The sequence below is a fragment of the Trachemys scripta genome, chromosome 4 (genome assembly GCF_013100865.1).
Source record: "Trachemys scripta elegans isolate TJP31775 chromosome 4, CAS_Tse_1.0, whole genome shotgun sequence".
NCBI lineage: Eukaryota > Metazoa > Chordata > Testudines > Emydidae > Trachemys > Trachemys scripta.
The window spans coordinates 90,946,371-91,080,171 of record NC_048301.1 but is presented as its reverse complement, the minus strand read 5'-3'; the positions used below and the strand labels follow the sequence as shown (position 1 = coordinate 91,080,171).

Sequence of the window (133,801 nt, the reverse complement as noted above, 5' to 3'; positions counted from 1 at the left end):
TAAAAAGCAACAGAGGGTCCTGTGGCACCTTTGAGACTAACAGAAGTACTGGGAGCATAAGCTTTCGTGGGTCAGAACCTCACTTCTTCAGATGCAAGTGAGGTTCTGACCCACGAAAGCTTATGCTCCCAGTACTTCTGTTAGTCTCAAAGGTGCCACAGGACCCTCTGTTGCTTTTTATTTACTGTAGGTTCCCTTGCTGGAATCCAAATGTACTGGTATTTAAACATATGAGATACAATTCCAGCCATTTGAGGACTACTTTACTCATTAAGCTATATTACCTGAAGCCTCCAGGCCTGAGGTACAACATACATTAGCTCTTACATGATTCTTCAGTAACTCTAGCTACTGCATTAAGGACTGACCAGTTCTTAAGGGATGGATTGGAGTCACTAGAGAGTACTAAGATGGGGGAAAAAATCATTTCTGGCCTTATGAGGCAGGAACAGGTTAGAAGCCTTGTGCTTAGTTATTTCTAACTGGGCTCAACCCCTCCTCCTTCCGGTAATGTCCTGCCTCTTGTTGTCTGCAATCACACTTTGAACTGCCTCTCCCCATTCTGTTGGTGAGAGAGACAAGCTTTCGAGCCGCTCAGAGTTCTGTGTGGCTGACATGGCTACAACTACACTGCATACATCTCCCCATTCTCTCAGGCCAGGAGATGGTGTGTATTAGAAGGCCGGATTGGGAGCAGAGCTCTCAAACACTCAGATATGCAGCTTCTAGTCAGTATTATAATGATGAGGCAAGTGGGAGTTTAACCCATCTCATTCTCTTAAATTGGGACTGGGGCTCTTCTAGCACTACTGACCTGGGCCAGGAGAAGATTGAAGAGAAAAAAAGATCTCAGTCCAGAACATAAGAGGGAAAGGGAAAGAGCTGAAGTCATGAGCAAGTTGGGATCACTGGAGGGAAAGGAGAAGATGAGGAGAGAGACAGGATCCAAAACTACTCATCCTTAGAGTTCTAACGGTTACACATAAGGTTAAACACTGGCTATCATCCTAAGGGGTTATCTCTCACTATGTGTTTGTACAGTGCTGAATCAAATGAGACTTTAATTTTGGCTGGGTGCTGCCACATACTACTACTACTACTAATAACAAACCACTTGGACAGCTGTGCCCAACTGACCATTCCAAATGACAGTTTTGCAGAAAAGGTCTCCATTTCAAACTTTCAAGCTTTCAAACAGGGACAGGTGTGCTACATGTGATCCAGTCTGGAGTGTTCTAATTCTATTGTTTCACAGATTGAAGTTTGTTAGGTGTTTTGTGCTGACTTTGGATATGGAGAACAAAATGGCAGTTACTTCCTCTTTACCTCGTTATGTATTTTTAATAATTTTTGGAGAGTTGTTTTACAAAGATGTTAGCTCATCACTGCTGATTTATTATAGAAAGCATGCAAAAAGTACAGAGTATTGGATTAAAATGCAAAGGAATTCCTTTTGGTAACTAAGCTGGTGCAGTGCTTGCTGGGATATATAGCTTCCATCTGTCTGGTCATGGTTTTGTTTACTTTTCACAGTTCTTGTGAGTTTTCAGGTCAAGCCACAGGCTAGGACTACTTTTCTGGAGTTTAGATGTTGAAAAGATCTTAATAAATTATGAGAGAATAACTCCAAATATTTTAAGTTTTCTGGCATTGTTAAGAGCTCTGGAAAGAGTCTATCATTAAAGAGAATGGTTTTGAGTTTTGGATTTGTTCTTTACAAGCAAAGTATATACTTCATGCTGCAAGCAGATGCCTATTTAACCCGAAGAAGAGCTCTGTGTAGCTCAACAGCTCCTCTGTCTCACCAACTAAAGTTGGTCCAATAAAATACCATGTCTCTCTAATATCCTAAAGGTGGCAACCCTACTCCCAGCAGGAAGCAACACTGTAGTAGGTTTGAGTTCCCTTCCCTGGGCTACTTCCTACCAATAGATGGTCTGACACAACTACAACAACACTATACTTATAAGACCTCTGGAAGTTAGAAGTGGTAAAATGTCCAGAGGGGGAGAAATTCACTTCTGTGCAGAGAACCAGTGCAAGATATGTGCACCACTGAAGTCCCCTATTTTCAGGGCTTAACTGAAACATAAGTGGTACACATGCTTTGTGAAAGCAGTTATAAATACACAAGACCTTATACAACAAAAGTTTTCACTAAAATATGTTATGCTTAGCCCCATTATCTTGTACTTTTGTACATTGCATCTCTTTAGGAAATTAAAGATCATGTTGTAATTGCAAATGACTGCACTATGCCTAGTTTGCTCTCATTTTCAGGTCACTAGGATATGTTTAAATTTATTATTTTATATTTACTGTATTATAGAAGTGCTGCTCACAGTTCCATAGTCAAGGTTGTACTGCATTCTGCAGTTAAAGCAGAGATTCAGCCACTCTTACATGTGAAGAATACAGTTTATCTTTCCCAAAATAATCACACTTACTGCTGGAGTAAAGTTCTCTGATAGTTAAAACTTACTAAAATCTTGTGCATATGCTACATTTGAAGAAAAGTTTTAGGATTAATGGTCATTTTTTGCCACCATTCTTCATAACAGAAAGTTTCTCCGTGAGCCGACAAATAATATTCTACTTCAAAGAATTCCACATAGAACTGTTCCCTTCCAAAATGGCTGTCATCTCCCATTGTTCTTAATGGGACTGAGGTCAGAACTTGCCCATGGCTAGGTAGCCACTTTGAGAAGGCCATCTATCTCCCATTGTTCTCAATTAGAGTGAAGCCATAAGCTGTTCTTATGGATGTTGATTTCACTTTCACTGCAAACAATGGAAGATGGTGACCATTTTGAAAGAAGGCACCTTAATTGAGCACCTCTGTGACTTCAGATCCAATGAGAATAATGGGAAAAGGCAGCTACTTTGAAAGAGGCAATTCTTCATGAGTTTCTCTAAAGAAGAAGATTTTTATACGCTAGCCTCTGCTGTCACACAAACTTCCAGTTATGAAAAATTTCAAAATGTTACCATTACTTGTAAACATTTATTTTCAAAAGCAATTCATTGCTTCAGATCTACTCAACAGAGAGGATAAGAAGAGGAAACTGAGAATAGGGATGGGAATGGACAAGAGAGAAGGGAAAATGATATGTATGTGTGCTGGGGAATGTGGGGTATAGGATGGAAGGAGAAACTTTAGCAGGTGTATGCAGAGGCATGTGGAGGACAGAAGGAAGTGGAGGTTGCAGGGGTTGTTCATGGTAATATAGGGATGTGCAAGAGGCAGAATTTGGAGGACAGGGTGGGGGGAAACTAAGGTATACATTCTAGCTGATTTGCGCTTTTCAGTGTTGGAAAGCCAGTTATCTGTTAATGACATAATGAGGAGGGGAATTAAAAGAGGAAAAATAATGTATCCTAAAAAAATCAATTTAATCTATTGTGGGACCACAAACACTAAAATACCTTAATTAAAATCATATGGGGCAGAGTTAAGGTTGTTTGAGTGCTCTAACTGTATTTCCATAACCTGAATGTGTTTAGATTTCTTTTAAGTTTAACCTTATTTCTGAATTTCTTGGGTTGAGAACATTTGGTTTGGGGATAATTGCAACACCTCTGCAATGTCTTTTACACTAAATTACTGATACTGTGAACCTTAACTCCATTTTAAGACTTTGGAATATTTAGATATTCTGTGAGAAACCTATATTCTAGGCTTGATCTTGACTTAATACTGAGACTGGGCATATATATAAAATTTACTTTGTAACTTCATTATCTATTGGCAGTGATCTGTATAATTTTCAGAGATTACAAATGGATGTGCTTTCATTTTTTTTTAACATAACTTGTACAAAACCTTGCTATTTTCTTTGGCTCCCAATGAGTACTTTGCAGAGCTGAGCTCTAATAAATAAACTGTTTTCAACTATTGAATTCTCCATCTTCCAGATGTGAATATTTTTGTTGTCCTTATTGGTGCTAGGCAGGAGTCACAAGTTTATATTCATTGTCAGAGCATCCTTTTCCCATATAAGATACATTGCTTTCCTCTGGCATTATCCTGACAAATACAGATACATCTCTTTATTTATCCCTTTGTTTCACTAGGAGGTTGATTATTATACTGCATTAATAGTTTGCCTTCCATAGAAAGTATTGCAGGATATCCATAAATATGTATGCTCTCTTTCCTATCTTTGAAATATCAATACATCTTTCCAAATCTTCAGCCAGTGTCAAGAGTGTAGCCAAAAGGTAGGGAGAGAGATTGATCTAAGCATCTGTAAGAAATATTAAAATGTTCACATGCTGCCATAAATTTTCTACTAAATGGCAGGAAAGAGTGCATCCAAAGGCATAGGAAATAAGGTGTAAATTTTTGACACTGAAGCTAATTAACCATTGGATTGGTGGATTCTCCATTACTGACAATTTTTAAATCAAGGTTGGATGTTTTTCTAAAATATATGCTCTAGGAATTATTTTGGAAAAGTTCTATGCCCTGTGTATAACAGGAGGTCAGAGTAGATGATCACAGTGGACCCTTCTGGCCTTGGAATCTATGAATTTATGACAAAGATTCAGATTTGAGCTACTGGAAGCTGGTTCTATTTGTAAAAACGAATGCTGGTCCTTTGACTGGTTTGGTAGTATGGCTCAGGTTCTGCAATCTGGATGACAAGCCTGCATAATCGCCAAGATATGGAGACTGGGCTTCTTAAGATTAGCCTGTGTGGCTAATGTGTGACACCCATGAAATAGTTAATAGGGAAGATCTGATTGGGAACTATATCATCCTTTTAGTGTATGTTCAGATGATATGTGTTTCTGACTTGGTATTTCATTGGTATGTCATTTACTCCATATCAGGCAGGTCAGTTAAGTTTCCAGTAAATTCAGGGGATTTTCTTCTAATTTGCATCTTGATTCTGAGACATATTTTACCTTCCGATGGAAAAAATAATCAGAGGGGCACAGAGAGCCTAGGAAACTGCATAGGGTATATCTTGCAGTTTCCTTCTAGTGCTTTCCTCAGTAAGAGTGGTTTGGAGAGTCGTAGATTGGGCAAGAGGCCTTCCAAACCTAGGGAGCATAGGAAGCCACAAAGTAAATTCTGCTTTGGAACCTGGAGTCTCTTCAGAGAGGGGCTGGCCCTCTGTGGTATCAAGATGGATTCCCCTCTCCCCAGAAACATGGCTCTGTCAAGACTTACAGCTTGCAGCTACACAGAAGAAGCCAGAGAGGGGTCTGGTACTTAGTGTCTGGCTTCACCTCCTGAAAACAAATGGAGCCAACATAGGAGGAGGGGCTTCTATTAGTTTCCTGCACATCTCCACCCACTGTGGATGTTCCTCTGCTTGTGATACTCTGGAAACTGCTTATTTCCTACTTGTTCTCAGCACTGGATCCAAAATGGGTGTGCAAAAGTGGCTCACCATCTCATTGAACCTCCCCCACCCAAAAAAACAATCCTTGCATACTATAGTTATTTATACAACTGCAAAGTGAGTGGAAAAGACCACCAGGCTGATCTGGTAACATTTTGTGCCTACTTTGTTATTTTGTAAATGGCTATATGAGGTGCAAAGAAGCAGAGAATCAGACCCCATCCACTTTGCGAAATGGCCAAAGTTATTCAGACTTGTTTTAACCAACGGCAGGAAAAGCTCAATCTGCTTGGTTGTTTGGGCTTAGATTTTGAATTGATATTCTGCTCTGAGTCTATGCTAGGGACATAAATGGGAGACATGCATGTAGATTTAAGGCAGAAGATGTCCTTTAGACTGCAAAAAGCAGCACTATGAGCATTAATTCCCTCAGTCAGTCTCCATTTCATATAAAATATGTGGACTTCACTTTGTGACTGAATATGACTTTGTGATTTGAACTTCAAAGTTTCAGATTCTTTCTAAATCAAATCCAAGCTACAGGTGCGAATTTCTCACAGTTAGGAATGAGCAAACAGAAATGTCCCAGTGAAAACATAATCATGATGTTACACTGTGTATCTCACTATTTTGCATAGTAGCTTGGTAAATATCTAAGAATTTTGACTACAGTTTATAAATAACAGCTGTAAAATAACAGCTGGCAGCGGAGCAGCTCAGATTATGATAGTGCTTTTGAGAGCCTGGACTAATCCTAGCATGCCTGTAATCATGTTTAAAATTTGTTACCTGGGAGTTGAGAAATGAGTTTGAAAGAGACAAAAAATTGCTTCATGGGGTAAATGAAATTTAAATAACCAGTAAAAGGTTATAGTCAACTGGAGTTTTGCCTGACTGTAGTATTGAGCCTTAAATTGGCAGTGATGCTGGCTAAATTCAGCAGCAACAGGGTCTGCAGTTCATCAGTTCTGACATCCAGTAGGTGTCATTGCAGTCAACTGAGATTATCAGTCAAGGAACAGAGGGTTGATTTGTCAGGGTGTAGGGTGGAAAGGGGGAAACGCAAGTTGAAATACATTATTTTAAAGCTGTAAATCTGTGAGCACTTTAGGAAAAGGATGCCTCTACTTATATTCAGATTCTCCAAATATCAAAACTGCAATTTCTCATCAGCACTCTCATCTTTTAGAAGGCATCTGTGTTTACTTTACAGTAGACAGGAAGAATAGTAGAATGAGTGAATTTTAAAGCCCTCTCTACAAAATTGATTAAAGCAAACCGGAGCATTCGCTGTATATAAAGGAAAGATGGTCAGCTGAAATAAGCCAGAGTTTTGATAAATTATTGCCAAAAGATTATTTTAATTTGTAATAGTTGGCCTTTGATTTGCTGTACTGGCTGGTTTACAAGTTGCTACTACTGTCTGTTAGTGAAAATACTTTATAATGGGCCAACGAGTTAGGATGATGGGGGTAAGGGAACAGCCAACTGAATGTAGTAGTTTATCAGCTAAGGACCTTCTCCTACAACCCTTTCTCATGTGAGTAGTTATCTTGAAGACAATGGGATTACACACAAGAGTAAGGATAACTTAAATGAGAAGGAGATGCAAGTTTGGACCTTAACTTTGTAAATTATGCTCAAGACAATGACATTTCACATAAGTCCATGTACATTTAAAGGAAAATATTTGAATTCCCTGGATCATGAAGTCACTCAATACAAAATAAGATTTCTCTGTATATATTTTTTTTCCTTGGGGAGCCACAACTCCGTTCTTAATTAAATGATTGTGATTTTGTCAGATGAGTCAGGGTAACAGTCATGACATTGTGGGCAAAGTTTTCAGGTTCAGGCCCTTTATTAGAATATCATATGCTGTGATAAAATTATCATTCATTCTGAGTAGGTAACACCTCATTAAAAACTAGCACTTCATTGATACAGAAGAACTCAGTGGGTCTCGTACTGCAACCTATACTCATGCGAGTAATCCTTATCCTTGCGAGAAGCTTCACTATTTGTGTTGACTTCAAAGGCACTGTTCAAATAAGAGTCATTCACATGAATAAGGATTGCATGATTGGGCCCTAAGTTAGGTATTTGGGAATACAGTATAGAAAAATTCATATTCCACATGTCCCCAGTATACCCATTTAGGAATAAGAGCTTAATTTCTCTATAGACACCATGTGAGCTCTTTATTCCTTAGCTCTCACACAGTTCCAAATCGTAAATGGCTTAGATAGCCTCTCATGCAATGTATCAAAAAGCTATTTGCAAATAACCGTGAATAAAATAAAAGGGAACAATAAATTATCTGTGAAACAGAGTTACTCATCTTAACATTCATTAAATAATACAAGCTAAGACAAAAAGATATGTGAGCTATGTACAGTATTGCCAGCAGAGAAGCACAAACAGAGTGCATAGCAGATAACAGCTCCTTTCAACCACCCCAACAAATCCTGGGATATTTATTATAAGCATATTTCCTTCTGCAGATATTACAGTATGACCGGGAATGAAGGAAGTTCCTTAAAAGAAAATTCCCGGTGAAAGAAAAAGGACAACAAAAAGTTTAAAAAGTATCTAAAATGTTGGACCAGTACCATTGTCTTATAAGTAAAAAGAGCACTTTAAAAAAAAAGTTACACTGTCTAGTCAATGGAGAGATTTTGAAATAGGTGTAAATAAGCAAATGCAGTCAAATCATTCTATTTTTATATGAAATCCCATCTATGCAATGCTCTGGTGATAAAACCAACCAACAAAGAACTACTGTATTCATATGAGCTGTGAACTGAGTTAAACAGGTTGGGTTGAAAAATTCAGTATTTAACTTTTTATCTTATTACATTTTCTCTTAATTTGCACCTTCTCCAATTGTTTGTTTCCACTATTGTTGTTCCTATTATGAGCAAACAGATATTTTCAGTCATGACCTTTATTTTAGATTATTCAGAATGACCTTTATTTTAGATTAGAACAACAAAGCAAGAACAAAGCAAGTAAGGTTTCCATGAACAAGCACAGTGTGTGTATCTCGCTTCTGTGGCAGTCTGCACTGAACTGTGTGAATACATACGGGCTACCTGGAAACAGCAGAGTTCTTAGCAATTTAAAGGTGCAGTACACAGGAAACAAAGAAATAACAGTTTCATAGCCAAATAATTCAAATTATTCATTGTATGAAGGTACCGGATTTGCTCAATTCACTCCAGTACTAATGGTAGTGTTACCCAGTACAGAACAGCTGCAAAAAGATGCTATTGGAGTTACATAAAAGGTATCCTCACTTGGAGGATTCAGTAGCAGACCTGGTCAATTATACCTTTTAGACTTTCAGGTCAGACCTGCTAACGTTAGTCCATTTTTGCCCTCAAATTGCAAAAGAGCAGAACTACTAATCGAGGAAAAATCAATAAGATCAGTAAGATTGTTACTCTGTTTTCTATTGCTTTTATGAATCTGTAATTCTTCTTTGTGAAATCATCCAACACCTTTGTTTCTCTACACCAGGTACAGTGATAAGAGAATGGAACTGTGAAAGGTGATCTTTGTTATAGAGACTGGATAGGTGAGCGGTGGTTAGTTAAAAACACAATGTGTGTTGTTTTAGTGAAGAATGTAGTTTGCTTCCAAATAATTCTTGGACCTGATTCACCACTGTGTTACTGCAGTTTTACGCCAATGAAAGTCCAGTGATGCAGTGGTGAATCAGGCCCCTTTTCTTGATTTTGAAAATCAAAAAATCTATTAAAAGTTTGACCATTTAAGGAAAACTGCCACTGGATTGGGAACCAAATGAAGATCTGCATGTTTTATTATATAATTTCTAATTACACATAAAAGTTAATAACATGCTAGGAAAAAGCTAAAGGTAACTTGAACATTTAGTAACTTGAATCGACAAAACCCCTCCAAAATTCCCAGACAGATAACTATAAAACAAACAAAACAACAACAAGACCCTATGTAACTTCAAAATGAACACTGATTTCTATACAAAACAGAATTATACATATTTCATTAATGAATCTGTGGGATTTATCCCTATAAAATTATTTCAGATTGCTTTAATGTGCAAACATTATTAGCTCTTTACTACTGTAGTATTGATTTTCTATGTTATTTTTTTAAATTTCCCTTTCCAAAATTAAAATAATTTAGTTCAAATAACATGTTTTCTAATATCGTAATATGCAAACCACAATGAATGTGGTCATTCATAGGACAAGTAGAGTAAATGGTATATATTCCAATTAAACCATTGACATTTTGGTAGGTTACATATAACTTTTATATTATTCTTTTCTAACCGATAATGTGAATTTGAATTCAAGAAAACCTCTTAACTAAACTAACAGACACTTTAATTTATTATGGGTTGGGCTGGAAATCTTCTTTTATGTGCTGCTTACCCAGGTCAGCTTTCTGCCTGTAATGATCAATAGTCCATCTCCTAAAACTAAAAATACTGGTCTGATAACTGTAATCCTGCCTTTTAACTAAAATAACTGTTCTAAGCTGAAGAGATAAGGATGTTCGACAATCTCCTTGTACATTGCAAAGATTATTTGTAAGATTAAGTTGACCCTGTAACCTCTTCTTACACCCTTGGCTTAAAACATTTAGTTTTCTCCTATAGAAGTTGAGAGGAGCTGGAAGCAGAGCTGCCCTAACAAATGTTTGTTGAATGATAGATTGTAGAAGATATAGCTAAAGTCAATAAGAAACAGTTATAGCACCCAGGAAGTGTTTTTGTAACCAGTTTAATTCAATTTTTAAAAAGCTATTTCAAATTTTTAGCCAATGATGATACTTTTTCTGAAAAATAGGTACATGCTATCCCCTTTAACATCAACTGGCCATATATTAAACATATTTATCATGTTGGAACTGGTTTAGAGAAACTGAGATTACAGAATGAAGTAGTACCAGATGTTGAAATACTGGTTTTCCTATGATGCCTTATGATTTCTCTTTGGAGTGTTCTCTTATCGGTGTATGTTCATGTATTAAGTCATTATGGGCCAGAGCATCAGCTGGTGTAAATCAGCGTACTTCCATTGAAGTCACTATATTTTAGACATCATGAGATCTTAAATGATCACAGGTTAACTGCTTTATATCTCATCCAAAAGATGGCACAGTTAGCACCACAGTGCGCTCTGGTGTCAGGCTAGAACACTAGTTCAGCAACAATTCAATCGGAAGAGTGTAACTTACTAAATAAGAACATAAGAACGGCCATACTAGGTCAGACCAAGATCCATCTAGCCCAGTATCCTGACTTCTGACAGTGGCCAATGCCAGGTGCCCCAGAGGGAATGAACAGAACAGGTAATCATCAAGTGATCCATCCCCTGTCGCCCATTCCCAGCTTCTGGCAATGGGCGACAGCCATTGATAGACCTATCCTCCATTAATTTATCTAGTTCTTTTTTTAACCCTGTTATAGTCTTGGCCTTCACAACATCCTCTGGCAAGAAGTTCCACAGCTTGACTGTGCATTGTGTGAAAAAATACTTCCTTTTTTTGGTTTTAAACCTGCTGCCTATTCATTTCGTTTGGTGTTCCCTAGTTCTTGTGTTATGAGAAGAGGTAAATAACACTTCCTTATTTACTTTCTCCACACCAGTCATGATTTTATAGACCTCTATCATATCCCCCCCTTAGTCGTCTCTGTTCCAAGCTGAAAAACCCAATCTTATTAATCTCTCCTCATACGGCAGCCGTTCCATACCCCTAATAATTTTTGTTGCCCTTTTCTGAACCTTTTCCAATTCCAATATATCTTTTTTGAGATGGAGCACGCAGTATTCAAGATTTGGGCATACCATGGATTTATATAGAGGCACTATGATATTTTCTGTCTTATTATATATCCTTTTCTTTCTGTTCACTTTTATCATTGCCGCTGCACATTGAGTGGATGTTTTCAGAGAACTATCAACAATGACTCCAAGATCTCTTTCTTGAGTGGTAACAGCTAATTTAGACCCCATCATTTTATATGTATAGTTGGGATTATGTTTTGCAATGTGCATTACTTTGCATTTATCAACACTGAATTTCATCTGCCAATTTGTTGCCCAGTCACCCAGTTTTGAGAGATCCTTTTGTAGCTCTTTGCAGTCTGCCTGGAACTTAACTATCTTGAGTAGTTTTGTATCATCTGCAAATTTTGCCACCTCACGATTTACCTCTTTTCCAGATCATTTATGAATATGTTAAATAGGACCGGTCCCAGTACAGATCTCTGGGGGACACCACTATTTACGTCTCTCCATTCTGAAAACTGACCATTTATTCCTATCCTTTGTTTCCTATCTTTTAACTGGTTACTAATCCATGAGAGAACCTTCCCTCTTATCCCATGACTGCTTACTTTGCTTAAGAGCCTTTGGTGAGGGACCTTGTCAAAGGCTTTCTGAAAATCTAAGTACACTATATCCACTGGATCCCCCTTGTCCACATGCTTGTTGACCCCCTCAAAGATTTCTGGTAGATGGGTGAGGCATGATTTCCCTTTACAAAAACCATGTTGACTACTCCCCAACAAATTATGTTCATCTACGTGTCTGACAATTTTGTTCTTTACTATAGTTTCAACCAGTTTGCCTGGTACTGAAGTCAGGCTTACCAGCCAGTAATTGCCAGGGTCACCTCTGGAGCCCTTTTTAAAAACTGGCATCATATTAGCTATCCTCCAATCACCAATACAGTTTCTTGCAGCACTTTATATTTTCCTAACAGGCTTCCAGTCCAAGTGCTGACCCAGCCCAATCCATTTTAGTTTGTAAAAATCTGATTTGCTGTAGCACCATGCCTCTGGTTTAACCAAAAGGTGCTGTTCTAATACTATTATTTCTACTAATAATAATTAAGGCTGCCTTTTAGTCATGGGTATTTTTAGTAAAAGTCATGGACAGGTCACCAGCAGTAAACAAAAGTTCACGGAGCCCCCTGGCCCCTCCACTACCTAGGAGCTGCAGGGCTATGCCAGTGGGAGCCGGGGGGGCTCCCCACCCCGAGGTAAGTGCCCCACACACCCTCCAACCCCCTGCCCCTAGCCCTGAGCCCCCTCCCACACACCCAAACTGCTGCTGCTAGCCCAAGGGATGCCCAGCTTGGGCAGCCCCGAGCCAGCACCAGCTGCTGCAGAAGTCACAGAATGTCACGAAATCTGTGACCTCCATGACAGACTTGCAGCCTTACTAATAATAAAAGTAGAAAAAAAGGAAAATTCCCATTGTCATCATAGTCTCTGGGTATATATGTGTGTGTCTGCATATTATATATGAAATAGATTCTTTCCATTGGTTTGTTCACATAACAGTCCCTGTACGCTGGCATGTTATTCCATTAGCCAGAATTTTGTATATTAAGTATACTTAGTAGTTGTGTAGTATTTTTAGTAGCACCTCACACAAAACTGCATCCTCTTTCAACTCTTTTTTAATTAAAAAAAAAGCACAACCAAAAAATTCAAACTTCACAGCGTTAGCAATTTTAAAAATAAGAGTTGAATAACAGAAGCAGCACCCCATAGCTGTGGATAAAGTGTTATTAAATACTGGCAATCGCTCTGATACTGGAGCAGGATGGGGAGAGTCAAGAGAAAGATGGGTCCTTCAAGGAATCATATTTTTTGTTGCTTTCCTTGTAACAACTGAAGATTTTCCCTTCCTTCTTCCTCTCTCTCCTCTTTCTTTCTTCTTCATTTCTTTTCCACACAGCTCACTTGGCCTCACAATCTGAATAAGAGGAAGTCATGAAAGCCTAAAAGATTAACAACAAACAACCAAAGCAAAATTAATAAACCCTTTAGAGACTTTTAAATCCACAGTTCTTTTCTTTCTGCATCCTTGATACTTGTGTGGAATAGTATTTGATCTGCTGACATAATTCAAAAAGGAAATGTTACAGAGATCATTCAAAGAATTGTACCCACTGTTGTGTCCATTTGTTGGAGTAAACCTATATATGTCACCTTGTACATGAGAATGTAAGAGAGTGAGAGGGCTCTCCTGCCACATTGTTAACAAGTTTTTAACTCTTCAGAAGGCCAGTGAAGTTCTGCAGACTGGCTGTGGCTCATTAACTTCATACTATACTTAAAAAGGTGAGTGTGGGCCTCTAAGATGAGAGAACTGGAGAGCTAGGAGGTGAACATCAGGAACTGCCAATCTGAAGGAGGAAGTTTAGATTGAGATTTGTATTGTGTCATTGTTTCTAAGTTACCAATAAAGAAGGGCGATTTTGAGCACTACCTCGGGGTTTGTGTGCTCTGTGGCGTGGAGGTAGGGACTCCGCACTCAGATACCCTTGTGCTGGGTGCTAATACAAAACCGTAAAATAAATAGATTAGACCTCACTACGAAGAGTGACTTGTTTCATTACAAAGCAATCAAAACATTTATCCTGTTTGTTTCAAAATAGGTCTCCCCTTTTGGAAGTCAAGAAGGGAAGAGATGAACCTCTGGAGGTTTTAGGCATGGGCTTGGTTAGCCTAGGCACCTAAAAGTTCATATATGGAAAAGTTTGAACGCTTAACTGCACTAGAGCCTCACATCTCTCAAACCATATGACCCTTCCTTCCTCACACAGACCCAACGATTCTCACCCATCCCTATAAGACACCCCAACAGTCTTGGGCTTGAATTGTCAGAGGGTGGAGGGTGGAGGGGAATGGTGGTATTCTTTTCCACCCCATTCTTTCCCTCTCTCTATTTATGGGAGGCCTGCAGCACATTCTCCCTCCAAATTCTTTCTCTCGTCATCTTCAGTGGGGCAAGCAAGTCTGCCCACTCTTTTCTTCTTCTCTGTGACCCTATGCATTCCTCTGGATCCAGTTGAGCTGCATCTGGCCCTTCAACACACTCTAGGGCAGAGAGGCCCAAGAGTCCACTGTAGTACGCAGGAGTGTGGGGATACCAATACGCCACTCCTTCACATGTGTAGCTTAATTAATTAGTAATTACAGGGTGCTTTGAAATCTTACAGTGAAAGGCACAATGATAGGACATTGTTTTTATTGCTATTTATTATGGTAACTATTGTTAATTTGTCTTTATAGTTCCCACCTGAGTAAGACACAGATCAGACCTGGTTTGATGTTATTGTTTCAATCTTTCTGACTGTAGACTCAACAAGACAACAGTGTATCCATTTATACATTTTCAACAGGGCTGGCGCTTCCACTAGGCGACCCTAGGCAGTCGCCTAGGGCAGCAGGATTTGGGGGGCGGCATTTTGCCGCCCTTGGCGGAAATTCGGCGGCGGGGGTCCTTCTGCTCCAGGTCTTTGGCGGAAATTCGGTGGTGGGTCCTTCACTCACTCCAGGACCTGCCGCCGAAGTGCCCCGAAGACGCGGAGTGGAAGGACCCCTGCCACTGAATGCTCAGAGGAGGAGCGCTGCCGCCGAGGGCAGCAAAAACCCTGCTGCCGCTCCTGATTTTCAAGGTTATCTTCATAACCAACAGGCTTGAAACATCAGATTTTTAAATGAAAACTCTGACAGTGTGGCTTCTCAGTTCTTTGAAAATTAGGCCACTAGCAGGTACAAAAAAAATCAGCATCCTCATTCTGCTGCTCCATCCCTGGACCAGGTTCATCAAGCATGGTCAAAATAATAATAAACATCACAGGAATCAATCTCCTAGGGCAATAACCCTGGCCTTTAACCAGCAGCAGCAGCAACAACAACAACAATGTAGAAAGTTGGGAAGATGGAGATGTTGATGGGGTTAAATTAAGTTTTCATGTGTCTAAAAACTGAAGAGCAGTGGAAATTTCCTTTGATTAATTTGACAACATTTTTTGTTGCTGTGTTCACCCGCCAATACTATTAAAATGCCTTTTATGGGCGATAAATGAGTAATAGAGATTCCAAAACAATGCCATAAGATCAGCTTTCTGAATAGAGAAGTGTGCTAATTTGCTTTTAAAATCCTTTTCTAAATAATTGTAAAAATATGAAGAATTCAAACTCTAGGAATATTTGTATTGGTCTTACACAATGCTGTGTCTATGCCTCTCAAGTTCTGATCTCTAGACCAAACACTTCTGTTCTGAGTACTAGCACAATAAGTTTTCAGCAGGTGCTGGTCAAAAAACAGAAAAAAAAATTCAGCATGAAAAGCTATATATTTTCCCAGCACGTTGTTTGTCTGACCTTGATTTTGCCAACTATTAGTTCCAGAAGCAAAATACTTCATTCTCAGACTCTCATCCGTCACCTTGGAGATTATAGTCATTAGGGCTAATGAGTTCCTGTTTCATATAAGCAAAGAATTGTAGGACTGGAAGAGACCTCGATTGATCATCTAGTCCAGTCCCCTGCACTCATGGCAGGACTAAGTATTATCTAGACCATCCCTGAAAGGTGTTAGTCTAACCAGCTCTTAAAAATCTCCAGTGATGGAGATTTCACAACCTCCCTAGGCAATTTATTCCAATGCTTAACCACCCTGACAGGAAGTTTTTCCTAACATCCAACCTAAACTGCCCTTGCTGCAATTTAAGCCCATTGCTTTTTGTCCTATCATCAGAGGTTAGGGAGAACAATTTTTCTCCTTCCTCCTTGTAACAACCATTTATGTTCTTGATAACTGTTATCATGTCCCCGCTCAGACTTCTCTTCTTCAGAGTAAATGAACCCAATTTTTTCAGTCTTCCCTCACAGGTCATTTTTTCTAGACCTTTAATCATTTTTGTTGCTCTTCTCTGGACTTTCTCCAATTTGTCCACATCTTTCCTGGAATGTGGCACCCAGATTTTTACATAATACACCTCTACCCCAATATAACGCTGTCCCTTGGAGCCAAAAAATCTTACCATGTAATAGGTGAAACCGTGTTATATCGAACTTGTTTGATCCACCGAAGTGCGCAGCCCCTCCCCCCCCCTCCCCCCTCCCCCCCGGAGCACTGCTTTACCGCATTATATCCAAATTCATGTTATATCGGGTCGCGTTATATCGGGGTAGAGGTGTACTCAAATTGTTAACTCTTTTGAACAAAGTTTAATTTTTGAGTACTTCCCTTGGCCCAAGGTTCCCATCATACATATTGGGATCAGAATGATAGCTCCTTGTCTAACTGAACAACTGATCTGTCATCTATGAACTACATCTTTGTGCAGCTCAATCTATAAAGCAAGACTTTGAGACCTTGATATTAATTTAAGGGTCCAGTACAGGTGCTATGTATCACATCTTCACTAACTGCTAAAGGAATATTTAATCAGTACACTTTCCCCAACTAGGTTGCTTTGGAAATGCTACCTGAACTGTAAATTATTTGGATTTTTAAATTACTTTGTGTGGCAAAATCTGTTGCATGACAGCCTGAGTTAAAAGAGTTAAACTTAAATGCATAAAGACTTTAAAAAAAACGTCTGTCTGAAGCAAATAAATTCATTTATCCTCTCAGTGAGGGCATCAGGGAAATCATACACACACATACATATTGAACAAAAGAGAAAAGAAAAAGTAAATTAATTTTCTAAAATGGAAATGTTCTGGGGCAATCAAAACATGCTCTGGGGCAGAGAATGTGGTACACATATTCAGGGTTTTGTAATGGTCATGCAACTGTGTGTGTGAAAATTTTGCATTCACCTATAAGTCATCTCTGCTTCCCATCAGGATTCTACACTATGCTCAGAGCACTGCTGTGTACCTACCACTCTCACTATGGCAACAGCTTGCTTGAGTCCCTGCATTAGGATCACGTGCCAGAATGCACTTAATCATGTGCTTATCTTTAAGCATGTAAGTCATTCCATTGAAGCCAGTGAGACTGCCCACACACTTAACTTTAAGCATCTGCTTAGTGCTCTGCTCGATAGGGGCCTAGCTCTTGATTTACTTCCATATCATATTCAAACACTTCATCCACAGCTTCAAGGCTCTATTCAGATCCACCCCTGCCTTTATCTTGCGTCTCTTCTAATACTTTTCTCCCAACCTATGGTATCAGCACATCTTTCCTTGACACTATGCTCATTTCTTCTCCTGTAAGCAGCTGTTTGCCCTGTCCCATGACTCTCCCTGTGCTTGAAATATCTCCCTTGATCATGTGCACCACAGCACCACACTGTTGTCCTTCACATCCCTCGTCCAGACTCCTTTTTGTCAGCAGCATTTTACATTGTTGACCCTCTCCCACACACACCTCAGCTTTCATGCCGAACAGCTTCCATAAACCCTAATATGTTAAACTTTTGGATTTTCTTCTTTTTTATCTAAGAGGACCTAACAAGATGTGTACATAATATTAACCACATCTCATGAGTGGTCATTGTTGTAATGCTCTTCCTCCTATACTACCTTACCAAACCCCTTTGTTATTGTCACTTCCTTTGCTGTGCAAATTCTAATTGAGATTGTAAGATCCTTTAGGGACCTGTCATTATATTTACTTGTCAAGCACCATGCACACCACAGAAGTGTATACATAATAAAAATAATAATCTAATAACCCAGTTCCTGCTGTTTGTCCACTGATGGCCAGATTCTGATTTTAGTTGCACTGCTCTAAACAGTATGACAGAAAGGAAATAAAATATAAAACATGCATGCCCCAGCACTCATATAGCCAAACTGTATATAAACACACGCTCAGCACCAGTTTCTTCATAGCTATAAAACTTGCAATGGGAGAAGCTCCAAAGGTTCAGATTTTGAATGCTTATCTGAATTAACTGGACCTACAGAGGACTCCATCAAGCTGTGCAGCTTTCTGTCCCAAACAAATTTACTTCATTTAGTAGTCCTTGTGGCAGGCTCTGCCCTACAGCCCCTATACCTGGTGTTGTCTTCTTGGGAAGAAATTGTGGGTACCCTTCTAGGGTAATTTTGGACTATGGACTGTTCTCCCTTTCACTGTCTTCAGGGGATAGTTATTCAAGGATGCTCTTCCCCACCTCAAATCCTGGATGGTCTTCTGGGGTGATGATTAACAAAGAACTGCACCAGCTGCGCAGGTACTTTGTTTTATTTTTCTGACTGGCCCAAAGATGGCACACAAAATACACTGATTCCTTCTGAGAAAATGAATTAAAACAGTGTCTGCTAATTATCAACAGCACATGAAGTAGGATCCATCAATCAGGGCACTAGAGCAGAACAAATACCATGTGAGTTACACAACCAATCTCAGTCACCTTCTCAAAAAAAGTTCAAAACTAAAGAAAAAAAAATTGAAAATGTGCTGCAAATTTTTCAAGTCATCCTCTTATCGGTCACATTTTTACATGAAATTTCCATGCAGAGTTTAGAGCTTTTGTAAAATAGTTTCAATTTTGTGAATCTTATACATGCTCAAAACCAGGCAAATATCAACAACAGACTTTGTTGCCTAGCCCTAGGATTGGGCCACATTCTGCAGTCCTTTCTACAGTTATTTACTGAAGTCAGTGGGAGATTTGCCAAAGTTAAGGCTATTGGATTTGGCGCAGTGCAGCTATCAGTGAAGATAAGGGAGAATGAATCAAGGGCAGCTTTTTTCCCTTTTAAAATTCATAAATAGGCATGATATAATTTGTAGTTATTTTATTATGGGATTTTTATAAGTGCTCAACATTGGCTTAACTTTGATCCCATTGAAGTCACTGGAGTAGGGAGCTCTGTCCCCCAAGCCCCAACTGAGCCCCAGTGTGCTGCTCTAGCTGTGTTAAGTGACAAGAAATCCCTGTACCTGGTAGGGGGACAGCAGGAACTGTGTAAAGCTACCCTGGATGATTCTATGGATGACCATGTGCAAGCTGCAGCATAGGGGGCATACTGAGAATGGAAGGACAGCTGTAGGGCTGTCTAGATTACTCCAGAGACCCCACTGGACCCAAAGCAGACCAGACTCCAGTAGTATAAAGGTGGGTTAAAACCACCCTAGTTTCCCTTCCATGAGTCAAAGCACAGAATATCACCCTGGGAGTTTTACTATTGACTTCAACAGGAGCAGAGTTAGGTCAACACTGAGCACTTTGGAAAATCTTACCTTTAGGGTTTGTCTGCACATGGAGTTATTCTGGAGCAAGAGTGTCCACACACACTGCTATTCAAGAATAGCTATTGTGTTTAAATTCACACCCTACCTGTATCCAAATTAACTTCCAAGTGTAAATAAACTCTTAGGCTAGGTCTGAATCGGCGGGTAGAAATCGACCTCTCGGGGATCGATTTATCGCGTCCCGTTGGGACGCGACAATCGATCCCCGAATCGACGCTCTTACTCCACCAGCGGAGGTGGGAGTAAGCGCCATAGACAGAAAGCCGCAGAAGTCGATTTTGCCGCCGTCCTCACAGCGGGGTAAGTCGGCTGCGATACGTCGAATTCAGCTACGCTATTCACGTAGCTGAATTTGCGTATCTTAAATCGACTCCCCCCTGTAGTGTAGATGTACCCTTAGTGTTGTGATGCCAGAGCCTGCAAACCCTTACAGGAGGAGGCATTAGTTATGTGAGTAGCCCCATTGAAGTACATAGGACTATTTAAATGAGTGTCACTGCTCTTTAGATCAGTTTGTCATCTAAAGGCCAGCATTCTCTGGGATGTGTGTGAGAGAATTTGCAGGATCAAGATATATTTTTAGATTAAACAATGTTATTCTTATTTTTAGTAGACCTTCTCCTAACTCTCATGCTCAATATAATAAAGGGGACACAAAGAAAGCAATGGTGACAAAGAGTAGTTAGAGCCAATTCCTTGCGGGTTTGGGCTTTCAAAACATTTGTATCATTTTTGGCAAAAAATGTGGGAGTGGTGGCAACAGTGAGTGAGAGCTTCACAGGCTGGACTAAAGTTTCATTTTTGCCAACAGTAAAGAAATTATAAAAACAAATTCTTGGCTGAAAACTTAAAAGGATAGGTTTGGAATGTTATCTTAAAGCACATTACAATCTCAGAGCTTCTAGTCATACCCCAGATAAAGCACTTTGTTTATATATTATCCTTTTTCACATAAAATGGCTTCTATTGAAGAGCTTTAGCTATTAATGCTGGTTTTGTGGCTCACACATGTTAGACATTTGATTTTTCATCATATAATATAATATTTTATTAAATTAACTATTTCTCATATGTATGCATACACACAATATTTTTGCAACTAGCAGTGCTAACAAACAATACTAGTTTCATATAGTAAATATAGGCCTAATTTTCTTCTTAGTGTAAATTCAGAGTAACCCCACTGAACTCACTAGAATTACTCAGGATTTACACCAGTATAACTTAGAGCAGCTTCTGGCACACAGTATTTAGTAAAACCTTTGACAGTTATACTTTAAAGTTTGGTTTCAGATCTTATCTTTGCATTTTGTTTTAAAGAAAATCAGACACATAGATCTGTCAGGATTAAACAAATGTGGCACAATTTGTTATCTAAAAGTGCAGCATTCTCTGAAATATGCTTATATTTATAACCAAAAATAGATTAGAACTTGACAAGTATTCACTAGTATTTAGCATTGCCCGTGGCAGCAAAGGAAACTTGGTGTCTTGTAGCAGGTACTAAGCCCCTCACAGGACCAGGTTCCGATACTGTATGTGAAACCAACCATATAAAATACACATCTGAATTCTGTTTATTATTGAAAACAAATCACCGAGGGCCAAATCCTGGTCCCATTGACTTCACTGGGAATGGCAGTTAAAGTTAGATACTAAAGATGAAATCTTGCCCCATTGGCATCAGTGACTAAATTCCCTTTGACTTTAATAGGTACAGGATTTTACTCTGTATCTGCAAAGATTGGGAGAATTTAGGAAAACCTATCTGTGTTATTGAATCTGGATAATCATTTGCAAAGGAGATAATTAGTTTTTATTGCCTGAATAAATGGTATTTGTGCCCCTCTTAGTTCTGCTTTGTAGTTTGCTGTTGCTTGTGACCAATGGTACTTATTAGGCCTAAAGTATTTGCGTTGTCAAATGAGAGGCAACAGACCTTGTAGAAGGCGTGGTCTAGTTTATACGAACATACACTATTTCTTGTGGAACTCCATCTGACTCTTCACACTTTAACTCTGGCAGTAAAAATGACTTGTGCTGACAGCTAGAGTAATTGCTGCACAAGGATAAAACTGAATTTAACTTTGTTTTCTCACTTCAGTTCTAAAATATAAGTGGATTCTTGCAGATCTAAGCTGAAATGCACAGATAAATTCCTGTTCTATGCAATAAAAATGGTTTATATGTTTTCCTGATGCTAAAACATGCAGAAGACACAAGTAACTACTACTGAGAGGTTAAAAAAAAAGAATAGGGCAGTTTGGGAGGCAATAAATTTTATTTTTATATCCTATTCTCTTTCACATTCTTGTTATTTTTGAAACTCTCCAAAGGCCTGGTCCAACTCCCCTTGAAATGAACAGGAACCCTTCCATTGACTTCATTGGGAGTTGGATCTAACCCCTAGAACTTTGCAGGCTTTAAGAATGATGAAAGACAGTCTTTTCTCCTAAAAGTTCAGTCAGTTTTAGGGCTCTGCTTTAAACTAAACACTTCTGTTTAAAGGGAGCGAGGAGCCACCATCTATTTTTGCAGCAAAGAGGCAATTGGTCCAAATGTTTGTAAATGGAGCTTATAGCAAGTGATGCCACATATGTCATTGGACCCATCTGCTTATACATCTAAATGGTGTTAGAAAATTTGGCTACTTCCTGAAGCTGATCATACATGCAGGGAGGATGGGCGTACCAGTGGACAACCTAATGGGTTTGGGATTTTCATAATAACCATTTTCTTAAAAGAAATATGTCAAAATTGAATGGGAGATCACATAATTAAGGCTAAGATTTTGTCATGGTTATTTTTAGTAAAAGTCACGGACAGGTCACGGGCAATAAACAAAAATTCATGGAAGCCATGACCTGTTTGTGACTTTTGCTGCTGCGGCTCCATGGTTTCCCCCATCACCGTGGTGGCTGGGAGCTGTGGGGTTCCCCCTCCACCCACGGCGGCTGAGACCTGCAGGTTGACCATATTTCCCAAAGAGAAAACAGGACACCCCAGCCACTTGCCGGAGGCATCCCTCTCCCCTTGGGCAAGGCTGTCACCTGTCGCTGGAACCCTGAAGAGGGCCTCCTCAGGAGTCTGTCACCTGAGGAGGTGGAACTGGAACTTTGCAGGGGGCCCCCTGTCACTTGTCGCTGCTGTCACCTGTTGCTGGAACCCAGCCAAGGCCCCACTGGCTGTCAGCTCCAGAGTCCTGCAGCCCCTGGGGCTGAAGCAGAGAATGTCACAGAGGTCTCTGGATATCATGGATTCTGTGACTTTCCATGACCTCCATGACATAAATGTAGCCTTACACATAGTGCATCTTATGGACAGCAATTGCTGACATGTGGCTCCCTCGTCCCAGTGAGCTTTGTCATATATCTGTTGTTGTAAGCTGTTTATTAGTAGGGCTCTTTTTCTTTTTTTTTTTTTTTTTTTTTTACTGTAAGTCCAACAATTATTGGAAGGATCTATCTTGGCTGCAGTAGGTTTGGGAAACGTCAAGATATGGTTTAGCAACATGCTCTCTGGCAATAAGCAGAAAAACAAAGAATCTTCTGCACCAGGGGACCTGCTAATGATAATTAGGTCCACATTAGTCAAAATTGGAAAGAAACTTAGGGTGGATTTTTCAAAGCATTGTACTGGTTTAACTCTGCTCCCACTGACTTCAGTGGAAGCAGAGTTCAGCCATAAATATTTTTGGAAATCCCAACCATAACACCTCTTTTAATTCTAGAAAAGATATAAAATAATATAATGCTTCAAGAAGCTGAGATCTGCATACTAATGCCAATGACAATATAGAAGCAGTGGAAGAAAAGTTAGCTGGTCTAGTGAATCAGTATAATGAAAAGCAAGACTTGAATACCATATATACTCGTTCATTAGCCTGTTCATTTATAAGCCAACTCCCCAAGATGGATAGCTGAAAATGGCAAAAACTGTATGACCCTTTCATAAGCCGACCCTATATTTCAGGGGTTGGCAAACTTTGGCTCTTGGCCCATCAGGGTAAGCTGCTGGCGGGCCGGGACATTTACCTAACAAAACGTCCTGGCCCACCAGTGGTTTACCCTGATGGGCCGTGAGCCAAAGTTTGCCAACCCCTGTTGTAGATCGCTGATGATTGGAACGGCAATTCTGGATTCACTTCTTTAAAAATTTGCTAAAATTTTATTTTTACTTAAATTGCATATTTGTTATGTTATAATTGAGATAAAAGAAGTATTAGTATAAATAAAACGTACAGATATCGATTATATAATTTTTCTCAGTTCATGTCCATGTAAACAAAGCACTTAAAAACTCTTGCTTCCCTAAAATTCAGTTTTTCTCAATAAGAAGCAAGTACGAGAATGGCAAAGAAATAAAACACTAGAAGACATGCCAAGAAGCAAGAAAAAATGTTCAACGATGTGCACTTCATTTCCTGAGCTGGAGAAAGTTCTCAATGATTGGGTTTTCCCAATCATTGAGAATTGGAGCTGTGGGAAGCGGCATGGGCTGAGAGACATGCTGGCCACCACTTCCCACAGCTCCCATTGGCTGGGAACAGCAAACTGTGGCCAGCACATCCCTCCACCCACACCGTTTCCTGCAGCCGCCATTGGTCTGGAGCGGCGAACCGCGGCCAGTGGGAGCTGCGATTGGCCAAACATGTGGATGCGGCAGGAAAACAAACCTTTCTACACTTAATTACTGAAGTCAATGGGAGATTTGCCAAAGTAAGGGCAGGTAAACAAACTGGCCCGGCCTGCCAGGGGGCTTACCCTGGCGGGCCACGTGCCAAAGGTTGCCAATCTCTGTCCTAGTATGAGAGAGTTGTTATTTGGGGCAAGCAGTATGGGCATGCTCTCCCCTTTTGGTTTACTTATTTTGCCTAATGCTCATTCTACACCAAAGAGTATTTGTATAGATATGTATACCTCGGTTATATTGGGTCCTGATCCAGCAAAGCACTTGATCATGTGCTTAACTTTAAACATTTGATGAGTCTCATTGAAGTCAATAGAAATACTCACATTCTTAAAGTTAAACACATGCTTAAGTGCTTTGCTGGATTGGGGTCTGGGTGGGATGTCCTTTTCCTATTTTTGGCCCCCTTTGTTTTGTTTTTGTTTACGTAGCTCAAAAGAACAGGACAACAGACAAACTGCATTGCCTTAGAATTTAGTCTATCTTTTGTTTTCTTCTGTAGCACTCATCACTGCAGTATGTAAATACAGTAGTTGCTGGATAATTTAGTGGTTGCAAATATTATTAATCCTATTAAAAGAACTTTTTAGATAACATATATTCAATAAACCCAATTCACAGCTGTTGAGCGTGAAAACCTTGGCAGAGGAAAGGTTGGGCAGAAATGTATCTGGGCTATTGATAGGAATGGATCTTCTGTAAGTACCCAGAATGTAAGATAGAGATCTTCACTGGGAGTTGTGTAAGTATATGAAGAGCACATTCTGATCTAACTTTTATTGTCTTTAATCAAGAAAAATACACATTGAATTCAATGGAATTTGTATACAGAGTTTGGCCCTGTATCTACTATTGGTTATTGTTATTTTTTCACATTGATTCATAAAGCTAGGAGTAGAGTACATTCTCTTCAGCTCTGGGTAAATACACATTTTCCCTTTCGAGGAGATAACACTGTTAATTATGTCTAAGTTAAGAGGAGAACTGCAAATGGAGAAAGATATGTAATATAGTGTATATAGTGCGTCGCACTGCCAGCCACGGAACTTCAGTGTTAAATTATACTGTGTAAGTTGCACTGGAACATACATTTATCTAAAGCAGGGTGATTTTATAGATCCATAAAACCTACATTTTCTCTCATGTTCTTTTTTTCTTCCTTTCTTTGAGTTAGACACTCAAAGAAAACCTAAACCCGTAAAATAAACCTTCAAATGCTGCAGAAGGTCGGGCACAGCTTTCATTACATATCTCTGCAATTAGAACTAATTTACTGCCTTGTGAGATGGGGGAAAATGTGCAAGGTTCTTCTTGGATAAATATACCTCTGTAAGAAAAGCACAGCTGCTCTGTAAAAGTTATCTCCTTGTATTCAGCAAGTATCAGGGTCATTCTTCCTGCTACATACCGCAGAACATTAATTAATGGGCCTGCAGCTGGTGGTACCACTTTGGCTGCTTCAGCCCAGCCTCTTATTCCATATTTCTTAGGTTTGTATGACTAATCTTGGACCATATCCCATCATTTCCTCCCCTCCCCCCAGTACAAAAAGTACTTAAGTCTGCTGGAAGAATGCCAGTCTGTCATAGAAAGAACAGAAGTGTTGTTTCTTTGCTATTTTTATCATTTCTTCAAAAAAGAGACACCATATTGTATTGGCAGTTGTATATTTCTAATCATATTATGCACTTTGGCCAAATCCTGTTTTTTCTATACTAGCCACAGGGAGTCCAAGGAACAGCTGAGCCAGTATGGGTCCACTGCACAGGGTTTCTCATGCACTAGCATGCAGAAGAGTTGAAACAGGGCTGAAAGGGTGTGGAGCTTGTGAATCCATGGCTAGGTAGATCCACAGGTCATTACCCTCAGTTGCAGGGCCTTCAGCTGCCTCAGAATGAAATCCTGACCCCATTGAGGCCAATGGCAAATTCCCATTAACTTCAATGGAAGTAAGATTTCACCCTCAGGCTTTACCTTCAACTCCTAACTGCCTAGGGGAAGTTTGTGAACAATTGTTAATCTGTTTAGAATGAATCTATTTTATTTAGATAACGAATTATAGGAGTAGTTCTGCTATTCTGTGATCTGGAGGGAAGACTTCTCTCACCCATGCCTGTTCCAGGCTACTTCACCTTAGGGATCTGGTTAAGGATTTGTCCCTCAGCACGCCTTATAAGCCAAACAAAAATAAGTGAAAACTGGCATCATTACTTTAATTGACTTAAGCCATTGCATGTTCTTACACTTAACATTGAGACCTTTAGAAGAAAAGCAGCATTAAAAGAAAAGCCAGGAAATTCAAAGGTGAAAACTCTACCTTTAATTCACAACTGTTGGAAAAAAGAAAGACTTGCACCAAAATGTAACTACTTTGCTGACACTCCATGTACCAGGACAACTGTCCAAAAGCCAGATCCACCACTAGCATCAGAGATGTTGAACAAAAGTCTGCCCTTTGTACCAGATATGTCTCTTTCAAGTGCCAATATTCACAGGAATGGTTTTCCCCATTGTGCCACAACTACAGTGACTGCAGGGAGGACCAGAAGCAAAGGGGCTTAATGTCAGTTGTAACTCCTTGGTACTGACAACATCTGGAATTCAAGTCCTTAGCAAGAGTACAGTAAGACCCCACAAAGCTCTAGAAAATATGCTGGAGGGAATGCTTCTGCACTGGAAATTTCCAATTGTTGTCAATGAGACAGAGGCCAGGGGCTGCCCCCAGGAAAGATGGTGGGTCCCTCTTTCAAAATGGCCACTGCCTCCTGTTGTTTCCAATGATATTAAAGGCAAATTGCCCTCTGGAAAATAGTGGCTCCTTGTGCTGTTGAGGACCACTATCTTCCTTGTAATTATATCATGAGTAAAAAATGAAAAAATATTTTTTGTCTTTAAAAATCAATTTAATCTTATCTGGAATTATAAGGGCTATTATGCACTAACCATAGTCAAATGATTGGCATCACTCCAAGGCAGAATTAAGGTTTTTAAGGATGCATTAATTGTGCATTTCCACACCTTAACATTTGGATTGTTTTTAAATTTAACCTTAATTCTGAATTTCCTAGGTTTGTAGTGTTTGTTTTTAGGAGAATTGCAACATTCCTGTAATGTGTTTTATGCTAATTTACTGATATGTATCCTCAACCTTAACTCCCTCTTAATATATTTTTATCTGGGAATAATAGGAGTCCAGGTTAGCTTTTTCAGAAGAAAATGAGTTAAAAGTGTTTGCTTGATCACAAACTGCTGCTGAAAGGGCAACCAACTTTTTGCACAATAAGAAGAGAGGCCTGTTTAAAATTGCAGATTTTTTCCCATTCTGCCCACTTTACCTGTTTCCTTTCTCATGTTTCTCCTCCTCTTTCTTCTTTTAAGCTTTATGTTTTAAAAAACCAAATTGGGAGGCTTACGCCAACTCCCAGTTCATATATCTAACCTAAATTTTAGCTATACATTTTCCCAATCACCTGTTGAAGGATGTGACTGTGCTAGGAGAGAAAGCAGTGGTTTCTAGAGAATGACAGACTCTCCCCCCCCGGAAAATTTCAAGTATTCGGCACAGATAATTGAAAATAAAAATATTTTGACCAAAGCCTGCAATATTTCAATTCTGAAATGACACTACAGCTCCTCATGGTCCCAAACCCCTCTATAAGTTGGGCTGTGAGGAAGGACTACATCCCCCAAGATGCACCACAGCCTTCCTTTTTGGTGTGGGGAGGTGATGCATCATGGGAGATGAAGCCTGGCTGGGAAGCTTAGCCCCATTCAGTTTTTTGATGAAAAATCAAACATTTTTCATGGGAAAGAGATACTTTTTGTAAAACCCAATTTTCTGTAGAAAAACAGTTCTGACAGAATTTTCAACCAGCCATAGTGGTTTCCTAGTGGTTGGAGTGCCACTGCAGGAGGAGAGCTGGCATCCAAATATAACCACATCACTGTGGGGGTATGGAATTGCTCTGGTAACTACAAGATGTGTTAGCTGATAGTTTTTCCTTTTAACTAGATATTTTCAAAATTGTTTTATTTTCCTCCATTTATTTTTAAACCCAGGAGTAGGGCTTTCAGTTAGCACTTCAGTATAAATCTCAGTATCAGCCACATATTAACATGTTAGAGTTGGGTTTTACTGGCATTTTGGGGGTGGGGATTGTTTGTCCTCCAAATTAAACATATTCCATACAAATGAAAGTTTGTGGCTTAGTATGTCTTGTTTTGGGCTGCCCAGTTTTCAATACCTGAAAAGTACCTGATTTTCACAGAGTGGATGGTCAGCACTCCCTGAAAATCAGGCACTTTTAAAGTGCGCCAGGCTGGGCACCCATAATCACTAGTCACTTCTGAAAATGTTGGTCTAAAGATTTGACTGGAAGCATTTTACTTGGAAGCAGATCCTCCAATTCTTATCCATCTGAATGTACAGAGCACACACATGTTATCAGGAATGTTATTAATCAGCTTTGTATCCGTTTAACTGTCTAACACATAGATTGGTATTCTCACATGAGATACTTTTTGTCTTCCCTGCAGATTGGATGGTCCTGAGTCTACAATAGTCTGCTTCCTCACTTCACTTTCTCATTCATGATCATTGAAACACTTTAGGGAACTTGCAGGGCTGAATCTTTAAATGAGCAATAATTTATGGCTTTTGACCGAAGCCATTACTTGGCAGATACTGATGACCATTTTGAGGAATTAAGGACTTAGGCCAAGTCAAGGGCTCTTAACTAATTATTAACTTGCTAATGACCACCAGCAAAATCCATTATTCATTTTCCTATCTATTTAAAAGTATTGTAGGTTTGTTTTCCTCTTGGAGACCTGCTGCTACCATCAGAGACTCTTTAGTTTGACTCTAGGGATAATCAGTCCCATCTTCTTTGATAAGCCTATTTTGGTTCCACTTGTTGGTTGATGTTCTGCTGAAAAGCTGCACATTTACTTTCGTTCTGCTAGTATATAACCACATCAAGGAGAGCAGGGAGGCCAGGTCTTTATAGCAGGGGAAGAAGGTATTTCCTAGTGTCAGAGGCAGCACAAACATTGCTTTGCTTTTATTTTGCTTAGAACTATTGTGACCAATTTGCACCAGACTGATATCATCAGTTCATCTACACCAGCACTTTACAGGTAAGTAGGGTTTTTGGAAGTGGGTTTAATAAGCTTTCAAATTTTGTTGAACCTGAAAGGGAGGGAAACTCTTAAATAAAATGTATTTACTAATCTGAACCTGCTTTTTTGAAAGGTAAGGTATTCCCAGCAGCCTTTAGGTCAGTGAGTGACAAGAGTGTTTACTGTGCTGGTTTGTTAAGTAAGGAACTCCCTCCCCTGGACGGTCAGCTCAGACCATCTCTGTCCAGTTGCTAAACTTACAGAAAATACTTCTCTGGGGTGTTTTCTGTTTTAAAGGTGTCCATTAAAGGTGCCCCCATTCCCTCCTCTTAATAATGCTGCTTTATTTTGTTTCTTAAGATTTCGTTTGGCTTATACAATGTTTTATAATGTTTACACTATTGTTTATTATAATGGTAACTGTACAGCAACCTGGACTCCTCAGTGGTGGTGCTGGTGGGTGGATTTGTGGAACTCTATAAATAACATGACTTATGGTAAGGAGTGATTCACAGTTCATAAAAAGGGAATAAAATAATTATATGGAGTGAAACTAATGTGTAGAGTCAGTGATAATACTCAGGGGCTCATGTACTCCATGATGATGCCACAACATGGAGTTTGCTGCAAAATTCCATCCTCCCCGCCTGCTTTTTGCTGCAGAATTATGCTTCAGAATCTAAGTTTTCATTGTTTAAAAAGTATGTCTCTATGGCAGATAATTGTGAAGAAAATTTTTGAAGCCTGAAGCAAAGGTAAACTAGTATAAGTAGCCTGAAACAACAATAATAGATAGCTCTTATACAGTGTTTTACATTCATAGATTTTCAAGAACTTTACAAAGGAAGGTGTAAAGTGGCCATATGTCCCAGTTTTATTGGGATAGTCTTGTTTTTTTCATATGTTTTTTTACTGTCCCCAGCAATGTCTTTCAAGACACATGATATATCCTGTAATTTAATTCCTTCTATCAAAACATTTTTATTGACTACAAAAAATATTCAAGATCTATTGCTATAGTGAGCAAGATATGCTCGCTTTATTTATTTATTTATTATTTGTATTGCAATAGCTCTTGGGAACCCAAGTCACAGCCCAATACCGCATTGTGCTAGGCACTATACCAGGGGTTTGCAACCTGCGCACGCATGCCAAAGGCGGCACGCGGGCTGATTTTTTGGTGGCATGCTGCTGCCAGCCGGGGTCCTGGCCGCCGGCCCTGCTCAGCCCGCTGACAGCCTGGATGGACAGAACCCGGGCCGGCAGTGGGCTGAGCAGGGCCAGTGGCTGGGACCCCAGACCGACAGCGGGATGAGCCGCTCAGCCTGCTGCCAGTCTGGGTCCCGGCCGCCGGCCCCTTGCCAGCCGGGGTCCCAGCCACCGGCCCCGCTCAGCCCGTTGCTGGCCTGGATGGACGGAACCCGGCCGGCAGCAGGCTGAGCAGGGCCGGCAGCCGGGACCCCGGCTGGCAGGGGCCGGCGGACGGAACCCCAGCTCAGCCCTCTGCCAGTCTGGGGTTCCATCTGCTGCCCGTGCTGCTGTTCTGGCACGCCAAACCTTTTACGAGCACGCCAAACCTTAAATTAATGAAGACTTGGCCCACCACTTCTCAAAGGTTGCCGACCCCTGCACTATACAAACACTGAACAAAAAGACAACACCTACCCCCAAAAGCTTAGGAACAATCTTGTGGAAGGAGCATTCAGTGTTTGGAGCGTAGAGAAAAACTGATACATAAAAGCTGTTCTTTTGCTCAAAGTGAAAGTTAAAGACACTTGTTCAATGTTTTGTGATAAATACATTTAGACACAAAGTTACTGGGGGAAAAAACACCCCGTTCTGAGAAACATGTATGCGCCACTGTGGAGTCAGAAGCTGGCAGTAGCAACACTTTTCAACATGGTTTTTTTTTAGTCTGACTGTTTCACAGCTGTAAAAATGTCTTAAAAGTATCCCAAATTTTGACTTTTAAAATCTGATCACCTTAAGCAGGTCTTCTCATCCTCATTTTACAGATGGGGGCGGGGTAAAATTGAGGCCCAAAGAGGAGAAGTGACTTGCCCAAGGTCACATAACTAATCAGTGGTATAGCTGAGACTAGGATTCCTGAACCCCATCCAGTCATTTCTGCCCTGTCCACAAAGAGGAGTGGAAGATGAAATGCATTCCTGTCTCATTGCCAAAAGTTTCATCCCATGAGTGCTCCAAACCCCAATTGTCTCCCACACCTTCTCAGGAGTCCAAAGCCTCAACTGTCCTCTGTCCAGCTGATAAAACCCAAGGCCTCCCACCACTGGCAACTTCTCCAGTGCACTTTTGTGTGTTCAATGCATTCTGTAGCACAATGAAAATTGGGGGACAGAATAAAATTAAGTTTTTAATACTAAAAAACCCATGAGAGCTTCTCTTCATCTTCAAATTCAATAAAAAGCATAAATCCTAAAAAAAAAAAATTACCACAGAATTTCAAGTGAGCCTGGGTGTAGAAATTAGGTCTGGCTTGCTGTGGACTACATTGGGTCCTCATAACATTGAGTGCTTATACAGCAATTTACATCTTCAAAGCACTTAAATCTCACAAGTCTCCATTTTACAGATGGGGAAACTGAGGCAGACAGGGTAAGTGACTTGTCTGAGCCTACACAAGGACTTGAGCCCAGCTCCTTAAACTGAAATCAAGGGGAATTAGGCACCTAAATACCTCTGAGGATCTGGGCCCCGGTGTAAGAGCCAGAATTAGATACCGTGAGTTTCTGGCTACAAATGCTGTGCTTAGATTACATCACTCTAGGGAAGAAAGGAAACTTTCTGGTTGTAGAATCTTCAGAATTAAAATACAGCACAAGTTCTGTATGTCCTAAATGATCTCACAGTTAAAGAAAATACAGGCCTTTTTAATGGTATAGCTAATAAGGTAAGCTTCCAAATTCACCTGGACTAACTCTATAACTGCATTCCTTCCTTTCTTTTTAATTGGATGCAATACTAGATCCTGATGAATTAGAAGATAATGGTTAGTGAAGTGGACATCTGTATAGTTATAACCTTTGTTTCCCAGACAGAATATGGTTTGGATTACACAGATGTTTTTGTATTCTGTGACAGTTGGATCCATTTCTGTTCTGAAAGCGTGGGATATCAAAGGCATTTTTCCAAGACCATGTTATGAGCACTAATTATTCACTGGCCATGGAACGTGATTAACAATTTTAGAGCCCTTGGCTATAGAGTAGAAAGTCAAAGGAAGTGAAAAGATGCTATATGGGCCTGGGCCAGTGGTGGTCTTCTCAGCTGTGCAAACCCTAGAAGAACACTGGTGCTAGCTCTGAAGGGCTAATCTATCCAGGGGAAGAACCAGCATGCTGAGGAAGAGCAAAACTCTCTCATTCAGGGAGCCTCAACCCAGTAAGCACCCATAGATCCTCAAATTTAGTTTATTTCTACACACCCCCAGTCCTGTATTTTTAACCCTTTTTGCTTGCTGCAGCACTAATGGAGTATCTCAGAGATACTCCCACTCTTTCTTGTCACAGAGCCAGTTCTCTTTAGGTCCCCACTTTCACTCTCTTTCCTCCCCCGTCTCTTCACTTGTCACTGTTACTGCTAGCCATTGTATCACTCCTCTACTGTACGTAGCTGGCACACAGCTGCAGCTTCTCCCAAGGCCACCACATGTAGATGTCTCTGCTAAAAGTATACCAGTGAGCTAGCTACTCCTGACAGCTGCTCACCCAGCTCCTCTAGCTGCTGCTCTCCCACCCTTGTACTTTGCTGCCTCTCCCAAATACTGCAACCAATGTCACTGCGCCATGCACTTAATCGGCCTCTCAACTAATATGGCTGCATGTTCAAACCCTGCAGCTTCTTCTCTCCCACAAAGGCACCGTAGTGATATGAAGTTCTTTCAGTTAGGGAAAACTGGACCCAGAGTCCATCAATTCCATTCCTTTAGTTGGCCAGTCTCTGAAGTGAAATTGTAAGTGCTCCTTCCCTAAAATGATGAGCTTGCTGTCTCCTCAGTAATCTCAACCTCTCAATCTAGCGAGTAAATGATATTGTTTAGAGGAATTGAACTGCTTAATTTAAACAAAAATATATGGAATAGAAAAAGGCTTTAGAAAGCTCGTTACCATTTCCTAAAGGAGTTATTAGGATTAGGTACTAGCAATTCTAAGTAAAACAGCAAACGTTGATACCATAAACACTGAAACCAAATAATGTTGTCCTTATCTACTGCTTTTGTCCTCCATGGAAAGTGTTGCTATATTGGTTCCCTACTCTTCTGGGAACATAACTGAGGTTGTTTAATGATACCAGTACTTTTTTAATGACACTCAACATGTATAGCTCTCAGAAATAAAGCTTGCAGTGGTACACAGCTGCAGTGAAATGGAGTGAACTTCACAAGTATTGCCACATGGAAAGAATTCCATGTGAGTGATGGTACTGAATTTTTTAATCTCCTAGTACTATGAAGTATGACAGGCCATTGGTAATCTAGAGTACACTGTGTACAAGAACCAATAACTATTTCCTTATTATCTAATTAATTTTAGGCAGGGCAGGGAAACGATACATAGCTCACAAATATGTCAGTCTGGAGTGGTTTCTGTCAGCTGGGCCTTTATTCTGCCCTTTTCATGTGTGTGTCACAGGACAGCTTTTTATTAGGGCTCTTTATAGGAAATGAGAGAGAATCATTTTACATCCTGCCCAGAAAAAATGGCATCAAACAACTTCTTCAAAGTTCACACAAGATTTTCTAAGAACAAGTAAATGCCTACACGGTTAAATCAATCCCAGCTAATTCAGCATTTAGTAAACTCTGTCCTTAGTCACACATTCTACTATTCCCAGGCAGAATAAAGAATTGGTTTATAGGGGACAATGGTGCAGATGAAAAGAAACAGAAAATAAAACCCTTTGGAAGGATGCAAGTGCACCTCTGGAGATGTAAGAATTTACTGCAGAGTAATATTTATTGCGTTCGCTTCCTGGATTAGTGTGGGGAACACATACTTTTTTCTTGCAATTTCAGAGATTCAGTTTAGATAGTTTCTGAGGATGGGTCAAAGCTTAAATTTTATCCAAATCTTTTCCTTATACAAGCTTCAGGAGTTTGGAAGTGAGATCTGAGACACCAACAAACAAGGATTTGCAAAACCAACTCTAAATCCAGATTTCTTAGATCATCTCTAGTAAGGACTGAAAAGTTTAAGTGTATCCAAACTCTGAGCATCCCTGATGACTCTGCCCACCTTCCTAGACACACATGCTGATGGCAGTGGAAACAGCCTGATCTTCCATGTGCCTCCCCACCCCCACCATCTCACTTAAGAATTTACACATATTATAGTAGGTCAAAATGGGGGAAACTCATGCTAATATGGGAGTTTTGTACATGACTGATGATTTTTAAGGCCAAAAGGTACCATGCTGATCATCTAACATGCTCTCCTACATAACACAGGTCATAAAATTTCACCAAGTGACTCCTGCATGATCAAGCCCATAACTTCTGTAATTTTAGTGAATCCATATAGTGGGTTTCCTCAGACCGTTTGAGGAGAACTCATGTAGTTGGTATAATATGGAGTGTGATTTGCCGGGACAACATATTCTTGGCTGTGGGGAGGATGTAAGCAGGGTCTGAATAAGCTCTCCCCTGACAGCTAGCTGGGGAGTGGGAGAGCTCATTCAGACCCTGCTGACATTAGAAAGACATCCAATCTTGATGTTAAAGACTGCAAGTGACGGAGAATTCATCACATCTCTAAGTAAGTCGTTCCAATTGCTAACTACCCTCACTGTTAAAAATGTATATTTTATTCCTGGACTGAATTTGTCCACTTTCAGCTTCTAATCATTTGAATCTTGTAATGAATGCTTTGTCTACTAAATTAAAAAACCCTCTACAATCAGAAATCTTCACATATAGATTGTGATCTAGTCATCTCTGAACCTTTTCTTGGATAAACTAAATAGATTGAGTTTCTTTAATCTTTTGCTGTTATGCAGGTTTTCCAGACTTTGAATAATTCTTGTAGCATTCTTTTTAACTTTTTTCATTTTGCCAATATTCTTTCTGAAGTGTGGAGTCCAGAACTGGACATAGTATTCCAGTAATGCCCTCACTAACTCTGTATAGAAAAGTAATACCACCTCCCTACGTCTACTCCGTATTCCCCTGCTTATACACCCAAAGATCTTAGTGCTTTTGCAACAGTTTGAAGGACCTGTGCATACTTTAAAAAAAAATAGGATTTATTTCTTGTGCAGATTTAACAAGCAAAGCATATTGTAGCCAATCCCACCAAACCCCCTTTGCGCTGGTCCTATGGGGCTTCCTCCCCTGTGAGCTGAGTTACTTTCCATATTCCAGACATCCCATATTTAGTTTCTTTCTGCAGGAGAACTGCAGGGGTCCTGCTAAGGCAGTTTAATGTAGGTGGAGACAAAAAAAACCAAAAAACAAACAAAACAAAAAAACCCCAGAAGATCAAAATATCACAGCAGTGAAGGATTCTAGTGTTAATCCTGCATACTCCTTTCTCTGAGGAAGCTTTTCATCAATAAACTATTAAAGACTTGAAAAGAAGTGTGGGTTTTTTTTTTTTTTTTTTTTTTTAAGGAAAGTAGTAGAACGAGATTGTCCTGATTTGTGACTTCTTTCGTAAGAAAGTCTCTAGCTATTATATCTGAGGTCAGAAACACTCCACTCTTCATGCTTCTCTCCTGATGTATAGACATTTACTATAACCTAATTAGGTGTGGCCATATGTCTTACCATAAATGAACATCTTTCACTTGGTCAGCCAATCATGTTAACAACAGCCTCCCATGGAGCTGCTTTACATCTTTCCAAGGTAGGGCTTCCCAAAATTTGTTATCTTGCGTCAAAACATTGTTGGCACTTCATTTCACTATGGCAATTTCATGACAGTTGTCCCAGGCAAATTCAATGCTGTATCTTGTTGCCTTGATAAAAGGTATTTTTAGAAGGTCTTGGTAGTAGTAAAGACATATGTCTTCTTACCTTAGCATAGTGCTAGATATTCAAATTTTAAGCAGCTTTAAGTAATTACAAAATCAAAACTTATAAAGAAATTGCCAAAATATTGCCCTTATGTTGCTGATATCAAGAAATATCATTTCTTTTTGTTTGCTTGCTTATAGATTCATAGATTCATAGATTATAGGACTGGAAGGGACCTCGAGAGGTCATCGAGTCCAGTCCCCTGCCCGCATGGCAGGACCAAATACTGTCTAGACCATCCCTGATAGACATTTATCTAACCTACTCTTAAATATCTCCAGAGACGGAGATTCCACAACCTCCCTAGGCAATTTGTTCCAGTGTTTAACCACCCTGACAGTTAGGAACTTTTTCCTAATGTCCAACCTAGACCTCCATTGCTGCAGTTTAAACCCATTGTTTCTGGTTCTATCCTTAGAGGCTAAGGTGAACAAGTTCTCTCCCTCCTCCTTATGACACCCTTTTAGATACCTGAAAACTGCTATCATGTCCCCTCTCAGTCTTCTCTTTTCCAAACTAAACAAACCCAGTTCTTTCAGCCTTCCTTCATAGGTCATGTTCTCAAGACCTTTAATCATTCTTGTTGCTCTTCCAATTTCTCCACATCTTTTTTAAAATGCGGCGCCCAGAACTGGACACAATACTCCAGCTGAGGCCTAACCAGAGCAGAGTAGAGCGGAAGAATGACTTCTCGTGTCTTGCTCACAACACACCTGTTAATGCATCCCAGAATCATGTTTGCTTTTTTTGCAACAGCATCACACTGTTGACTCATATTTAGCTTGTGGTCCACTATAACCCCTAGATCCCTTTCTGCCGTACTCCTTCCTAGACAGTCTTTTCCCATTCTGTATGTGTGAAATTGATTTTTCCTTCCTAAGTGGAGCACTTCGCATTTGTCTTTGTTAAATTTCATCCTGTTTAACTCAGACCATTTCAAGCAAGAGTTGCTTGCTTGCTTGTTTTTTGTTAACGGGAGATAATGTCTAAAATAGAACCAGTGAAAGCACAAAGGAACAACATTTAATATATAAAATGTATTGTTCCGATTTGGTCAATGAACTTGTTTGTAGAATGTCTAATACAATGGGACTCTGATCCTGACTGGGGCTTCTGGGTGATTTTACAATACAAATATTTAATAAGAAGTCTCTAATTGCCCTCTCTGTGTGCATACATAACACCCACTGGAATTAATAGGCATTGCATACATAATAAGAGAAGGCTAGATCCTTAAATCTGTACATGTTTAATTGATAATGTCCAATTTTTGCTTCACAGTGAAGTTCTTATTCCTTTTCTGACCCATTGTACCGTTACAACAAAACGATTTAAATGTACTGCAGCTTCTAAAGCTGATTTTATGATGTTGGTATTTGCAGACACAACACAAGGCCTTTTGTGACCAGTGGGCTCATTACTATTATACTACTGAAAACACTGGAGTAAAAAATAACTACTGCGGTTGATGAACACCAGCCTTACCTGCCAAGGTTTATAGCAAGAAGAGTGATGCAGTTTGCGAAATCAGTGCAGCTAGCATGAAGTGAACAGTAACTCCTTAAAAAGGTTTTGTATAGAACTCCATAGTTCCATGGTCTCTGGTGCCAGATTTTAAATGTTTTTTAGAAACAACAAGACTAAAATTTTCTACAAGCAAAATTCACATTTTTTTTCTTTTTTTTAAAAAAAACCTGACAACAAATCAACATTACTAAGAATAATAATCAATAATAATGTTTACAGAATGTTATCTATATTATTGCCTGCTTTTTATATGGGGGAGAGGGATAGCTCAGTGGTTTGAGCATTGGCCTGCTAAACCCAGAGTTGTGAGTTCAATCCTTGAGGGGGCCATTATAGGGATCTGGGGCAAAAATCTGTCTGGGGATTGGTTCTGCTTTGAGCAGGTGGACTAGATGACCTCATGAGGTCCCTTCCAACCCTGATATTCTATGATTTATATAGAACAAAATGAGTTTATACAGTAAACTATATGCTTTGCAAGATCAGGACTTATCGTTATATTTTCTAGTTTTAAAAAGTCCAGAAATAGATGTTCATTAATTCTGAGGGAATTTTGAATGTCTTGAAATATGGCAGAGTCAGGGAAGGGATTACATTGGTGGGATGGGGATATAGTGTCTTTCACTATTACTATATTGCTGATTCAAATCTAACCCTGGTAGTAGTATCATCTGATTACTATTATGCAGTCATTGTAAACTGAGTTGGTAGTGTAATCCCAGGTCACATAAATCCCTAAACTTGACATTAATGATCAGCCTTGTTGGCATGGTTATAGAGAATGAAACCCTCTTTGGCCCCTAGAGCCAATGCCTCCAAGCCAGGGGTTGGGCACAGTGGCAAGGCAGCTTATATTGCTGCTACCCACACTGCAACAGTTAGTTCTGAGGGCAAATGGAAAGGTTTGGCCTGCAAAGATGGTAACTCAATGCCATTCAAAGGCCCTGCTTTTGTTTATACATGGCAAAGTGATATTTTGGCTTCAAAACTGAAGGGGCCTGTTAGTAAAGTTACAAATTTGTCACTGTATTTTCACTGTTACAAATACTGACATCATTTTAGTTTAAGTCTCAGAAATGTTACAAAGGAGAGACTGGGCTAAGTGACCATGGAAAATGGCTTGGATAAATAATTTCCAAGCAGCTCATATGTCTGAGAGCTTTGTGGGCACATACAGAATACCTCTACACTGGGAAAAAATTTAAGCATTTTTCTTCACTGACTCAGCTCAACCCAGGCTGCCTGTGGTGGCAGTCATAATAACGAGAACATAATTTTACTACTGTATCATCTAACCCTGTTCAGAGGTAGTTTAAAAACACCCGTGTTCTGTCTACACTGCAGCCTCCACCATTGCTACCAGTGATGTGGAACTATAGTTTCCATTATTCCTACTGTAGTTAAGGCTACATTGGCTGGCACCCACAGCCTTTGTTAGAGAATCATGCTTGACTGGCAGCAGAGGATGTGTCCACAGACAGTTATTAGGAAACTTTGCCCACAGATCACAAACACATTTGTTCTTTTTAACACCAATGACTCCAGCAGCCAATGGAAGTGCACATTTTGTCTGTGACATCTCATAAAATGAAAACACATCAGATCTATTTTGTAATCAGTTTTTGAAGTTAGTATCTGATTATAAAGATAATTTCAATGATAAATTACTTTAAACAAAAGTAGTCTACTGGGCATAACTATTTGCCCTCCTCCGCCCCCCCCCCTCCGCCCCGCTCCAGTGTTTGCTTCTCCTGCTATGGCATTTACATGAGTGGATGTTACTGAACATCTCAACACCTGTGTATCTGGAGTTTTGGCTTCATGTTTTGGCACTATTGGCAGTTTGTGTTTGGTTGGTTTTGGTTTTATTTGTCTATTTTTTTTTTTTAATCTCTTCCATAATGATCTCTAGCTAGTTTCTGAGGAAATCATATGGGAAATGAAGCCAAAAACAACCTTCGTGATCCGAACTGTCCTCTGTGAACATTGGAGAAGTTTAAATTAGGAACCAAATCCAACCTTTGGAATTGGACCCATATCTAATAAATATGTTAATACCAGAAACAAAGATCTAGTGGGAGAGAGAAAATAAAAATGTAACTCTACCTGATTTCCCTTCCGACAAGAGAACGATATAGATTTTTCCTATGCATTTTTGTTTTCAGAGACGGGACTCTGAAAATTGAGGAAAAATAACCCTGTACATTTCATTGAAGGTTATTTCCAAGTTCCAAACTGTCAGTCTTTTTAGTTTGACATACTTTTTAAACTGAGATACATGTTCATTGTTACTGCTGTTTAATAATCCGAGGGTCATTTGAAGGGCTTTTGTTTGAGAGACTTTTCAAGCAAAGCCAAGACAGCAGTTTTCTTGGTTGTAGACAAAAATACATTAAAACAACCAAGGGAGCTATTACTTTTCCACATAATTATTTTTAATGTCTCACTGGACATGTATGAAATGCCTTTTGGTTCCTGTGGGAGAATTACTTTTTTTTGTTTTGTTTTCACATTTTTTAGTGTGGCCTTTGTTAAATTTCTGTTATGTTTTTCTACTGTGCAACCCTCACCTCAAAAGACTTTATAAACACAAGCAGCGTCTTTAGGAACATGCTTCCAGTGTGGCCAACATGGTACATGTAGTTTTGTTACTGGTCATAAGGCCCTAAGACACTTGCATTCTTTAGGTCTACTTGAAAATAAGCGTATTAAAATGCAGCAGCCTCATGTACCTGGTATGAAAATGCGTGTTGGAGATCCTTCCAGTTTCCTCTAGGGGAGGATGGGCCAAAAAGAATCAGTGATTTAAAGTGGCAAAGCATATTTTTCTCTTCTATAAAGAAAGCAAACAGAAAAAATGGCACATAAATCAAAGCATAGAGGGAGGGAGAGAGAGAGAATCTTTTTAAAAAAGACAAACAATTCTGTAAGATTCAAGTTTAATATAATTCTTAAGTGGATGGTCAGGGCTGATTCAGAACATATACCATGTGTGTGCTGCTGCTGCTGTATGGGGACCTATATTACGGGGTTTGAAGTGGAGGAGGTAGAGGGTATGCCCTCTCCTAAAACTGAAAGCCAACTATGATTCCCATTCCACTTTGAAAGGTGAACTTGGGGACCCCGCCCACTCTGGCTCACACAGTGACAAGTGCACCAAGTCCCTTACCAGATGTTCAAATTCTTCTGACAAAACATCTTTCCAAAGGGTGGTAAGTGTTTGACCAACCCCAAATGTACTATGTTTTTGTAGCTGTCAGGCTCAGACCTACAACACAGGGGGCACAACTGCCAGGGCTAGCCCTATATCTAGAGATCATGGAGGTGTATGTGAGGTTGGTTGGTTTGTTTTAAACATGAAATTGCTGCTGCTTTTATCTGTGCCTACTGCACCTTTGAACACCATGTATTCTACATTGAAATATCTTTCATGAACGTTTGTTGTGTTTTCTTTTGCTGGGATGGTTGTTTTATTTTGGGATTCCAGTGACATTTCCTAGCCCTTCTCTTACAAATGAAAGATCCAGACTCTGAGTTGTCTTGCTCAGTGACATGGTATATTTATGATGACCTAGATCTGTTTCAGTTCTGTCATCTTCCAAAAATGCTATCTTCAGAGTCTGTCTGCAGTGACATATTTCACAAGAGGGATGCATGTCTTTAAGAAAAATGGTTGAGCTTACTAAAAAATATGGTGTGTTTTCTATGCAAGCATATTTCCCAGTTGGATTTGGACCCAACTTCAGATGCATGGTACTGCTAAGTTCTGAAGGACCAAATAAGATTTTCAGTATCTGCAGTTTAACTAATCTAGTTATGTATATTTGAAGTCTGTCAGTCTCTGAACTTATAAAATAGTAAATTTTGTAGGTGAGATTTAATTGTGTAATCAGGTCTAGTTTGTGGAACGATCTTATTTCACTCATGGAAATGCACCGCACAATTCCAACATTAAAAACAGTTTCCACTGGCTTTCCCTAGGGTTAGTTACTATGATGATAGGAGCAAAATAAAGTGTCACTGTGTCACAAAGCGACAAATGTGTCATAGTGTTTAAGCATGAGACTGGTTTACAGGAATTCATGAACTCTAGTCCCAGCTCAAACGTTTCTCCTTTTGTGGGTGTTGGCCAAGTAACTTGTATTTGCCTTGTGTTTCCCTGTATAGAAAATTGAAATAATATGTCTTAATGCCGGGGTTAGATAATGTTTGTAAAATACTCTGAACATAACAATCACTATAAATGTTATGTATTTAATTACATTAATTTGTGACAGGTACAATGGAACTAATATAGTTAGGGCATTGTCTGGAGAAAATATTGTCTAAGGGTCTACTAAAAAAAATGATCTAGCGATGCCATCCAAAGCTTCCTATGCTGATATGACAATCTTGTGTTCATTTGGACTACCACTCAGTTGCTTAAGATGATTCTGAGATCCAGATTGCAAAAATCTTGCATTTTGGGATATCCCAAAATGCCATTATACCCAGAATATTTAGTTTGGTTCTGAGCTCTTCCATACCGGAAAATGTTGGTGGGTGGAGCTCATAGGAGAAAGAGAGGGTTTATGAGGAAAGATTAAAAGAACTAAATACATATAGCTTGGGAAAGGAATGATTGTGGTGGAGGGACAAACCATCCTATAAATATGTGAAGCATGTAAACATGAAAAATGGAGAAGAACTATCTAGGATCTTACAAGTGGGTATAATGAGTAATAGATTAAATGACCAACAAAGAAAAAGAGGAAACGCTTCCTGACAATGAGATCTGTTAAATTATGAAATAGTCTTCCAAGAGAAGCCCTGTGATTTGAGAAATGTAATTCTTGACTCTTAGAACCTCTGAATGGATGATACTTCTCCATTAATATTGTGTTGCCACTGACAGATATAAACTTGCTCTTTTAGGCTTACATTTTCAAATGTGTATGTGCAGACTATATGGGCCTGATCCTGTACTATTGAAATCAATGGGAGCTTTGCCATTGACTTTAATGGACTCCGAATCAGACCATGCATATAAATCAGGTAGTTGCATGTGCACCTGGTCAGTTGGACTCAAATGCACATGCATACACAATTACTTGATTTGCATGCACATTTGAATGTGTAAAGTAGGTGTACAATTCCACATGCATTTATATGTGCAGCTTTGAAACTTTGGGCTCTAGTCTTTACCACATCTGTATGCAAACTGCTTATAGGGGATGTTGCAGTAAGTGTCAAGAATATCGAAGAAGTGTGTGTAGGTGGCTTGAACAGAAACTGATAAAATATGGTAAATTACCACAATGATTCAAGAACTTTCATTCCCTAAGAAAGCAAATGTAAGTACCAGAGAATTGGTGATCTTGTTGGTTTCCCCATTGTTCATCAAAACAATGTTTGAACATTTTGCTACTCATAAATAGCATTGTTTCACTGCTAATTCCATGTTTGGTTGAAACTGATTCTAACAGCTAATCTGAAAGAATAGTACTGGATTAAAAATTCTGCACAAGTTTTAGCTGACATTAAACCTACTTACCATTCGCTGCATTTACTTGGACTGCTCTCTAGGATTTTCTGTAAATAATTGATAAGACTGAGAAACCATTTTGATTTGAATGATCCCAAACAAGACATTAGAATCACTGAAGGCAATAACTGTGTAAAGGTCAAAAAGAGGATGTCTTTGCAAAATACTGTGTTTGGTCCGGGGAACAAAATTCCTGGAGATAGAAAATGGACTGACAGCCAGGTATTTCAATATGTCTTTTCTGAGTGTACTTTTTTATAAACTATTCAAAGTATACTGCTTGTGTGTAATGTAGGCACACACAACAAATATACATCTGTGCAAGCAGATCATCAAAACAAGTAGAATTAATGGCCCCAAGTATGGATAGAGAGGGCAAAGAATTATGCTGCTTAGAGTGAGGCAATGAGATAAATACCTGCTAAGAAACCTCTTTGAAACTGTACAGAATCCATCTGCTCTGTTCCCAAGAGCTAACAGTTTGGAAATGTGGATCCTCTGAATTTGGAAACAAGTTACATAGAAATGTGAGTTTCTTCATGTGAGTTAATCTATGAATAAATCAAAATATCCATTTCTTATAGATACTTTCCTTGCATTATCTTCTTATTTGAATTTAATATTTATTATCTCATGAGGGCATGATTGAATCTATGTCAATAGATCTATAACTTGGACTTTGAGATATATCTAACTTCTACGAAAGGGGAAAAATAAATCACTTAGATCTGGAACAGTGATCACAATGGACGTTTCTTTTACAAAGAATTTATGGAGACTTTAAGTCCGTGATACATTTTGAATAAATGCACTATTGACCAGTATCAAATTTCCATTGGCTTTATCTTGTTTTTTCTAAGCAACTGCTCCTAAACATTTTTTATATCTTGATTAACATGGTGGTGCTACTTGCAAATCTATTCATAGAACGATTAATCATTTGTGTTGTAATCTAAAGAAAGGAGTTGCACTTATTTGGTTGTTCCTTTCATTGTTTCTCTTAGAAACCATAAATTACAAACTGACAGGGTCTCTTTGTCCCTTGCTTTTTCTGTTTCTTTTCCACCAATGTGTTTAATATTTTGAACAGAGATTAGGTAAAGTATCACCAAGGTAGTCTTAGTCTGATCTGCATGTCATTTAACTCTACAATGAACCAACGAGAAGAGAAGACAAATAAATAACAGTTCTGATTGGTCTAGATACAGCAGACTTCCAATGTCTCTTTAATTCTTGTTCTAACATTTTGCAACTGAATGGTAGAATGTAAACATTGGTTATTTTTAAGTTTGTTTTAGGGCCAAATTCATTCTTCATGTAACTCCATTAGGCTTACACCAGAGATAAATTTGGTCCTAAGACTCTGCTTTAACGAGTGATTTTTTTTTTCCCCCTCTCCCCCTTAACTTCAGTTCCAATTCTCCCCAGCCTCAAAGTTTATCTAAACTACCAAAAAAAAGGGGGAGGGGGCGGTGGTGGTGCTGCTGAGCCCAGTTTATCTGCAAGTGTAAACAAGGAAAATATGGGTGCTGCAGTACTACTGTGGTGGGGGCCATATAAATACCAGAATAGACAGGAAAAGGACAGACTGTATTCAGGACTATTTCAGAACCCATTGTTAAAACCTGCTCAGAACACTGACAGTAAAAAAACTTTTGAAGGGGTGTGAGGAAGGAGTTGAAGTTGAGGGGAGTTACAGTTGATTGTCTATCCTCTCAGCAAATTGGTTGGATGTTGTATGCAACAGTGCATACATGAAGGAAGAGTTGGATTTAATGGGGGAGGGGAAGGAAGGAAGCAAATTTTATGTGTTTTTTTGGGGGGGTGGAGGGAATGATGCAGAATAAAGGGCTGGGAGAAGTCACTTTTTGAAGTTGTTTTTTATTGCTAATTGCTTCCAGCAATTTATTTTTCAAGAACCATACAGAAATGATTAAGGTATTGGCCTTCAGTATAGGTACTTCATTTCCACATACTTGAATGTGTGTTCTAAGTGGATCCATTTATAGAGGGCAGAGAGAGTATGTGTCTGTGAGCATTATAGACATGTGCCCGTATCGGAACACTGTATGAAGTAGTCTGATAAGCACAGAGCATCTGAATTCTAAGCATGATCAGCCTTGATTGAATGAAAGGGTCTATTCCCTTGACTTCTATCAAATAAAATGATTGAGCCCTCAGGGCCTGAGAGCATGGAATCCTCTATCCACACTGTGAAGAAGTAGTGGAGACACTCTGTGGCTGGTACAGTACTATGAGGGTTGCAGTAGCCCTGGCATTTTCTGCACTCTCCCCTTGGCAGATTGCATGTGTTGGCCACTAAATGCAAATGCACTCACTCCTCCTGCACAAAAAGGAACAAACAAATCACATACAGCTTTGACATCTTGCATGGGTAGCAGCATGAGATCCCATTCTGCAGTGCGATTCCAGTGGTCCTGCCACATTCCAAGTCTTCCACAGCACTGGGCCATCATTTTTGCTATGGATCTGCTGCCAGCAAGAATATCAAAACATGCCACCAACCACTGCTGTCCCCACAAAGATTGATTACTGTGTATTTAAGATATGGACAAGCTCCTTCCATCCTTCATTTTCAACTTGAATGATGGAATGGTGCAAGCCTTAATGTTGGTATATTTTACATATTTCAAAATGTATTCATATTCCTGCTTGTCAGACACAGAAATGCCTGACAAGAAATGCCATAGAAAAGAGTTTTGGGAGAGCACTGACCCACTGATGTTGCACAAAATACAACAGTATGCATGTATATAGCACTCTTTATCCCAACATCCTTGTGGAATAGGTAAGTATATCACTATTTCCATTGTATATGTGAGTAAATAGAGGCGCATGGAACTAAAACTCTGGGTCCTATTCATAGTCCCTGCTCTAACCACTGAACACACTGCTAGAGCCTTCATATTCTTGGGTTCTGGTGTCATTATTATGCAGTGGGACAAAGAGGAGACTCTGAATTTCCCCCTAAAATGGAATCAAGGTCCCAGTAAAGGTATTAAGCATATGCCTAACTTTAAGCATGTGCTTAAGTTAGGTAGGTACTGAAGTGCACTGCTGAGGCCTAAGGATGCAGCCACTCACTTGACATCACTTCCTCTGTACCCAGGGGTTCAGAACAAGATTTTTAGAGAAGTGGACCAGATTCTCAACGGGAATAAATTGGCAGAACTCCAGTGGAGTTATACTGATTTATACCAGTTGAGAATCTGGTCTATCCTGTATCTTTGCCCTATGTTACTACAAAGGGGTAGAATAAACTGAAATTAGGACTTCCCTTGCATTGTTAAATGTTTGTTGAGAAATAAAAATGAAACATGAAGCCATACATGGTAGGGAAACATGCTTGTGCCTAATCCATTGGAGAAATTGTTATAGAACAATTCACCCTTAGGGCAATACTGCCCTGTTATTTTGCTAAGGTTAGTGAGACCTTGGGTTATCTTGTGTGTCAGTACCAGTCACAAACAGGCTTCACTTACTCATCAAAGTTGTCATAAGTATTCTGAGCTCTGTTTTAGTGACTTGGCATAATGTGCTTATTTTAGCTGGACCTTTCCCACCTCTTTTGAATGTGTAAATCCTTCCATTGCATTCCAGATGTGTATCTGGATTCACAGACAAAATGCCAGATGGCTCAGAGTTCTCATAAATTTTATAGGGGACAGGGGTGACTTGCTACTTTTTCATCTACAATATTATATTTAAGGATGGATCTGCTTTAAGCTGTAGTCTACCAAGCTATAGATCAGATTAATTCCTTGGCTCCCAGTTAGCATATTTAAAAGTAGTCATTTCTGATTCATTCAGTGACTTTTAGATCCTTTCTCCATATAATAAATTATTTACTAATTTAAAATGTCAGAGAGAAAAGGATGATATCAAACTGCACCACATTACCTAAAGTAAAAACAAAAAGCATATACTAAAGTGCCAAATACCAATAAATTTTCGATATAATTGTTTTAGCTACTCTAAGTATATCTCCCTGTACATCTGAGACTTTTAAAATGTCATATATACCAGATCTGAAAGATGTTACTGATATCTAGTTCTATATGAACTTTTATTCACCAGAATCTTGGCTAAGGCTAGCTGCACAGGGATATTTTATGACCTTATACAGCTTGATGATTTACATTCAGTTTTGTCTTAGCAGTCTGGTAATAAATTTTAACAGAACCCCTGTACTACCTAGTACTTCATTTTAGTCCATTTCCATCCAGGAGGGGTGCAAGGTGAGACTAAATAACAGGAGAAGAGTTACTACAGAAAGTGGAATGATAGCTGCCCAGTTATTTATGACACTATTAAAAGGCGCAGACACTAGTTGTTGTTTTTCCTACCAAGAATTCAAGCATAGAGCTAGATCATTATTGTAGCCTTTGTCAGATGCCTCAACAAAGTGAAAGAACACTTATCAACCCTATTTATTGGTTAATTCTTTCAGTGATGATATAATTAAAGCCAGTAATCAAGAAAATTAGGAGGGGAAAATGTAAGACAATGAAATAAACCCAGGCTGGGTGAAAGGCATTTGTATGAACTAGAAGTATTATCAAACACTGAGAGAGACTTTTGAAAAAAAGAGGGAGACTTGAACACTGTTTCCTACAGGTGCAGAGTAAGTAACTTTTTTTCCCTTCTCCACAAAGTTGAATTTGGGGTCAGAAGTTCTAATTGTAACCTCAGACTGGAATTCCAGATGGTGTGTTCGGGACTAGCAGCAAGTCTCAGTTCATCAATTTCATGTGCTCGAGTATGTGCTCTGGCTGTGGCCCTGACTCCATTCCCAATGTGGCATTAATGCAGAACAAATTGAGACATATCCTCTATATAATTAGTTCCAGAATTTCAAAGATTTACGGTAAAATAATAGAGTAAACTCCCCAAATCTGTCTTATTTTGGCGTCCGCAGAACAGTGGAACACTTTGCTGTGGCATATTTACTGTAGTGCTGTACAGCATTGACATTGGAGCAAGTGAGGGAAGAAACAGAGCTGCAGCAAACTTGTTGTCAGTTGCTGATACTGGTGAACGCAACCTCCCATAAACTCCAGCCTGGTCTCCTAGCAGTTCATAGGGGCTCGGTCAGCTCCTAGCCTTTCCTCGACTCCCAAGCAAGACCAAGCAGCACAGAAAACAAGAATGCAGAAGAATCCAGCCTCCCCGAACCGGAGGGAAATTCAAATGCAATAATAGTCAATGGATTTCTGCGATCGAAAGGAAGGTACGGAACAGCCTGTAGCATTGGGATCTGGCCGATGCAGACGGGTCTGTCATGATGAAAGGAATTCCTTCCAGTGGACTGCCCTGCTCATAAATAGCCAGAGAACTGACACTCTGGGGCACCCCCAAGCGCAGGGACTTTAGATCCTACAAACTAGGGATGATGTGTGGTTCCCTTACACTGTTCAGGATGATAAAGTGTGTGTGTGTGTGTGTGTGTGTGTGTGTGCGTGTGTGAAAAGAGTTGTGTGCTTGGGTCACACATTTTAAACACTAGTTAATCCGTAAAGCCCCGCACCCGCCCTTGCAGGAGCCAAGCGCAAGATGTGTACCGGTTTGAGATTTTCAAAGCAACGTGCAGAGAAGATTTAAGGAAATCCCCTGTACGCTGCTGAAAATCTCCATCACACACCTCCGAAGTGTCCAGCATGTATATTTGAGTAGTGTTGCTCCCTTTCCTCCCGCCGGGACTGCAAGGTGATTATCATTGTACCCCTAGACATGCACCACTTACAGATGAGAGCTCTGCGCCGGCACTGCCCCTGGAGCGCGGCACATGTATTAATTAAGCGTTATTGGTTCAGTTTCATTTTTCATTGGCCAGCATCTTGGGATTCCAAAGGCTTTGCAGTCCAATTGCCTGCCTGCTCTGGGATCTAATAACGCATACTTTGGTCCTGCTTTGAGGCCAAAGGGAGGTCACTGGCACTATTTATTACTTGGTTAAGTTCCTTCACTAAGGAGTACACGCATCTTGACAGATAGCTGGTTCCTTGTCTGTTTTTACAGTTGTACATTGCTTGTAAGGTTACAGAGGAAGCAGGGTAGAGACCGGCTGAAAGTGCTTCTAATTCCCTGGTGCCGATGAGCTAACAGAATCCAGCCATACTTTCCTTCTATGTTGATGACAGCATGCCAAAGTTTAAAGAAGGAGTTTGGGGGGAGAGGGAATCCCTTTCCCTCAGAGCACACTCCGTTTGATCTCACAATAATATATACATATCATATGTACTGGAGATTCGTTTTATCAAACATTCCTTTACACAGTTGTTTCCTGCCCTCGCAAAGTCACTCTCCCCTCTCGCGCTCTCTCCAGCTTCCCTGAGTAACCGCTGGTCCGAGCGTGAACCTAAAGCTTCCTTTCAGTTGGATGGTCAGGGAGCTCTCGTCCACCACCCCAGGATGGCAACGGCCTCTGATTTCGCCTCGCCGGAATCTCCAGCTGAGGAAGCTGTTCTCTCCTCTGCACGGGACTGAAAATCCTGCTCTGCTGATCCCCAGCTAACGACACTAACACACCCTCCAGTTAGGCTTCAGGCTGTGTCCTAGGTCTGCACCTTCTGTGGCGATTAGAACTGTTTCCAACACTGATCTCTACCCCTCATGCCAGGGCAGGGCTGGTGTCCGCGTTGTGAAATCAATCGGCCGCCCGTGGACCCAAAGGGGAGCACACGGGGAATGCACTGCCCGTGTGGATAGAACAAGAGCTGGATCCAGCCGCTATTGGGCCAGAGCGCGCCATTCGTTGTAAGACGCGCTCTCCATTGAAAGGAATGCTGCGCTCTGGGCCCGGGGTTCCGCACTTGCGGAACCTGTGCTCGGATGGGGATGGAATAAGGAACCCTACAAGGAGGGACCGGCTGGCAGGAGTTGTATGCGTCCTGCTGCTCCCTTTAGACCTAATAGTTCTATGCAGCTGAGACTAGAGGCTGACAGGGAAGGGTAAGGGTAGGGAAGCGACTCTGTTTCCCCGCGGTTTCAGTGAAATTGATCCACGCAGTAGGAGGAAAATAAATATCTGCTCCCGGGGGCTGGGAGCTCTGACTTTCCTAATGCGCAGCCGAGAGCGAATCCGATTATTTGTTTGCAAGGAAGGAACATGTTACAGAGAAGAAGCTCACATTTGAAATCTGTCTTCCCACTCCACATTTATCTGAATCCTCCTCTTCGCCCGATAACTGTCGGATCCTCTCCCTTGAGGCTGAGGGCCCGATCCTGCATTCCTAGTGCATCCCAACCTTGTAACCGGTTTATTTGTAAATAACAAGTGTTACTGTTTCGTTGAAACCTCCGCTGCGGCGCATTTTAAACTCCAAATAAATAAACGTGACTTCAGCGCGACTCTGAGGCTCAGGAGGAATGCAGGATCGGGCCTGTGATTAATTCTCTGCCTCTCTCAGCCTCTTTGCTCCCTGCACCCTGGACTCCTGGAGATGGTTCACAGCTTTGTTTCTGCTGCTCTTGGCACTTAAATAATCAAACCCTGATCAGCTCCCTGAGTGAAAGGAGACAGATCCCTCTGTTTGCACGGAACAGCGTGAACAAAGATCGGGATTGTTGGGAATTTATCTCTGTTTAAGTCATTCTTCCCCACCCCCCAAGCCATGTGCGGATCATTTATGGTGCTTAGTAAAGCGTAATAAGAATTATCAGCCCATTAATTGGTGGGATGGAAGGGAGAAAAATAAGAGGGGAAAAACGCAGAAAGGATAGACAGTACAGCAGTGTGTATAGTTGGTTCCCAAAGCCCATTTTGCCAGGGATCTAGAGGGAATTTCTGCACCAGAGTGCTGGAATAATAAATGCTTCTGGATATTATTTCGCAATTAATTATTAAAAAGTTGGAAGAGATATTAAACCTGCTTCAGGGGTTAAACCTATTTCTAAATCTGGGAGGGCTGGATGAGACCTAAAGTGGGAGTGGGGCACTTAGATTATCCCACATCTGTCTATTGGGTCTCTCACACCTTCCTCTGAGACATCTGTTCATGACCACTGTCAGAGAGACAGGACACTGGATGGCCGCAGATCTGATCCGGACTGGCAATTCCTATGTTCCTATCTTTTGTTTTGAGGCCAAGGGATCAGATTCTGAACTGTTAAATGTTGGGTAACTCTAATTTAAGTGAAGTTGCTCCTGATTTACACTGGTCTGAGATTAGAATCGGGCCTCCGTCCAATATATAGCTATATTTAAAGGTTCTTTTTGAAATAGGGAAGGTCCCTGGGTTTGCTCCTTAGATCTGAAAATGAACTTGGGAAGGACTCGTTTCCTTCAACACACATACATACGCACTGGAATCGCTTTAACTCTGGAAGAAGAGGGCTCTGAGCTCAGTGGATTTGGATGCATGTACTAAACCCTTCCTGCGTTATCGGACACGCTCCTGACCTTGACATTTAGTTCTTATTTGAAAACAACTCCAACAATAAACTGCATCTATTGCAGGGGTATTTTTAACCTGGTGCCCTGTTGAATGTGAGGAAATGACTGCAAAAGGTGGGGATGGCCAATTACCAAGGGCTCTCTGTGATCTCCCTTCTGACTTTTTCCCTTGATAATTGGCAAGGGAGGACTAGTTGGCTGGCAAATAGACTTCCACCCAATCTTTTATTGATTTCTTTGCTCAACCCAGTAGTATAGACAAATATAGACGTCTCCAATTTGATATTTCTTTTTGGCTTTGCCCTGTGGGATCTTCTCGGGTGGCAGTCGCTGGGCATCGCTGTTGGGAAGTACATGCCCCTGAATCTGGCTCTTAAAAAAAAAAAACTGTTTAAAAGCGATGGATTGATCGATTCAGGAATGTATGTGTCCTCCTAACGTATAGTCTATGTATACTTAGCATTCCAGCTAGGGTCAGGTGAAACTCTCGTAAAGACTGTATGTAACCTGTGCCAGTTACAGCAACGATCACACACGAGCAAGGAACATTTCAACACCTATCTCACCCAACTCCACATTTATCTGTAATAAGGCACAGTTTTAACAAATTAAACTTGTTTTTTTGGGGGTATAAAATGACTTGTTTCCCTTCCCTCACCCTGTCAGTCCTTATTCTCAGCTGGAGCGGGTGTATTGGGTATAAACACAGAACCTGCTGGAATTTATTTGCTCCTTGTTTTGGTTTAAAGTTTGTTGTTTGTTAGATTCTGTCCACTTTGTGTTCATCTGAGAGAGGGAAAGTTTTGGAAGTGCTTTCTTAAATCTTCCTGACAGTATGAATAATGCAATCCTCCCTAATGAGGAAATTACCTTTTCTGTTCAGTAAGAATTCTTGTTACTTAAACAAAGCAAACTGTTTACTAAAGAATAAGATAGTCCACTTTTAGGAAGACTTTGCCTTTGTGCTAAGAGATCCCTAAAATACTTGGTATAAACAGTTCAAAGATGTTCATTTCCACGTATGTTTTGTAGTGTTCAGTACTGGAGGTTAATTAGATTATAAAGCACTTATAATATAAACTATTGAAATAAACAAATTCCATAACAATTGTAGCTAGCAGAATATATACCTTTCAATGGCTCAAAAACGCTACGCGATAGTTTAAATTGTACCACATTAGGAAGTAGGAGAGGAAACAGAAATAAAAACAAACCAATCAGTGTAATCGAAGGTTGAATCACCTCCATTCTCTTGAAAGAATGGGTTCTAATTTCACAAGCAATTTTCTGGAAGCTATACCAAACAGTTTTCTCTTTAGTTTAATCCTCACTTAACAATAAATCCTCAAACCTGGGAGATCTTTGATTATTGCAACAGGAACATTTCGCTGATTGCCTTTGGGTTAATATCTGTTTCCTTTTAGAGTAGTAAGACCAATTTACATATTCAACCCGTGATTTAAAAGATATTTGCTTAAACGTTATTTTTCAAAATCATGTAGTTTAATCACTTAACTACAAAACATTTAGTTGTGTTAATTTTTAAGGGAGAAAACAAATTCAGACCCTGATACTTAAATACGGTTATTTGTATTGATTCTTTTATTATTTTAAAACATAAAATCGGAGTTGATAATGCTGTGTGATAACTTCTGATGCTGTGGGGCGGAAAGGATTACAGTGAAAATTGCTATGTAGACTATGACCAGTTCGGTTGTACAGATAGATGCTAATTGCAGTTCGTTGAGATTGAAAGGAGATCTTTTATCTTTACCTACCCAAAGCAGAAGGTTGCAGGGTGGGGTTCGAGAGTGACTGCTGCATTTTGTTAAAATTCTCTACGGGACATGTAGAATATTAATGTTATGCAGGTTGAATTATGCCTGGTGGGAAAAAATACAAAGTACACAGACCGAGTGATTTGGAATGTTTCGCTTCTCGTGGAATATGCATGAAATATCAAAATGTAAAGATATCTAATATGCGTGTAATATCAAAATATAGCATTGAGGAACTATCAGAACCCTGTTTATATGAGGCGTTGGGAGCGTCTTTCAGAAGCAGATGATTTATTAGTAACTTAGAAAAAAGGAGGTAACCGAACAGGAGCCCCTATTTCGTGTTTGGAAAGAGTGTTATGGTTTTAAAAAACCGAACAAACTACCACCACTTTATTGGCTGAGTAGGGCAGAGAACACCAACAAGACAAACTGCTGTGAGGGCTGAAGATGGGTTTGTATCGGTCTCTTTCCCTGCCTTAAGTGTCTGTTGTCTGCAGGCAAAATCCAATCCCGTGGGAGAAAGTGTCGCTTGTGGCGGGAGCTCGATCTCTAGAGGGAGAGGGTTGGAAGGAAATTTCACACGAACCAGAGTCAGTGGGTGTTTCCAGCCAAGGCTTTCTAATGACCCCCCTCCTCTGTAAGGACCTGATCCAAAGCCTCTTGAAGTCAATGGTGATGCTCCCCGTCCCCATTGATTGGAGTGGACTGTGGATGAGGCTTTAATTGCTCATCGCCCTGCAGTTTGTTTGGATTCCATTCAGCGCGTTTCATTGCCAGGATGAACATCTAACCGGGAGCTAGAGCGTGGGATAGGAGAGCAGGCGGCTGGGGACACCTGGACAGTGCAGGTGCTAACCTGCGCCGGACGCCCAGCCGGGCCTTTTGCGCTAGCCCAGAGCGTGCGCTAACGTGGCTCACCTCTCTGCGAGCCGTGGGACAATGTCAGCGGGTAACATTGCCAAAGGAAAGGGCAGGTGCGCTGAATGGGATCGCGAATAGAAGCTGTCCCCAGGCCCTGCTTTGCAGAGGCTGCAGGTCTCCCGGGAAAACACGGTCCTACCCCCTGTGCTAACCCCGGGTGAAAGAAGAGCTGCTGAGGCCGGGCTTCTCTGGGGGGGGGGGGGGGGGGGAGTGCCAGGCGAATCCTTTGGAAACAAAGATTCCATCAGTCCCCGTTATTTATTGTGTACGGCTCTGCTGCTGGCTAAGTCCTTTCAATGGGATTGTATGTTTCATTTAAATACCAGTTCGCTGAGTAGAATTGGGGACATCTTTTTAAAGAGACTGAATCCCATATATCTCAGCACACTAAAGTATCACTGGCCAGCCAACTAAAGTCCCTTGCTGTGTTACTCTGCCCTTTGCCTTCCTTGTGATTCTCTTCCATAGCTCTGGTCCTCTCCAGTTTGAGCCTTGGGAGAGATTCGTACAAAGATCTCAGTACTCTGGTACCCTAAGAAGCCCTGTCACACTTGCTGCCCCAGGAGGGAAGTTCTTGATGTCTCCCCAATATCCGGACAATTAATTCCGACCCCTGCCCCGCAAAACGGCCACAAAAGATCAGGCCAATTAGGCGTTACCCTGCCAGGTAATGAATGATCTTATTACTCTTAGTTCTTCATCACATTTACTGGAGTGAATTCCTCCTGCCCGTCCTTACAGCTTCCACTTGCCCGCAGGTGCCCGCAAAAGGAGTATTTAATTCCTCTTGTGACCTTTAGTAACGAGAGATTTGCAATGAAAAGACACATTTTCTGCCTCTTTAAAACTGTGTCTTTCATTCATGCTTCTGGCAAGGAAAAGTTCATCCTCCCCCCTCCCCCCTTCCCCGGATTGCCTGTAATAGATCCCCCTCCCCTATCCCAATTGTGCCAATAACTGTTCCACATGCAAGCAGCTCGTATCTGAAATCGTTTAGCGTGTACTTACTGACCACCTGGAGCCATCTAATAACTTGCCTGCTGCGGACCCTCGCTCAAGGCAAAGGCAAACCCGAGGGCTTTTAGGGTTAGTGGCGTTTGCACCAAGAGGTGGGAGTAACGTGTAGGGGGAGAGAGAGAGTCTCCCAGCACCCAGCCAGCCCCCTCCCTCCAGTGCTTTGGATCTGGCTTGGCACAGCAGAGCAGGCTGAGGTTGTGTGAATGGAGCATCAGAGCCCCTGACTCCTCCTCCCGTGCAAGCCCCGCTATTTGAGCTTTGGGAACTTGAGGGCGAACAGGCAGCATCCGAGGTACGGAGTTCTAGGCGGCTCGCGCGCCCCTCTACTCTCCCCAGCCCGCCGCGGGCCGCTCTCCCGGTGCTGTCGGAGTAAGGGGTGAACCTGGAGAACAACCTTGCCCTGGCGCTGCTGCCGGCTCCCGCAGGGCTGGACCCGGGGACTTGTGTTCCGGAGCAAGCTTCCCCCAAGGGGCTGAGCTCGGCAGCCTGGTGCCTGCAGCCGGAGCCGGGCTCTGGCTTGGCAGGCAGGGGGCAGGTCCCCTGGAATAAGTGCGGCCCGGGGGGGGACTGGCTCTCTGGCAGGAGGAAAGTTTGCGACCAGATGGGCTCCGACGTGCGAGATCTCAACGCCCTGCTCCCCTCCGTGTCCTCCCTGCCGGGCAACAGCAACTGCGCCATGCCGGTGAGCAGCGCCGCGCAGTGGGCGCCGGTCCTGGACTTCCCCCCGGGGGCGTCCTACGGCTCGCTGGCCCCGCACTCCTTCATCAAGCAGGAACCCAGCTGGAACGCCTCGGACCCCCACGAGGAGCAGTGCCTGAGCGCCTTCACCGTGCACTTCTCCGGCCAATTCACCGGCACCGCCGGCGCCTGCCGCTACGGCCCCTTCGGAGCCCCGCCGCCCACCCAGGCGCCCTCCAGCCAGGCTCGGATGTTCCCCAACGGCCCCTATCTGCCCAACTGCTTGGAGAGCCAGCAAGCCATCCGCAACCAGGGTAAGGCCAGCTCGCGCCCAGCGCCGCTGGGCTCGGGGAATGGTTTATGGGGCTCTCCCTCTTAATGCTACAATCCCGACAGGCTTGTAAACAGAGCTGTGCCTTGGCTGTTCCCCGCCAGGCAGCAGCTGGGTAATATAATACCCGAGCCCCTTCCTAGCGTGTCCTCTTCCGCGTGCAACTCAGTAGACAACCCCTTCTTAAACTGGACCAACATCTATAGACCCAGTTCTGGCAGTCATGGCTCTACAGGGACTTCCATTGCACACCGGTGTTAAACTGGGCTGGCCACTAACTCAGGCTTTCTTTAAAATAATATACGAATTGGCATTGCTATTCTATTCGCTCTTAAACTGAGTTCTGACTCAGCTTCTGTAGTGAAGGTGGGTGGTTCACTCTTGTTGTTTGGCGAGACCAGGAAACTTTCTCCTTGCAGAGTTTTGTTTCAAAGTGGGGCTGGCTTCAAGACAGTCAGATATTGATGAGGTTACTCTCAAGGTGATCTAGAGAATTAACTTCCAACATATCTGGTATAAAGTGGGGAATTATCTTAAACTGTTAATGGATCATCGTAAATAAATCACTTCCGTTAGAATATATTTTAATCTGAAGCCCTCTAGTTGTTAAATTAACGTTTAAAAGCTGTGAAATAACACGCCCACTTTTCCCTCTCCACTAAACGGGTAATTGTGGCATCTCCCGTTGGAAGATATTTTAAAAACAAAATCCGAACTAACCAAACAATGGGATGACATTTAGATAATCTCAATGTGGTGTTAAAATGTAATCTCCTAGGAAGGGAATAACAGAGAAACTACTACCGGTATTTTCAGTAGCCATTAAATTACCAGGAAAATCTATTAGCACAAATCCAGCAATCCCTAAGTGTGGACACGTAGTTATAATCTAACAAATTTCCTTCCATTTGCTGTAATTTAAACATCTGCAGATGTGACCGGGGAAGGGGGAAAATACCAAGCAACATATAATGAAGCACTGCGGTTAAGGTTCAGTTTTCACCCCGTTTGAAAGAAATAAGTGCGTCATTTTTATTCGATGTGCAACACTTTCCTGGGGCATCTGAAAGCTTGCAATGGCTTCTTGGTTAAGGGTTTGCTGTATAGAAATACCTCATGTAATCAACTACTAATTAATTATCTTAAATGCATTAAGATATAAGGTTTAATTATCTTAAACCTAAAACTGGAAAAATATAATTATAGATCTATTGAGAACATCCCTTGATTGAATATGAGATTTTAAGATAAATTAAATGAGGCCTGATCGGGGGTTGTCGTTTTTTTTTTTTTTTTTTTTTTTTAATCTGATGGGAAGAGACCTTTAGGCAGGTTGTATTATCTTTTCTCAAAGGTATGTACTATTCTTTTTAAGAGGAGGGCAACAAATCTTTTCTACACAAAGGTGTTCTTACTGCCTTGCACCAGATCGGTTACAATTCGGGCGCACGCACATACACACTTGTCAACCTCAAGAGCAGGGTTTCTTCTGTGGAATAAGTGTAATATTCACATAGCTGAATTGCTTATCTTCTAAAGTGCCTCATTGTAATACATATTGATAACCCACCATTTCGATAAAGAAACTGGGCTTTTATTATTATTTATTTTATTTGAATTGCGTCGTGGGTTGTAGAATAGGCATTGGGGAGAAAGAGCTAAGAATATATAGGAAAAATAAAGTATTTGAGCTTAATTATTTAATATTTAGTTACTGTAGCAATTACTTCAGCAATGCAGTCATTGAAACGAAAATGCAAAGCTCGTTGATTCTAGGGCCGTAGTAAACGTAAAGTATCTCTGAGCAGCGTTCATTTATTTGGTTCCAAAAGTAATTCAAACGCCTTGTTATTGAAAAGCGATCACTATTGGAATTATGTATGGAGGGGGAGATGTTTCAGATTTATTTGACACTTGGGCGTGTCCGAGCGCGGAGGATGTCTTAAACTGATATTTTATTTTTATTATTTTAATGAACAGGTTACTGGGCAATGAAGTAGTTGGGAATATCAGGGTATCCTGTACTCTCTGACATGTTAGGTAAAATAACGCTATGGGAAACTTACGCCTTCCATGATTGCAAATTAAAGAGCATTCGCCTTTTCAAATATCTGCTCTGTGTTTGTGCGGGAGGTGTGTGTGGGGTTTTTTTTTTTTGCAGTTTGTGCACCTGGGCTGATGTTGGATTTCTACTGTTTAGCCTTTTTTCGAATAACCTAATGTCTCCAAAGAAGTTCTTCTATATTTGCTTAAACGTTTAAAATTTATATGTGCAGTATTTCTGGAGTCTTCCAGCAAAAATTAAACAAAAACAACAGCGAAGATTAGGAGAAGACCACCACTTCTAAGACACAGACAAGGGCAGTATATATAGTAACTGTTTTAAATATCTGTTTGCAGTGACCATCAGAAATAAGCTGCATTCTACATTTTGCTCAAAATAAGAGTAATTCCGTTTTAATAATTCAACACCAGATACGGCTACCTTTATAAAAAAAAGAACAGGAGTACTTGTGGCACCTTAGAGACTAACAAATTTATTAGAGCATAAGCTTTCGTGGACTACAGCCCACTTCTTCGGATGCATATAAAGGCTACCTTTATATTTTTCTGAGCTCTGAAACTATACATTCAGTAATTCTCGGTTAGATTTTCTATCTGTATACTAAAAAATACTTGTAGATCATCGTGGGGAGAACAGTGTCAGATGGGAAGGAAATTTTGGTTCGAACGACATTAAGATAAATTTATTTTAATATTTAAAATTTAGCGCATTTGTGTGGGTGGAGAAACGAATGCAATTGGTCAGAGCGATTCCCTCTAATCGAGTCTTAGAGAATATTAGCCACAGTAAACTTATTTTCCTCGCCATTTTGATTAAAACTAGCGTAAGAAATTATTTGGGAGAGTTAAACCAATCTTTCTCATTTAAAGAACAGTACTTACTAGTCCTTTGGCTGGACCTGGGTATTACTGCAGGCAAACCTGGTAGCTTATCTCTAGGGGGAAATATATTTCGCTCTGGGAGCAAATTGTCTTTCAATAAAGAGACAGCAAAGTTGTCCAAAACTAGAGGTGACTCAGATCCTATCACACTGAGTCAGCTAAAACCATCACTTTGACACACGCAGGTGTGCGATACCTCCAGCATTTCGATGGCGCTTCACACAATCGGTTGTTTGCATTTTTTGATCTTTACAAACGCATCGCACGCCCGCTCATTTGCTTTTGTTCTGCATGGAGAAGACAAGACTCAGCCTGACCAAATACTGAAAAAGCTTCCAGAATGGCCATGTTAACCTGGGTCTTAGGGGGTGGGGTGGGGGAAAATGGGTGGTACCTACTTCCATTATCTACTAATCCTCTGTATGTCTCCTACCTGTTCTTTCTCCGTGTTCAAATGGCTACCTACCAGCTTTCGCTAAATTAAGGCTTTCTGAAGATCGACTCTGATCTCTAAACCGCTGGCGAGATTTCCCCGGTGGGGCGCCCAGGCAGTAAATATTTGGTTTCAAGACACACATGTCAGTGCCATATTTTGATACACATCCCGTTATAGCGCCCAGTACAGTGACATTCCCAAAATAGTAACGGGTAAGAGCATCTTCTCTGCTAAGCAAAAATATTTTGCAGCACACAACGCTTCCTTTGAGCCAAAAGGAATTTGGTAAGATCGCAAACAGTATTTTAGGGCTGAATAAAATGTTCTTGCTTTGAACCAGTCAAGGTTGCACTTTGCTTTTTCAGACGTTTTTCAGACCGTGGGAAAGACGCTACCTTGGCTCAGCAATCATTTTTTTGCCAAGTGTTGGGGGGGAAAATAAGGCTTTGAAACCTCTGCCCATTTTCTCTTCTGGCTCCCCTGTCCTTTCATCCAGCTGGAGTCCTCCAACAATTGGATTCCTTCAGAAGATCGCATGCTGCAACAGATGCACAACTTTCAATTATTTTCAGCACATTTTAATCAGCCCTGCTTCTGATAAGGTCCTAATTAAAGAGACCTTGCTATCAGGAGGCTTGTTCAGAACTCAGCTCTCTTATCACATTCCTGAAGCTTTGGGTCAGGCAACACCGGAAAATGTGGCCAAAACATCATTCTGCTCAGAACAGAGTTTCGAAGGTCACCAAATGTCTGCATCAGGCCAAAAGGAACTAAGAAAGTGTTAGTGTTTTAGAACGCTAAAAAGAAACAAGGAGGGGGAAAGAAAAAAAAAATCCTTCAGTCTATGAAGGAGATAAGAGAGCGAGAAACAGCCGTAACATGGAAGTGGATGGGGTACCCGTGCTGTCATCGCTGCCAAAGGGGCCCATCATCCTCTGGAAGAGAGAGGACCCGCAGAGCCATGGGGGTGGGATACAAAGACTAGGTTGGTCTGGAGAAATGCGGCTCGGTGTTTAATCGAAGCCCGGGACAAAGGGCTGGTTCAGAACTACTTCGAGGGCAGAATAATCCAGATCTTTGCTATTTTGTAGCTTCCTCCTTTCGTCTCTGACGGAATTCCATAGTCTGGTGATTTATTATAAAATGGAGGCATGGGACTAGTGCTACTCCAGCGCCACAGTGTTTTCTGTAATCTCCACCTTCTGCCTCCTACTGATCTGTCTTCCCGAGCCCTTTTAAATAAAGGCAATATAACCTCATTGGAAACTCTGACATAACAAGTGACCACAACACTGTCGGGGCAGGGATTGTTTTCTGATGTATCTGTACAGCGCCTAGCACAACGGGGTTCCAATCCGGAGTGGGGGGGGGGGGGGGGGGGGGGCAGGGGGCTAGTGGAATATACATGTAAGAATAGGGATAAAGAGATTCGTAAAAGCCAATGTCCAACTGTGTGTTTGGTCAAAACTGTTCCCCGAAGGAGGCCCGAGCTAGGCAAATAAGGGTTAGAAGAAAATGTGATCTTTATAAAGAAGCTGAGCTCCAGGGAAGATTTAAGGTTTGTATTTGCTCTCAAAAGAGCTGCGCTGACATCTTTGGGTCTTGGGGTAAATGCTGATGAGCTGAGAAGCCTCAAAGATAATATTACTTTGTAATTACTTTTTTAGCTGAAGTTGTTTAGCTGGTTCCAAGTAATTAATGAAAGTTGGTGTCCAAACGCCTGATTTACGATTGGGTGTCGGCCTCGGGTCAGCAGAGGTGATCCCTTTCCATCTGAATTTACTCGGTGAAAAATATAAGGTGTTTATTATTTTGGCCAGCAATTTTCGCTTTAAAGTAGGAGTTTATTTTTCATTTAACATTCCACCTTTTTATTGCAGACTCTTCGGAAAGCTGTTCTTAAAAAAAGATTAAAGGGTAACTTTAAAACTAGAAATGGCAGATGAGAACACACAGCAGATGGGAATCTTCCTCTTTAATATGAGCAACAATTAATGAAAACATCCTTTTTATTACTGAAACCGATCTGTCCTCTTTAAACAGGAACGAGACTTCCGATTTTCCATTCTCCATAGCGCACTGACTGGCTTTGCTCCTGACCCGGAGCTGCACTATGCCAGTGGGCATCCCTCCTCTTCCCCCCGGGCACTGCACCCTCTTTGGCCCGTCCCCCCCTTTCAGTACCTCTCCAGAGCTGACCTTCTCAGCAAAGGCTTTGATTTTTTTTTTTTTAAACTGAACTCTCCCGGTCAGATAATGTGTTGTCCTGGCCTCAGTGCCTCGCTCTTCTAGGTTGCTTTCAAATGGCACTTGTCTGGTTGCAATGGGGAGAATGAGTTATGGGGCAAAAATCCACCATTTCCGATGTTAAATACGGAGGGGGCTGTACCAGAGTAGATCAGCAATCCGAGAAGAGACACAAATAGCACCAAGGGGGAGGCTTTAACTGGACCCACAGCCATAAATATAGAGCGAACTATTTTGGTAACCCGCTCTTCGGGTTATCGGAGTTCACTTTGATGGCTATCTTGGCAGAAGGGAGCCATTGGGAGCTCAAGCCCTTGGAAGAGCGTAGGCTTCAGTTTTCGACGCCTGCTTGGAGACACTTCGCAGGAAGCTGCTTCATGAGAAAGTTCAAGGCTAGGCAACTAACTCCCGATTCTTCTGTTGTTCTTTTGGAAGGTTACAGCACAGTGGCGTTTGATGGGACTCCAAGTTACGGCCACACTCCCTCTCACCACGCAGCGCAGTTTACAAACCACTCTTTCAAACATGAGGACCCCATCAGTCAACAGACCTCGCTAGGTAACGTCAGAGACCTTTATGTAGCCGAACAGGAGGGAGAAACATCCAACACCTCCCGCGCAAAAATAGCCTCGCTATGGGATGGCCCCAGCAATTACAAGTGTTACCCAGGCTCTCTGTACCCGAGGCCAGGGGTCCCATTATTAATATATTATTTTACTCTTGGCTTCTGCACAGCCTACCGATTTAATTACACGGGTTATCTGAGCCTGCGGGCTCCACATCAATGGGAGATACTTGAAATGTAATGAACTCCAATGCCACTTGGTTAGTGGTGCTAAAGATGTTACATGGCGGGGATCTCACTGTAAATCCAGAGTGACTCGTAGTGAAGTTACTCCGGATTTACGCAGGTGGCAAAGGAGAGCAAAATCTGGCCGGTGCACACAAGTAAACTTGCTTTATGCAGGCCCAACACCCGTGTGTTTGAATTCTGACTATAGCTGCTTAATCCTGCAGCCAACGTATCTTGTATTGGAACTTTTCGTAACTTTCAAAGTAGCTCTCCCCCTTTCCCATCCAGATTTCTACTAAAAGGGCTGAGCCTGGCGGTTGTTAACTCTTTGTGGTTTGTCTACAGGAGATCAACAGTACTCGGTACCTCCACCAGTGTACGGCTGTCACACCCCCACAGACAGCTGCACGGGCAGCCAGGCCCTGCTCCTGAGGACCCCATATAACAGGTACCTCCAAGCGGAAGCCTTTACTGTTCGCTTCCTCTTTGATTGCATTTAACCTTGCTTGTTGCACTGACAAGTTTTTTGGCTGGTGTGTGTGGTGGTTTTTCTCCTTGGCAGACAACTCCTTGTGTAGGGGAAATAGAGTGTCTTTTCTTTTTTGTCTTGCCTCTTGCTTTTATGCATTTTTTCTGTTTTTGTCCTGGTCACTAATTTTTGGATTTTTAACAAGGTATTTCCTGTTGTCTGGCGCACACATTTTCCTCTGTTATGAAGGTTCTATGATGTACATAACATGCCTGCCCCAGCTACCTGCTTTACTTGGATTGCTTCTCACTAGAGCGGGAACAATAATGAAATCCTCATGGTGTTTTGAGCCTGGCTCTTCTTCCTGATGTATACTACTCTATTTTGTGGACTATATTGCCTTACAAAGAGACACGTTCAGAAAGCAACGGTTTAGCAATCTCAAGGTGCATCCTGACAATGAATTTACTAGTCCGGTGTATGTACCATAGAAGCCACGCAAAGGCTTTCTTCTTTTTAAATGAAGGGCCTGATACTCTACCCACCAGTGACTCGATGGCAGTTTTAACTGAGGTCCAGATTCTGTTCCCAGTGAGATAATTCAATGGCAAAACTCTAAGTGGGAATAGGATTAGGCCCGGAGAAAGGATTGATCAGATTGACGTGATTATGAGGGACCAGAGTGACAGGACATAATATGAATGCTTGAAAACTGGGGGGAGGGAAGGGGGGAGTGTGTCCTGGAATTTTCTGACACACACATTATAAGGCGGCTGCAAAAAAGATTTATATAAATGTGCTTCAATGATAGATTCTTACCAGCTGTGCGAAGCTGGTAAGAACTAAGACATGTCAAATTAATGTTGCAGCTTCTTCCCTAAAGCTGCATTTCCTGCGGTTAGTTTCTTTTTAATACACCACTGTCAATTCCATTTCCCCCATTCACGTGAGTTGACCATTACAGGTCCCGGTCCCGCAATCGCTAGTCTCTTTGACCCATGGAGTAGTCCGCCTGCCCACTATCTACTGCAGGTGGGACGCTCCAAACTATGACCCAAACCCATGCAAATTAACTGGAGGCTTTCAACGTCTTCATTTCAGTGGGCTCTGGAGCAGTCCCTCGGTGCCGTGTGTCCGGCCTATTCTTAAAAGGGGTATGTGTATGGGTGTGAGGGGAGACTAGCAGGTCTGGACAGTGCATACGAAAATAAATATCTGTAATTCAAAAACCAGTTCATTTTAATTCCCCCCCTCCCACGATGTGGCTTTGTATAGCAAATTAAACCGCCCTTTTTGTGACTCCCAATGTGATGTAAGAATGGGTTAAATATACACTTAAAAAGCAGAATCAGAAAATTAATACCCGCTTTGCTTGCCACCAAAATATGGATCTCCTTTTCTGTTTGTGTTAAATGGCGTACATCTATAATGGACCCTTTTCAATAGCTATTTCCCATTTCCTTGGTTTGGCATGGGGGCCAGTTGTGTCTCCTTCAATTTTACAATGTGTTTAGGAGTGAGAAAAGAAGTTACCCAAAATTTATTCTTAAACTTTTTGTGAACTTGGAGCCAGTCCCATATCTCTGAGTTGCTAAGTAACTTGAGCACACAAAACAATATGCCTTTTCAAAGGAAGTTGCAACTGACTCTTCTCATAGGCTGGTTATATCGTCTTTGATTAATCAACACTGGACATGGGACAACAAAATTCTGTCACTTCCACAAGCCACTTCTCCAATTAACGTGAGTTGACGTCAAGGGAAGGAGGGAATGAGGTAATGAAGGAAGGAAAGAAGCCTATCCACATAGATTAGTTGTAGAATAATTGGCGGGGAGAATGCCTTCACTGAAACTGACAAAGATTGTTAATCTCTCAGGAAAATCTATAAATATGATTTGTAGAGCGGCCTCAAAAGGAAAAAAATGTGTGGCTCTGCATAATTCGCGTGCAGCTCAAGGCACAGATAGTGTTTTCTTTCTTAGCAGTTTATTCATATTTCAGTGCCTTATAAGATCCCTTTGCATTTTGCACTTGGATTTCAGACAGCTCAGTGAAATCCTCTCGCTCTCTGTTCCATTTTGAACTAATATCTATAACATTAAATGCACAAATGGCCGGACTTTAACGGAAACTTAATTTTGTTGATGGACCACAGGGCAAGACTCTGGTCGCTGAATCGGGAGAACTCCATAAAACTTTATCTCGCCAGAATCCCAATAGCTAGACCAGTTCTTTAGAAACGACCGGTACCTTTGCTGTGGCTGTCTCCCCAGCCATTGTAACCCTGGCAGGTCTGTTCTTTGGAGACTCACTCTAAATTATTCTAGATTTTAACACAAACGCTAACTCATAGAGCTACTTCATTGAGTAAGAAACCTTCACTCTGGGAACAGCAGATACAAAGCTTCTGTTTAAGCCCCGCTCTCCCTTGGCTACCGAGTAGTATAGCTTCAGCATTATTTCTCGCGATGGGATGTGAGCAAGCACAATCTATTGATACTACTCATTCCACGGCGGATGCACTCAGTTTTACAAGTGCACTTAATTATGCTTAATGAAGCAAGTCCAGCACTTTGAGATATGCATTCCAGTAGGAAAGTAAAGAACTGTTGCTTGTTCTAAAACTCCAACCGGAGATCTCTACCTTCCATCTTCCCAACGATATCTGTATAATAGGCATTTTTCATAAGCTTCGGTGACATTTTCCTTAATGAATAAATAGGGCACAAACACTACATCGCCAGTAACTTAAAATCTCTTGCTGTGAGTTTTGGAATTAGACTTTCTTTCATGGGTAGCTGAAACTCAATCCTTAATTCATCCTATTACCGCTCGGCATTGTAGCATGCAGTCAATTTCTCCCTGATTTGCGGCTTGATCCGTCTCCCATTGAAGCCAATTAAAGTTGTAACACTGACGGCAGTGGGATAAAGATTAATCCCTTAAACCCTTTTGGAGCTGGCAGCATATGTATGTAGAGCTCTACCAAAACGTTTACACACGCCAGAACAAAAACGTTAGTACTCCAGTTTCTCAACACTTTGTAATGGGCATACGGACAGATCTTTAAAGTGTCGGCTCTCTAGCATTTCATTATAATAGGGACTCTCTCTTAAAATAGAGGATGGGATGCTATGCTACTCTTCTTCTTTCGGTATCTTCAGCCCTTGGAATCACCGATAAAACCTCCTAATGAAACCACAGTTTGACTTAATCCATCTGGATATAGTTCTTGTCCTTAGCAGCTATCTGCAGTAAATAGGCATATGTAGAGACTATTCTCTCACCACTTTAGACACCAATTGTAAACGATACATGGAAACAAGTTGTTTGTTTGAAGCCTAGATAGAAAGTTGAGCTACAATTTTGGCTTTAATGCACGTTCCAGAACGCCCCTTGTCTGAAAAATTACAATACAGCGGTGATCAGAATAAACCCAAAGTTCACTTGCTGATGTGGCTGTAAGTATCCTCTTGGATCATCAGGTTCATCCCAGCGAGTGTGTCAGATCCATATAATCTCATTTTCTCCGAGTTCCAGAAGCAGAAATACTGGTGCCCTGTTGGGAGGCAGAGCGAGCCAGTTGGCCCCTAGGCAGTACAGAGGGTAGGAAATATGGACTGGAATTTATGAAGAACGTACCTGAGTAAAACAACAAGGAGTCTGGTGGCACCTTAAAGACTAACAGATTTATTTGGGCATAAGCTTTCGTGGGTAAAAACCTCACTTCTTCAGATACCTGAGAAACAAGAATATTTTTCATGTTCGTTCCTTAGTTCTTCCACGGAAGATGGTAGAGGAGTGGCTAGGGAGAACACAGATAGTGATTAGTACAGATGCAAGGAAGATATTAAACTAACTCTTGGCCCAGGAGTTCTCCAACTTGGCATTCTGTGGATCGCTCTTTGAGAGATCCCCTCATGGGCCACCAGGATCTACTCTGCAAAATATTCAATTCTTCACATCTCCAGGAAGGGCTTCTCGGACTCTTGGTGGCCCATAGACCACAGTTTGATAGCCATTGTCTTCATTCCTGTTCAGAGAGCCTATCCCTTTTCTTCTTTCTTCTCACTCCACCCCATGCATAATTAAAACAAGACTGACAAAATCTAAGGGCATCCACATTGGTGTAATTTACGCCTTCTTCTGGTCTTCTCCATTTGTATGTTACACCAACTTGGACTGCTTACACTGACTTAGCCTGCTGTCAGTAATATGGTCCCTTCCTTACCCACATCACCTCTAAATTTGACCACTGAGTCCCATTGGAGGAGTCTAAAGCTCCACCAGCTTCCATAGACTTCAACTTCTTCCCCTCAGAAAATCAGGCCAGGAATTTAGGTTTGACAGTATGGATTTAGGTGCCTAAGTTTAGGTACACTCATTTTGGGGAAAATGCCTAAATTGATCTAGCTCTGGATGTTTTCAGATGTTCATGTGCATCTTCATACGCAGCTGTAGTTCGTGGAGGAAAAGCTTTGTTATACACAACAGGCGAGCTAAAGTGGCAAAAAGGTACCAAAATCCTGAGATAAAGGAGAGAATTTCCTACAAAGTCACTCTATGGAGATTTCATAAACACTCAGACTGTCTAAAATTACATTGTGTTAGAACAAGTATTAACACAGTGTTAAGCACCATGTGGTACTTTAATTTAGACCAGGACTGCTGTGTTTAACATCTGGTCTTGGGTAGCCCTATGCTGGACTAGGGTTAATCCCAGCCAGCTGGTGCCAGGCAGTATTTGTGTAGCTGTTTCATAGAGGTATTGACATTCATTAACAAAACATGTAATTTTGCAGTGTAGACAATGCATTGTTTTTCCTTAGCAGATGGCCCACAGAGTATTCCCAAAGGTGAGCAGTACAGTAATGCTCCACCTTTGTTAGCAGGCCAACCCTATTAATCCTCTTCTTTTCCTCAGTCCACTTACAGGTTGCTTAACACTCATTTCATTGTGTGCACATACATATTAGTATTTTGTTTTGTTTGTTTAAAAGTGGAGGAAGGAGGGGGAATCGAGCACAACAGCCAATTGGTGGCACTAGAGACATAGGAGTTGTCTGCTATACTGGGTGCATCTAGTTCAGAATCCTGTCTCAGACAGTAGCCAGTCCTAAATGCTTCCTAGGAAGGTGTAAGAAACCTTGTAGAGGACGTTTATGCAATAAATTGCCCATAAGGAAAGGCTTCCTCCTGGTCTCCATCAGTTTAGAGGTGGCTTTATGCTTTCAGAAAAGGGGTTTATATTCCTTCTAGCTATTTTTGTATCTTGTCTAATGTAACTCTTTACTGTTCTCACTATCATACAAATGTCAAATCCTTTCAGAACCATACAAAGGTAGCCTTGTGGCAATGAGTTCCACAGAACAATTGTAAATTTTGTTTGTAAAAAGAAAGCGGGGCTTTAAACTATTTTTGACCTCTGAAAGCACAGAGGCATCAACCATCATTTCACAGCCACCAGCAGTCACTCAGGCTTCTTATTGTTCTGATCAGTGTCTGAATCCTATAACAAATTTGATATAAAATTCATAACTATTCCTTTAACAGGTTAACAATACATTTACAAAACTCCAGAGTTCTACATACACTGCAGTAATTCACCAATACTGCTTGGAATAAGATTTCCAAGTCTAGCTAGCCAGTAGCAACCAATTTGTCCATAATAAAGAAAGGAAGTAAGGAGAAAATATGCAAGCAAGTCTAAGACTGAAGACCTTTCCATTGTTTTGCCCTGGTAAAAGAGACAGTAAGAAAGGCGATAACTTGAAATAAATATTCAAGAGCCCATAATTCTTATAATGGAAGCAACAGTATCTCTGAAATCTCCAGTTTTGGCAACTACTTGTTCTCTCTTATAACACAAGCACCGCATCTGCCAAGAGATATTGTGTCTGTTGTTAATGGTTAGTTATTGATGGCAAAGCTATGCAGATTGCAAGTGTGCATTGAAAGGCCAGCATTTGCGATTCCATTAAAATGGTGAAGTGAACTTTTCTACCTCATGCTGTTTAATGTAGTAAACATGTTTAATGTTGAAAATTTACTGTGAGTCACACTTGCAAAGACTTTAAGAGTGGAGGAGTTTCAGTTCAGATTATAGCTCTTTCTGTGCAGAGGTCAAGAACTCTGTAATACTGCCGTGCAGGCCAAAACAAACTCTATATGATCTACTACTGGTTTCCTTTAAAGTTCCTCTTTTGCTCAGGGTTGACTTCCTTTTATTTCACTCCAACTTACATTAATCCTCGTTGTAGAAAAGTTTTCCCCCCTCCTATTTCATTTTAAAAACATCTCTGTAATGAAAATAAGTTATTTTTAGTGTCTTATTTGTGGTCATTTGAGGGAACTCGTGATTCAAATGGGAATCAATGCAGGCAAATCCCCAGAGACTCCAGTTTTCCTTCTCATCATTCAAATCGTATTTAAAGCTAAGATTTGAACATACCTATTGACTCTGAGACCTCCTGTAGCACTGGCAGTAATAATCCATTGTAGATGTAAATGGATGTATGGATACTGTGTTATACTTCCTCTATTAGATACACCATACTAAACTCTTTTTGTAGAAACCCGGTGGTGCACTTGGCAAACTTGGTCAAGCATGCCATTTTCTGCCTCCCCTTGCTTCCAGCCTGGGGTGATCAACGGTGGAGCCCGGAGTTCGCAGTACTACTTACATTCCAGCTCGCTGTGTTTTGGCATTTGGAGTCTCTCCCCAGCAGCAGCATCTTTCACCTCTGTGTTCTATCTGCAGCATGGAACGGGAGGGTGTTTCCACTGGAGCGGAGATTCACAAAATCTTCCAGCCAGGATGTGATGTGATCGGTAGCTATAGGGGCGGCTGCATCATTGCTATTATCCCATTGAAGTAACTGAGAGAATTCCGTTGACTGCAATGGGAGCAGGACTGGGCACCTGATGTCCACCACCTATGAATCATTCGCTAGGTCTACAGTCCTGTCTGATCTTAGATGGGGATGATGAACACCCCGCCCCTACCCCCCCACACCCCTGAAGCAAAATTGTGTTTGCTTGTCAAGGCAATTGAGCCACGTTTACTTGAGAGCAATCGAGGATGCTCGGAATAAAACAAGGAGAAATTTCAATACAATCCGCCACACCCACCCACCTAGATACCTAGTCACTCTTTAAAATCTTCCAGCTCAAATATGTGTGTTCAAGTACAGTATTGCCTCATGCCACAGGCGTCTTATTTTTATCATTGTATTTAACAGGAGCTGTTTCACGAGTACAGTATGTATCTGGTAAAGCCTATGGGGGATTTCCCTAGCCAGAACTCCTACAAGCCTGAATTTAAACAGATAAACAAAACCGACTCTTACCACTCTCCGCGGGTTATCTTTATGAATGGCTGAAGTCAGTAAGCAACCCTGAGTGGCAATGGTGGTCTCCAAAGTTTTTAGGGTCTAAACGCTTATTTTTCCGGTGTGATTAAATACTGGTGACTTAAACATAGGTCTGTTTTTAGATCGGGAGCCATCTGTATAAATGGCTTCTCTTTTGCATGCGTATTAACCCCCCCATTACAGGGCTAGACCCTGGGAACGGGCTTTCAGCCGACATGGACGTTGATTGTTCTTGAGGGTGGGCAGGGGGCTTTCCGCGGACCTGTGGAGTCGGGAGAACCGGGCAGAAGTCGCTGCTGCGGTAGAAATGGAAACACAGTTCTAGCTATGGAGGCATAAGACTCCGAAATAACTGCTGAGGTGCCTTCAGCCAGAGCGCAGAGAGGGGCACTCGGCCAGCTGGGCTCTCCAGGGTAAGCGGGTGAAATCCGAGGCCTTTTTCCCTTCCCGTGGGTTTGTAGCTTAAACCACCCCACCTGCAGCCCTGATGTTCTCGTGAGAAGGAATCAAGTATCAGAAACTAGAGAAGGCCCGGCCGGGACCGTGTTATCCCGGGCTCCAGCCAAAGGCAGAGAGAGGGGTCCTGGAGTGGAGGTCCCAGTGCCGGGGTCCGGGGGGACTTTGAAGGGCTATGCTCTCCGCTGCTGGTTTAGTCACTCTTGGGTTTCCTGGCTGGGTGGTATGCTCTTGCCTGTCCCTATGTTCTCCGCAGACCAGGTGAGCGCTTCCACCGGGCCCCCATGGAAGTAAACAGCAGTTACTTTGCTGCCCGTTTCAGCGGGAGCAGGGTCGGGCTGCGACTTCTGTTTGGAGCTTAATACTCTAACCTTCACAAATCGCTCCCCTCCAGTCCCCGCATCTCCAGCCACTGTCCCCCATAGTACTTTGATTGTCAGTGGGTGGTAGGGTGACCAGATGCCCTGATTTTATAGGGACAGTCCCGATTTTTGGGTCTTTTTCCTATATAGGCTCCTATTACCTCCCCACTCCCGTCCCGATTTTTCACACTTGCTGTCTGGTCACCCTAGTGGGTGGCCTCTCGGATGGCACCGTGTTACTATTGTCTCCTCCTTCTCTTTCTCGGCTAATACATAGACTAGTGGGTCTGTCTTTGCTCAAGCCACTTCTCTGGGCCAAATTCTGCTCTCTTACACCTGCGTAAATGGGGGTCCGGGCTAACGTCATGGGAATGACCAGTGTAAGGGGCTTTATCCAAAGTCCATGGAAGTCTGTGGGAGTTTTTATGAGAGCAGAATTTGCCTCTGTACCTGTTGCAAGGGACAAACCATCTTTGAGTTTATTTGATGACCAGTGTAAACTCAGGATCCCTTAAGCGGAGAATTCCCCTGATCGCACCGGCAAGGCTGTCTTTTGTAGCCGGGACACATAGTTGTAAACCTCCTATTGAATGGAGTGCATGAGCCAGCCACGCTTCAAACTGTACCGAAATGGAGCCCAGGACTACCTTCAACGTGTCTCTGAACATTGTCCTGGTTCCTAAGCGATTTGTTTTGTGCACTGTCACCAAACCCAGTATGGAATACAGTGGCTGCTGGTTAGTGACAAGATGAATGTGTACTGCTTGATGAAAAAGCAAAGGAGGAAGGGGGGAAATATTGTGGAGGAGGCTCTTATAAATGAACTGTCAAGGGAAAGAAAGTTAAAGGGAAATCTCCTGCTGTAAATGCATCGGGCGGGCACTTCTAATAAAAATCAGGGCCCTGGAGGAATTAATTACAGCAGCATTACAGGAAGAATTCGTGGAATTGCAAAACGTAGTGGCACAGACCAGCACGAACTGCTATTGCAAATGGGGAAACTGCAGGAGAGTCTAACAATTTCGGAGCTGATATGCAGGACATTGTAGTAGCATAATAGCAGTTCAGACATTCTAATGAATAATAGTGTCCCGCGATACTGACAAATGATATTACACATACTTTAAGATTGAAGTAATTTAACTTGTTTTATATGCAAAAGCTTCCCACTGGAATCTGACTTTTCTAGCTCACTTCTACCTGCCATGAAAAAACTCTCTCAACAAAATTATATACAATCATTACATAAATCTAGTGAGTTTAGCTATTATTAATCAACCAGGGGTCTTATGTTGATTGTGAATTGCTATTTCACTGGCACCCACATCAATCAGAAAATCGATTCGAAAAGACTAGAGACTCAAAACGTTGTTTCAGTTAGAGTCTCTGCAGCAGATCGGAGAAATGTTGGGTAGCAATGGGAACTTGGATTTCCAGGAGAACCAAGATTCAGAAAGAACACACGGTGGTTTTCCATGGAGAAATGTTGTGCGAGCATGCGGTGTAGAAGGAAACCAACTTGCTCAGCCCTGTCTGTATAGCGAGACTCTCCTCTTACGGCTAACTTACTGAGAAAACCCTAGGGAAACGGACTGCTTTTGGTGTTGCAAGTCTGCAGCAGTTTTTCCCCTCCTCGAAGCACATACCTGTTCACTTTTCTATTTAAATTATTTGTGATAAGTGTTGAGCATTATTATATCAGTAGATCTGTAATCTACATTTCTTTTGGTTACAGTTGATCTCAAATAAAAAACCACTGAAGTGTTTTCTTTAAAAATAGAAAGTAAGCAACTGACAACCAGTTTCTGAGAATATTGCTGTCTGCTGAGTTCATTGTTCTAAGATTATAACATTTTACAAAAAAACATAAAACCAAAAAAGACTAGTATTCCAGTTGTGAGTTTAATTTATGGTTCAACCACTCCATTTTTCTTGTCAAGTCACTATATGTAGTAACATTGGTCACCAGTCCTGATAGCTTTCAGTCCATTAACCACGTGATCCTCTACACGCTTTATTAAAAGTTAGTTCACTTGCTTTCTTTTTTATAAAAATAAGAAATCTTCTTTATTGCTAACCCACAAATCTGCATATACTGGTTCCATTAATTTAATTGCAGTATTTTTTTTTTCTTTAAGAGCTTTATTGCATATAATTTTCAGCCATTTAAAATTTACAAGTTAGATCACAATGAACACCTTGTCTTTTACCACATAATCATTCTTTCTTTTTCTTTTAAAATTAATGTCACAAACAGATAAGAGTTGAAATAAAATACATTAATTTGGTACTGCTATATGTATTTTGAAAACACTTTTTAAAAAAGAAAAATGAAAATTATTGCTTCTTTTAAGTATTACTTGAATTTTGGTCAAGTAATTTAGTTCTAATTCTAGATATTTTCATAACAGTGACAATTTATACCAAATGACCTCACAGATTGAATGCATGACATGGAATCAAATGAACTTGGGATCTACATTAAAGGGGTAAGGTGTTTTATTATTTTGTAATCTTCTTCTGCATTAGTGTAGTTAACTTCATTTTATTTTTTATTTTATGAATGGAATAAGGTTACTGGCATGAAAAATGCTAACATGTCCAAAAAATAGGTCTTTATTTGTCTGTAATTTAATATGTTGAGTTTAAAAAAATAACCCTATTGAACTATTAAAATTTTTATTCTACTAGTCAGTTCACAGTTAATAAGAATTTTATGGTCAAGTTTTCTCTTAGATTTTTTTAGTCGAAGGTTAGTCAACTGGGAAAGAACTAGCAATATTTTCTTAAATTATGGTTTTTTTTGTTTTTTGTTTTGGTCTTTTGACTTAAATCAATCTGTCTTGGAGAACAGTATGTTGGTTGTAGATTTTTTTTTAACCATTTTACTGTCTAAATAAACTGTCTTCATTGTAGGTTACACAATTCAGGTGCCAAGTAAATGTAATAGCTTTCAATTTGTGTAAGCAAGGTGTTTTCCAGTAATAGACCAGTAATATTTGAATGTAAGTTGGGATAACATGAATGTGAAAACCTGTATAATTATATTATAGATGGTTCTAAGCAGCCATATTATTCCATATATACAGCACCAATATCTGATAGGAGGGACTGCATGAATGAGTATGAAGACAAGGTAGATCTCTACTCCAAAGCACTAACAAAATAAGCCTGTGAATGAAGGATGGGAAACAGTGGAAAAACCTCTGCAATTGAATGGTGAAGTTAGATGTGGAGCTTGTCCATTCTGTTAACTTCCATTAATATAAATTTTAAAAAAATATGCTTTTTTTTTTTTTTTAGATTCTGACCTCTGATTAGTTCAGACTTTCTTGCAATGAGGTGTTGTCTTCTTGACCCCATCATAACTACTGTTGGGTCAGAGTGCAATTCAGAAATGTGCTTTCTGTAACTTGTAAACAGTGGCTGCCCAATAGATCTTGTGCTGGATTCAGCCCTGGACTTGTGCGTGCTCGGCATCTGGAATGCCTGCCAGTGGGCTGCTGGGCCTAGCTCATAGCCAAAGGCAGCGCGTGACCTGTGTGGTGTGTGAAATAACAATGGTAGCTGTTAGAGAGGGCCTGGGGAGTGAGACACAATGCAGGGGTGGCCTGAGCAAAAAAGCAGAAGGGGAAAGAGCCATGAAAAGCTGGGAGAACAGCATTTTGGGTGTGGGAAGTGTGCGGGGGCTGATCATCTGCCTGGGTATCAATGCTGGGATGATCAGGCCTGGTCTGCTCTCACCACCCCTGCCATAATCAGCCTCAAACTGTCCTGGCCAGGATTGCAGGGTGTAAAGTGTTCTCCACACTCCTACAACACAGTGAGAGCAAGAACAAATGAAAGAGTTCCAGGCTTAGACTACTGCTGCTACCTCCTGTGCCTCCTTCCCTCCATTCCTTTCTCCTTTTTCTCTAGTTCTAACCTCACTCTGCTCCTCATGCCAGCTCTTCTCTCCCTCCTTTTTATTATCTTTCCCTTCTCCAGGCCCCACATCCTCTGTCCCTGCCTTTCCTGGCCCTTTCCATCTTCTCTGGCTTCCTTCCTCCATATCATTGTCACCCTCCCACCTTGCAGGGAATGGACTCTAGCCTGTTTGCTGCTTGTCCAATATGGGTTTCCTGTTACTTTGCAAGCACAATAGTATGAAATATTGCTGATTTGCTTCTAACCCTCATTCGTGAATGGTACCTGAAGTCTAGAGGCACTAGATAGTAGTGTAGTAAACCATGTGTGTCAGAGCAAACTAGTGGAAAGGAGCACGAGTTTGAAGTGGTCGTCTTCTGTGACACACCTGGAATCTGTCAGGCAGCTCCCTTACTGGAGAGAAAGGGGAGTCCCTTCTCTTCAAACCCAACTATTGTGTACAAATCAAGCTGACCAGCTCTGCTGCTGAGGCTATTTCCTACTTTTTTCATAACTGTTTGTAATTTCCTCTTTAAACTGCACCCTTTAAAAAAAAAAAAAAAACCCTTCATTGCAATATTAGACACTGTTTTGTCTCTTCTGAAGAAAATATCCTGCAAAAAGGAGAAACACATCAACCTTGACCGAGGTCCAAGTTATTAAAACAAGGAAGAGGTTATTCTTTGGGGAACTGAGTGGAAAAAAAGGGACACAATAGAAATATTAAAGGAGTACTGAACAAAATAAATGGTTTTACTTGTCCAAAAGTGCAGACTGTTAGCAGTATAAAGTTTGTGACCTAGAATTCTTGAAAGGAAAAAAGAAGAAATCAAGATGAATGATCTATGGTAAAACAAAGCTGAAAGTTTTGGTATAGGCCAAGATTGTAGAATCTGTGGAAAATCAGTGCTAGACATGGCCTCATCACTGGTAATATGAGCCAAAATAGTTATCTGTCTTCTCTGGCTGAGAGTTACAAAACACAGTACCTCCAAACTCAGTTGCCATGAACATAAGGTACTCTTCCTAAGATTTACATCTTTAAAATATATGAACTGTTCATAAGTGATTCCCAGGCGTTTACTGTTTCAGATACTTTTCTCAATCTTGAAGTTGTATTTTTATGAATATTGGCATCTTTATGTTGAAACGGAGAGCTTCATTTCTCTCCAAAGATGACAATCCTTATATAGATATTCTCCTCTTCCCCCACCACTTCCTTATGACTCAGCTGAACTTTCTTTTATGTATTGTATTATAAAGAATAAAGAAATATTGTTGCAAGTTTGCAAGAAATTGGGAAATCTAAAATTATATGTTAGGGTTTAGAGAGTGATATATCATATCATTTTACATGAACTTAATTCAGTAGCCTTTTTCCTGGGTTTATATTTAATTTAAGTTTAATGTACTAAAATGAAACTACTACCATATATTCTAGGCAGGGTTGGCAGTGACACCTATAGTTAAGGTTGCCTGGCACTTTCGTTATGTAACCTTACTCAGCCCCCCCCCCTTATGCATAGGCATTATGATATAGTCTTTGATTATGCGATACATGCTATTTTATCCCCAGGACTCCTGTCTTGTTTAGTTAGGGTGACCAGACATCAAGTGTGAAAAATCGGTATGGGGCGGGAGGTGTAATAGGAGCCTATATAAGAAAAAGCCCCAAATATCGGGACTGTCCCTATAAAATCGAGACATCTGGTCACCCTATGTTTAGTGCACAGGATAGACGGGAATCAGGAAATGGATCTGGATTGCATAGTGAATGAGACTGTTGTCTGTAGAACCATTCCGCCCACCCCTCTCCAATTTGTTGCAAACAGTGGTAGGTGTGGAGTGAATGAAGCAAAGGATTGCAGGAGGAGAAAGGATGGTCTGATGGCTAAGCAGTCAAATGTCATTCAGAAGAACAGGATTCTGTCTTTTCAAACTTTTCACAAGTGTTCACTAACTGTGTTCCTCATTTTCTGGTGTCCAAGTTGAGACAGCTGGGGTCTGATTTGTATTAGTGCTGAGAGATCACAACTGCAACTGAAGTCAATGGGCACTGTGCTTTGAAAATATAAAGTGATATAAAGATGCTAATTACTCTGAAAAATCAGGCCTTTTATTCATCTGAAGATGGACACTCAAAATTAGTGGACACTTTTGATAAATTTAGCCTTAATCTCTGAGCCTTTGTTTCACAGCTGTAAAATAGGGAAAATAATATGGCCTCATAGGAGGTGATGTGAAGATACTTTCATTAGGTAATATTAAATCCTCCATACTATGGTGATGAGAACCCTGGAAGACCCATGAGGAAATAAATATTTCTTTATTGAGTACAGGTTTTGGATAGCGTTTGATAATATGGCCACACACTGATTAATGAGAATAAAGAAAAATATTGACTAGCTACCTATTCAGCTATCTAGTCCCTGGCAGTCTCAGAAGTGCCACTCAGGTGGGCCCAAGAATTGGGGCCATGATCTGAAAAAAGACTATAGTGCAGCATCCCACTGGTATTGCATAAACCTGTCAATATTGGATAGAAGCCTCAACCCTGCTTTGGAACCTGAACCTGTGACTAGCTAAATAAGCTACCAAACGAGGAGCTCTGTCACAGAGCAGATAGAAAATTGAAGAAATAAGGGCTATGCTATCTGGAAATTGAAGTTAACGTGTATAGTCCCACTGAGGTCACATATGTGAACTGACTGAGTTTGGCTCAGTGCCTTTTTTCTTTATTCTTGAGCTATGTAATCAGTGGACTGGGCTCCCATGCACACTAGTGTGTATTGCCATTTGCTTGGTCTCACTGGAAAGAACAATGGAGAGGTCCTTTGTAAAGCACTATTACAATTGCATTCTAATGCAAGACCCTTCAGGTTTAGGCTTTCTATAATAGATTAACAAGAGAATCTTCACCATAGTCTTATAAAACACCATTAGTAAATTCTGGGAGTCTAAATCATCCCTAGCTGGGCTGAAACCTGCAGCCAGTGTGAATGGGAGCATGCAATGATATGTTTTTCATGGTATTAAACATTTACCCCTTTTTTCTCACATCAGAATGCCTAATCATGAATTTATCCTCTCCACTGTGAGGAAGAGAAGTACTCTCCCCATTTTACAGATAGGGAATTGAGGCACAGAAGGCAATATCCTAGTTCCATTGAAGTCAATGGCAAAATTCCCATTGACTTCAGTGGAACAAGGATTTCACTGAGAGAGATTGTGAACTGCCTAAATAAGTACACAAGCAGAGCTGTGAATTGAGCCCAGGTCTCTGAATACTAGTCCAGTGCCTTAATCTCAACAGCCAACTTTTCTTTCTCCATAATGATTGCACACTGGGCCCTAATCAGTGAAATCATTTCTCTGATGGTCAGTTGCCTTGGAGAATGCAGATAAAGCAGTAACTTTATGCTTTCCTCCTGCTTAATAGCATTACCACCAATAACAGGAGGAAACATCATCTATATCATTAATCAGACTTCTCTTTATTGCCTCAGTGGTGGCATATATTTCCCATAATATTGTGTGGTAAATATTTTATCAAAGGAAATTAGCTTTATTTTTCTTCTGTGTTGTTATCACACAGACTGCCCGCACCCTTGTTCTGCCTTATTTTTGGCTCTGTTTCTACACCCAAATATTCCAGTTCCTGCATTGAAACACTAGTAAATTGCATCTTAACGTGGTGCCTGTTTTGTGTAATTTTTCCTTCCTAATTTTTTAATTCTTCCATTTTATTAGTCAATGTGCATTCATGTTTCATGCTGATATTTGCTCACTCTTCTCAATATGCCCTATAAAGTCCCTTTTTAGTCTTATGAAATAATAATAATAAAAAATCAAGCTTGACTCTCCAGATTTAAGTTGAGGCTAGTTGTAAACTAATCAGACAGTTCTAGTGTAACAAAGTAAAGTTGGTGTGAGAGAGAAATTGCAGGTTGTGGGTTTTTTTATATATTCAGATTAGAAAGTAATCTTTTATGAGATTTTTTTATAACGTCTTAGATTGGTACAACTCTCCAAAGCTGCTCTGTTTTTCATCACACATTCTCATCTGTAAAACCTTCATTTTTATTAATCTCTGTACAATCTGTACAGCGTCGAGATTAATCATTTTAAAAGAGCTACTCTCCAAGTGTTAAGGATTTTCTGGCCTAATGCTAAAGACAAATGTTTCTAAATGCTCTACAGTATATAGCGCTTGCTTAGCATTTTATGTTGCATAAGTATCAATCTTTGTTTTGCAGAAATGTGGAGCTACATTTTATGCATTTTTTCCAGGTCTGCAGCTGGCTGCCTAGAACCAAAGGACAATATGTATATGGGGCCATCTCAGCAACCAACTTGATGAACTCTAAATATTTACAGTTCAGTTCTGCCTTTGGGTAGATCTGTGCAACTTCCATTGATTCCAAGGGAATTCTGTATTCACCAATGAAGGCAGAATTGGGACCCTTAAGAGCCAAGTCCTGCAGTTTTTACTCAATCAGGAACTCCTGTAGTGTTTGCCTGCCTCACTAAAATAGTCCTGTCCTGACAACAGGTTTAACTGCATCTGGCTTTGCTTAGCCTTGACTCTTTTCAGCATTTTTTCCCCCCTATCAGTCATAAATATGACTTTAAACATTAAACAGAGGAAACAGTTTTTTCTCCCATTTTTTCCTGCTTTGACTTCTTGATGATTCCAAATTTCCACTCTACAATTAACACCTTGGCTTCAGTTGCAACTTCTTTATTTTAAACCATAAGTTTTGTTTATTCTTATTTAGCTCAGATGCAAAGGTGCAAAATTATATAGATTACAATGTATTTGTAGAGATGTAGGACAATTGATCCCTTGGTAAACAAGCAGGACACATTTATTTATTTATTATGTATTAATATTTTTACTTGCCATTAGTGGTTACAATGTACTAGGTACTGCCTGCTCACCCAGGTAAATATAGTCCCTACTCCAAAGAGCTTAAAGTCAAAGAATTTCCCACTCTTTTTTTTTTTTTTTTTATTAAAAGATCTCCAGCTGAAAGATGTGTATTTGTAATTATTTTAGTGTACTGCATGCATGAACTCCCTGATGACTTGTATTGCTCATAGAGGTTGGACTTTCCTCTGGTTGCTATCTCCTGTGTAAAATGAAACCAGTGGTTGTGATTCTGTAATTTTTGGAAAGTCTGAGAAGCTGTAGAGGAGCTGCCAGACTTACCCTAGTTCTTCCATTGAGTCTTCCACATTCTAGTGTGTTTGCTAAATACATTATGGGTGTATCAACAAATTCACATAGCTTGGCATGCATCATGTTTGCTCTTAACAAAAGGGAGATAGCGAGAGGGAGAGACATGAGAAATCCAGTCTATTTCACAAGCTGTGTGGCAGTGACTATCAATGCAGAGTGAGATTTCAATTCAAAGCAGCAGTTACAGGCCCAATTTGTGAAAGTCTTACAGTGCTGTACCAACAGTCCCATTGACTTCCAGTAAGTGCCCCAATGTGAGAATATTACAATTGTTTAGGGTCAGGTTACTCTACCCTTACTCATTATTGAGTTGTGCCTTCCTACTCGACATGAACAAAGTTAGTATAACAGGGCCATATATGATAAGTCCCTGACAATGCTGGTGGGTTTTAAGGAACTGGAACTATGGTTATTTCTTATTAAGATGCCTTTTCGGGAGAACTGTTAAATGGGTAGTTTGCTCACTAGTTAATATGTGAGTGGTCAGGTGGCTTTGAAAACAATTTCTAATGTGATCAAGCCTTTCACTACAGTTCTGCTCAACAAAGCAAAGAGGGCATATGACCAGGAGTAATGGGATGAAATAAAAAAATGTGAGGAATGTTAGGGAAAACTTCCTGTCAGTGAAATTTAAGCTTGGGGAATACAGAGCGATTTGGTAGAAGCCCCATCCATGAAGATATTTTAAAAGTAGACTGGAGAAAATACCATGAGGAGCATTCCAGGGGATCTCGTATATCTTCCTTCCATTTCTAATTCCTAGGATAAGTGGGTTCTGCTGGCTATTTTCCATTACAGAACTGAATAGTCCTTCAGAAAATCCTTGGCACCTACAAATGAAAACCTTGCAAGTCTCCTGTATTTCAGACAATATAGAGTGCAAGTTAGTCTATGTTTTATAGCATGATTTCTACTCCATGCATCTGAAGAAGTGAGTTTTTTTTACCCACGAAAGCTTATGCCCAAATAAATCTGTTAGTCTTTAAGGTGCCACCAAACTCCTTGTTGTTTTTGTGGATACAGACTAACACGGCTACCCCTCTGATACATGATTTCTGTAATTTGTTGTACCTTTGGAGGTTTCTTCCAGTGTAAAGTTTATCATATGTTTAGGGTATCTTCCTACAAACTATCTTGTCTCTTGAACTGCCTAGGCTGCTATCAGGGGTGTGGATCTGATAGGTGAAGGATTATAAAGCTAAATTAGGCTACTCAGACAGGTGACTAATAATGATTAAGTTTACATTTACCCTTGCTTTCCTATGGCACTACAGATCAGCAACTGCTTCTGCTGTGAACTGCACAGATGCCTCTCCCTTACTATAACATGCTAACTTCCTTCCCCTCAACGGCGATTAAAACAGATGTTGCCATGTGGTAGATGCTCCTTCCCTTTGACAGGCTTTTACACAAGTAGCAGATTTCATTGTTGCTGTCCTTCGAATTGAGAGGAAAATTCAACATTGATGGGGTCATTTGTGGCTCTCTGATATTGGTGAATGCTGTAACTGAGAAAATGATTTATTGTTTGTATTCTGGTAGCACCTAAGGCCTTAATCGGGATTGGGGTCCCATTGTGGTAGGCATTGATACATAGATAAGAGGATTCCTGCCCTGAACAGGTGCCAGCATTGTTCTCTCCCTATTACTAATGGTAACACCACTATTAAAAGATTTTATTCACCTTGCAACCCTCTTTTAGCCTGTTTCATTGTGAACTTTAAAAAAGCTTCTACTTTCCTATGAGGCCTAGTCTTTAACTCTTTGGTTTTGCCAGGTTTAGGTGTTCTTGAAAAAAAACTAGCCCTTCCAAACCAGGAAAATCACAGCTGTTGTAGAATTTGTGAAAAAGTGGAACACATGCTTGCTGTGTCACTTTTGATCCACTGATTTGCCCAGCCAAGGATGTGACACCATAGCTTTGTAGATTTGGCTCTGAAAAAAACAATTGAACTAAAAATCTGTCTTTCTTTCAAGAAAGCTAGTTGTGGCTTCTAGGTAGGTAGCTGTCATGCAGTACCATCCTGAACAGTTGGATAAAAAAGGCTGTTATTGGGATACCCCATGATGAATTTTGGGGAGAGAAGCCTCCAGAATATGAAGGTAATCTCCCCAGCGGAGGTTTTGCATGTGTGTCGGAAGCTTTCCTTTGGGTTTAGTGTAATTAGTAGAAGAGGGTGCCATTAGCAGAGTTTGAACCTACAGAACTGTACCACGTGAAGCAAAGGAACACCTCTATTAGGCGTCAGAAGCAGACTGCTAGTCTTGATGTGGACTTGCTAAAGAAGAATGCAACACACACATTTTACAAATATTACATAGTCACAAAAGCTCTCTCCCCTTTGGTCATATTCATGAAACTTTCAGACACTTTCCAGCCTGCAATTCCATTGTTTGTTCTTGTAAATCATTCGAAAGACTGGACCTCCACATAGACTGCTTTCTTTCAGTGGGCCCTGCTTTCCTTTTCAGTCAGAGGTCTGGAGCCTCAGTGGCCTCTAATTGTGATGGCAATAGACCTGGTTATTCTAGGCTTTGCTTCAGAATCCCACTTTTCATCCATTTACATTGTTCCCCCATTGTGTCTCCCTGGACTCTACTCCTGGAGTTTTTGAATGTTCATGATACTGAAATTTAAACACCTACAGCTCTTAATTTATTAACACAAATGACTATTAATTCAGAACTAAAAATTGCAGTGTTCATCTCACAGTTATTAAAGTGGAAAAATCCATTAGTGTTCCTACCTTTCTACACACCAAAACATAACATTTTGCAGGATACGTCTTAACTAGGTAAACAAAATTGTGAAAAAAACATTTATTTTAAATGTTGCTGTGCTGCTGCCTGGGGAATCTTGATAATTTACACCAACTGAGGCTCATCCCCTTTGTGTTTAGCATAGGCTGCTTTTTACAAAGAGTTAAACTACAGTGCGTCTTGCAAGCTGATATGTGGGTTAAATGGTTAGGACGCTGATTTGTAATCTGTACTTATGAGTACACGACTGCTATTCTTATAAATGTCATCACTTTCTCAGTACTATCTGGTAATATCTGAGTCATGAGGTGCTGACAAAATCCACTGTACTTAATGTGAAACTTGAGGCATTTTGCTCATTCCAAAGATATTAGCAATAGCCAGCTCAGCATTTAGCTGATAAATAACTTGCACATATGCACATAAGTTTATGTTCCTGTGTGTGTCTCTTTTTCTTAACATCTTTGTGGTAATGCATCACACTTTAAACCATGACAATACTCCTTTTTTTTCTGGACCGTATTTATTGGGCAATAATAACTGCAACTATATTATTGAGTCAATGCATTGTGCTGGAAAAGTGATGATCATGAGCTGACCCATGCAATGAAAGAGAAATCTTTCTCCAGTAATTTTCACTTGAGGATGGATCTCCTGACTACCAAATCAAAGCCTAAATAATTTATCACCATATTAAGAAACAAATTCTCTTGCTTGGAGCTGTGCACTAAAATAATATATAACTCTATGCATTGTTCCCCTCTTTATCTGCAGCCATGCAACAGGATATGAGAGTGACAACCACACTGGTCCTATGTTATACAGCTGTGGGGCCCAATATAGAATACACACCCATGGAGTCTTTAGAGGAATACAAGTAAGTATATTAGGACATTCTACATAGGGAAGAAGAATTCCTCTTTTTATAGGGTTTCAGTTACTTATTGATTATTTGATTTGGTATTCATAATTCTGTTGCTAACTTTTTAGGTCATTAAGAAATCTCTGAGATAAGTTGACTTCCAATTTCACTGAGGAACAAAATAAGATCACCATGTTGTAGTATGAAAAATCATGTATTTTTCCTTCTAAAATATATCTTTGGACCTGCATTATTCACTAACTTTAGGATGGCCAAAAATTAGAGGCCTCTCATCTAACTTGAAAGTTAGGTATTTAGTAACTTTGGCCACATAACTTTTTCTGTAGTTATAGTAGATTAGATCTGGGATTGTATATAAGGTTGAGCAAAAATGAGGTGTCAGATGAAGTTCTGAATGTGTGGATTTGTGAAATTGTAACAATTTGAACATCATTCCCTGAAGACAGAAGTACACAAAATGATCGCACCCCTAATGGCTAAATCACCAGTTAAACACTTGAAAGGGCCATAAAATCCAGGAGGGTTGATTCCCATCCATTTCTAACTGGTTATAGAATTAATACTAATGGATCCCATGCTGTATATTACGCTTGATGTGCCTTGACATAAGGCACAATAAATGCATACGTTCGGTAAACTGAATAGACTGGCCACAAAGCTTTTTAAGAAATTTAAAATATATTCTGTCTTTTCTGCACTGCTTCAGTGTTGTTAATGTATCTCAATAGGACGATCTTTAGATTATATTAATAGTACTTGGTCCTTTTTTATAGTTTAACAATTCATCACTTAGTGAACCAGCTCTTAGAAAAAAGTTAAATGATTAAACTTTACATGCAGTGGAACAGAACTGTGCAGTTAACATTCAATTATCCCAGAAGAAAGTTCATCTTGGTTGGAACACTGTGGCAGTACCATTGTATAGTCAAGGTTGCAATCTACAGCAGTATCTAATAGTAACATTTTTTCTTACATTGACTTCCTTGGACCTTAGCTTAATTTCTAGCTTGTAAAATTAAGTATAAAAACATTACTCTGGGTCAGGTTCCGATCTCTTTTACACTGTTATAATTCTGAAGCTAGTCCATTGATGCTAAAGGGGGTTACTCCACATTTATGCTGTTGGTAATTAGTTTGGAACTTGGCCCATTTATTGTAAGATAATAAATATTAGAGGGAATTTAGCATGTAGCGTTTACCTTCACATATTTGTAATGCTGTATATGGAAAAGGTGAAGGAACACGGTTATACATTATTAATAGAATACAAAAATGGTCATTTGTAGTATGGTAGATACATCAGAGGATCATACTCGTGTTGAAGTTTATTTGAGTGTTTCTACTGATTACATGGGAGCAGGTTTGTGACTATATGTGCTCACATTAGCTATGCACACTGCTGTTTCTGACATTGTAGGATGTTCGGCGAGTGCCAGGAGTCGCTCCAACTATTGTCCGATCAGCTAGCGAGACGAATGAAAAACGTCCCTTCATGTGTGCGTACCCTGGCTGTAACAAACGATACTTTAAGTTGTCCCATTTACAGATGCACAGCAGAAAGCACACCGGTAAGTGCCTGCATTGTCTAAGCAAGATGCCATATAAAGGGGGTGGTTTTAAAATCAAGATCAGGCAGAAGAGGTAACCCATAGCTCCATGTACAGAGGAGATCTGGATGATGATGATGATTGATTGTGTGTCTGTCCCCTCTCCTGGACCATTCAGAAAGATATTAAGGTTTGTCTGTTCCTTTAAAGATACCATACTCAGTAACTTGCCACATTAACTCTAATTAACATTCATTTTAAATCCAACACAGCACTGGACTGGTTTAGATTACAAGTAAAAGAAGTTTATTCACAAAAGGAGATATACTGGAACTCACTTAATAGCCTAAAGGATAGAGTTAGAAATGGCTAAAAGCAAATAAAAGTGAAATATGCTTTCTAGAAGCTAAGACTTAACACAACAAGCTACAGCCCTTGTCCAAGGTAGTTTTCCTTATCCATCTACCTTCCAGCAAGATGGCTGACCACCCATCTGGTCAGGATTTCTGATAGAGTCCAAAGTGCTCAGTTCCTAGGTGAAAGATAGCTTGGGGTTCATTGCCCCTCTCTTATATAGTCCAGTGAACCTTTGAAATAGATTCTTCTGAAGGTTTCCCCCCAAAGTGAAGCTCATTCAAGATACGAGGAAGGAGACATGAAGTCTAGTGGTGAAGGAAATTCCTTGCTGGTTTCTTCCCTCACTGGTATTTGCTAAAATGCAAATTAATCTGTTTCCTGAAATCTCCTCCCCCTGCTGTGATGCTCAGTAGTTAATACTTCCCCTTGCTGGCTTGATGGGTCTGTTTACTTTCTATCTAGATTGCATTCCAATTGTCTCTTAATGTACTTTGGAAATATCTTCAAGGTGGCAGAATCACATTCCTTTGTCTAGGGTAGGGTAACTTCAGCACTGCCTGGAAGACACACTTTGATAACATAATTTCCAATAAGTTTTTAACTTTGAATTTGTCCTCTGTACATACATTACACAATCATATTAATGATCAGTATGTTATTAGCTTCCTACTGACACTTTACATGACACCTTTTAGTTACAGGTTATGACCTTAGTGCATTGGGGTACACTGGAATGGTGAGGCCATCTGAAACTTATTAAGAGCTATCACTGAGCCCCTTGTCCTTCTGCGTTGGGATGCTCTTAGGATCACAACTGTGCTAAAGATACACATTTTCATGCTACTGCTCTACCACATCAGCAATTGCTGTCATTATCATAGGGATGAAATAGACTGTTGAGAGGTGGTCCATTGTAAATAGTCACATGGTCTATCATACACTATCTCTGTTAAAATATGGCTCACACTATAAAAGAGATTGCAAACCCCAGGCCTGTGGAATACTTTGAATACTATGGCAATGTTAATTGCGCACAGCAATTGTAAAGATCTTAAGGATAATCCAGTGCAATGCATTTTTAATTTAATAATGCACAGACTGCACAACACATGGAATATTCAGCTGGACATCTTCAGTGTTGCTCAGACTACAAATTCAAGATACTTTAGATTGTAACTGCAATTTAGGCTTCACAGCTCAAGCTGTACACAAACAGTACTCTGGTCTCCATAAACAGTTTTAAAATACAATTTTGTAGGCACTTGGGAGCCTCTAACAGCTGCTTATGCCAGTATTTTGCTTGAAAATGTCTAAACAGTTTTGAGTTGTCCTCACAATCACTCCTATTTCCTCCATCGCTAAACTTATTTGCTTCAGACCTTGATTTTCCATAATTTGAAAATTGTTAATTATTCAGCTCTTATTTTATTACATGTAGATGCTTGGTTTATACCATATTATTTCTGGATGCCTCACAAAGGTTACTCCTGAATCTTTTTTTTTTTTTTTTCTTTAACTGCAAGAGATGTACTGCATTATACCACACACTATTTAGCACTTGCTCTATAATATTTGGAGACAAAAAAGTTACAGGAAGCTGTAGATGTTGGGACTGTAGCTGGCTATCCTCTCCAGAGGGAGTTTTCTGACTGCCTTTGAAGGGCATAAATACCCTTATTCCTCTAGAGTGAGCTGTAGAGGTGCCAGAGAGAGGAGATAAACGCTCACGATAAATGCTTCATTGCATTCCATGCTTCGCAAACCCAGAGGGGCTTTTCCCCCAGAATGATCTCTCTTTCAGATGTGGCCCAAGATCTGTACATCCCTGAACTTTCAGATATTTTAAATTCAAATCTAGATATGGTTTTGAATTTTGCAAATGTCTCTTAGCTTTATAAAAGGGCAGGTCCATCCATACTCAGTGGTATCTAATATATTCAGATGTGAACTTTGTGGAGGGTCCCATTTCTAGTCTCTTTGTATCTTTGTCTTTCCCCTCTTTCCCAGCATGGGGGTTGTGCAGCCATTTTGTGGAAAGCTTTGGAAACCAATCTTTCTTTTATGGAGGAGTTATCCTTTTGGAATCACTGCTGTGGAGTGTCTCTTTTCCTGGTGGCGGTGCTTACTGAGTGATAGCTTCTTTACTACTCCTCCTTTCCTTCCACACCCCACTTGCTGTTTTTAGGTGCAAGGCATTGTCTTAGAGAAATCTATAAGGGACCATCATCAGGCCAGTCTGAATATAATGGAGCTGCCAGCTAGGGACCACCTGGTAAAGTAAAGCCACAGCCCTTTTAAACTGTTTCTTAATCTAAGATTAAACAGGCAGCTGAGCAACACCTGAGCATTGTAAACTTAGGGTTCAGTATTAAATATGCCAGTTAGACTGAGTGGAGTCAGACAACTAGAAAGGGAATAGCAGTAGAATGTCTAGCATGGTGTTCTGCACTCACAAAAAGAGGGATCATCATCTTCTTCTTCTTCTTCCACTAACACATACACCTTTGTGTAGACAGTACTCTGGATAGTTGTAGGAAAGCTGGAGAGCTTCCAGGGGCCAGCTACTATAGAGGTTACTTTTGGCTGTGTAACCCACACACCTCCTGGGTGTGGTGCTCTGTCTCATCTAGTGGCACCGAGACCAGAGAGAGATTAATGAGTCTGCTCTACAGCCTTAGCTAAAGGCCACGTGGCTTTTAGCTCAGGCAGTACAGGCTCATGCACTAAACTCCAGAGGCCCCAGGTTTGATCCTGCCTGCTGATGACCAGGGTCCGTCAGTACTACAAGTCCTGGAGAGCTTCCAGGGGCCAGCTACTATAGAGGTTACTTTTGGCTGTATCAGGCCTGTCTTTCTGTAACCAATATACAATTGTACTATTCCTGGTGTAATGTGGTATTAGAATACACACATGCAGTAGCCCTTCCACCTTTCTTAATATAGTAATAGATCAGGTTTTGCAATAATGGACACTTGATTTGAAACAGGATGAAATATTAATATGTAAACTTAAATTAGCTGTTAGTGCTGTTACAAAATAATTTTGGCCCTTGATGTATTTCTTCCCATCATCTACTACATATTTATATGACTGACTCATTAGTTCCTCTACTTATGTCCTTTTCTTTCAGATAATGTTACCAACTGCTATATTGCAAAATCAAGCAGAGCTCTGAAACACAAAATTGGAATCTCTAATCAGTTTTTAGTAATGTTTCAACAAAGTTCTCGTAGAAAATACATTGACATTTTGTACCCTCGAAGATTGCTTATCCGCTGTTAACAATGCCATTATTGAAACACATATAACCATAAAAGCGCACTTGTTATCTGGAATATTCCACTGTAGTAGATTGGGCTCCTAAAGAAATGCAAAAATAAATTATAAATTGTAAACAATAATGCAAATAATGTGGTGAGTAGATTTCAGGGATTGCTTTGTGAAAACTGATTATACATAAATACGTGTTTGTGTGTGTGTGTGTGTGTGTCTCTTTTTTTATATATAATATATATATGAGACAGACGCACACGTGCGCACACACACACACACACACACACACACACACACCTTCATGAACTTGATCTATGGCAGAAACATCATAATTCTTTCCAGATTTTGTCTGATGATATTCCAATTCCTGATAAAGCTATGAATTCACTTTGAGTAGAAATTGGTCATCTTATATAGAAAATAGCTTTTTGGACCTTCTGTCTCTAAAAACTACCTTTTCATTTAAAAAGAGAGAGAGAGAGCAGTAATTGTCAAGAATTTTGCTTTTTAAGGATTTTGTAATATACAGGGTAAGTGTGTGTGGTGGTGATTCTGTCTAGCAGCTGCCCTCAGTGACGCCTGAGAGCCTGCAATTAATGGAGCTGATCCTTTTAATTCAAGTGTTAGGGGTTTCAGCTTGTGGTGTTGAAAGTCCAAGGTTGTGTTTGAAAGTATATAGTCATGGTGTAACGGGTTCCCACCAGGGTGCCACTTGTAACTGGGGTACCACTCAGCCCACCTGACCCACCAGCCTGGGCTCTCTTTCACATTGTGGTGCTGTGATAAGTTTCCTTGCTTTTTCACCAGCATACACACAGTATAGGGACACACCCAGCTGCAGCTTCACACAGATGCTGAGATTAGCTCTGCCTGGGATGGCTCAGCTAAGGCACTCCCAGTTGCTAAAGCAGCCCCCCCCCCCAGGGTGTAAACCCAAAATTATACTGTCTTCTGCTGCACAGAGAACTGTACAGTGCAAGCTTATAAAATTCGCCCCCTCCCTCAATGTGGAGAGAGATATATGCAACAGGTTTCTGCCCCAAGTTATAATTTCCACTCCCTGGTTTTCAAACTGCGGGTTGCGACCCGGAATGTAAGACACTAGGTTGCGGCAGCTCTGGTCAGCACTGCTGACCGGGCCATTAAAAGTCCCGTCGGCGGTGCTGCCCGGCTAAGGCAGGCTAGTCCCTAACTGTTCTGACACCACGCTGTGCCCCAGAAGTGGCCAGCAGCAGGACTGGCTCCTAGGTGGAGGGGCCACGGAGCTCTGCATGCTCCGTGGGGGGGGAGAAAGCTGTGCCTGTGTGTGAGAGCTGCTTGCGCACCTGTGCCTAGGAGCCAGACCTGCTGCTGGCCACTTCTGGGGCGCAGCACGGTCCGCAGTGCCAGGACAGGCAGGAAGCCTGCCTTAGCACCCCCGCTGCGCTACTGACAGAGAGCCACCCGAGGTAAGCCCATGCCCCAATCACCTGACCTAGCCCTGAGCCCCCCCCAAACCCGGAGCCCCTCCTGCACCCCAAACCCTTCATTCCCAGTACTGCCCCAGAGCCCTGACCCCCCCTCCCACCCCAACCCTCTGCCCCAGCCCTGAGCCCCTCCCGTACCCCAAACCCCTCATCCCCAGATCCGTTGGGTCATGGGCATCAATAATTTTCTTCAACTAGGTCACCAGAAAAAAAGTTTGAAACCCACTGTTTTAAACAAAACAAAAACAAGCTTATTAACTACAAAAGATCAATTTTAAGTGATTATAAGTGATAGCAAACAGATCAAAGCAGATTACCTTAATAAATAAACAAAACTGAGCTTAACATACTAGACAGGTAGGATATAAATTAGCAAATTCTCACCGTGAGTGATAAACAGGCTGGCAGATTCTTAAGGCACAAGTTGCCTTGGCTTTCCCAGGTTTTCAGATACAGGCTAAAAATCCCTCTAGCCTGGGACCATCACTTCCCACAGTTCAGTCCTTGCCCCTCAGGCATTTCCAGGTGTGTTGTTGTAGGGAGAGTGAGGACCCATCATGATGTCACTGTCCCCCTTTATATCTTCCTCCCACTTGCTGGAAAGCTCTTTTGCTGTAGCCTGGGTCAAACAGTTCCCATTGTGTCGTGCTATCTCTGAGAGGTTTCTATTGTACACAGTTCCTGGGGTAATCTTTGTGCTTGTGTGAATTTCCTCAAGCAGCCATTAACATTGTTTGGCCTTTTTACTGTTGTACCTGAAAGGCTGCTTGTGGCTGTTTTCAACCTCAGAACATGTTTCTGTAACACATACATAGCCAAACTTCATAACTTCACATATGACAATAGTTCATACAATCCAACGAGATATTACTGTCTAGCAGATCAAGACTTTTAGAATGATACCACACTGTAGTAAATACTGAGGTGCCAGGATGTATCACATGGGTTTGCTATACCTTAAATTTGATAGTACTAGATAAGTATAGGTGATGTATTTCACAATGACTCTATCTTATTGATTAAACACTGCCACCAAAACCCACTCAGAATGGAGTATGTCTTCTTGACATCCCTTCTGTGTCTCCTTCCTTTATCTAGTTACTTATATGACCTTCCTCACCACGGTATCTAGGCACCTTGCAATCATTAATGGATTTTATCCTCCAAGATCATTGAGAAGTAGAGAAATATTATCCCTGTTCTACAAATGGGGAACTAAGGGTAGATTAAGTGACTTGTTTAAGATCACACGTGAGGTCTGTGGTTGAGCGGGGAATCAAACCCATGTCTGAGTCCCAGGCCAGTGCCCTAGACCATCTTTCATCTATTAATATTCCTTGAAGGCAGATCTTGTAAGATTCATTCTCATGGGATAATGTGCAGTGTAGAAGGTTTTTCTTTTATCACCAACAGTTACAAATCCATCCCCCCATGTCAATCTGGTTTCTTGTGCAAAAAAAACACGCATTAAACTTTATCTTTAAAGCTTACCTGCAAAAGAAAAATATGTAAGAAAAAGTTTACTGAAACATGTTATAATGGTATAAACACTTTTGTATTGATATTGAACTGCATCCACACAAGGGGGTTGCACCAATTTAACGGAATCGGTATAAAAACCCATTTAATTAGATTGGCACAAAACTGGGTATAGACCTGCCTCAGATTCTTTCTCTGTAAAACTTGCTGTCTCTGAGTGGAAGGCAAAACTTCAGCTACTCAATTCGTGTTTTAGTCTTAGCACTAGCCCACCTCCCCATTCCAGAACTCCTCCACCAAAAGTATACTTGAATGAAAGTATTATGGTCAATATTGTGCACTTATAGGAAAGTAGGTCCAAATTCTGCTCTCGCTTAAATCTGGAGTAACTGCATTGGTTTCAAAGAAGTTGCCTTCCATTTACACTGGTGTAATTTGGCCCATTTTGAATAAGTGCACTGACATATATATAAGACTCCAATGAGGGGGGGGGGAAAAAAAGCGCAAACCAGAACCATGCCGGCTCAGATTTGTTTTATGTTTGCAGTGCTTTCAACCTAAAGTTAAAGTGCAATTTGAGTTTTTAATTTTAAAAGAAGAAATGGTTTCATAGTGAACTGTCTTTCCATTCCCCCACGTCTAAAACTTTATCTTGCATTATGGTCCGCCTTTACGTTTTTCTTGTTAGTACTGAAATGGAAATAATAGCGAAAAACTGAGTAAGGAAAGGGCAAAGGGCAGGTGCAGTTTGATCTTCAACTCCTTTCTGTTTTGTTTTTGTCATATGGGAAATGTTGTTTGAGTGTCTCTCAAACCTGGAAGCTTTAGCTCTAACTCGGGATGCCCCCAATGAGCCCTGGGAAAGAAGAAATCACAAACAAGCTTTTTGCTAAGCAGTTTAGAGCAGTGTTTCTCAAACTGGGGTCTGTGGATGCCTGGGGGTCCATGAGGGCACTCCGGGGGGGTCTGCTGGCCATGCTGATCAACTCCTTTCCTTCCCTCCCTTAACTCCTCCTGCACACCAGGGAACAGCTGTTCAGCGATGTGCAGGAGGTGCTGGGAAGGACAGGGAGGAGTGGGAGCGGGAAGAGGTGGGGCAGAGGTAGGGCCCCCCAGGAAGGGGAGGAGTGGGGGCAGGGCCTGAGGCTGAGTGAGGGACTTAGGGGGTCCGTGACAATTTTTAAATCAAAATGGAGGTCCTTGGGCTGCTAAAGTTTTGAGAGCCGCTGGTTTAGAGAATCCACTGAGTGTTTAGTGTTGAACACCCAGTGCACTTTTCCTAATCAGATGCTTGTTCTGATGCGTATTGAAGTCAATATGTATCTCCGCTGACTTCAGTGGCCATTTAATTAGGCCCTGCTGAAGCCCAAGAAGAATGGAAGAGAGAGAAATTCTGGATCCTCTCCAAATCTCACTCCCTTTCCTTTTACACTCAATTTCAACACACTGTTTTGTGCCAGTTTGCTGGATTGGCTGACCCCCATGTGTGCTTTGGTTGACGTTTTCCTTATTCTAATCAAAAATATTTTTAATTAATTATTTTTTAAATGGCTTTAATCTACAAACTGGCTTCTAATGGTTAAATTGCATAACAATTCTGTCCAAACAAATCTGAATGCAAGTGAGCAACTCTGGTTCCAGCAGAAGAAGGTTGCTGATAAGGTAGTCTGAAAAAGGCATCAGAGTTCTCAGGCGAGTAGATCATTTTGTAAAACAAAAATAAAGGTCCTTTTGTTTTCAAAGTGGATGCCTTCAAGACTGTTACAATGTTCTATTCAAATGTCTAATTAAATATCTTCTGCGTTTATATTGCAATTAGGAGACAATCATCCTGTCACTGCATTCTGTTTCACTGACATTCAGTCTCTTAAATCTGTCAAATGGCTGAATCTCTTGAAAGTAAGTGGTGTCCTAGAAGTAGGCATTTCTGCGGAAGTTCTTGTGGTCGAAGTGTAAGGAACCATTTTAAACACTTGTGGCAAACGTAATAATTTACATAAATAAATTAAACAGAGATGGAATAGGTTATGCCTAGGTTTAAGAGTCAGGAAACTCTTTTGGGTACCTGCCACAAGAAGTTATAAAGATTTTTATGCAGATGTTAAATATGGTGAAAATTCTGATCTTTGCTACACCCCTGTAAATCTTCATTAATATAAACAAATATCAGAGTGGTAGCCATGTTAGTCTGTATCCACAAAAATGAGGAGTCCGGTGGCACCTTAAAGACAAACAGATTTATTTGGGCATAAGCTTTCATGCATTTGAAGAAGTGGGTTTTTACCCATGAAAGCTTATGCCCAAATAAATCTGTTAGCCTTTAAGGTGCTACCGACTCCTCGTTGTTAATATAAACAAAGTTACACAACATTTGCAAAAGTTTTGCTGAGATCAGAATGTGACTCATCCCAGAATGAGTCACATTTATGTTTTAAGCCCAATCATATTTTCATAATACAAAAATGATAGAGATGTGTTAACTCTGTAATTTTTAAAAAGGATAAGGAGAAGCTACAAAGATAAATATTTTCAAGTAGAAATTGCTATATCCCCTTAAATCATGGACCATTTCTAACTGTCCTAACACTATAATTGCAATCAAATATACTCTGTAAAGGAGTCAATTCACTTTCATAGATCACATGCAACATAAACATAATATCTTAGCATATGCCTCCTCTGCACCTCAGAATGTACAGCACTCATTCTAGATTCAAATGTGGCTAACAGAAACCTATTTCTCTGCTATTATTATAAACTAACACCACAAACACTGAATCTTGAAATTCAGGTGTTTGGGAACTTCATACATTTTTAAAAAATCCACCCCACTTCATTTCAAGCTCCTTTTTTCTTTAATGGCTTCATTTTGGGTCTTTGTTGTACACAGGGACGGTGCAAGGAAGTTTTACGCCCGAGGCGAAACTTCCACCTTGCGCCCCCCCCCCCCGCCCCGCGGCCGCCCCCCCCCCGCTCCGGGGCCCCCCCCCCCCCGGCGGAAGCTCTCTCCCCCCAGGGGAGCCGTGCAGCAGTTCCCCACCCCAGCTCACCTCTGCTCCACCTCTTCCCCGAGCACGCCGCCCCCACTCTAATTCTCCTCCCCTCCCAGGCTTGTGGCGCCAAACAGCTGATTGGCGCTGCAAGCCTGGGAGGCGGGAGAAGTGGAGCGGCTGCTGCGCTGGGAGAGGGAGTCTGAGCCACACGTGTCAGCGCGCCGTCGGTAGCCCAGCCTAGGAACGCTGTAAAAAAAAAAAAATTGGGGGCACCGCTTTTTGGTGCCCCCAAATCTTGGCGCCCTAGGCAACGGCCTAGTTTGCCTTAATGATAGCACCGGCCCTGGTTGTACACCTCACCCTTCCAAAGCAGAAAAAACCAAGTTCCATGCAGTTTACTGTGTGTAGAACTTTCATATGAAGTATTTAAAAACCAGAGTCCTTCTGCTCTGCATACACATTAAAGGGCTCCATTCTGGCATTGTAAAAGGGCCTTATAGTGGGTGTAAATATAATGTATGTATTTTATGCCCTTTTAGCATGCCAGAGTGGTGTAAAAAGGTCTTAGTGTAAATGAGAATCAGGCTTTAAAAATCCTATGTCAGTAAGATTGTTAGCCCTTCTGTGCTGGTCAAAATTTTAAGTCACCCCACTATTCCACAGTGTGCTGTATTCCAATTTGTTTCCACTCTCCTCTCCTGAAATGGCTGCATTTTTATTATGTTTATATGCTTAGATGATTTGTCAAGCTCTTTATGATGAAAGGTGCTGTATGAATGTGAGACATTATTATTATTAATTATTTTATTTTTAAGGCCAGCATATCACCTTTGGTCCCAGGCAGGCTGAGTTCTAGGGTTCTGAGTAGAGATGTACAAAACACATAGGAAAAGTTTAGATAATTTTTGTATGAGGCTCTCAAAGATTTCATAGACTTGTGTGAGGGAGTGTGCATGTGAAATACTGCTTTTCATGGTGCTTAAGGGAAGTGAAGGAATAGGCATTTTGGGGGAGAAATGTGCTTTATTCCAGGATTGAATGTTGCCAATTATTTTTACACACTTACACCAGATAAAAATTTACCAATCTTAATGTTTTGGGTTTGATTTTTTTTCCCCCCTTCAAATCCAGTTTACAGCAATTTATAAATCTTTCACCTGTGTAAATTACTTCCTTGTGAAAATTGTAGAAGGGGTTGGAATATGGTCTTTGGGGGGAAAAGACACATTGCTGTTTTTACTGTCAAATAATAGAATAATGTCAAATATTGGAATAAATGTTCATGCAAATTGGGTTCAGTTTTTGTAATTTTAATCTATTTTTTACCCCTTTTTAGAACAAACTGATTCAAGATCAAATTTAACTAAGGTAAATGAATTGTGCTAGATCCTCAGCTGGTGAAAATCTGCATAGCTCCATTGACTTCAAGCTATATTAATTTGAATCAGCTGAGAATCTGGCCCATTAACTTTTAAAAATATGTGAGAAGAAGCCCTAGCCTTTTAGTATAGCACATTTTATAAATGAAGAGACTCCTTAAACATGAAGCTGACATGTTTTCGAATTCAGCAATACCTTTCTAATGAAACCTTTGCCCTCTTAAGGTGAGAAACCGTATCAATGCGACTTTAAGGACTGTGAGCGAAGGTTCTCTCGTTCAGACCAACTCAAACGACACCAAAGACGACACACAGGTTTGTTGGCTGTAGCTCTCTCCTCTCTAACGTTCTTAGCAGGAAGATTCATCCTTAGTTGGACTCCAGGATGATGATTTTTTACTAGCATTTCAGAATCACAAATTTATGCCTCAATAATTGAACTTTTGGATTCTGCAAACTTGTAACAAAACTCTTGAAATGAAACATTCTGCTCTCTGGAGTGACGTGCATGGGGTGGGAAATATTCTCTCTTTTGAACAAGGAATGATTAAACAAAATAAAACCATCTACTAGTAATCTGATAAAAGTAATAATTTAAAAACAATTAATTCAGTTAATACTGCAGTGATGCTTATGATTTAAATATGTAAGGGGAAAACCTGCACTCACCCGTGTGTGAGGCTCAAAAGGCAGTGGCACTACCATGTGTTTGCTGTGCAGAAAGGAGGAGCAGATGATGAAGTGTACACCACACCCACTGCAATCTACAGAGCACTGCTCTGCATCTGGATCCCAATCCCACACTTAGGCATGTGCTTAATTGTGAACATGTGCTTAAATCCTATTGACATTAAGCATGTGGCTACACTGGCCAAAAACTCTGCGCAGGAAGCATGTAACACTCCTTGACTACAGGGTGGAGAATGTTGTAGCAATTATAATTGGCTCTGTGGCCTGACTCTGGATTGCGGAATATTACAAGGTTCCTTATGCAAAGTCTGTTCAGTTTTTATCCTAAGGAAGACAGTTTGGCCCTTAAGAGGTAATAGGAGAATTATGATGGCCTTCAGCTGTGTGAAACTTTCTATGATGAAACCTGAAACGATAGGAATCTTTCGGTTTAAACATGAAAACTAGTAGTTCATGTAAACTTTCTTTGGGTCTTGCAAACCTTTAATCAGAATGCTCAGTGGTGGCTCTTTTGGGGGTGAGGAAGGACGTTTTTGAGACTGTTATATGGCTTCACTTAATTTCCCCCCCAATATATACACTTTTGACAATCTCATGGTAGGTCTTCTGGATTGAACAAATCCTTAAGAAACCATGTACAATATAGTTTAATAAAACTTGTCAGGTGGAATTTTTTTTCAATCTGGTTTTACCAAATTGAATCCAAATACACAAAGCTTGAAGTGGAATGCCAGAGGTACCAAACCATAGGAACCAACAAATTAATAACTTTGTAGAGCTTTTCTTGATCATGACTTTTCATATTTTGAATCTTATGAGTAGTGCTTGCTTACACTGGCTGCAGCTGGGATGCTTTATACCTCAAAGTGTTAACTGGTCTGCAGGAGAAAGATAGGGTTATGAAAGGGTAAGTTGTGCAGAAGCCTGATTAATGATCTTTGAGACACGTAGGCGGGCAGCTGGGGAGGAGTAGTTACAGGAACTATTAAAAAAAAATTCCAGTATTATGATAATTCAGAAATAATTGATCTCCCTGATCCTTCCCAAAAGTTGTTGAAATACAGGAATAGATTTGTTTTATCTGTTTAGGTGTGAAACCCTTCCAGTGTAAAACCTGTCAGAGAAAGTTCTCCAGATCTGATCATCTGAAGACTCATACCAGGACTCATACAGGTAAAACAAGTGCGTAAACTTTTCTTCACATTTATATTTCATTATTTATTTAAACTAAATAAATTTTACTGTGATTTAAATGTTTAGCGGGAGTCTTCGAACCTGGGCTAACATTTTCAAAAGTGCCCAAGTGACTTAGGAGCCCGAGTCCCATTGACTTTCAGTGCGACTTGGCTCCTAGATGCCTAAATCACTTTTCAAAATAGGACTTAGGCTCCTGTGTTACATAGGTGCTTTGGAAAATGTTGCTCCTGGGTACTTGGTGCTTTTAGGACATATCAGTTTGGCATAATGTATTTTGTCAGCTTTTGTGAAATGGCTTTAGTGATCTCAGCCCTCAAACATCCACTGTGCATAAACTATCACCCCCACAAAGAGGCCATTTAGTGCCAGCCTCAGCAGAGGGGCTGTGGAGTTAAAGGATCCTCTCATTTCTACTCACGGCCCCTCTAGGTCAGGGTGGAAGCCTAATGTAAGGTATCTTGGGGAAGCTGGCATCACTGTAATCTCTCCTGAGGATAAAGACAGCAGCTTTCGCCAATGCTAAACAGCCACACGCACAAAATCTAAAGTAAAAACATGCCAAAATGTCCAAGGAACATGTGAGGAAACATAACAATGAAATTACAATAGATCCTTTCCATAGCATTTTAACTGGAACCTCATGTTCTGGGAGTAATTTTAGAATTATTTTTGCACCATTCTTAGCTGAACAATTTGATCTACTAACTTATTATATGAAAATCAGCATATCTTGCTAATAAACTGCCTTTCTAGAGTTCAATATTATTAGATACCTTAGTGCTATTCATAATGGTCTCCAGCTTTGAAACATGCCTCCACACTGCAAGACAAGGACTTGTAGAAAGTCCTACTCTCCCAACTAAGATAAGGACTTTTTCTCTTCCTTTCCCTCCCACAAAATTTTAATATTTAAGATTTAAAATTTTTTTTTACAAAAATCAGAACTATTTGCCTGTAGAATACTGGCACTTTCCAGGCTGCATCCAAAAGAAAGCTTAAGACAATGTGCTGTGTCTTTCATTATCTACAGTTTTATTGTCTGCAAATGGTAAAGGGCACAGTTTTAATCCCTGGTGTATGCCCACTGTTACAGTGTGAATTTGGCCTGAAATTGGGTGCATCTTCTCTAGGGAAAAACGGTGTATTCATAGTTAACATGACTTAAAATGAGGGAAATACCTAGTGAAGACAAGGCAGTGTGTAGTTTTCACACAAATTAGTAGATTGAGTTAAACCATGGGAAAGCGTAGGTTTTATCTCAACCTGTCAACATGTGAAAACTACAAACTGCCTATTTTCACTAGGATTTTACCTCATGTTAGCTAACTTAAGTTAAGAAAATACCTTTTGGGGGAAGGGATAACCAGTGGTTTGAGCATTGGCCTGCTAAACCCAGGGTTGTGAGTTCAATCCTTGAGGGGGCCACTTAGGGATCTGGGGCAAAATCAGTACTTGGTCCTGCTAGTGAAGGCAGGGGGCTGGGCTCAATAACCTTTCGGGGTCCCTTTCAGTTCTCGGAGATAGGATATCTCCATTATTCCCCCCCCCCGCCGCCCCCAGGGAAGACAAGGCCACAAACTCTGTTCTGTGCCTGAGTGAGAGACTAAGAGTCACATGACTCAAGCAAAGACTAGAGCCTGGGGCCTTACCATCTTCTAGCCACAATGTGAGCTGGACCTGTGTCTTTACTACCAAAAAAGGTGTGTTTTTCCAGTAAGATAGATAACTCAAGATGTCTCCCCAGGGATCTACATCAACCGAGCTCAGGTGCACAGGTAGTTTATTCCTTCATGTAGCTAGCTGAGGTCCGTACTATAGCACCCACTTGGAGTTGACCTTGACTAGCTACATCAAGGCAGAAATTACAGTGCCTTGTCTCCCCAGGGATTTTATGGTGAGGTAGCTAAATTGAGTTAGCCATCTGACCCTAAAAAGCAGGGAAGACAGCCTGTAATACCTGCATAGGGGAGTAAGGAAGCGCCACCTTGCTTCCTGTATTTCCCCACATGACTGCTAGTCCTCCTCCTGAGCAGGCAGGCAGGAGTGGGCAGAGCTTTGACTGTCTCCCCAGGGTGCAGGATAGTGCAGCTGATCCAGCATGGAAGGGAAAGTAATCTGCACCCAGTATAGGACTGAAGCAAGAGGAGAAGCAGATTTGTTTCTGAGGCAGCACAATTACATGCTTCTTTTACGCAGGGTTTGTGGCAAAGCTACAATCTAGCCCATAATGATTAATTCACATCAATGAGGATGATTTGGCCAGTGCTGCTGAGAACTGACGGAGTGACGCTCACTTATATAAGTTTATGATTTTATTAGTCATTCTGACAAGTTCATCTCTGTTCTAAACCATTTGATACCTTTCTGTAATAATCAGAGGTTGTCAAAGTATTTTTAAGCTAATTAGACTTCAAAACCTCTTGATGTATCTGTTTCACTGATTTTTTTTTTTGCAAAAAAACAAACAAACAAACAAAAAACCCCACACAAACAAAACTTCACCACAATCCAAACTTTCCCTGAGTGTGAATCTGGAAGTTTTGAAATGATCTGCACAAAAAGTGAGCCATGGAGGTGGGTGGGGTAGTGGTAGTTAGGAAAGCTCATGCCAACCCCAGAATGTATTGAATTGGAGAATGCTGAACCTCTAGCCAGCCCAGCATAGATGACTTCAGGCTCCAGAAACAGACCTGTACGTACTTAGAAAGACAAACAAACAAATAGAAAATCCAAGTTTATACCACTAATGATACAAATCTAGAAGAATAAAATTTCCAATTCTGTTCTGACCTACGCCCTGCTCTGAGCTGCTGAGGACATTCCTCCAGCACTCCTGCGCTATCAAAAATGTGACTTGCTACTGCATTTGCATGCTGTGGTAAATTGAAGAATTGCTAAAAGTGCAGAAAGGATATTTTTCTATTTGGGGTCTGTTTTTTTTTTTTTTTTTGATTATTGATTTACTTAGGGGAGTGCTAAGAAAATATGGAGCATTCTGGGCCTCCAATAATTTCCCATTCTTTCTTCTCAGTGGGATATGTGAGGTCTGCTTGACTTGGAGAGCAGGGAGGAATTTTTTGAACCAGCTCGCCAAGCCTGAGGCTAAGTCCATAGACCTCTTCTTACCCAACTCATTAGGTCTTCACTGAGATGGCTTGATAGAGCCTATTGAAGTCACTGGAAATGACTGACTTCCATGGGCATTGGATCAGGCTTTAAAGAATAACCACTGGTGTGCCGGGCCTATGTGCTTCCTTCAGGAATGTGCTGTTGCAAATGTTCAGCTTAATCTTAAAAGGACATCTTTAAAACATGGGTTGAGTGAGAAATGCCCTCATTTAGGGCCTGGTCTTGCAAAGCACTGAGCATTGAAGTGAATGGGAGTTGAGGGCATTCAGTACCTTATAGATCTGGGCCCATAGTTAGTATCCTATTGAAAGGAGTTATAAAGAAACAAAATAAATGATAAATGTTTCAATCCATCTCTATGCCAGTTAAACAATGGGGTGTTTTTGTTAACAGGTGAAAAACCATTCAGCTGTAGATGGCCCAGCTGTCAAAAAAAATTTGCCAGATCCGATGAATTAGTCCGTCATCACAACATGCACCAGAGGAACATGACTAAACTTCAGTTGGCCCTTTAGACAATTCAAACAAATGAATAAACCAGATGGGACATTGTGAACTACTGCAAACTTTTCCATCATCCTTGACCACCTCTTTAGGAAAGCTACGGCTGTCTTCACTACCCAGTTGAGACAAGTTAACTAAACCGTAGGATTCTGTTCAGTTTTGTCATCCATTTGGACTTAAAAAAAATTCCCATTCAATGTTAAGTGGTTTTTTTGTTTTTTGTTTTTTGTAACATTGTTATGGAATTACAAAGACTGTTACAGTTAAAATATTACTATGAACTATAGTTACTTTTGATGTTTTTTTCTCTAAAAAGCTTTCAATTTTTATTTCTACTTGAACTTTTCCAGGTGCAAATTCATTGCACCTTATTCAGTCAAACCATGTGTAGGGCATGTGTGCATGTCTGCTAAGGTAAGCTCTATGCTTACTGCATATGTGCATATGGTTAGGTTTCCAAATTCTAATACAACCACACACTCCAAAAAACCACCTGAGACATTTCTGGTAAGCTTTGTACTTTACTGCCTAAGGGCAATTTTTTAAAATGTAAGGTCTGATTTGAATTTCAAAAATCAACTTTAAAAAAACCCTACAGTTTCTAGAGCAGCTAAAGTTAGATGAAGCAGTACTACTTTGTGCAGAAAATGAGAATCTTACAATTAAGTTAACTTGCTTTTAACATTATAGCATTGACCCCCAAAACTGTATTTTCTCTGTTTAAATCACTTTTTTGTACTAGTTTAAATTTATTCCATCATGAGATGCACAGAGCATCTTCTTACCCCAAACGGATTCTAGTCATTGTAGACATTTGGGATTTGTTTACAATGTAAACCACACTGGTTATGTGGTTAGCAAGTTGTATAAACTTAAAACTGAACTTAAATGGGGCTGGTCCAGGATCTCCATTAACAGATTACTCTTAAGATAAGTAACTTAAAAAGACTCTTCGTCAAGTATATGTGAAAAGAGACATTAGTGTGAGGAAATATTATTTCAGGGTTTTGGGAGGAGGGGTTTATTATTTCCTATTAATTGCTTGAAATTGTGTGTGTGTGTGTGTATATATATATATATATATATATCTGATAATGTATTGCTCTTAGACAACTAAAATTAGAAAGTGTATAAATATTAGATGCATCACTGTTCTGATGTTGTTGCTGTTACAAATTATTGATAACACTAAGAATGTAACCTGCATTTTTCACCAAGCTTTCAATTAAAGCCCCTTCAAAGAGGAAAAAAAAAACGAGAGTCCAACAGCTGTCTTGTTTCATGGCTGGTATTAGATTTCACATGCCATGTCCAATAGTTTCAATTTTTTGTATATAAAGGTACCACCAGCATTGATGACCACTAGTTAACCTGTCCAGGTCTTGACCACAATTTATCCATCTCACTGGGGAATTGTACTGGCAACAGAAAACAGTATCAGGTTTCATATGTTATAAAACAGTTGCTTCAATCCTTTTTTTTTTTTTTTCTTACAATAGTTTGTCTGTTAGTGGATTAGACCAACACAATGTGAGTGAAAACACTACAGCTTAGTAAAAAATCTTTGAAACAGAAAATATTAACCTTCTATAGAATCACATGTAGTAATTCACATGAATACCTTTTTAGCTTAGGAGGTCATAGGCTGGATACCAAGTAAGACTTAAATTACAACTGTGGTGCACTAAATCAGTTGAGCAGGTTGAAAAAAACACTCATTCTTTTCTAGAAGGTGAAGTGTGAAAATGAGGATAAAAATAATGGTTACTTTGTCATCCGGTGTGATTTTTATTTTGTAAATAAATACAACCTGATTTGGTGTCATCAGGCTCAGATTTTGACCTGGTAAAATTATTGTATCCTACTTCCCTTTACATTAACTATTTTTTAATCTTTCCAAGATTTTTTTCTCTCTCTAATGCAACACAATGGCACTCTAGCTATGATAGGTTAAGCTTTTGGCAGCTGCATCCTCAAGAAAACTTAACAGTTAATTCTTTAAGTTCTCTTTTTCACGTGGATATTGCATCATTGTTAATTACTGTTAGGGTACCGTGACTAGTTTATATCAGTCAGTTTTTATCTTTTGCTGCCAAAAGACCGCATCTCTCTGGAGAAACCCATAACGTGTGGCAAACATCAAATATTTGGAGCGAATGGTGGGTGTAAAACTATGCAGTATTAAATAAATAAAACAGCCCCGCCTTATCCTGTGGCAACATTTAGCTTTAGAAAGAATGTTCTCTGATTTACCCAGTAGCGTTCTCTGACTACAAAACAGGTTGTTTTTTAGTCTGCACCCAAAAGAGAGATCTGCCAGATGTGTTTATACTATAAATAAAACAAAAAATCCAACCTCAAGTTATGCCTGCATTAGTCAAACATAAATAAAACTATATCCCTGAAATGTAACCAAAACTACAGTACAACATGGCCCAGACTTTCAGTGTCCAGCAAAGAGGTGTGTCCACAGCTTTCCTCCTGTAGTGAATTGCAGGGCAAATAATAATAGAAGGATACACAACTGCATAAGCAAAAAATGAAGGCTGAGTTGATGGGGGGGGGGGCTGAATATCTGTTCCTTTGTGTTTTGACTGTATCCACTTTTTCTATGAAAGTGCCCCTTGGTACAGTAACTATGACGTTCACCATACCCACAACATTCAGACTGCGATGAGAATAGTGTTTAAATTCTGTACTATTTTTTATTTCTAGTCTTCTTACAGTCTTTGTCAAAAGAGGACTTTTATGTCCTTTCCTCTTGTTATCTCATTCTTGTTCTAAAGATTATATCAGACATGTACTCTTTTTATTGAGGTGCTTTACTAATTGAATTGTACAAATGTAGTCCACAAACATTACTTCTTAAAGCATGCAGTGCTTCCTCTTGAGCCACACAGAAACTATGTGGGTCTATAGGAAAGATGGGCAGCAGGGAGGCTGTAGTCTATATTTTAGGCATGTTATATGTGGCCTGAGGTCTCTGGAAAAGTTGTCAGTGCAACAATTAAGAAAATCTTGTATGCCTCTGCCTTGTGTTCTTAAACTGAGAATAGTGAATTGTATTATGTTGACCATTTTCTATATATTTTACTGTGCTCAGCTGAGCATTCCTGCTATGTAGTTTCAGTAACTCCTGGAAGAAAAAGTAGCCATCCACCATATAGTAGCGTGTTACTTACATAAGGTATGCAGTGTTGTTGTAGCCATGTTGGTCCCAGGATATTGGAGAGAGACAAGGTGGGTGAGGTAATATTTCCCTTACATAAAATGGATTCACAATTCACTGCCATTCCATTTATTTGGTAGCATTATGATGCAAAATCTATACAGATAGTAGTGGTAAACAGCCTAGTCTCTCCTATTTCTTATTTAATTTGCTGAGATCCAGGGGATCACTTAAATCTTTTTTGAAGACAGCTGAATACAGCTAAATGTGCCTTTCTTTTTTGACAAGAAGTAACTTAAAATATCCTGTATTTAATCACACTATCATATTTTTGGGTAGCATCTTATTCTTTCAGGCTATGGACTATGGTAAATCAAGATGAGATATAAAGAAGTTTTCATTTTGCTGGGACTAGAGTATTATTCTGAATAATCTAGCCTATAGTCATAGTTACATCCATCTGAGAAGAGACAGTAGTGAGGAATGAGTTTATAGCATGTCTCACTTTGGGCCAGGTAAAGGTGTGTGTATTTTTAGATGGCCCTAAAATCATCTCTATCTGTTTCAGGATGCCAATAGAACTGACTTCATTCCTCTACCAACCAGCCTTAAAAAGACAACTGGGGCCTGGAGATATAGGTCTGTACTTTGAACAAAGGTTTTTTCCTCCTAAATAGGCACTGGTTAAACCTCATCTTGCCAACTACATTCAGCATATTGCCTTTCAAACAGGAACCAATGTGAGTGTGTCAAAGAGGGCTGCTGGGCTGGGTCAAACATATTAGACTCTCGTTCAACAGGCTAGTCAAGCTGCACATGGACAGGGTGGAGCAGGGGCACCCAGGAACTGGTTGCAACTCCCAGATTCAGGGCTGCCTGAGCCTGGTACAAATTAGGGCTGCACAAGGACAACCCTCAGAGAAATTGCCAGTGGAGGATTGGGAGTAGTTCACTCCTCCCTATCCTGACCATGCCTGCCCCGTCACGGGTCATGGGGGGGCAGAGGAGGGAGAAGCAGCTGGCTCAGGATGTGGTGAAGCTGACTCCACCAGCGTTCTACTTGTGGGGAGATCTGCACAGTGGGAATTCTCCACTGGTCATCTCCTGCTCGCTTAAGGCAACTTTGCACTGCTTATGCAGTGCAAAATGGCATTAGTGGGTCAGAGAATCTGGCCCTGTGTGTGTGTGTGTGTGTATATATATATATATATATATATATATATCTCAAGACCCAGGGGATTGACTTTTATATTAAAAAAAAAAATCTTTTCAAGATAGAAGATGTGAAAGAAGTTAGAAGTGGGATGGAGTTTGATAATATGGAACTGGTCACAATAGTGATGAGTAAATAATAAAATTAAGAAAAATCCCACCCACAATGAGACCATCTAAAAATTAGGCAATTAAGAGGAAAACCAGGAATGCAGCCAGAACTATTCCACCCCAAATAATAAATACAAGGATAAGTTGCCAAGTGAGGTCAAAGAAGCAAATGGGAAAGTGAGTTTAAGAGACAGCAAGACACTTTTATGGGGAGAGAGGGGATTGAAGGATACGGTGACAAAACAGGGGGAAGAATTGAGATAAACTTGGAGGACAGGCTTCGTGGGCCAAGTGGCGCTATAATTCATAGTTCGCCTGTGAGTTGCAGGAGTTCTGTAAAGTAGCTGAGAAGGCTATCGGACCTCTGGAAGAGCCTCACATACATGTCAAAAAATGTGAAGACTGAAGGTAAAATGCCAGAATGGTTTGAACGGAAGATGAGTCTGACAGACAGGAATTTGTATGCTATCTGCAGACAGCAATAACGAGCAGGGCTGCTGCCTCGTTAATGCGATGCTTATGGCAGACTCACTACAAGAAGTTAGCATGAAAGCACAGACTTGGTGAAGAATTTCTACCCATGTAACTGGGTCTTTGTTAGCTTCTTAGTCCATGATGTGGGGAGCTGATATGCTAAAATAAAAAAAGAGGGTATTTCTGTCAACTTTTCTTAAAAGACTAAGAATGTCTGTAGGACAGGAAAGAGCACTATGAACTAGAAGATGCCCATTACATGTTTCAAAGTACAAGGAAATACATCTTTATATAAGATTATCATCTTCATCACATCATTCAACCCAAAGGGTCCCAAACCACATTGTAAACAGAGCTTGAACCTGCTCCCACTAGAAATGATGGCAAAACTCCCGTTGACGCAAGTGGAGGCATGGTTAAGCCTGGTATTAATGGACTGATCATTAAGGGCAGCAGCAGTCTCTCAGACACAGCAGCACTCTAAAATGGTTTACATCAGGAATAGCACATCCAGTTGATATGGGTAAGTACATTTAGTTAAGCAGAATGCAGTATTGGAATTTTACCAAATATTGGAATTTGGAATTGAAATTTGACCAAAACAGAAATGGTAACTTACGCCTCCAAAATAGAAGACCAAAAATAAATAAATTAATTAAATAAAAGGGCCTGGCGATCCCAAATGACCACGAGTACTCAGGACCTCTGTTAACATGACATCTATTTAATTTTGAACTTATTTATTATTTGTATTACAGTTTCACCTAGAATTACTATCAGGGCCCCATTCACAAGGTAAACACTGTACAAACAAACCTAGTAAGAGACCGTTCTTGCCCCTAAGAGCTTACAATCTAAATAGACAAGACAGACAAAGCATTGGAGAATGAAAAGATTATTTTTATTTTTCACGGTGTTTAATGGCCAGACTTTTAAAAATGCTCAATATTCCACTGGAAAATCTGGCCTTTAATGACTTGCCTAAATTCATACTGGAAGGGTCTCATCCAGAATTGGACCCATATCTCTTGATTTCCAGTCCCAGGCCATCCCCTCAAAGCCATCTTTCCTCTCATCATTTGCAGTTTCAATTTTCACATCATAGCTATCAATCTATTGCTACAAAATATCAGACGTATAGCTATTCTGAGTTTATCACAGTCAATTTGTTTAAACAGATTGAGAAAAATCTTTTAAAAGTGTAATATTATTACAATTTAATAACAAAGGTGGATATTCAAAAATATACTTCTCCTCTGTATTTTTCAAAGGACTTTATAAAGGTAGGTATTCTCCCTGTTATACCAGTGAGGAAAGTGAAGCACAGAGAGATTAAATGACTAGACAAAGGTCACACAGCAAATCAGTGGCAGAGCTGACCCCCCTGCCCCCTCCCCAGTTCTGTACTCAATCTGCTGGACTTCACTGACTCTCAAGGAAAGGTAAGCTAATATTTCTTTTTAATTGTGGTATTCAAAGGGTTTTTTTTAAGGAACTGAAATCCTTGAATAAAAATACAGCTTCAAAGAGAGGTTTCTCATTTCTGGTAACAGAATGCCAAATATCTTAATACAGTTACATCATTGTTTTTCATCTGAAACATGTTGTTGACATTTGATTAACTGAAGTTTTGCACAGCAGTACTCACTACACTACACAACACGCTGAAGCAGTGCTAGACAGACAATACTCTTAAGAGAGTAAGTTTCCAGACAAATCTAATACAAATCTGCCTGTCATTCCCCTGGATCATAATGGTGCTTGATGTGGTACTAGAGGACTGAAAAAAAGAACTTCCCTACCGCCCAGGGTCATTGTGAGGGAAAATGCATTAAATATGGTGAGATGCCCAGATACTGTTATAATGGAGCCAAAGAAGTACCCAAGAATAAAATGGGATAGATAGAACTTTTTTTTTTTTTTTTTTAATTTTTAGGCTATTTCTCATTGACTTTTATTTTCATTGTGCACAATATGAATGCAATGTTGAGATATAACATTTAAAAAAGCATGACACTAAATTCTCTTCCTCAAAAATCTCTGCCTCAAGTCTCCCTGGAAAAACTGCATATACCCTTGGGCAACTACTAGTACTATAATAATTGCACAAGTTTCAGTGGATTTCTGTCTGTGAAAATCTCTTTTAAATCACTGAAGTCTGTAAATTAAATGATAGGCCTGGCTGCCTGCTAAAGGTACATCATATAAGGCACAAATGGAGGATTTTAATCCATCAAAAGGTAAGTAACCCAGCCTAGCAAAGAACTAATTTTAGACTAGCAAAAAGTTAAAATGTTCTTACTTATGTCTAAAAACTTTTAGCTACTAGATGGCTCATCTCAGATGACTTTCGCTTTATGAACCATTACACATTACTGGGAATACAATGTATATACAGGAAACTCAATCAACTCTTAACACATGAAGGAATTTACTAACTTGAAACAGAAAGTTACAGCGCTTACAATGGAAGACTCAGAGCTGCATGATATTGTATAACACATTCAGCAGCCTGAGCTTGAATGTTTATTATTAATTAATAATGAAATATTATAAAAATTGGAATTTACTTGGTAGTTATACAGACCAGATTTTAAATATGTTGGTTGTTTATTGATATCAGGTGTTGCCTAGAGGCCCAAAGCAAGGATCTGAGTAGGCCTCATTGTGCCAGATGCTGCATGCATATATAACAAAAAAAATGATCCCTTCCCCAAGGAGTTTACATTCTAAGTATGTCTTGCAATCCTTCAGTTATTCTGAGATGGAAAGAGATGAAGATTAGTGTTGCTTCTTTTAGAAGGAACAATATGAGGTATGGGGTCATGTGATCATTTCAAAGCACTTTAGAGTGGCTTAGTATCGTGATTTGCACTGACTGAAATGGAATTCAACCCATTAAATCCCTGTGCACCTCTTTGAAAACATATCTCTAATCTTTTGTGCTGTCCTTGGAATGAATGGAACCTCCTAGTGACTGATTTGATTTCTCACCCTCTTGTGGTTGAGCTATGGGAGTTCAGCACAAGTGTGATGCAGACTTCCCCCATATGAAGACAGTTCGGGGAGCATGAACCACATTTTATGATACTGAGGGTCATCACACAGGACAAACAACCTAACAGTCTAATATTCCTAAGCTGTATAAATTCCTGATGTCTGCTTTAGGCAGAATCCAAACACTTGTGTCAATTCTGTACCATGCCCCAGACTGCCAAAAACATTAATATAAGCATATTTATCTGGGCTGCAGTGTGTTACAAGAATTCATTAGGACAATATGTGATATGGTGCTGAAACAGAAGGCTATGTTTCTCTGGCCAGAGATGAGGAAGTCTAGTCCCTGCTGAACTTTTACAACTGATAAAGACAATGTCTGCTGGCAGTATTCATTTTTTACTGGGCCATCTGCATCTAGTCAAGGATAACTTGACTTTCTGAAAAAGCCATTCATCAGAATCAACCCTGTACAACTTTCTCTTGATGAGTAAAGCAATACAAAAGAAGGCCAAGATGGTTAATAAACTTCTCTGGGAGCAAAAGGTCAATACTGATGTAAACAAACCAGTGTCATAGTACTATACAGAAGCATTGAAGTTTCCTGTGTGTTTATATGGCTGATGCCCCGTTTCTTTTTATCAGTGTTTATCATTTATTTTGCTCTGCTTTAGCTGACCTATAAATCTTTAGAACAGCATTCTTTATTTTCTTAATTTTGTCATCTTTCTTATCAGCTTTTATCACCTATTTATGTCCAGTACATTTGCTACTCTCTGCTGCTTGATGGCAACATGTGATTAGAGTTTTGTTAACCTCTTGGTTCTCACTTGAGCCAGAGCTGTCTAATAGTTATGTCTTCTGAAATTTCCAGTTTTCTAAAGCTGAATAAACTACAGGAGGGTTTTTTCTATGCAATCTAAACACACAGAAAAAGTTTTGAGTTAAATTAGTGCTCTTGAAAGATGCCAGCCTTCAAGAGTGGTGCCCTTCATTTATCCATAGCACAAGTAGGAAACAGGTAGTAGCAGTGTAAGTTTCACTGCAGTGCTTTACTGATGTGCCTCAACTCTGTTCTGGAAAGTTCATTTTTAGGGGGCGAGATAGTAGGCCAGTCTTTGGCCTCTGTGCTTAGGCTGCCAACAAGGTGTAATCTGCAGATGCAGTGGTTGTGTGTGTTGAGCATGTGTCCACTAGGAGCTGGACTGAAACCACAATACTTACTGCATGTAAACCACTGATCATCCATCAGATGGTACCAAAGTTCTTTTACTATTAGCCTGGGCTAACTCAAACACAGTGATCCTAATAGTGAAATACTCCATAGTCATAATGTAAAACTTGAAACATTTAGTACCTCATTGATGATTATTTTAACTGAAATGTGCCATACTCAGATTCAATGTTGATTGTGCTGAAAACTTAAAAATGATTAACATGAGATGCATCATTTATATTTAATAAGGGCCTACATCCTATACACAGACCCTCATAATGATTACACAAGCCAAGATCCTCAAAGGTATTTAGGTGCCTATCTCCCATTGAAATCAATGGGAGTTAGAAAACTACACACCTTTGGGCACATTACTTGTTGGAACTTTGTATTAATGGTAATTGGGAGAATCACTGCTAATCAGTGAATTTTGTGAGTTACAAACACTAAAAGCAAAGACTATGCATTACAGACTGAACCATGTGAATTTATTTTGAGAACTGTCATTTTAGCCATTTATGATGCGGTATCAATGTGTTAATAAATTTATTGTACTGTAGTTTAAACATAGTACAATTTTAGTAATAGGCCTTGCTAGCTACATCTGGGTGCTATTAATCCTTTACTGAGAAGTGGGCAAAGCGCCCCATTTCCCTGCAGCCAAGATCAATGTGAATTTTGCCTAAGAACTTGCAGAATTTGACCCAAAGGGTGTGGATTAGTACCAGCTTTAGAGGATGAACCATAAAATAGTGTGTGGGTGAGTTACTGGGAATAGGGAAGTGGTTTCACATTGTGTCTATAGACTGAGTCATTCAGTGTAGAAGGATACTACTCCCTTTGATATATGCTTGAATATATCTCATTAAGTACTTTGGTTGCTACTAAAAACTCAGGTAACAGAAAAAAGGATCTTTTTTCCCCCCCACTTGGAATGAGTATGAAATGTACCACTTTTTTTTTTTTTTTTAATTGACTGGGACTTTTGTCATGGCATGTTTAACTTGGCCATTTGCTGGAAATAGATAACTGCATTCCTGGCTTTTTTTTTTTTTTCTAGAAAACCCATCTTCATGAGACTCAATTATTTTTATGCTTGTTAAATATCATTGCTCTGACACACACTAAACTCAGGAAAATTAATTAGTAACTCAGTAGATTTTTTAAAATCACATTTTCAGATATAGGGTTAGCATGATCTCATTTTTTTCCACATCCTCTTTTTTGAAACCAGTGCCCTTAATATTCTGACCTTTTTGAAACCATTAATAATAACAGTGAAAATATTTTTGCACTCTAGTGAAAATAGTGGTTATCAGAACAGCATGCAAACTGCTTGGGCTGATTAGCATGAAATTTAATTCGCATTAATCAGTTGTAGACAAGGCAAGCAAGAATTTATCATGACCCATTAATGTAGCATTTTAAGTACTTATTAAATTATGCTTCTGGATGTTATTTGAATAGCACTGAGAGGCAATGGCTGGACTAAGGCATTTTCATTCTGATTTGTGAAGAAATCCATAGTGAACTACCTGTGTGTGTGATTATGGTAGTTATCTCCCACATCCACACTCACACAATTCTTCCATTTGGACAGAGGGTGGCAACAACTGTGCTGTGCTATATTGTCTTCCTCCTTCGTATAAAAGAAACATGGGTAGCCAGAAGAAGAAACAGTAGCTATCTGATGGGGAGAGTCCAAAAGACCACAACAATTACAAAAGAAAGTTAAAATATAATTATTAGTATGACAAACCACTATTCGTAGAAGGTACATATGATGTGGATAAAGCCCAGTAAAAGCTGCTTGTGTTTGTCCTACTTGAGACCTGCAAGGAAATATTTTTAGCCCAAAGAAATTATGTTAAAATCCGATCATACATCCTCTGTATTACCAGCCCCAAGAAGTCAATAATCATCAGTCAGGTCCCCCAGAATCATGATATTGGTATAAGAATCAGGATAATTTGAAATAATAAATGTTAGGTTCTTTTTATTGCCTGTTGATTTTGAGGCTTTTCGGTTCATGTGGATCACATTTTCAAGCTTTTCACCATGAGCACAAGGACTAGAAATTCACTTTTAAAACAATTAAATCTATGATTCTTTTGAAATCAGAAGATTCCAAGAGCTGGTGGCTTGAAGAAAAACAACAGCTAGCATGAGATTTGCAATAAAATCACCCATGTTGGCTACTACAGTGATAGAGGCCATATAAAATATATAAATTAAAGGGAGAAAGGTAAAAAAAGACTGGGACTTACCTGAGTTTAATAGAAAGCTGCTGAAAACTGTTACAGCAGAGCTCTGTAAGAGATGTAAATAGTTAGCTAACAGATACCATTTCTGTAGATGGCACTCAAAAACATACAGCATTGTTCCTTGATTTTGTTGGACCAATAAAACTTCTTCTTGTACACTGCAGAAGGCTGCTTGTGCATCACTCTTTACATACAGCTCTTAATGGTGAGAATAAAAAAGGGGGTGCTCAGATAAAGAAATATAATATGGGGAGACTGTCCTCAATGAACATCATTTAGCAGACACTATTCTAAAAAAAGAATAGAGCCTGTGGGTGTACCCTATGAGATCTCTGCCTGCAGACACGCTCTAAGAAATAGCCTAAATATGGCCTCATGCGAAGAGACATCATCCAATTTCTTGGACTTGTCACAGCCAGCAGTGGGTAAAGGGAGAGGTTTCTAGACTAAATGGAGCTCCCGGAGGAGCACCTCAAAACAAAGGTTTATATCCTCAGCTCATGTCAATTGGTATAGCTCCATTTAGCTGGTGTAAACTGGCATAGGTCCGTAAAAGGAATTATGCCGACTTACACCAGCTGAGGATCGAGCCCAAAATTTAGGGTTACAAGAACAAGAATACAGGAGGAGGTTTTGCAGGAGATTAAGTAGCAGCTGCAATCTGTGCATTAAAAATATACAAGGTCTGCAGACTCCTGCTTGGTACAGAAATGATAACAGAAGAATCTATCTTTTTGCTAGAGTAATAATAATTAGTTCAGATGAACCTGCCTACCTTTGTAGGTTCGGTTGGTCGGGCATGGCATTCTCTCTTTCCACCTATCCTAAACAATTGTTGAATTTCACTCTAGAGGTGACTGTATCTCATTGTTGGATGTAAAATAAGCATCTCGGTTTGTAAATTCTGCACTTAATTTGTTAAGGGCATAATTCTCCAACCCTTACTCATGTGAGTGGGCCCACTGAAATTAAAGTGTAAGGATTACTTACACTGGCAGAGGTTGTAGAAGAGGGGTTTATGTTTGTGACTTGCCTTGGGATCTTTTCGGCTGATAGGCACGTTATATAAGAGGGTTTTGATGTTTGAGCTGGGGCCTGCATTTTTCTATCACATTCACAATGCTGCTAGACTATTTATTTGTATTATATTTACGTGTTTGTCAGACTAAAAATATTTCTCCAGTTATAGATCCTTTAAAAAATTTTTCATTCTTCTTTTCCCCTTCTTCCTTAATTTCAAGCTTGCATCGGCCATAAACAAGGTCTATACTAAATGCCCAAGCAGATAATATTTTAAAGATACATTACATAATTATGAACAGCCCAAATTATACATGCCTTTAATTCCATCTAAGTGCTGTGGATGATTTATATGGCTAAACATTATTATTATTTATTGCATGTGATTGTGTGTTTGGTGCTGTACAGAACCAAGAAGAAAAACATTGTTAATGTCTTAATATAACAGATGCAAATTCCCTCCCTAGCACATACTAAGCCATTTATCTGGGGTGGGGGGCTAGGTGTTAAATTAATGTAGCTTTTGAGCTGTTTCAACACTATTTTTATTAAGAGCACACACTTGGCTGTAATATAAATAACATTTCTAAGGTAGTTCTAGAGAATCATTTTCAAAACCATTGAATACTACACAGACATTTCAAGAAATTGATTAAACCAGACATTAACCCAAAGAGATAATCACACCATGCTATTTTCCTTACACCATGCAAACCAGAAAAAGGTATCAGTTGTATTGGAAGAGTCTAATTATTCAGCTGATGCCAACCACAATAGGAGAAAAAAGCATTCTCCAGAACATGTGCATGAATCTACTAAGGCGCTACTTAAACACAGCTTTGAATGGTGCTCTGGTTTGGTAATGGGCTGTACTCTAGATCATTTTAGCTTTAGTTTGTTGGCTCAAATCCAGCCCTGGACAACTGTAATCAAAAGTTGTTGCCATGAGGTATATGTGTGAAATGTGCTTGGTGGTCTAAGTCCTTTTTCTCAGTAGACAAATGTCCAAATCACAAAAACCTCAATAATTACACTAATATATAAGTATACAAACCCTTATTCAGATATACCTTCAGTTAAGCCACTATTTTCTTAATGATCCAGCTATGAAAGGTTTCCAGAGTCATCTTACAGCCGTGGATACAGTAATACTCCATGCTTTGGGATCTAAAAGTCTAATCTCTAGTTTCTACATATATATTTAAAAAAATGGACTTTGTGCTTAAATATGGATACATGATAAAAATGGCAAAAAAAATCTCTAGTTAAGCAAAGCTTTGAGCAGAGATCGCTAATTTGAAGAAAAGGGGTTAACTCCTTTAGCTGTTTCTATTACATAAAAATCACTATAAAGTGATGTTTCAATAGCACCTTGTACCCTAACATATTTTAAAAATAGGTCTGAGGGAGAGAGAGTTCACTGTATAAAATGCATTTTCTTTGTGCGGAAGTCTTTCACCCAATATGTACAAGAACTGTATTAAGAAACATAGCTAAATGATGATGTGGAATCAAGTTTCCCTTTACACACTAAAAGCTGAACCAAGCAATTTCAGTAAATGACATCTCTGCATTATGCTCTGGTAATTTATAAAGACTCAAACATTGTTATTTCAAAAGATTCTGTTTAAAACAGTCACTGAGCTGAACTAGACTTTAGTAGGATATTGTGCTGTGTCACAATATACCAGATAAAGGATTATGCCCCACTTAAGAATTAATAACACTTTAAACCTCTACATAAACTATTTTTTTTATCAATAAACATTTCTTTGACAGAAGGCCAAATACACTTACCGGTCTTAATTGTTCAATCCAGTGACTAATCCCCACTTGATCAAGATTTTACTGATTTAGCAGCTGTCTAAAGAGTGACAAATTTATGATTCAACAGCAATTTGATTTTTTACTTGAAACTGCATGATAATTTGTGGGAATTAGCTACCAGATAAGATAACGAGGGTGGAAGACATGCACGTAATTCCACGTAGCACAATTTGGAGTGTTGCAGAATTCTTTGAGAGGCATTGGAAAGACATGAATGGCCATTAAGGGATTAGCCCATCATTGATTGAGTGGCTACACAGAGTTGAGGTTTACTAAATCACTGGAGTGCTAGGTCATTATCCTTGGATACAAGAGACAGTTGAAGTCTGTGTCCAAACACATCAGCAGTAAATTGGAGTGAACAGAGAGTGTGCCAAAAAAATAAATATATGCTGAACCCTTGTTCTTCAAGTGTTCAAACTTCCAGGTCATACTCCAAGGATTTTTTTCTTTTTTGGCATGAAAAATATATTTTTTTCATTGCTTTTAGTATCAGCATATTTTTGTCTCTGTAATCTATTTCTTCCTATCAAAGTGTATTAAATTTTTGCTTAGTTACTTAGAATAAATGTTGAAATTTAGATAATGTTTGTAAACTGATTAAAAAAGCAGTATGTTAGGAGTTTTCTGCTCCAGTTTTGGTGAACAGAATACAATTAGTACTAAATATTTCTTTAAAATAAATCCATTTTCCTCATTTTGGGGTTTGGAGTGATAATGTTTTGGTAAGCCTGTTTCATATACTTGTTGGTTTCTGTATTATTAGAACTAAATCACTTTGTTTTGTTTTGATTGTGAGAGTGAGAACAATCAATACCCGATTTTTTTTAACAAAAAGTCCTTAGATTATTTTTCTGTAAGAAGCAAATAAGTCTCAGTACACCCCAAGAAAGTAATGCACCCCCTTTCCTGGGAGATTTATTAATATAGCTGATGAGTGAGATTAACCACAGAATATATAGCTTCTGGGTTCCAAAACAGTACGTCTGAGGGCCATTTGGGAATTCAAAACAATAGTCTGAGTATGCCAAATTTAGGATTTTTTGCTGTGCTTAGCCTGAATAAGTACTCCAGGATCAAGCACTTTGGGGCTTTTCCTTTATGAGCTGAGCTTAATGGTCTCTCTCCCTGAGGTGATGGAGTAGATACAGCTGACATTGTTCAATGTATCTCAATCCAAAGGGATACTACTGCTCTGAGTGACTATTTCCCTGAAACATGTTGTATTTCATTAGAAACTGGTGAAATAAGGTTTATTGAGAGCAGGTTGGGAAACTCATCTTTTGATTGGAGAAAATTGGCTCATTTCCTCAATATAATGAGCAGGTTTCACTTCCTACTATCATTATAAAATCTGCAACAGCTAGCAGAGAGGAGGGAGCTAGAGGTCAAAGCTGAAGTTTGTGTCAACTGAGCTGAAGATGAATATTATTCAGATAGAGCATGCTTACTGAAATTGATGGAGAAAGAAGAGATGATCCAGCCAATAGTTAGGCTGCTAGCCAAGGATACAGGAGACGAAGGTTCAATTCCCTGCTCTACCCCAGATTTACTGTGATCTTAGGCAAATTGCTTAGGCTCTGTGTTCCCCATCTATAAAATGGGTATAATAGTACTTCCCTGCCTCACATGGGTGTTGTGAGGATTGTGAAGCACTCAGATACTATGGTAATGAAGTCCATATAGGTTCCTAAAGTAGATAAAATGGGCATTAGACTGGGTCCAATCTTATTCCTATTGAGTTCAGTGGAAGCAGGAAAAAGGTAAGGAAGTGGGTAGTGTAGGTGCTGGAGAAACAAAATCTAAAGAAAATGTTAAATAACAAATATGCAAAAATAGAGGAAATTACTTTTTAATAGATCAGGTTGAAAAACTACACCTACTTTTTGCAAAACTTTTAAAGAGTGAAGTCAGCTGAAAAACCTCAGTGATAACACTTGAACATTTTGATCAGCTCTTCTTCTTAAGTTTTAACCTAAAACATGAAAATTTGTGTGTGAGAGAGAGAGAGATATGAGTAGATCAGGGAGAACAAGCCTGAAAGGGAGGAAAGTGCAAGAAGAAAATCAATCTGCCAAATCAGACAGAGTGAGGGAACAGGAAGAAAAACAGGAACTAACCCAATAAAGTAGATGGAAAAATAAATAACTTTCAATGCCCTAACAGTTTCCTCTGATAAAAATACTAGCATGGTGAAGTAAAAGCATAGCCATATCACTGCATGTGTGTGGATGTACAAAGAAAGCAACATGCATAGAGATCACATGTCATTTTTCATCATAAAACAACGATGACTGTATCACTCACATGTGGAAGAAGCCCCACCTGTAAACATGGGAGTGAAGAATGGCCCCACAGAGTCACTCCTACACTTGCAGCTGCCAGTCCCTTTGCAGATTCATAGACTCATAGACTTTAAGGTCAGAAGGGACCATTATGATCATCTGGTCTGACCCCCTGCATGCTGCAGGCCACAAAACCGTCCCTACCCCTTCCCTTGACTCTGCTGTTGAAGTCCCCAAATCCTGTGTTTTAGTGACTTCAATTGGCAGAGAACCCTCCTGCTAGCGATCCCAAGGAGCAATAAGATTCCCTACCACCCATCCTGGGTTGGAAAGAGGCAGGCTATTTTACTAAGAATCCCTCTCTGGTTACTGTACAAAACTCGGCTTATAGTCCCACATCCTCAACAGGTGTAGGTAACTATGTAACAATTAAATACTTCTATTGCAGAAATTTGGGGCATGTGTGGGATTTTGGGAACCTTCACTCTCTGTTGCAGTTGGCAAAGTAGCTAATAAACCTTCTATGGAATCCAAAAACCTCATTCCAATGTTTATAATTTTTGAACTATGCATAGTAAGTGTGATTCAAAAGGGGGTTAGAGCTCTGACCAAATTATTACATTAGAGTAAATATTGCAGCACGAGATATTTGCCAAAAGCAACAGAATTATAATTGACTTGAGTTGCTTATTAGTGTGTAATCCACATAAATGGTTCATTTATTCCTACTTGTTAAAACTGATTGTCCATGGAAGCAGAAAATAACTATTTAGAGCCCAATCCTGTTCACATTAAAGTAAAATTATGTGTTTTAAATAAATGAATTGATACTCACTGATTATATTGATGGCTATATATGAAAACCCACCTCAAGAAGATGAAAGTATATTAATAAATATCTTTTCCACTCCAGTATTACAAAATCAGAGAGAGCTGCTTTTTTTTGGTTTACATCACTTCCACTTTTAGAATGACAAAATGCACCAGTGCACACCAGGCAACCATTTCACCCTCTGACACAAATAAAAGGGATTGGACAGACATGATACATCTGGTTTACAACTTTTAATTGCCTTTGTGACCCAGTTCATACCAAATACTCTCAAAGCAAAAGCCCTTTGTATGCACTATGAGACTAAATTTCTAATAGAGATACACTGCTTAAAAAACCACGACCACCTAAAATAGCAACAACATTTCTTGCTCACATAAATCTTTGGTGCTTTGTAGGTGACGTGACTAAGTGAGAAGTTAAGATTTCAGTTGTCTGATGAGTGGGTTTGTTAAACTTCTCAAATAAAAGCTATTGCTAAAATAAAAGCCAGATTCTTTTAGTTATTAATCTTTATACTGTTGTTTATTAGAATAATAATAAATTGGTGTTTATTATAGACTGTATACATAATAACAAGCTTTCAAGGTTTGATGAATGCAAAGGATAACTGGGTCTGCAGCAATTTAATTAGGTTCTCTGATGTATTATATATTTAATTCACACATATAACTACACAAACATAAACACACATATTTATAACATCAGTCTATTGCAAACTAGGTTCCAATAAGGTCCTCTATACTCTGTGGCAAGCCTGAACAAAGACCCCCCTGGATTCTGCAGCAGATTGGCAATCCTGCAGCATCTTTATGTAAATTTAACACCAGAAGTTTTTACTGAATTAAATATGAAAGTGAATAATGCAGTCGGTACAATATTCCTTGTGGGCAAAATACACTCGACCCTTGTAAAACCAGAGCATTTGGGCTCTATAAAGGTGCAATGTGGAGGCATTGGTCCTCAAACCAGCCAAAGTCTCTACCATTCTAGGACATGACATACAGCTCACACTACTAGTCAGATCCCTTATCTGCTCTGTGGGCAAGCCACTATAATAAAAGGCAAATGATCACACTCTCACATACACACTCATCTGTGGTTCCCCAGAGTTCAAATCCAACCAATCTGTAATGAACCCAGCTGCTGTAGATTGCAGACACAATTATTAGATAATCCACAAAGATGTGGATCTGGATTAGATGACTGGTTCTTCAATTAAAAAACAAAAGCTTGTAAAACTTAAATGAGATCTTTCCTACTGAGAAGAATAGTACAGTTCCTGTCCTCTCTGCAGACTGATCACTAGGCAGTGAGCTTTCTCTCTTGCTTACACCTTCGTCAATTAAACTGTCCTTAGTATCTGGGACCTCTGTGCCAATCATCTGCTGCTGCCCTACCAACTGCTTAGCTGATTGTTGTGCATGGTATTATGACATCAGAAGTAACATAACAAAATACATTATATAATCCCTATCATAAACATAACATTATAATCCCTATCAGCCCCAGGTGGGCTTCTTCTAAGTTTATCCTTAGTATTGAATTTCCTAATTCAGTAATGTTTGGAGTTTGATCATTACAATATTCTTGTAAGGTTCCTCAATTATTTTTTTCCTTTAAAGTGTGGTTCTACTGTGAAAAGTGATGATGTAAAAACAATACCATCTTGCTCAACAGGCCTGTTTCTGTGTATTCAGAGTCATATTTGCTAACTCCATTTAGAACAATATTTTTTCTGCATTTTTATTCCTGGCAAAGCCAACACAGCTAGGATTGCATGAACTGGATTCAAATCCTCCTTGTGCATTATCAGCAGAAATGTTCCAGCCAGATGCCCTAATTCAGGAAAGCATATCTAATCAGGAAAGCACTTAAGCATACATTTAATTTGTGCACTGCTTATAGTTAAGGATGTGCTTAAGTGCTGTGCTGAATTGGAGCTTGAGAGCATAGAAGTGAGGTTTCAGAGGTATAATTGTGAGGGATTAATACTACCATAATTGCTTGTGATGATGGGCAAGAGCCCACACAGCATCCAAACTGAGGTCTGGTCTACACTACGAGTTGAGGTCGACTTTAGCAGCGTTAAATCGAATTAAGCCTGGACACGTTCACACGACAAAGCTCTTTCTTTTGACTTAAGGGGCCCTTTAAACCGGTTTCTTTACTCCACCTCCGACGAGGGGATTAGCGATAAAATCGGCCTTAGCGGGTTGGAATTGGGGTAGTGTGGACGAATTCGACGTTATTGGCCTCGGGGAGCTATCCCACAGTGCTTCATTGTGACCGCTCTGACAGCACTCTCAACTCAGATGCACTGACCAGTAGACAGGAAAAGCCTCGCGAACGTTTGAATTTCATTTCCTGTTTGCCCAGCGTGGAGATCACAGGTGACCACGCAGAGCTCATCAGCACAGGTAACCGTGATGGAGTCCCAGAATCACAAAAGAGCTCCAGCATGGACCGAACGGGAGGTACGGGATCTGCTCGCCATATGGGCAGATGAATCAGTGCTAGCTGAACTCCGTAGCAGTAAACGAAATGGCAAAATATTAGAAAAAGTCTCAAAGGCCATGAAGGACAGAGGCCATAACAGGGACGCACAGCAGTGCCGCGTGAAAATTAAGGAGCTAAGGCAAGCCTACCACAAAGCCAGAGAGGCAAACGGAAGGTCTGGGGCAGAGCCGCAAACATGCCGCTTCTATGCGGAGCTGCTTGCCTTGCTAGGGGATGCAGCCACCACTACCCCAACCGTGTGCTATAACTCTGTCACTGGAGAAACACACAGGGAAGAGGGTTCGGGGTACGAGGAAGATGCGGATGAAGATAATGTAGATAGCTCACAGCAGCAAGGAAGTGGAGAAACCGGTTTCCCCAACATCCAGGATATGTTTATCACCCTGGACCTGGAGCCAGTAACCCCCGAACTCACCCAAGGCATGCTCCCAGACCCTGAGGGCACACAGGGGACCTCTGGTGAGTGTACCTTTGTAAATATTACACATGGTTTAAAAGCAAGCGTGTTTAATGATTAATGATTAATTTGCCCTGGCAATCGCGGCCAGTACAGCTACTGGAAAAGTCTGTTAACGTGTATGGGGATGGAGCGGAAATCCTCCAGGGACATCTCCAGAAAGCTCTCCTTCATGTACTCCCAAAGCCTTTGCAAAAGGTTTCTGGGGAGGGCTGCCTTATCCCGTCCGCCCTGGTAGGACACTTTACCACGCCAGGCCAGTAGCACGTAGTCTGGAATCATTGCATAACAAAGCATGGCAGCGTATGGTCCCGGTGTTTGCTGGCATGCAGACAGCATCCATTCCTTATCGCTCTTTGTTATCCTCAGGAGAGTGATATCATTCACGGTCACCTGGTTGAAATGGGGTGATTTTATTAAGAGGACATTCAGAGGTGCCCGTTCCTCCTCGGCTGAACAGAAATGTTCCCTGCTGTTAGCCACGCGGTGGGGGGGAGGGGTGAAGTGATCATCCCTGAGAATTGGGTGTGTGGGGGGGAGGAGGGTTAGTTGGGTTTGTGCTGCATGGTAACCCGGGAACCGCAGCCCCTCCTTTTATATTGTAAACCCATTTTAAATGGCCAACCCAATGGGTGCTTGGTATGGGAAATGAGGCGCTACTGTTTGAAACCATTCCCACATGTTAAGAAGGTTAAAAAAGCCAAAAGATTGTGGCTTACCATGGCTGCCTGCAAGCCGAAATCTGTTGCCTGGCACTGTGTGAGTGATCTCTCACACCAAACCGGCAGGCCCTCAATATAAGAGGAAAAATGCGACCTTGTAACGAAAGCACATGTGCTGTGTAATCTGAACAGCAAAATTTAACGTGAAAGAATGTACCCATTGTTCTCTAAACTGTGTCTTTTTTAACCACCTCTCCCTTCTCCTCCACCAGCTGCAAATGTTTCTCCTTCAGAGGCTAGTGAAGATTAGAAGGAGAAAACGGCGGACTCGGGATGACATGTTCACGGAGCTCCAGATGTCCTCCCACGCTGAAAGAGCACAGCAGAATGCGTGGAGGCAGTCAATGTCAGAGTACAGAAAAGCACAGTGTGAACGAGAGGAGAGGTGGCGGGCTGAATCGCGGGATGAACAGAGCAAGTGGCGGGATGAAGATGATAGGTGGTGTCAGCTTGCAGACAGAAGGCAAGAGTCGATGCTCCGGCTGCTGCAGCATCAAACTGATATGCTCCAGCGTATGGCTGAGCTGCAGGAAAGGCAGCAGGAGCAGAGACCATCGCTACAGCCCCTGTGTAACCAACAGCCCTCCTCCCCAAGTTCCATAGCCTCCTCACCCAGATGCCCAAGAATACGGTGGGGGGGCCTCCGGCCACCCAGTCACTCCACCCCAGATGATTGCCCGAGCATCAGAAGGCTGGCCTTCAATAAGAGTTAAAGTTTTAAACTGCAGTGTGTCCTTTTCCTTCCCTCCTCCCCCACCCATCCCGGGCTACCTTGGCAATTATCCCCCTAGTTGTGTGATGAATTAATAAAGAATGCATGAATGTGAAGTAACAATGACTTTATTTCCTCTGCAAGCGGTGCTCGAAGGGGGAGGGGAGGGTGGGGTTTTTGGTTTACAGGGAAGTAGAGTGAACCGGGTGGGGGGGTGAGGCGGAGGGTTCATCAAGGAGAAACAAACAGAAGTTTCACACTGTAGCCTGGCCAGTCACAAAACTCGTTTTCAAAGCTTCTCTGATGCGCACCGTGCCCTGCTGTGCTCTTCTAACCGCCCCGGTGTCTGGCTGCGCGTAATCAGCGGCCAGGCGATGTGCCTCAACCTCCCACCCTGCCATAAATGTCTCCCCCTTACTCTCACAGATATTGTGGAGCGCACAGCAAGCAGCAATAACAATGGGGATATTCTTTTTGCTGAGGTCTGAGTGAGTCAGTAAGCTGCGCCAGCGTGCTTTTAAACGTCCAAATGCACATTCCATCACCATTCAGCACTTGCTCAGCCTGTAGTTGAACAGGTCCTGACTACTGTCCAGGCTGCCTGTGTACGGCTTCATGAGCCATGGCATTAAGGGGTAGGCTGGGTCCCCAAGGATAACTATAGGCATTTCAACATCCCCAACGGTTATTTTCTGGTCCGGGAAGAAAGTCCCTTCCTCCAGCTTTCGAAACAGACCAGAGTGCCTGAAGACGCGAGCATCATGTACCTTTCCCGGCCATCCCACGTTGATGTTGGTGAAACGTCCCTTGTGATCCACCAGGGCTTGCAGCAGCATTGAAAAGTACCCCTTGCGGTTTATGTACTTGGTGGCTTGGTGCTCCGGTGCCAAGATAGGGATATGGGTTCCGTCTATCGCCCCACCACAGTTAGGGAATCCCATTGCAGCAAAGCCATCCACTATGGCCTGCACGTTTCCCAGAGTCACTACCCTTGATATCACCAGGTCTTTCATTGCCCTGGCAACTTGGATCACAGCAGCCCCCACAGTAGATTTGCCCACTCCAAATTGATTCCCGACTGACCGGTAGCTGTCTGGTGTTGCAAGCTTCCACAGGGCTATCGCCACTCACTTCTCAACTGTGAGGGCTGCTCTCATCCTGGTATTCTGGCACTTCAGGGCAGGGGAAAGCAAGTCACAAAGTTCCATGAAAGTGCCCTTACGCATGCGAAAGTTTCGCAGCCACTGGGAATCGTCCCACACCTGCAGCACGATGCGGTCCCACCAGTCTGTGCTTGTTTCCTGGGCCCAGAATCGGCGTTCCACGGCATGAATCTGCCCCAGTAACACCATGATTTGCACATTGCTGGGGCCTGTACTTTGTGAGAGGTCTATGTCCATATCAATTTCCTCATCACTCTCGTCGCCGCGCTGCAATCGCCTCCTCGGCTGGTCCTGGTTTTGCTTTGGCATGTCCTGGCTCTGCATATACTCCAGGACAATGCGTGTGGTGTTCATAGTGCTCATAATTGCCGCGGTGATCTGAGCGGGATCCATGATCCCAGTGCTATGGCGTCTGGTCTGAAAAAAGGCACGAAACTAGTATCTGACGGAGGGAGGGAGGGAGGGAGGGAGGGGCAAGTGACGACATGGCGTACAGGTACAGGGAATTAAAATCAACAAAGGTGGCAGTGCATCAGGGAGAAACACAAACAACTGTCACACAGAATGGCCCCCCCCCCAAGATTGAACTCAAAACCCTGGGTTTAGTAGGCCGTTGATTTCACGGAGGGAGGGGGAAGCAAATGAATACAGAACAAATCTATTTTTTACATCTTAAGCTGGCAGACGATGGTGCAGCATGACTGATAGCCCTCAGCATCTTCTGGGCGCTTGGCAGAAAATAGCATACTACGACTGATAGCCATCATCGTCGAGACTGCCCAGGTGCCCATGATTGACAGCCACTGCAGTACGACGACGACGGATACCAGTCGTAATATACCATCTTTTACCAAAAGGCAAAGGGCTGCTGCTGTATGCAATGCAGCCCCACGTCTGCCAGCCCCACGTCTGCCAGCACCCAGATCGCCGATGAAGGCTACCAGTCATAGTGCACCTTCTACAGCCAAAAGGCAATTAGCTGCTACTGTGTAGCAATGCAGTACCACGTCTGCCGGCACCCAGATGACATATGGTGACGGTGAGCTGAGCTGAGCTGAGCGGGCTCCATGCTTGGCGTGGTATGTTGTCTGCACAGGTAACGCAGGTAAAAAGGCGTGAATCGATTGTCTGCCATTGCTCTGACGGAGGGGGAGGTGCCTGACGACATGTACCCAGAACCCCCCGCGACATTGTTTTGCATCATTCAGGCATTGGGATCTCAACCCAGAATTCCAATGGGTGGCAGAGACTGCGGGAACTGTGGGATAGCTACCCATAGTGCAACGCTCCGGAAGTCGACGCTAGCCTCGGTACTGTGGACGCGGTCCGCCGACTTCATGCACTTAGAGCATTTTATGTGGGGACACACACAATCGGCTGTATACAACCGATTTCTATAAAACCGGCTTCTATAAATTTGACCTAATTTCGTAGTGTAGACATACCCTGAGAGTACTGGCAGTTAGAGAAAGCAAGTTGCTACTTGTAAATTGAGCACTTTTACTATGGAAATCATCGAGAGGCAATAAACATGAAAACCCACAATGGCATTTTTCTTGACCCAAATTTTCCAGTGACGATTGCTTTGGTTTTGAGATGGGGAAATTTTATAGAAATCCAAAGTCTGAGCATATGAAAAACCAAGGGCTTTTCATGTGAATTGTGCAAGTGTATCAGTAGTTGGGAACTTGGCAATGATGGAAGAACTATTTGTATACAGGTCACCTTCAGTGTCTTTCCCAGCATGTTGTTATGTGACAAAATGGTTTATATCTTAATTCATGAAATTTATTTTTTACTGTAAAACAAATGATAATGAGTGGCTCTTTAAAGTAATGTTTTATTTCCAGTGAGTCAAACTTGGCATTAGTTTCATGGAAAAAACATTTAACTTCACAACTGAAATAGAGAGTTGTTGACTGAAAATGACCTTATAAAATTAATTTTCAAAACTGTTCAGAGATCTTTCTCATCAAGTTTTCAGCAATTCATAGATCTTAGTATTGACTATTAGAGGCTAATAATTTTGTATGTAGCTAGAATTAGTCCCTATTTTTTAAACACACATGTATGGAACCAAGAAGAAAGTCACAGCTTTTCTCTACCTATGTTTCAAATCATGTTTTAACTAACATGCATTAATTAACATGATTGTAAATTGTAATATAGATAAGGACCAAACATTTGTTCTTGGTTGTATTTAACCTAGGGTTAACTAACACAATTGTAAACTTTAGTGCAGAGAAGGAACAAATGTTTGTTTCCAGTTGTGTAGGGTAGACAAGCCCTGACTGCTGCTGTGGGAGCTCTTTGAATTATTTTGTTTTTCTCTATCCTGTTGCGAAATATAACAGAAGTTGATACAAGCCCCCTTTATCATTCATGTGGTAACAGAGTAGGAATTATTGCTATAATATACTGGACATGCTTTATGTTTAGAGCTGACAATCTAAGACAAATATGATTTATGGGACCATAGTTCAGATGGGGAAGGAAAGGAGACATCGTTAGTGAAGATATTGGTGCAAGTAGGCTATGTGAAGGAAGTGGGTTTTAAGGAAGGATCTGAAGTAGACTTGGCACATTGTAGGTGGGAAGCTATTCCTAGTGTAAGAGGAAACATGGAAGAAGGCATGAAGCTGGGGGTGAGGGAGGAGATGAAGGGTTCAGTTGGGAGAAGAAGGGTTTCTAGTTCTTTTCAGGGATAACTGACCAGGCATATGTTCACATCTCTCTTATGGTAGTGCACCTCACACAGGCCCTAAAGAGGTTAATGTGGGCCCGAGAGGCCAATTACAGTATCTGGCTGCACCTGAAGGAACAGCCAGGCTTAACTGAACATAAAGCCCAGAGGCTGGAAATCAGTGTAGAGGGTGGGCCCGGGTTCCCCTATCAGCCACTGGGAAGTAGTACTGGATTGTTTGAGATGCCAACTGGACAGCTGGTCCAAAGGGACTTTGTTACCCTGAAAGGGGAGGACTATATAGTGACCTGGCTGGAGGGCTGAGTCATGAAGAGGGAGCATTCAGAGCCATAAAGAGAGAGGGGTCACAGCTTTAATCATAAGATCATCTTTCTAATGACAAAAGTGAATACCAAATCCCTATTTTGCATAATGCCAGTCAGTAAATGTGCACTATGTTCACCTTGAGGGTTTAAAGGTCCAAGGTCACTTTTTGAAGATAAATATATACAGGCGAGTCTCATCTTACGCGGGGGTTCCGTTCCTCGGTTAGCACGTAAAGCAAAAACCACGTAAAGTCAAAATTACATTGAGTTGAATGGCGGGCAGAATCACCCGCACTACAGGTACAGTATTAAAATTGTTATTTTTCTCTTTTTTTTTGTTTTTGTTTTGTTTTTGCCAACCGCGTAAAGCTGAAATTGCATATGTTAAATGCGCGTAAGATGCGACAGACCTGTACTTACATGTGGCATGCTCCATTGACTGGGCATTGAAAAATTTAATGTATTTTCACAAATTTCTCCCCGAGATTCCTTTTTCCACCACTTCAAGTTCAAGCTTTTTGTCCTTACCTTTTAAAGCCCTACCCAGCTTTGTGCTGATCTGCTGTTGTGTCCAAGCACTTTGTCTTGCCCTTATGCTTCACCAATGATAATAGCCTTGACTGCCCACTTGCTTCTTTCACAGCTGTCTTTGCACCTTGCTCCATGTGGCTCAGAACTCATGGAATACCCTTCCTGAACTGTCCCAGAAGGTCAACTCTCTCCTCCTCCAGATCCCTTCTCAAGATCCTCTTCTTTCAGGATAGCTATGAGAAATTGGTCAATTAACAATAGTTAGATTAAGGGCACTTGAAATCAGTTGATATGTATTTAATTTAAAAAAAAAGAAAATGCATATCGCTTGTTTTAAAACTATATAAAAATTGTACATATGTGTTTGTATCCCTCCCCATCACCCTTCTCATGTTGCTCATCTTCTGAGACTGTAAACTCGATGGGGCAGGCGCTGTATCTGTGTGGACAATGTCTAGCACTTTCTAGATGCTACTGGAATACAAATAAACTGCAATCCATTATTTTTTTTAAAGTCAAATTTGAATTGAAGTCAGTTATAATAGGCTATTTTCTTTTTGTTAGCCAAAGTCTGTAGGATCCATGTAAGAAACAACGATACCGGGGAATGACTGAATTCAGTGTTTTTTAGGAGAAAATAAATGACATGAAAGCATTTAAAGAATGGGGAACCTAAGTTTTCCAGATCTCTAATTTTTGTGGCCGGCAAAGATTGGCAGTGGCCAGAGAAACATGAGTACATCCAGGATTTACATCTCAATAACGTTATGCTTTGTACACAGTAAGCACCATGATCCAATTAGTTTACTCTATAATTCAAGGAACTCAATGTGGAATCTTCCATTTTGGGGTTAGTTTAGCCATAAAAACTATTCTGAGAATGAACTTTAATCCATATCTTATCTTCTGCTTGAAAATGAACATCCTTTCTATTCTTATCATACTGTTTCTGCTTTTTAAAAATTTTTGAGTGTTAGCCATATTCCTCTTGGCAATTATACTAAGTTGTTCCGACTCAGCTATTGGCTGCACTTGGTTACCTTTGGAATTCTCTCTCTTTTCATGACTCCACTCCAGAGACCCCTTTAATAACCTGCCCAGATTTAATCCTGCCACGAAAGCCATGTATGCTCTGATGCATACTCTGGTTTATCTTCAGATCATATAAATCTTTCACTCTGATACAACTTAGTTTACAGACTACAGTAAAGAAGAAAATCTGATAATCATATATGCCAGCTCATTAGGTTGGCCTTGTGGTAAGACAAAATCACAGAATTAAAAGCTGTGTTCACTCTTTTAGCTAAATTGGTCTGCAGTCAGATGATAGTGTTTGTTTCTTCCCAGATATTACAAATTATCTCAAAGTTGTCCCAGTTCATTGCATCATCAGTGATGTCAGCACAATTCTGTGTATAAAATTTACTAAGGGCTTGTCTATGTGGATGTTTAGTGCCTGGCACGCTGCGGCGTAAATCTACAGAGCTCCTGTATGCTGTGTATTAACTGCATGGGCACTGCTGAACACTAACAGTTTCCAGCTGTGCACTATGGCACTCTTAGTGCACAGCGGCAAGGTCCGCATGGATAGTTAGAGTGTGGCACTGGTGCATGTAGATTTACACCTGAGCTTGCCATGCACTAACTTGCCATTTAGTCATGCCCTAGCATACTCCTGCTAACTATGCCACAACATACCTCGAAACACTGCGTGAAGCTAGGTACTACATGAAAAAGATATATAATTATAATTCTTTGTATCAACAGAGTGAATATTTTTAGAATAAATGATATGTAGAAATGAAAGGATACTTCCCTAGGACTATAACATTTTTCAAATACTGCTAGGGCAAATCTGGGGCCTACAAAGGTTGCCAGTGTTTCTTCAAATCCATATATTTTAAGATTTCTACAGTTACATATTTATAAAAAACCACAATGACTAATTTCTCATTAACTATCTTTGGGAGATTTCTATTTTTGCATAATGTCTGTTCTTCAACGTTTTTTGTCTTAGTAATTAGGCATGCTACACTTTCATCCTATGATATCCAATTTTTGAAAGAAATTCACCACTACTAGAGGAAGTGACCATATGAACAAAATCTCAGTACTGTTTTTGGTCTTGTTGCCAACGTTGAAAGAATTTTGTGGGAAAGTTGTAGTGGAAAGAGGAAAGTGACAGAACAGAAGCAAGAGCTGTTGAAAGCTATGAGATGTTGGTATTGTGCTGAAATCTGGTATCACCTGTTGAAAACTGACATGTTGGTGTATCCTCCTGAGAATGATATTTGGTGATGTTTCTAACGGGGATCAGTAAAGAATCTACTAAGCAGTGATCTTCACTTCTAATATGTTAGCAGAACACCCAATCCTGAAACCTTGCCTTGGATTGAACTGAAATATCACTTATTTATTTTTATATTTGTACATAAGTAAAATGAAGTGTGTTTAACACAATGGTATGAAACAAAACATTTTAATAAAATCTGGACTAGATACAAAGGTATGTTTCATGTGGCTGATTTTCATAAAATAAAACTGGGGATGCTCTCATGTTGGAGAATGTGACATGCGTGGAAGGCTGTCAGAGATAGTAGACAGGGCAGGGAGGGAAAGTGGCTAGCATGCAAAAACAAAAGCTGGGAATATGGCAGAGATATTTGGCAGCTGCCCTTATATGGAAGGGGTGGGGGGGATGCCCTACACCATGCCAGAGTGGAGCTTCCATAGCCTTGCCTATAAAAGGCAAGGCTGTCAGAAATAGGGGCCCTTTCATTGACGATTTTCACTTCTTGGGTGTTGGAAGTGACAATTATTTATTATTTGTATCACAGTAGTGCCTAGCAGCCTGAGTCATGGACCTGGACCCCATTGCACTGGGTGTTTTACAAACACAGAACAAAAAAAGATAGACCGTGTCTCAAAGAGCTTACAGTCTAAGACCAGGTTTGCAGTAGAAACTTTTGCCAGTATAGTAATGCCAGGCAGAAGTGTGTTTTTGGGGGGCGGGGAGGGGGCAACAGCTTTAGTGTGGATGCAATTATTTTAGCATAAAAGTGGTTTTGCAGTTGTACCTTTTTTTGCTCACCAAACCGGTTCAACCCTCATGGCAAAAGCACTTTCTTGCTGGTAGAAGCTGCATCTGCACTGGGAGAGTTTGCTGATAAAGTTATACCTGTAGAGCTGTACTTTTAAACCTTGTCTCGTGTAGACTTGAGTATCTCCCTCTTCCCCCATCTCAGGCCACCTGCCACCCCAGAAGGGGGGAGGGGGAAGGGATTATACCTCCCCCCCTCTTCTAACTCCCAAACGTAGAGGGGGAGAGGAGGAAAGTGGGGGGCAGTGAGGGAGTAAGAGGGAGCTGCTGCTGGGAGGCAGCCAGGGGAGGAAGGTCCAAAGAGACAGCGGGGTGGGTTGACTGGGGGTCGCTGGGCCGCGGATTCCCTAGGCCTGGTGGGGCAGCGGCGGCGGGTCCGGCCCGTTCACTCTCCAGTGGCCCTGGCCGGCGGCTCCGCGACTTCCGGACCGGCTCCAAGGCGGGCGCAGTGAGGAGCCCCTTCGCCGCTCCTCACTGCACCAGCCAGACGGGACAGTGCGGAGCGGCCCCTTCGGCCGGGTCAGAGCCGCAGTGAGGGGCCGGAGGAGCAGACGCGGCCCGCCACACGGGGCACCGCTGACACCGAGCGCCCTGGCGCCAGTGCCCGGGAGCCGGAGCGGCCCGGGGGGAGCAGGCGGTCACTGCGGGTGTTGAGTAGTGAGTGCCCTGGGCAGAGCGGGCTACTACTGATTGTAAGGCAGTTTAACACACACACACACCGCTAAGGGGTTTCCATGGAGATATTTTAACATGTCACTTGACGCCTTTTTATTTATTGTTAAAAATCTCCCATTTAACAATTCAGCTGTGGCGACAGCGTGGCCCGCCGGAGCGGCAAAGGGGAGCTGCTGCAGCCACCCGCAAAATCCCCCCACAGGGGTCTGCCCACTAGGGACAGGGCAGCGCTGTGCTGGTCACTTGCAGTAATGCGGGGGACGGACGACATTTTCGGGTTGACCCCAAAACAAAAATATTTAGATCCTCTCTGCAAACTGAAACGTTAAAAAATCATTTGGGGTGAAACAAAATGTATTGTTCCACCCATAAATAAAACATTTTTCTTTTTCCATTTTGTGTTTTTTTTTTAGCAATTTAGCAATACGTTCATAATTAAATTGCAGTAAATTTGGAAACAAAAATTGCTTTGAATCTAAAGGTCCAAATATTTAATTTTGAAAATGTCAAAATATTTTGTTTTTTCCAAACAAAACAATTGAAATCGACTCAAATTTGGTCAACCCAAATCTGCCTTTGTTGGCAAATAAAATAAAATATAAAAAAGGCAGAAAAGTTTCACCCAGCTTCAATCCGGTAATCTCCACTTGTCACACTACCATATTAAAAGTGAGTACATCTGCAGTCTGCTTTGTTGCATGTGTACTGGTTGTTTATATGTTATATCTGTGCAGAACTACAGATATTTCAAATTACATTAGATTCAGCTCTAAGACTTCTGGCAGCTTGCCAATGTGAATTTCAGTTATACAAAGTTTGGGCACTTCTGGCTCAAATGGAGGCCCCATAATGAACAGTTCTAACTGGGGTTATGTCTGTCTGGCAGTGCAAACGTTCTAACCTTAGCACTTCAGAGTGATCCCTTGCATTTGTTAGATTTCCAAGGTTTCTGGTGGGAGTTCTTTATGAAAGATGTTTTGTTTATGTTGGACATCAAACACAAGGAATAATTAGAAGGAAAAATAGAGTAAATTTCAACAGAAATGTAAGGTTGTAGAGCTGGATAAAGTATGCTTGGCTGCTTACTGGTGAAAAGTGCATTTCTTGGCAAGCTGGACCCTATCAAGGCTTTGCTCGGAACTTCTAACAGATAGTTTGGTTTAAAAGCTCTTAAATCTTTCATTCTCTTTACAAGAGCATG

The 133,801-nt window shown here is 40.7% G+C and overlaps 1 protein-coding gene and 1 long non-coding RNA gene across 8 annotated transcripts; one reads left to right on the top strand and one right to left on the bottom strand.

Annotated features, from left to right (window-relative positions):
* Positions 1-12,548: 12,548 nt before the first annotated feature.
* On the bottom strand, positions 12,549-55,493 carry LOC117877120. Of its 5 annotated transcripts, XR_004645616.1 has the most exons (5): positions 53,467-53,518; positions 43,691-43,770; positions 43,282-43,319; positions 40,481-40,581; positions 12,549-13,142 (listed from the first exon to the last, which is right to left on the bottom strand). It is a non-coding gene; the product is annotated as an uncharacterized LOC117877120 (long non-coding RNA). The 5 variants fall into 5 exon arrangements; XR_004645617.1 differs by lacking the exons at positions 43,691-43,770; positions 53,467-53,518 and adding an exon at positions 55,399-55,493; XR_004645614.1 differs by lacking the exon at positions 43,691-43,770 and having other exon boundaries at positions 53,467-53,526.
* Positions 55,494-55,551: 58 nt separating this feature from the next.
* On the top strand, positions 55,552-102,879 carry WT1 (WT1 transcription factor). Of its 3 annotated transcripts, none has more exons than XM_034769916.1 (9): positions 55,552-56,399; positions 62,481-62,603; positions 63,184-63,286; positions 73,911-73,988; positions 84,182-84,284; positions 85,708-85,858; positions 97,010-97,099; positions 98,564-98,647; positions 102,194-102,879. In XM_034769916.1, exons 1-9 carry the CDS (start codon positions 56,009-56,011, stop codon positions 102,313-102,315), a joined length of 1,245 nt encoding a protein of 414 aa, XP_034625807.1. In that variant the 5' UTR covers positions 55,552-56,008; the 3' UTR covers positions 102,316-102,879. The 3 variants fall into 3 exon arrangements, with proteins under 3 accessions (XP_034625807.1, XP_034625806.1, XP_034625808.1); XM_034769915.1 differs by having other exon boundaries at positions 55,563-56,399; positions 98,564-98,656; XM_034769917.1 differs by lacking the exon at positions 73,911-73,988 and having other exon boundaries at positions 55,566-56,399; positions 98,564-98,656.
* The last annotated feature ends 30,922 nt before the right edge of the window (positions 102,880-133,801 follow it).

Coding starts and splice junctions, on each gene's coding strand:
- WT1 (XM_034769915.1), top strand. CDS start 56,009: ATGGGCTCCGACGTGCGAGATCTCAACGCCCTGCTCCCCTCCGTGTCC. Junction 62,604..63,183: donor CAGTCAACAGACCTCGCTAG/GTAACGTCAGAG, acceptor GTTTGTCTACAG/GAGATCAACAGTACTCGGTA. Junction 85,859..97,009: donor GCACAGCAGAAAGCACACCG/GTAAGTGCCTGC, acceptor TGCCCTCTTAAG/GTGAGAAACCGTATCAATGC.